General features: G+C 39.5%; 2 protein-coding genes across 26 annotated transcripts in view; one reads left to right on the top strand and one right to left on the bottom strand.

The window, feature by feature from the left end:
- The window catches only part of SLC1A2 (solute carrier family 1 member 2), a 93,068-nt gene extending 17,298 nt beyond the window's left edge, over window positions 1-75,770 (top strand). The window contains exons 2-11 of one of the 2 annotated variants that reach the window (XM_068684666.1): window positions 37,902-38,041; window positions 39,968-40,120; window positions 40,733-40,983; window positions 44,493-44,658; window positions 47,660-47,786; window positions 49,933-50,166; window positions 53,920-54,114; window positions 57,152-57,286; window positions 62,761-62,992; window positions 66,535-75,770. In XM_068684666.1, coding sequence (XP_068540767.1) covers window positions 37,902-38,041; window positions 39,968-40,120; window positions 40,733-40,983; window positions 44,493-44,658; window positions 47,660-47,786; window positions 49,933-50,166; window positions 53,920-54,114; window positions 57,152-57,286; window positions 62,761-62,992; window positions 66,535-66,609 — 1,708 coding nt within the window. In that variant the 3' untranslated portion in view covers window positions 66,610-75,770. Of the gene's footprint in view, window positions 1-37,901; window positions 38,042-39,967; window positions 40,121-40,732; window positions 40,984-44,492; window positions 44,659-47,659; window positions 47,787-49,932; window positions 50,167-53,919; window positions 54,115-57,151; window positions 57,287-62,760; window positions 62,993-65,521; window positions 66,485-66,534 lie in introns of those variants that run through there. The other variant, XM_068684667.1, reaches the window with a different exon arrangement.
- A 7,559-nt stretch (window positions 75,771-83,329) lies between these two features.
- On the bottom strand, window positions 83,330-143,566 carry CD44 (CD44 molecule (IN blood group)). Of its 24 annotated transcripts, none has more exons than XM_068684640.1 (22): window positions 143,362-143,566; window positions 119,756-119,921; window positions 116,915-117,051; window positions 115,205-115,276; window positions 114,682-114,921; window positions 113,413-113,508; window positions 109,031-109,156; window positions 108,250-108,372; window positions 106,943-107,068; window positions 105,867-105,989; window positions 104,183-104,305; window positions 102,595-102,699; window positions 99,943-100,122; window positions 98,026-98,187; window positions 96,631-96,819; window positions 95,549-95,734; window positions 94,882-95,070; window positions 92,866-93,129; window positions 91,784-91,969; window positions 88,139-88,261; window positions 86,987-87,065; window positions 83,330-84,876 (listed from the first exon to the last, which is right to left on the bottom strand). In XM_068684640.1, the coding sequence occupies exons 1-22, from the start codon at window positions 143,426-143,428 to the stop codon at window positions 84,660-84,662; spliced, it is 3,279 nt and encodes a 1,092-aa protein (XP_068540741.1). In that variant the 5' UTR covers window positions 143,429-143,566; the 3' UTR covers window positions 83,330-84,659. The 24 variants fall into 24 exon arrangements, with proteins under 24 accessions (XP_068540741.1, XP_068540746.1, XP_068540745.1 ...); XM_068684645.1 differs by having other exon boundaries at window positions 92,872-93,129; XM_068684644.1 differs by having other exon boundaries at window positions 94,888-95,070.
- Between the last annotated feature and the right edge of the window lie 613 nt (window positions 143,567-144,179).

Below are 144,179 nucleotides of genomic sequence, written 5' to 3'. Positions count from 1 at the left end.
GGTTCTTAAAGCCATTCTTACAGTGCTGTTAATGTGGACACTCCTATTCCAGCACAACGTAAAAGAATAGAATGAACTTTGTCACCTGCTAGCCTCCTCTCACTGCCACCTTACAGCTCATCCGAAATACGTGCATACCGAGCATCTCTTTCCCTCTTTGTTTGCCTTTCAGAGCTTAGTCATAGGCAGTTTCTCTGAAATTATTTTTCCTTTCCTTTGTTTTTAATCTGAACCGTAATTATGTGATGGTTTCACTTCACATTAGCATGCTCTTTGCCTACTGTAGGTCAGAGTGAACTCCGTGCTGATGAGGGGAGCTGAACGAGCAGCCCAGGACAGATTTCAGTCGTTTTTTGTCCATGGGTAGGAAGGCCTCAGCGCTGCCTCAGTACGGCCTTGCGGAGGCCTCCCAACACTCACCGCACATCTGTGTGTGTCTGAAAAATCTCATCCCGTCTCTTGCAGGGAGCGAATCCAGTCCCAGCAGGCAATTTATCCTCTGGCTTCTCCCCGCTGAGTCTACCACAAGTAATGTGTTCGTGGTTTGTGGGCCTGCTCCCTAGGAACCGAAATCACTTGCCCCACATCCATCACAGGGCTGCCGTTAGCGGTTGCGCCTCTGGTCACAGCCAAGCCGGGCTGGCCGGGGTCCAGAGGTGAGCCCAGCTCCCCTCCCCTGGGCACCCTGCAACACCAACACCCTCCGCTACGTAAAACTCGCTCTGCCTCTCCCAAAATAAAACTCCTTGCGGTATTACACAGTGCTGTTGCTACATCCATCATGCAGGAGTGGCCCTGCTAGGCAAGCAAGGCTGCATACATGTGTGCAGCTCACGCAGTGGTGAATTATGTGTTGCTAATAATAATCACGGCTTCATGCTGGTGAAAAACAGCCCAAGCTCCAAGACCCTCCTTCTGAAGTCATGGGCAGCAGCACGAAACAACCCGTGTATCTGACACCGCTCCTCCAGGCTTACTTGGAGCTGAAAATGCGGATTTTCATGGCCAGAGGGCACAGACCGGGGCCGATGCAATGCTGTGGAGGGCTGCTGTGTGTGTGCATGGGCACACACGACTGGTGTGTTGTGTCTGTTAGGGCAAATTGATCCCGTTATAGTGTGGCCAACTACTCCCCAGTGCAGCGAGAAAGAAAATGGAAATGAAGAATATTGATTGTGACTTCCCCTCAGCCAGGAGACCTTGCAGACAGTGAGCTATATTTTCTGCTCGTGCTCGCTGGTCATCACTCTGCTGGCTTCAGTGCGGGTCTGTCAATTTGCATCAGCAGAGGTTTGACCTTCCACTTGCCTGAAATTTATAGGGACAATACATCGTTCAGTCAGTCACAGACTGCGTGTTTTATGGGGCAGCCATCACCTTTCATGTAGACACATCTACCCTTTGTCAAGACACGCACCGTTCGTGTTCAAAGAAGCCCAAGTATGTTTTTATGAATAGAGATCTTAGGCATTGCTATGGCAACCTAATGCTGTCATTCAGGAGTAAATTATTAATGCTTTTCAGCAGCAGAAAATTGAAAATCCAATTCCTTATGGCTGTGCACCGTGGTATCGTGTTTTATTATGAAAATACTGCAGGACTTGTGTAGCTCTGGGAGTTCACAGTGCAATATGTAAGCCAGAAGATTTTTTTTCCTTTTCTTTATATATTTTTCCTGGAGCTTTGTCATCTACTCTCAATCTTTAAGCAGCTCTAGCAGTTCATTTAACCATTACCTGACAGGCAGAATAGGTTGTGTTTAAAGGGGAATCTTTTCCTCTGAGCTTCAAAATTGGAACCCCAAACTCACTTGTTATAAATTTTATACAGAAAATGCCTCCTGACATTTAATATATTACTATTTTAAATTAGAATCTGGGTGGTAGCTATAAAAATCAAAACTGAGGAAAAAAATGTGTACATTGCTTGCTATTTTTTTTGTACAGCTTTTTTATACAGAAATAGCATGGTTGTAAAAATATTGCAGAAGATTTTAAGTTTTTTTATAATTCAGTAATCAACAAACTTTTTTTTTTTTTTTCCCCAACTAATGCACACTTAAGCAAAGCGTGGAGTGTTTAATTTTCTAAGAAAATGATAGCTAAATTGCTGAGCTGTGAAGTTCTGGTTCTGCTCTTTTGAATAAGAATTTTAGTAAAGGATTTCCTTGCTCAGATCCTCCCCCAAAACATATTTCAAACATTTTCTTTTGCAAAATTTCCTGGAAGTTCTTCCTAGGGTGTAGTATGAAAAATGTCATGAGGATAAGAAAGCAGATCGCATGGAAATGAAACACGCTGGTGGTATGACTCGAGGGCAGACCCTTGCCCAACATTAATATCACGAGCAATGTGTGCTTCTGTGTGTTAATATTGCCGAAGGTGGCAGCTGTTCTGGTAAGGGTCAGACAACTCCTTCAAGCTTACAAAACCGGATAACTGGTTGTTTACTTCTTGAAAGGGCTCTGAGTAACTGCTCTTGTAGGGTCTTACATTACTGCTTTAAAACTATTTAAAATATGATCCTCCTTATCACATTTCTCATGAATGTACAATTGGTTTTCTTAACAAATACGCTACAGAGGAAATCTGGTAGACATCGTTATTCTCAAAAAATACTGGAGAAATGTGATCCTACACTCATTTGCTGAAACAACTAGATAACTGAGTGACTGCCAGTCACGTCATAAATTCTCCCACCTCGAGGTAATGTGTCTCCCAGCTGGGCTGTCCCAGCTAGGCGAGTGTCGGTGTTAGCTCTGGAAAGGGAAGTGTGTGAGTCTTTCACTGGGCTGCTGTTTCTGGCTGGAGGCAGTCTTTTCTTTCAAAAATTGGTAACTGGAGTATGGTGCCATGTGTAGCTCCACCTTCGTTCATTGGGAATAGGGACTTGTGACCCTGGGATGAATTTGGAGCTTGCTGTGGTGCAGTCAGTGGGGGTTTCCTCCTTCCAAGCCCAGCTCTCCCTGCTGGGATGGCTGGTATATCAAGGTGTTACTGCATGCTGATAATTGTAGTTATCTTTATTAACGCTGATTTTTCCACTGCTCTTCTCCTCCTCTCTTCACGCTCCAGCTAGACTTTGATATGCAGGATTGAGGCCAAAGGCAGGTTTTGTGTGCAGGGTTTGAAATACAAAGCTGATGGTCTAGGGCAGATACTATAACCTCATTAGCCACGCAGACACGAGCTGCATCTGCCTGGCTGTCCATCACAGGCCCTTAATGAGTCCTTGGGAAAAAAGATAAAACCAGGAAATCAGAGCTGTAAGATGCCCTGCTTTGCTGAGACACCTGGCAGGTGCCTTGATCGTTTCTGGGAAAAAGCAATAAAATGAAGAGTAGGCAGCTTTTTATTTATTTATTTTTTATTTTATTTTATTTTATTTTTTTTTTTTACTGGCTGTTCCAGCTCAGATCACACTTCAGTGCAGCTTTGTAGAAGCAAATGTGTGATCCCATTTCAGAGGAGATGGTGGACTTCAATCAGTCAGAGAAGCTGGGAGCAGGTCGGGCCAAACAACTGACCTCAGATGAGCAGCAGCACAGCAGGCTTCTCGGGGAAACTTGAAGTTCAAAGCACAGATTCTTGCTTTTTGTCAGGTTTTTGTTAGAAGAAAGTTTTCTGTACTAGGCTACTGTAATCAGACAGAAAAGCAGGGCCAGCCTTTACTTTTATTGCCATGGGAAGGAGAAGCAGTGGTTTTGGGTGAAATTGTTAGGAAGTTGCATGTGTTTGTGTAAGGACATTCTTCTGCTGGGCACTGCTGCTGGTTGAGTTAACTGTTGGCATCATAAAGAAAAGAAGGAAATTAATTTGCTTGGTCCTCGTGAGATATAATTAGGAATATTTGGATGAAAATAAACAGGGGAAAAATGATCTTGAATTTACTGAAAAAAAAATGATCCAAATGTATGCGTGTATTTATGCATTAATGGCAAGATTCATTAGACTACTGCATAGATTCTCAGGGGAAGTCATGGAAGATAAATTCCTTAAAACTTTAATGAGCAGACTGGACAAATCACCCCAGTTTATCACCAGGTACACAGCCTGCTTTATCCGGGGAGTGTCCAGATGACCTACTAGATACCTGGTTTAGAGCTTTCTTGGAGAGGAGAGAGGTCCAAAGAAATAAAAAACACCCAGTCGTCTACAGGGGGATCCTATTATGCTCTGGTTTTGAGAGCTTCCACCAGGTTCTTTCTGGATGTGTTTGTCTCCCATCTTCTTCACCGTGTGATCTGCACCACATCCCAAAAGCCGCCTTTTAGCAGGAAAGGAAATATCCCTTCCCTGTGCAGAGTGCAGTCAGTGGTCGGGAATGGTCTGTGTACTACAGCCAAGGAGTGATCCTGAAATGGAATCCACTGAAAACATCCAGACAGCAGGGATGAAGAGGCTGGGCCTGTGGGGAGCGTGCGGGGCTGTAATGTTAGCAGGGGGATTGTGCTTGGCAGATATTTTAGCTATTCAGTAAGCCTGGGGAGAATCATGAATCAGGAGTACTCAAGGCAACTCCCTCTTCCTTGTGACTGAAAAACGGAAGCATTACAAATCAGATGGGATCAAAAAAAAAAAAAAAAAAAAGGAAAAATAAAAAATGAAAAGCAGTAAACCTTCAGGAAAATCCTCATGGCTTGGGAATAATACGTATTTTTTTGCTTGCTCTGTTGATTACCATTCATCCCCCAAGCGTGGGATGTAATAGACCTCCTGGAGGCTGGCTAATGCAACTGTGTGCTGTTGAATGGGAAAGGCCCAGGTCTCTGATGTGCTCAGTGTACTGATTTGGACACAGTCATCGCTTCTTGACTGAGATAAAAATAGAGAATTACTGCAAACCCCAGGAGTTCTGATTGTAGCAGAAGCAACGCTGCTTTTTGCTATTTTCCACCCTTGCCTGACATCTGCATCTTTTCCTCTGTCCTGCAGGCAGCCTGGCCATCTCTGCGGTCAGCGGTGCTGGGCCCTGCCCCTCTCGGCTGATTTCTCCTGCAGAGGTCTCGGGGCTGTTGGCCAGGGGATATAAGGTCTCAGATTCATGCCCGAAAAAGGGCAAAATGTTACAGCTGGAGCCTCATTTATAAGATTTATTTGAATACTTCCAGAGACATTTGCTTGCATTTACAAGGCATTCCACTGCCCAGGAATTCAATAAACATCTCAAATGAATAGTACATCTAGGTGTCATTTCACCAAAAAACGGGTTTCTTGTGGTTTCTTGTGCTTGTACGCCTTCCTTCCCTCCCCAAAATGGAACGGAAAGGAGCATTATCAAAGCTAGGGGCAGAAGAGTTCAAGGCTGATGTTGCAATGCCTGCTCATAAGCAGTCCCTGCAAGGTTACTTGGAAGAATAAGGGTTGTGTTTGTACTGTCTGCAGAGCAGAGCACATCAGGGAGCCAAAGCCAAGATTTTCTTTCTTGCTGAAGAAAATCAGACTGCGGTCTGGGCCTAAGACTTGGTGACGTCGGGAGGTGCCTGTCGGAGCTCCCACATTTTCCAGGTGTCCATTGCTCCAGTGCAGATTAGGAAAATTTTTGCTGCTCTACCTCTACCTAGCTGCGGGTCATCCAATGTCTAGGCTGGCACTTTAGCATGCAGGGAGTCTGCTTTTTGTCCTCACAACTCTTCTGAGTGTGAAATGGCTTTCCCCATAGCCATACAGCTGCTGTGGTGGTGTTTGGAGGAGGGATTTCGGCCTTTGGGACCTGCCTGACACTGGATAAATCCCATCGACTCATTGTATGATGGCCAGGAGGCCCTTACCTTTATGCCAGATCCTTCACAGCACCTGCAATAACCATATTACCACATACAAGGGGTGGGACACTCAGTTTTGGGAGCTTGGAGGCCAAAGAGGCCTCTAAAATTGCACCATTCCACAAACTGACATATATTTCTCCCTCAGTGCTGTTTTTTTTTTTTTGTTTTTTTTTTTTTCTTCCCCAACAGCCTAGTTGGAGAGAAAGAGATAAAACTAAGAAAACCTGAGTAAGCAAACGTGATGTATGTTTTTCCTGTCGCTGAGATGCAGTGAGTAATTGCAGGCAGAGCAGATAAATCCACGTGTTGCAGAGCTGCTAAAAATATTGTGGGAAGAAACAGGGGACAACTAAATGCTTGTGGCTCCCCCCAGTTTTCCAGGCTGCACTAAAGTCCTGGGGAAGCACTGCATACTGTCTGGCTTTTTATGTGCCTCCCTTACCCTCTCTTAAGGTAGGATGGAAAAGAGGATTAATTGAAAACGCAGTCGGTGTCTTCTTGCAGCTCACCGCCAATCTAAGCTAAGATTTATCAAGAGATCAGCCTAGTCCATGGTGCAGCAAAGGTTAGTCAGGCTTTAAAATAAAACTCTTTGGAAAAAAAGTTCACTAAAAATAAACCGCCGTGCTTTTATCCGTGAATAGGTACAGGGACTACAAATAGACACCAGGGCTTAAGACAACATGGAGTCATGGTGCGAGAAAGCATAAACACCAGCCCTGTTCTGGGATGTGTAAAATACGAATTTCTATACCTCTGTCCTAAATGGGGTGTGATGGTGCCTGGGGTTGCTGCAGGAAACAGGAATTCTAGGTTATTTTTAATGATTAAAGAGCATCATGTTATTAATCAAATGTACACTTAGACATGTCAGTGGGAACCTTCCCACTAATGAACACCACTGACATCAAAATTCCTTGATATTTGGAAAGTGACAGGGAGCTTTACATCCCAGTCAGCCCTGACATCACTGCTGGAGATGTAGCTTGTCAGACGTGGTTCAAGGAGAGCAGCGTGACGCCCCAGCCCCGCACAAACTGTAAAGCACATGCACTGTCTGCGGCAGGCTGATAATTAGGAAGAGATTAAAGGCAATCAAACAGCCAAAGCTCTTTGCTGTTTGTTTGTGTTAATGCTCATTTCATGTTAGTGAACACCACAGCACAGATGTAAGGCAGCCATTGGGAGTCTCAAAGGAAGTCACGCTGCGAGGGGCCTGGGAGGTTTTCCATCCTTCATCTGAGATGGGTCAGTGGCTCGGGTCTCACCTCCCACAGGTCTTTGGTTAAATAGGCTCAGTGAAGGGCATCCCCTGGCCTCTGCTTCTTGCTCGAGTGTCACTGTCTGCATCATTAGAAAAGTTTTTTTTAACACCTAGCCTTAGCCTCTTTGCTAAACCTTAACATTTTTGCCTTCTATCCATTGCAGCCACAGATAAAAAAAAAAAAACAGTTCCTGTCTTATAGAGCAGTCTATTTCATAAGGGAAGACCTTTCTAATTGACACTTGTTCTTAAATCTTAATTTAAACAGCTAACGTTTTATGAGAAGAATTGCATTTAGTATATTAAAGCTTACAGCAGATCCAGTCCTGTGCCCAGTTCCCACTGTGCAACCACAGAATAAAGTTCTTCTTTTGTTCTGGCCAAAATAAAGCTATCAGCCACATGCTTTTATAATGTGGTATTTTAATGAGGGTTTGTTGTATTCAGCAAAACCTGTTTTCATTTTGTGAGCAGGGAAGATTTGGTACATCTCTTACACATATACGTTGCAAAAACCCCTTGTTTTGTGAAAACTCTACCTTTTTAGACCTGTTCAGAGAGCCTACTTTAACTCCCAGATCATAAAATGGATTTTATTTTTTTCTTTTCTGAAAAATATCAGGAAGACATCTTTGGGGACTAGCCTCATTTTGCTGTACTGTGGCGTTTATGTGTCCGGCACATGGGGCCAAACGTGGTGGTTGTCTGTCCTCAGCATACGCTCTCAGAATGGCAGATCGGGCTTTCCCTTCGGATGTAGAACAAGGAAAAGGGAAGAACTTTGCAAGGCAGAAGCAATCACAGTGGTTGGTGGGTCACAAAATGTTCTGCATGCACACATGAGGGACTGGTATCACTAGGCCAGTGATGTCTATCTTATTTTTCAGTATTTGTTTCCTTTCTAGAAAACTGTGTTTTATTTACTTTTCCACATATAATACTGGGTGCATTTTGGAAAGAGTCTTGAAGAGAAACCTGGTGGTCCTCATTGTGAATAGGAGTGACAGTGTGTAGTTTGCTACAAGCTTGTTGCAAATTTAGGTGACATTTTTAATAATATGTTTTTCTAGTATTGTGTTTCTTTTTCATTATTCTGCTTAGCCACAAGTGGGATTTAACTTACAAGTAGGATTTAACTACAAGGCTACCTTAGTTTCTTCTTTGTTTTCTCTTTGTAAAGGCACCATTTGAGAAGTGTAATTATAAGAAAATAGGAGTTTAGTTCATTGGATTAATGCACCCTGCTTTTTGATGAAATTTGTCCAAGAACCTGACAATAAAAACACCATCATTTATTAAGTCAGGGGTAAAGTGTGAGAGAAAAATGTTTAGAAGATTTTCCACCGGCAGCTAAGTCAACTAATTGAGCAGAGAGCAAAACGCTGCATTGTTAATCAGTTTAGTTTTATGCTGTTTTAGCTCTCTTAATCTGAGTGGTATACCAAAATATAAATCCAGGAATGGTGTGGTGACTTGTGATGACTCTGGCCTGAGTGCTCTGGGACTTTGCCTTGATTTTCATTTGAGATACCTTGCTACAATACCCAGAACAAGTCCAATAAACTGATGGTCTGTGTCCTCACTGCAGTTCTTGTTGACCCCATAAAGAATGGCACAATGTCAGCTTAAGAATCAGATGCAGCAAGGTCAGACTTCTCTAAGACTAGTGTGGTAAACCTGAGGGTCAGGTCATACTTTTTATAAGGACTATGTTTTAAAATGTCAGTGTATAGGTGATGTTTAGTTGCCTGTTCTATGGAAAACGCCTTTGTGTTATCAGTGTAACAGTTCCTATGTTTTCTGGTTTTATTGTGGTAACAACAGTTCCTATGCTTTCTGGGTTTTATTGTGGTAACTGGAACCTAGCATCTTGAGACAGCAAATGCAGGATGGCTCATTACTAAGTGCGGGTAAGAAGAAATACATTAAGGTTTGCACTAGCTTCTCTTTATTACGTTTAAGACTTTGCTTTGGGAGAATGCACCTAGGGTAAGTTATGTGTACAAAGGCAGCTCTGCGAAGTAATGGCACCTGCACACGCACACAGTAGTTTACCCAGCTGACCTTCCCATGGTGATGATCTTTAGGATAAGCAACAAATGCGAGTCCTAGTGTTTACTTTGTAAAATAAATGCTACGTAGAAGCCAAATCTGGGGGCGTAGGTTGAGGCAGAAGAAAGCCATAAGACAGGGAAAAAATGTCCTTATGAAACATCAGAAATTCTCAGCAGTATGTAACAATGCTGTAGTATTTTCAATACAAGTCTTTACAGTCTGTTCTCCCTCTCAAGGCAAAAAGTGGAGGGCATAAAAGGATTTAGATTTAGTTTGCCGAGACCACATCTGTACTTGAAATGATGCACTACAGACTGATTTGCTCCATAGGAGCTGGGAGGTAGGGGAGCTTGAAAAAACATGCTTGGGTTTATTATACAGCTAGAATCATGAAGGGTTGCTCTGCTATGACCTCAAATATGGCAGAGGACAGTGTTTGCTTTCACTGGTAAACAGTGCAGGTAGCTCTGGTCTGTGTGAGGGCTACCGAAACAGGTACCTGGTCTACTGCCACCAGCCCAAACTCATGAGTAGGCCGCTGAGCCCTGAGGCTTTCTTCTAGGCTTCTGTTCCTAAGCAGCTGTGTGTGATTTCCAGGCTCAGGAGCCTGTCTGTGGGTACAAAGCGACAGAAACCTTCAGGCTTAGCCATGAGTTTGTTTGGGTGCTGGATAGGCCCGATGGATTTACTGCGTGTCGGGGCCTCCCTTGCTCTCCCCAGAGCACACTTTGCCCGTCTCCTCTCCTCGTTTCCCCAGTGCCCTTCAGGTGAGCAAGCTTCATCAAAGCTGTAGTAAAACGGCAATAAAAACTCCTTGTTTCTATAGTGGCCTGCAAACACGCATCTGCACCCTAACAGCACAGCTGTGGGTGGCGTTACATTTGCTTTACTGGAGGGTAAGCTGAGGTGCAGGGAGGTCCAGCAGGTCACCAACGTAACGGTGAAACAACAACAGAGCCAAGGACAAGCATAAAGGAGCTATAACTCTGATCATGCAGTGGGCTAATTCATCATTAACTAGCTTATCTCCGCTTCAGTCGATAAAACGGAGGTGGCTTATTTCACAGTAAATGTTCCCTTAGAAGTGCCGAGCTGTCCTAATAATTGGTATTCTAATTCATATCCTGATTCGAATTTGCAGCAGAAGAAAAACAGATTGAAAAAAGAACTGGAGTGTATATCTTTGTCTTTCAGCAGCTGTCTTGTGTCCTATGGATTCCTGCTATAAATTGCCCTCAGTTAGGTCTTTGGAAGGGTTGCCAAACTGTGATGAAGTTCCCACACATGTTTCTTGGTCTGACTACCAAGTTTGCCACACAGCTTCTTTCTCCTTGGTGACACTTTTTCATCTGCTGTTGTGTTTTTTTTTTTTTTTTTCTTGGCTAAATTAAAAAAAGGAAGGTCTATAGGCAAAACTTCCAATAACCTTAAAGGAAAAAGGATCTGATCATGAATGCAATTGATCTGTGTTTTCCAATAACAAGTTTAGTTCTGTCTTTAATATATGTCGGTGTAGGACAAAAAACATAGCTTTTTCTTGAACTGATTATTTTTATGTCTCTTTCCAACTGACAAGTATATATGTTTTCAATAACATGATTTTTCAGATTCACATTAACTTTTTTTTTTTTTTTTTTTTTTTTAAAAAAGAAATAAACAAATGCAGAGATCATTTTTTATTTGTCAAACTTAGATTGGGAAATCTAGACAGAAAGAACATATGAGCAAAAAGCTGTGATGAAAAACATTTCCAAAGGCAAATGTTGACCAACTATTTTGAATGTTGGTTGCTGCACACTGCCTGTGTGGATCCAAGATCCTTTCAGTGTGTGCAGCCTGGCAGGGAGTCATGTGGGCACCTCCTCTTGTTCCATTTGTGAGAGTGTTCCCTGAAACAAGAGGACTGATTGTCCTTCTGGGTTTACTTCAGTGCACACCAATATTGTGTGCTTTAAAAATAAGTCTGCTCTTTCATTTGGAGCTAAGTGATACGCTCCCAAAAAGTCAGAGAGTGTTTTGCTTAAAGAAGTAATTAGATATTTGTTTGACAGTATTGTAAGGAGCCTTTTTTTTTTTTCTTTTTTTTTCTTTTTTTTTTCCCCAAGATATTGCACGTCTATGCTCAGTATCCCCAAAAGGCACTTTTGTAGCCAATTATTTCCATGCTCCAGTAACACAAGTTTGGAGAAGGGAGTGCTCTTTGATGGCACTGTAGACTGTAATTGCAGAAGAAAAGGTTTGAAGCTCCAGTGTGCAGTATATCAATACAGAATGATTTATTTAATTACTTGAAAGTTTCATAACTGAGTTAGAGAAAACCGAACTAGGGGGTATAGTGGGACTCTTTGGAGGAGGTGTCACACGGAGGGAAGGAATGGATTAGCAGCAGCTGCCTGAGGTTGTGGGGAATGGCTTCGTACTAGGCAAAAACATAATGAAACCCATAACATGCGGAGGAGATGAAGAATTTTGATTTTTTTCCACTTATTCTTGGTTGTGTGTAACGGAGCGCTAAGGCACGGATGTGCTTTGACTGCAATGGTTGCACAGTGTTTGAGATGAGTCTGAGAAACAATGTGGAGGATTCTCTACTCTGTGCCCTCAGCTTCATGTTTTTCACTGCATATGCCAGGATACAATTGCCTTCCTCTGCATCTTACTGGGAGAGGATTGAACTGCTGAGTGTGACAAACGAGTGTGACAACACAAGATGTTTTGTGGGGCACTGCCAAGCCTCTGAGCAGTTTTGCCACCATCTCTGTCATACTTTTATGTCCAGAGGGAGGGCGCATGCACTCCAGATGTGCTTGCACGTTATTTTTTCCCAGCAATATATAAAATGAAATCTATTGCCAGCTGCTTTGTTCTGCTTGAACAACTGAGGAGAGATTGTGCATAAAACCAGCAAGGCGTGAATGAGATTTATATCTACAGAGTCAGGAATGGGAGTGCTATTTCTTCCTGCTCAGGTAAATCCCTTTCCTGGCAGGCAGCTCAAGATTTCACAGAGCAAGGAGTCCACATCTTCCTATCAGGTGGCTCTGAGGTTTGAGGACTTCCTCTGAAAATCACTATAAGAAATAGGAATCCTCCATTAACTTTGGCATGGTTTAGCTCAAGTTCAAAAGCAGAGTCTTGGAAGAAGAGAGGAGATCAGGGCTCTGTCTCGGCTTGTTTTACCTTCAGCAAATCACTCCTGCTGCAGCCCTGCGGCTCTAGGTGGTTGTGCTGCTCTGGTGAGCTGTGCTGGGGAGGGCATGGTGCTGCTTTGCTCACACACGTGTAGGGTGCACGGTGTGCTCCCTCCTGTACCTCGTCACCTCTGATAGTTGGCATGGAATAATAGCGGCCTTTGTTCAAATCCCTTCCTGCTTCCTCTGGAAAGGCTACTAGTTGCGAGGAACTCACCCCGTGTGACTAGAATTTTATTTTGTTTTTTAAAATATAATGTCATATAACATAATTATTATGCATCTGACTCAGAAGATGAACCAACCACTGACTGGGTCATGCAGCAGCATGATGTGCCTTAGACAGCAGGACCATAATACTAGCCCAGGATGGCATAACTTGAATCTGTTGTAGTAGTATTTTAAATGATACCAACTGGGTCAGGCTGAGTAACCAGACAAGCTCTTTCTCTAAAGCCTTTAGCATTATCATCTCAGACAAGCACCTGAGATCATGACCCCAGCTCTTGCGTACTTGACCTTGCACTAAGAAGCTGCACGTATCACATGGCCCAAACGCTTCAGCCCTCGAGCCTCCCACTGCTGAGCTCCATCTGTGATGGTTCGGTGTAAGAAAGGTCCCCCAAGGTGGTGCCTTGCTCCTTTGATACCTGAGCTGAAACTGCGTTATGAGCATGGGCAGGAGTATATAAAAGCAGATCAGGGAGCAAAAGCATCCCGGTACAAACTGTTCACCTCGTCCTCACTTCATCTTCTGAAGAAGCCCATGGAAGACTGCAGTATGACAATCTTAGAGCTCACCAGGTCTGGATTAGGGCAGACCCAGACTTGCAATAGTTTGCATCAACTCAGAGGTTTCACAGACCCTAGCAAATTATTTGGACACAGCAGTTGATTTTTCCCCGTGTTTGTTTTTCCCTTTGCTTGTTTTGAAGTGTGAATCAAGGCTGTGCTTATTTCTCCATCGGTAACCAATCAAAAGGGAAGTCTGCAAAAAACAGAGCAACAAAGCAGAGGGAATGACCACAGTGAGGGCATGTTGTTTGCTGTCTGCCAGCCCTTATCCTGAGTGCCCGTCACAGACACACCTCCCGAGACTGTATTAGAACATGATCTAAACCAAAGCCATTCAATCATAAATGACATTTTGTTCACTCCAGCTCTTCTAATTGCACAATAGCTCAAGCTTTGTGCCCCTCAGCGACCTGAAGTTTGAATGTTCCTGTGGTTAAGTTTACTCTGTGGGAGTTTATTTCCTTGTAAAATAATGTCAAGTAGGAGAATGTGTCCTTCTTCAGGAGGTCCAGACCTTTAAAAGTTAATAGATTGCATTAACATTTCAATCTTTCTGTTTTCCTTGTGTACTCCATTTACATCAGAATATTATGTTGTGAAACTGGAGTTAGGATTTCACGTTCATGTGCATTTAAAAGAGAACAAAGGTGGCATTCATTCATGCTGTTCATGCTATTTGCTTTCTTACTGCTTTAGTAAACTTTCATTTTGAGTCTTTATCCCCCATTTCATACTACTGTCTGGTTGCAGGTTTCTTGGCATATATACGGCAAGTGCAGCTGTTCAAAAAACCGAATTCCCTTCCCCCCATTTTTATGAGTGGTTGCAGTAGGATAAAATGGTTCATTCAGGCTGTAGGGAGATTAAGGCTGAAAATCACCATCAGGAAGCAGGAAGAATGAAATACATGTGTGTGCACAGCGAGACTCACTGGACAGCCCTTCTTTTAATGGTTCTTCCTTCAGACCTGTATGAATGCTGCAGCCCTTGCTAGATGGACACACCACTTTTCCTGCTTTAAATACCACTCCGTACACTGAAAGTACTAACGTGAGTAGTCTGACTGGGTGTCAGTCATGGTTTCAGAATCAAGCCCTAGTAAGAATGTTAATTTTAAAAGCCCCATTATGCCTGCTCCTAAGTGAATGAAAACACGAGAGGAAAACAGGTTTTGCACCTCTCTAGTGTAATGCAGGTGCAGTTCTTCTGAAAGGCCTTTCTCACCACTGCAGTGCCCTGAACATCTCTTCTTTTTGATATAACAGGATGTCACCATAAATTCTTTTCTAGCAAAGGGTCTTAGGAGTAAGCTGCCCTGCCCCACCTTGTGCAGGGGCATCACAGTGATGTGAAAAGGTTGCTTATTCATTAGGTGAAATGGCAGCAGGCAAGAAATATCAGGTTATTAATTCTCTTCCCTTGGCATATCCGTAAGACTCTTTATCTCACCGAGCTGGAGTCATTGTATGACTGTGCAACATGTGCTACTGCCCCAGGCAATGGACAAGTGAGAGACGCAGGGGCAGATGATGTTCTGGCCAAATTCCCCTTTCAGCTCTGTGCTATGATCTGTTTTCACAAAACTATTCATACTACATAGAGAAAAAAACTTTGAAATGTGAGTGTTTTTATTGTAAAGGCTCCTCTTTGGAATTTTTTCCCTCTTGTACATTAAAGGGATACAAGAGAAGCATTTCATATTAAAAAAGAAAAAGAAAAAGGCCCAACAAACCCACATCCTGTGGGTTGGGCTGCTGGATGGGAGGAGAGAGACAAATCAAACAGTGAATAGAACGATTGATCTCTGTTTTCTACTTAGTCTAATTGTTTACATTATTTTTAATTGCTTATTGATTTCACTTTTGAGGCAAAAGGCTTTCCTAGATTTCATTTTCCATCATATCTATATATTTTAGTAAGAATGTGCAAAATCAATAGCTGCAAGTTCTTTTTTTTTTTTTTTTTTCTTTTTTTTTTTTTTCTTTCTTTCTTTCTTTCTGCAATAGGAAGATCCACATTTTGACCTTCATCATAATTCACATGACCCCTAGTCAGGAATCCCAAGAGTAGAAATTATAAATCTACTGCTAATTAAACTTCTCACTGAGGCTATCTGCTGAGGAGCAGTGTTACGGAGGAGACGAGCATGCCTCTTGGCAAGTTGTGATAACATGTTTGTTTTGTGTTTGCATTTGGTAGATTTCCTGGGATTTTTCTTGCTTACATATTGTATGCAGAGAACACATGAAAGGCACGTGTATATTGCTCTATTTGTGTTGGACAACTGGTGTGGTTACAATTCAAAAAGAAAAGCATAACATTGCATCAGTAATGTTGTAAGTCACAACTACGTTAAAACATAGGTTTTCCAGAATTCTAGGATTAAATCATATTTTCACAGAGATATGGCCCAGGGATGAAGAATGTTTCAGAAAAGGGGGGTAATTTTGTGAATCTGGTTTTATAGCAGATGTTTGAACTGCCTGGAAAGTTTGTGTGAGAAAGGAATTTGCAGACAGAGATCTTGAGGCGTGCTTTCTTTTCCTCCTATGGAAATCGAATCACTGCAGAGTAACCTCAGATCAGAACTACCCTGGCTGAACTATCAAACTGTCACAATGTGGAATGCTGTTGTCTTGCCACAGGAGTTGTAATGTGGGTACCCAGATGGTTTCCCCTTCTACTTAACAGGCTGGGCTAAAGGTCAGATTATGTCTCGTGATAGGAAGAGTGAATCATGTTAATGTCCCTTACCCAGATAAAAATATATGGACCTGAGGTAGCTAGAGACCTTCATTTCAGCATATCTAAACTGGAATACTTTGTCTGGGGATTTGTTCTGAACTTTCTTTTCCTGGATTCTTCTCAAATCTTGAATTTTGACTAAGCCCTTAATCAGAAATACATAGGAGTAAATAGGCAAATTGGGAGATGCACTCAAGTCCCATGTAATAAACTCTTTTTCCCTCTGGGAAAGAGATTATTGCTAAGCTTTATACACTCTTAATTTTGGTCAGTCATAGAGCCAGGTCTTACCTTCCCATACATATCTATGCAATTAACAGTAAGAAATAATCTCTTCTGCTACAAAAGTGACAGCAAGGAGAAAAAAAAATCAAGGTGATTCCACAGGGGACCAAAGCCTTAAGAATTCATATAAACTGTGTGCCTCTGTCAGTGTGTGAGAGGTGGTGGCTCAGAAAAGAAACAAAACCTAAGGAGATTAAAGGGGCAGGCAAGTGAGAGACAAAAAGGAGATGTACTGACCTTGTTTAACTCAGGAAAGCTAATTAATAAAGAGGAAAAGCATTGGGATTCAGCCTGAATGTGAGCTTTCTTTTAGGTGATGATCATTAACAACCTGGGAGATTACTAGATGAAATATTAGTCTGAAGAGTTATTATTTCTACTAGAAGTAAGTGGGTCTAGACTGTCAGTCCAGTGACTTTGTAGAAAGCCTCTGAGTAAATGTGTTCTTAGCTTCTTTTCTAAGCAAGAAACGTGCTGACAGGTGAGTGTGGAGGATCAACCTTTTATATTCCAAAGGGAGTTGAAATGTGATCTTTGACACACACACGAATGAGGTAAGGGAATTCCCCTATTAATTCAACAGTGTCCACCTCACATGGTTGTAATGACAATAGCTCTCCGTTCTGTTCAATATGCAACTGCAAACAAGGAGAGAGAAAATGACAGCAGATGTTATAAGGGATATTGTAAAAGGCTGTAGAGACAGTGAGGTTGTGCACAAGGCAGTCATTGTGATCACTTTGCTGTTGTAATTTTCCATCTTCAGGGCAGTCATCCAAATATAGTACCAGCAGAGAGGGCTAACAGAAAGATAGTCAATATGTAGAAGAATGGATGACAATGGCCTAATTTCTATGGGTGATATATGTTCTAAAGAATAGGCTTTTAGTCTAAAAGGTACTTGAAGCGCTGTGTTTAGCGTGATCTGCAGTGGCTCTTTGGTTACCTTGTGCTTAGATAAAGAACTTTGGTTTCCAATGCCTTTCCTCATCAAAGGATGTACACACAAGTGAAAACAGATTGTAACAAGACTTGCTGCTTGTCTCTGGAAACTACCTAGAGAACATGCTCAATCTGCAGGGCACATAGGTGTGGAAAACATTGAAATGTGTCGGGTTACTGTTGAAGGCAAGTGTGTGCTGGACTTAAAATTTTCCTATGCAAACATCAGCTTCTTCTATCTCACAGTTGGTTTTTCTCATTTGTACTGTTGATAAGCTCAGTTTACTGGTACAGTTCCTCACAATATGTGTGCTGTGGCCAATAGTGCATTAACCAAAAGGGTCTCTAGGGTCTCTTTGTAGTCAGATTTCTTTTTTTTTTTTTTTTTCCCCAGCTAGGATGGATGTTTCCTATTGCATATGAAATCCTCCATCTTTATTACCATTTAAGAATCTTTTGGGTTTTCAATGAGGAGCGTTCTGGCTTTCTGGCTCATTACAAGATTACATGTAGCCATATCACCCATAACAGGAAGGAAAGAAAAGATGTAGGAAGTGACCAAAGACAGTCTCAGCGGTGCTTAATACTAAGGAGATACTATGAGGCTGAAGTATTTAAAATTGCATTCAGAGCACAGTCTGATCCCACAAAATACTGGAATTTGGCTAAACTCTTTTGGTTTGTAATGGACCCTGTATTGCATAAATGCACATCTGGGAACAAGTCCAGGTAGTCTTCAGGATGTAAATTCTTTGTGGTCTGTCCAAGCCCACTTTGCTCAGAACAACAGCACCCAATTGAAGCAGACCAGGTCTTGCTGATTGCAGTGTCTGTTGGCAAAGGCATACAGTACTGAAATCTGGACTCCTGTATCATAACAAAAGTGATCTAGGACAGGGAAAGAGAGAGAGAAAGAGAGGCAGCATTGGAAAATTCTGTTTGTCGGGAAGGTAGGAGGTATCAGACCTCAACAGTCAAGTGTAAGAATTACTGTTAAAACTTTTACACTTTGATAAGGTCTTTCTATAATAATGTTCTGGTTCTTCTGGCATTTAGCAGGTCTTGATACAGCAGGTATCAGATGCAGATTCTGGATTCTACTTCTTGCCCAAACTTTTGCAAAGATTTTAATGTAAAAACAAACTAAACAAAATAAAACAAAACAAAAAATGACTTCCACCATAAACCAGAAAAAAAGACACCTGCATGGCATACAAACTTTCCCATCCCTCTGTCCAACAATCCCAAGCCTTTTCATGAAAAAGAATACATGAGAACAATGAAACTCTGTATAATCTTGTATCTTGTTTTGGAGACGTGTATTCAAAAGTCTTTGGGGAATGCACCACGTTTGCCTGTCTGTGCATGTGCTTTCTTGGGCCACGAGGAGTTGTGATGTGGACAGATAGAGATGGTACTGAGAGCTGTGACCTGCCTGTCCGTGGCTTTGCTTATCATTCCTCCTCAAGGCAGAACGTGTTGGCATCAAGGATAACTGCTGACTGCTGCAGAGGAGTGTTTGTAGGCCTTAGGTAGCACTCTAATGCATCTGATCTAGTGTGATGGGATGTTCTTAGAGTACACAGGGGCTGCTTGACATACTCAGGGAATGCACGGTGGAAACAAAGTGGTGTCATTAGGGTACAGTTGTAGAGAACTGTCAACCCAGGAAAGGTTTGCACCCTCCTCACTCTAATATAAATGGCAACATAAATTGGCAAGGTTATGAATGATTCTACTGTGTCTGTCATGATTTATGTCCAGAACATTGGTGGCTTATACGTGTATATGGGGGACACTAGGATACAGCAAAATCTTGCCTGTATGTATCATGTGCTAAATTAGGTGTGTTTTCACTTTTACTCCATCCTCTGATGAAAGTAGAGAGAAAGTGGCACTATACTTGTATGCATGCGCATCCTGCTCTGAAGTTCCTTAAACTGCTTAAGTGCTTTTGTTGTGTGAGAGCCAGAACTGCCAACAGGATCTGAGAGCAGAGAGGAGGGCAGGGGCAAAGAAGTCATAGAAAGATTATTTCCTGCAAGGCCTGAGAAAATCCCATGTAGGCCTCAGCTGTGCTCATAGAGAAGAAGCCTGAGCATGGCTTCATGCAGACTTCAGTAGTTCTGGAATAGTGAATGGTAAAATATTCCTTTTGCTCCTAGTTCTGAGAAAAGAGTTGAAGGAAAATTTTGTAGCCTACAACCCCTCTAATTTTAGGAAGCCTATTTTTTTGCTGTACCTGCATAAATCCCTGTTGGATGTCAGCCCACAGAAAGAGTGGTTCTGGGAAAGGTAAGAGACCCTCTGTGGGGTGGTTTTGGAGTCCTCTAAGAAAATTGTTCCTTCCTTACTTGTGGTGCAGAGTAATTGGTCTCTGTCTTTAAGATGGAGGCTTGTCCTTTATCAGTTTGTATCCCGTCAGGAATAACCAGAGGGAAGGATGTAGTTTCCACTAATATAATGCGATATAATGCGTGGTTTCCAGTAATGATGGCACAGCGTTAGCTAGCAGAAGATGGGCTGAGCAGACTGTATCCACTTTGGGAACAATTTTAGCAACAGGCAAGTCAGATACAGGTGTCTCAGCAGCCCTAAGGGCTTTTTCAACCTATAAGGTCTTTGAAATATTTCACATGTGCCTAGTGGATATCAAGTGATGGATATCAGAAGTGTCGTTTCACCCTTTAAAACTGTGGTAACATTCTGCTGAATTCTCCCAACCTTCCCCTTCTTCTAGGCCAGATGCAGATAAACCCTGACTGAATGTAAAAACAAGCCTGGGCTTAGCATGTATCTGCACTAGAAAAATACTGTGTTAACAAAGCAGACCAACTTCCCTTTTAATGAGTTTAAAAGTAGATTGGCTGCTAGTGCAGGTGTGCATTTCATCATCCCAGACAATCTGTACCACACTTCCTGCAAGTGCGGTAACAAGCCAGATTGTTTTCAACCCAAGTGATGTGTAAGAGGAGGAAGAGCAGTTAGAATGATGTTTTTTCTTCTTTGTATAGACAATACAGGAAACCATGTAACAGGCTCTGGCATGAGCCGTTAGAGTTATTATCTTATGCAGGGACTTGCAGGAGGTGATGTAACTCAGGCTCCAAGTTCTGCTTGGTACAGATAAGGCCAAAATCAGCAAAGGCAGAAAAATTCCTACCTGCATTCTGCGTGGCTTCGGGATACACGAGCTAACAGGGGATGCAGGAGCTCAGATTGTTCTGGGGTTTAGGTAGAAGGAAACCGGGGGATGTTTGCTGAACCTGCCTAGTCCAAAGCAGCTCCCTCAAGGATTGCCAAGAGATTCCCGTTGCTATCAAGGCTATCTTCTGGAACCTGGAAATGAGAAAAGTACTCAAATGCAAAGAATGACCTAGTGGGAAGGTGCTTCTTGGAGCAGGGCTAGAGCTTTGTTTTTCCAGAGAAGTTCAAGACCAGGTTTGGGCTGCGCAGTGTTGTGGTGTCTCACTGAATTATGAGCCAGTGAGTCCAAATTTATTCACTAGTGAACTTCTGGTACAACATGGTGGAGAGCAAAATGCAAGTGTTTGCTTACAGAGATAGAGAGGTTAGTCATGGAGACTAATTCAGAAATATTTTTTATACTTCTCTGAGTAGATTTTGGTGTAGAACTTATTCACAAGTGGTTACATGTATCTGAATATGTGTAACGTGGCCAGACCAAAAAAAGGAGACCACGTCACCTTAGGGAAACCTCCAAGCAGTCTCCTGACAGAACAGAACTTGGTCTGTCCTCATCTTGCACAGGGCTTACATGGGCCCCAATATATCACTTCACACCCTGGAGACACCCAAGTGGCCCTCAGTCTGCACCCAGGGGGAGATGTGGGAGAGCCTGGAGAAGTGCTGGGGCTATGTCAGTGGTGAGGGGGAGGCCGAGGTATGGCAGTGATCATGGTTAATGGGGTGGGTCATTGGCAGCCATCCTATGGCCTCTGACTTTTCTATCCTTAGTGCTGTGGTATTCTTGTACAGCAGATAGTCATGCTGAGTGCTTCTAGAGAGGAACATCTAAAAGAAGGAGCAGCTGAGAAACACTTTATTAGACAAAACTATATATTTAAAATACAAGGGCTCTATATTGCCATTGAAAGGTGGTGTTTCATACACAAATGTAAGGACCTGTTTTGTAACTTCACTCTATGGCCATATATTTTCCCACTTGCTTTGCCTAACATATGTGTGTTCACCCTTACTGTTCACATTTTCTGTTTATTTTTAAGCATGAGTGAAGAGCGATTGTATTTCCTTGTCTAACACCTATGCTTCCTGTTATAAATAATCACCTGCAAAGCACCTGTGAGTCATTATTTGTGCTACTAATAAATTTGCAAACAAGGCAGTATTGAAACACATGGAAAATGTTAAGATGGATAAAAATCTATTGTATTAGTCTTTGCCATAAAAGTGGTCAAATTACTAAAACCAACAGCCAGGGGCAAAAACGCAGAGGCCATTATTTTCGTCTTCCCTAGCTGCAATCCTCCTGCACCACCTGGTTTGAGAAAGGCCAGGCCTGGTAGGCAGCTTGTGCTCGAATGACACCAGCAAGCACGCGGTGCTCTGCAGGTCTGGGTCAGTACATACACCAAAAGGCAGCAAAAGGCAGCAAAAGGGGATGTTGAGGAGGTTGCAAGAGGCATACCTTCACAAGAAGCCATGTTTCCTACTTCTAGAAGTGGACACATCACTGACCATTTGGGATCAGCCTTCTTCCCTCTGAAACACAACCTTTGTGCTGTTCAGTTTACGAGCAAGAGTCGTTTCCTCCTGCTCAGCTGAAAATACCTTTTTTCTTTAGATATTCTGATTTCCAGTTGCTGGAGAGTTTCAAGCAGAAGAAGGAGGCAGAATTGGAATAAATCCAAGCTTGAAATAAAGGGAATTGTGTTGTAAAATGATTTAATTATCACCTGAGAATTAAAGGCCAGAACTCAAAAAAATAGAGGAAGTTCTGAGAATTCCCAAATTTATGCTTGTCTGATTCAAAACTCAAGCTCCCTGCCAGGAACCTAATTTCAGTTTAGCCCAGATTTATTTCTGGCATAATATACTAGTGTGTAAAATACTCACTTTAGAAGAAACGCATAATTTTTTACCAAAGATATGGCCATTCATCTCCCACAGATTTCTACTGTGTAGAAAGAGGCAGAAGAGATTTTTCTCCTTGTAGATGATGCCATGATTACCAGGCAAAACCTTGCTGAAGCATGTCAGAAATAACACTTCATCCCATGCCAGGAGACCAGAAGACAGTGTGACCATTTGTAGCTTTATTCTTACTGCAGCTGACAAAGAGAGCTCAGGGCAATCAATTTGAATGAACTGTACTTTTGCCCCTTAAAAGGTCAAGTGAACCTGTCAGGAAATATGATAAATGCAATAATTGCTGTAAGAGGATTGACGCATTGATTCTGGCATGAATTTTCCCACTTGTCGGTCTCATGCACTCCTAGAAAGTGACTTTCACCTAAGAGCTGGGAAAGCACCCTGTGTGTACATGGTGGCGTGGCAGAGCTGTGCTGCTGGCAGCACAGGAGTGGGGAGAGGACTGGAGACAGAAGAGTGGGACGAGAGGGAGAGAAATTGGTCAGAGGAAATGCATGCTGAGGGTGTTTTTGGTAATTCTTCTGAGGCAAACTGTGATTTTGACGAAGCTGCTGCTTTCCGCCAGCTGAAGGAGCTTGCTCATCATGCTTGGTGTTGGCCAGAGAGCTCTTGTAAATGTCCTCAGGGACACTCGTGTATTTTGAAACACACCGTGACCGGTGTCATATGCACAGTACAATGACTGAAAGGCATGTGACCGCAGGAGACAATTGCTTGGGTAATGACCTTCTGTCCTCTGGCAGGGAGATGCGGTTACATTTAGAGTGTGCTGACAGCATAAGGGAGCATTAAGCGCAGAAGGACCCGAGTTCAGTATTTTAAGAATGACAGCACCAGAAAAGATTGACTCGTTGGACTGTGTTATGATAAATACTGCAATGAAAAGCTATAATTTAATCAGAAAGCAGCAGGGTTAGCGTGTGAAATGAGCTAGGCAGGAAGAGTGGGAAGCAGTGAGCAAAATACATGGTAAGTTCAGGTCAGGGACTTCGTGATGCCTGAGGAAAGACGCACAAATGCATAAGCACATTTTTTTCATTCCTATTGCTTTTAAAGAATTTCACTGGTACAGACATTTGCTCTTTGATTGGTGTCACCTATTAATTAATCAGACGGAAAAGTACCAGAGATTAAACTGACTCATTGGCACTGCAGGATACATGGGAAGGGCAGGAGAGGTTTAAGGAGCATTTGACGAGAATGATTCCTCAGTTAGTTTTGTTAAGCGTCATATTCCCCACTTCAGTCTGTACACTAAATGCTTAGCTGATGATAAGCAATTAAACTAGCACATGCTGTGCTGTTTATGGTGACACTGAGCTAAGTTATGTGCTATATGGATTTTTAATACAGATTTCTTCATTTCTTTGATTTCTTTGAAGTGCTGTGGGGTGCTATAAAACTCAGCATGATAACTGCAATGTATGAAGTCATTGATCTGAAGCTATTTACAAACTCAGCCTACCCTGAGCATTATCTTGCTCTAGAATTGGGCACAACCACAGAATTACCTAGTCCATTGTATTTTCTATGTGTCCACCATGGCTATTTCCCTACTTCGTAGCTTTTGACTGAATAATCTTTGCTGATGGGGAATAAGCTGTAAATGTAAATGATGTAAGTGTCTGCTGGCTGCCACTGAGGACACCTGTGCTGTGCTGTCCTGGCAGCCTGAGCTCGGGTCAGAGTGCCCAGGCTCAGAAGCTGTGTGCCAAGCTGGGGCTCCACAAACGGCACTGCTGTAGCAATGAATTATTGGCTGAAGTGCTGTGGAAATGTTCAAGAAATAAAATGAAAATGCAATAAATAAAAGCAATGTAAGATAAAGCCTATGTAGTCGTAAAAGTCAGAACTATCTAGGTGGTCTGCATATAATGGAAAAAATCATTAGGGTCTTTTAAAGTACTATTGAATTCAAAGTCCCTAAGTATCTAGAAGCCTAATATTTAGTCATTAAAAAAAAAAAAAAAGAAAAAAAAAAGAAAAAAAGATAGCATGAGTACAGTAAAAAACCCTTGTTTCCCACAATCATAAATTAGACAGTAGTTACTTTCAGTTTGCAATTCTGTTGTAAACCTTTTGTCAGAAAAAATAGCCTAGTAAATTCTAGGGTTATATTTTCCTGTGGTTCACTGGTTAGGGCCCAGTTCAGTCTCCCAGATAAACATATACTTCACTTTGAGAACTTGTGTAAGAGCTGCTGAGTTAACACATAGTTGTGTCCCAGGAGATCACTATTCGTTACAGCAAAAGTCCAGAAAATTGTGGTTGGCTGTGGCATGTGCTGTGAGTGAGCCTCCAGTGCTATGCAATTCCTCTGACATTGGCCCAGGAACAGGCCCATCATTACACCGAGGGATTTAATGCTTCACATGGTTTTACTAGCCCTTTTCAAACCCGCTTAAGGACATCCATTGTTTTGATGGTTAGCGGTGTGGGCAGTTTTTATTTCTTGGCAATAATTTCCTCTAAAAGTGAATGATTTTCCACAGCTCCAACTTTAGGTAAATGTTTAAGTGGCTTTAGTAGAAACCTCAGTAAAACTGGATAAAAGGTTTAGGCTTTAGCTTTGGCTTTTTATTCCTTGGACTGCAGCACTCTGCAATACGTCACCATTTCATTGGAGATGATGTTTACATAATATGCGTTGGAATTTGCTATGGAAAACATATAGCCGTAGTAAATGTGGTGGGGGTTAAGATCATTCTGTAATTTATGATTTGAGGCGTAGCTGAGCATAATTCAAGCTAAAACTCTGTTCAAGCTTTCCACGTGTATAGCATGTTCTGCAGAGGTTCCCAATCCCATCTCAGGCTTGGTCTCTTAAGCAATCTGGTTTACAAGTCTCACAAGAAAGGGGAAAAATGCTCATGGTGTGTGCTTGGACTTTCCTTTTCTAACTTTGGACTGAAGGAGTCTTAAAGCTTACGTGGAGACAACACTAGAAATCCACATCCACACACTGATGAATACCAGAACAATACTTTGGAAATGCTATGCTGCACTCGTCTTGCTTTCACATCCTGGGTACACAGAGCTCATCACTGTCAGGGATCTGAAACTCTAGGCCCTCTAATTTGACCTGCTTCAGCCTTCGTATTAGAAGCCACTATGGTGAGGACTACAGAATAATTGGTAATTTAACCCTTCTAGATCTCTCCTAAGAACTTTGAAAAAAATTCAAGTTTTGGTCATGTAAGCCAGCCAAGGTCAGGAAATCCATCCTAGTTTTCACAGAGGCTATTCTGTCCCCATGCAGTGACAGCAGCTGCATCCTGCAGAAAGCCGCCTGCTGCAGCTCAGAGTAATGTACTGAGGGGTTGAGCCTCAGAACTTTTATACACGAAGATTTGCCCTCAGCATACCTGTAAGTGGCTGTGCTGCTCCGTCCCAAAGAGGGGCATCTCCCTAGGAAGGCGCTGCCAGGCTCAGCTGAAGTTCAGCCGAGGCTACCCACAGTGCTATACCACAGTCCAGCAGACAATAGCAAATAAACAGCAAAAATAAAATGCTCCAGAAAATGTCTTGTTAGGGTAGAGACTTAGGGAATGCCAAGAATAATCCTATTCTTGCCAGCCCTGAAATTCTGTCAACTCTTTTGCATCTGTAAAATGAGTGTACTCAGACCCCGGGGAGACGGAGGCAGTCCAATCTTGCATATGGCCCCTGAACTGGATCCTTTGGCAGAGAGCCACATGCCTTGAGGGCGTCACATGTATAATATATAAGAGAACACAGCCCAGTGATCCATGTTCAGGTCCATAATCCTAAATACACACTTCTTTGTGAAAGCTATTTTGTATTCATGAGCTCCCATCTTAAATACAGTTGTTTTTCTGGGTGCAACCTGCAGTTTCCTGGCAGACGTGCTGATGAGGAGGGAACAATATAATCAGATCACCTGAACAACCAGTTCAGCTGTCCATTCCATTTCATGCAGCTTCTTCAATGTGAATAGGAAACATTCATCGCCTTTCCCCAACCTGTACTTGCAGTGTGTTTGCTGCTGTTTTCATTAGTTTCACAGGTATAGGATGAGAAGAAGGCTCCAAAGCCTAATTTAATTATGAAGGCACATGAGACAACAAATAAGATGCTTTACACTGGGTGAAATTTGCTGCATTTCAGGATTTATTCAGTAGAAAGCCTTCTTGGTTCCAGCAGATGGCATGCACTCATCAAAGCTTGCTGTGTGTGATCATAAATACTGCTCCAAGCAACAGCTGTCAAAAAGGATAAAACAGCTCACGCTGAGCTTCAGGAGCTAAAATAATTTGTCACGAGAGATTCTATTATGCTACACTTTATTTCTATAATCTCTTTAACATACTGCAGGAAGTTACTGTGTCTTCAAAATGAAGTTTCTTTACTTTTTCGGGGCTCAGCCCAACTAATTTTTGTTCAGATCGTTCTCAGTAAAGAACATGAGCAGATTTTGGCCAAAGTAATTTTGCCAGAGCAATAGCTATGATTAAAGCAATCTGAATATCTGGCTATAATAAAAATGTATTGGCATTAAAGAAAAGCAGGGACTCTGGAAAAATAATTACAAAATGAGTAACAGAAAAGAATGATGAGAAGTTTCTTGAGCAGGATGCGTTTTAAGCTAGAATATGCCATATGGAGAGGGAAAAAGCTTAAAGAGTCTTTTTTTTTTTTTTTTTTTTTTTTTTTTTTTTTTTTTTTTTTTTTTTTTTTTTTTTTTCTGCTCGTGAAATAAACAAATACGTTGTACTGGTGAACAAATATAATCCTATTCTAACAGAACTCCATACTTGAATAGAGGTTTCTGGAACTCAGAGATTGCAGTAGCAAATTAGTTTATAGTTGTTTAAAATATCCTTTAAGAGAGATTTTGGAAAGAGCAGAGAACCACCATTATTTACAGTCAAAGCAGCATTAACATCTGTTAGGGTACGTAGGAGCAAACGGGGACTCTGAATTTCCGTACACTAATCCAAGCTCTGACATTTTCTGCATAGACATTCGACTGTTTTCGTGTAGTCTTCTTAGTAGTTGTTCTTTGTGCAAACAGTTTCTGACTCTCTCCACAATGCTTTCTGGAAGAGAGATTTCCCACACAGGAAGCACTGAGAAATGTTTTAGAACAGAATTAGTGCTGGACTCGATGTTATGTGCTGGCTCATTGACAAAAATCCCATGGAAGAGAATGCGTTTTTTAGTGAATTGGCTTCTTTTTATTAAGTTTATCTGAAGTCTAGTCAAACTTGAACCTATTTGTGTCCTTTGCAGGGTTTAGAGGAAAATGCTGAAAATGTGAAAGGTCAGCTATCTCAGACTTTAGCCACTGGAAGTCAGAAAGGAGCTTTTATTTATTTATTTAGTTTCGCAACTTCATTTTTCTACTTAAATGTGTGTAGTGAACCTAGCACTTTTAACTTCTTATAATTTCTTTTACAAAACAAAAGGGTTTTTGTTTGTTTGTTTGTTTTGATATTGAGAAGCAAGTGGTTGGTTGGTTGTGTGCCTCCTACAGTATATGGAAGAGAAAGATGAAGCTTTAGGATGAGGGGGAATTTCTGTTTGAAAGTTAAAGCAACAGAGCAATAATAAGACTTCTAATGTATATGATCAGTACTTGCTTGATGCTGTCAAAGCTATAGGGAGTTTTGAAAGTAGATACCAAGAGCAATAGTCATTCCTGGAGGGGTGTGGAGAGTTTTCCTTATTTTTTGTACTTTTTCTGCTCATTGACACATATCACACTTTTGTTACTAAATGGGTAAGATAGAGATTTGATGAGGAAAGAAATAAGCAAAAAAAAAAAAAAAAAAAAAAGATTAGATATGTATATCCCTAGCAGTGTCTAAATGAATACTAAATAATTGATTTCAGATTTAGTCAAAATTTAACGGTAGAGCTTTGATGCTCCAATTCAGCCATCGGGGTTTACATGCCCACTAGAAACTTGTTCTGTGCCAGTGATGTGGTTCAAAATCACTGGCGCAGTTGCTTTTACTGACAAACCTCTGAGACCTTACCACAGGAGAAAGTCTTTCAAGAGCCATCACTTGAGAAATAAATTCTTAGGAGAACTTAGAGCTTGCATTTGTTTCCTCTTGTCATGACAAAAATAATTATTACTATTTCGGAGTTCAGTCTGCTTTTCGGTGAACTACTCTGAATTATATAATATATATATATATAAAAAACCCACTTTTACTCATTTTTGACCCTAGCCAGTGTGCTAGTAGCACATTTCGGATCTTTGCCTAATCTAACTGGTTTGATAATCTTTGCTCAGTGCCCTTGAGAGCTTTGTTAATCCCCAGTCATTTCATAGCCTTTTTCTTTGTGCTACCTGGCACACCCCAGGTAGAAGCAAATGGAAGATCATGATTTTACTTGTCTCCGAGTTTCTGAGCATGTAAGTAGATAATTTTTGCACAAAGCACATCATTATTATATCCTTTGCCATAGTAATAATATGATTCATCTTTAATTCTATTACTCTCTGTCTCAGCCTCAGTACATAATTCTGGGGTAATGAAGCATACAAGGCAGTGTTCCCAGGTTGTTACACCACTGTAAAGCCCTATCAGAAATTGGCAGTTGAAAAGATATTCCACATGTGCATCATTACATAAATAAATGATCATATTTATAGCAGTTATTATACTGTGTGTTTTAAAATACACTTTTTGTTTTATATTCTGGATGATGGATAGACTATGATTGCTGTAGATGGAAGTGCACCTCTTTTGTTTCATACATGAAACAAACCAGCAGCCACTCTTCCAGAAAGAATTGATATTCCTTTTAAGGTTCTATCACAGAAACTTAAAGTACATTTGAATCTTTACTGTGTCATAGTAGGATTTGCTTTTTTAGGTTGGTTAGGCCTGCGATTCAGAACTAGGAGAGCAGAGAGAGTAAGTGGATAGAGTTGAAGTTTCACTAAAATAAATATGTCAGCGCCAAATTTAAAGACTTGTTAAAAAAAAGAGTTTGTAGCCAGATTTTCAGTGGATGTGATCAGAAGACCTGGCAAATAGGAAGAATTATGGAGGCTTTTTTTTTTTTTGTCTGCTAAAATATGAATTATATTGCAAATTCTCTCTTCCTAAAACCAACTGCTAGTCTTGCAAGGAGAAGTCTTTGCTCACTCACTCCTGTCCGTAGACTGGTCAATGTGTACAGACACAATAAACCCGTTTGGGCCTTTCAGGTAGTTCTGCAATGAGGGCATCTCCCAGCAGTAAAGTTTTGCCCTGTTCAAGTGCTGGGGATCTTCCTTGCCCCAGGTCATAGAAGCTGTCGGGATGGCTTTCTCTGTGAGGTCTGGATAGCTGCCTTCCCTAGCTCTTGGGAACCAGAAATTAATCTCCTTCTGTCAGGCTCTGTCATGCCGCTCTATTAAAAAATTAGTTAACTTTCTGTTGTGCATGCACACAGACACTCTCTGTGAGGTGTTAAAGTCAGTTCCTCATGTCACGGGGTATGAGGTGCCTGAAGAAGGCACAGCTGCCTGCAGTCCCACCTGCCAAGCATCCTGTGGCTTCCCATTGTGGCAGCCACCAGGCACAGGGCTCAGTGCTGCACATCCCTCTCCTTCCTGCAATCGCCAGCAGAAACTTCTGTCTCTCTTCTTGTAAAACACCAAGGTGTTATCCTGGTTCCTTTCCTCCCGAGCTACGTGACACTACCAAAGGTAACGCAAAAGTCAGGCTTTCGCTTGCCTTTGCATTTCTAGGTCTGCAGTTACATAACCACTGGTGTGAAACACAATTACCTTTCTAAGAAAAACCAGCATGATTCAATGTGATCTCTTGGTCTCATGGTTTATGGTACAGGGTTCCAACAGAAGTGAACTTTAGGTCACAACTTCTCCACAGGGACTAATTTTGTATTCTGTATAACATGCCATAAAGCACTATATAAAATCTAAGTTGTGAGTTAATGGTAAAAATATTGCACAGGAGGAGGCTTCATCCATGCACTGCAGTCTGTCTAAAGTGGTTATTCAGAGTCATGCAAGCAGGCGTGCACAGAGCATGAGACTGTGTTTGTGAGTAGAAATCAATTCCTGCCCACCTGGCAGAGCCAGGACCTTTACTTCTTGTTATTCAAAGGTGTTGCTGCAACCCAATTAATACGTAAGTTAATATATATTTGTCAATCAGGCATTTAAAAAAAAAAAAAAAGGAAAACAATCTCAGCTCCTCAGCGTACAAAAGCTGGAGAAAATGTTAAAGGCAAAATTTAGTCATCAGAAACCTCATGCCAGCTCTATTAGAGTTTTAAAAATGCAAACAAATTGAGCCAAAGTTTGAAGTTTGGAAACTCAGGTAGATTGTGAAGAGTTGTTTTCCTAAATGTCCTAAAAGAACAATATTTTTAAAAAGTCAGAAGAAAGTGATGCATGTAACTGCTAACGAATTTGGAGAGGAGTGGGTTTGCTCAGGCCACTTTTCCCTGCAGGTTCAGTGAGGATGCTGCTGGTCAGATATTTAAATATGATTGTGTTAAACTTGCAGAATGTATATGAAATGCTAACCTGGAGAAAACAACATGGTTGTAAAATGATCCAGGGAGAAAAGTTCTCCCACTGTGAAAAGCAAGTCATGTTGCAGGGTGTTGCTCGTAACACCATTCTGTAGGCCAAGTCAGGATCCATGGTCAATGACTAGATCTTCACTTAGAATTCATTACTGTCCTACAAATAACAACGAAAAACCTACATAATGCAGTTAAAATTGAATATAGGGGCTTAGTGACAGCAAGAGGCTTAAAATAAGCCCTTCATTAATGCGGACTAAAGCTTATGTTGCTTCTGTTTGTAGCAGTTGTGTGTTTGTTTTTGCATTTCTTTTGCATTTGTGAAGAGGCTGAGAGCTGACCAGAGTATTGTATTGATGTTAAAAATTCCATTTAGCAACTGGCTGTCACACAGCAGGAATGATGCCAAAGCTAATGTATACTTTGCACGATAAAAATATTGTAGGTCTTTCACCTGCATGACCTGTGCAGCCTCATATTGTGGCTCTACATGGTAAGCTTTTCCAGCTCCAGTGTGGTTTGAAAAATGTATCTAATCTAAAAATATAAAACCTCACACTGCAGCAGTGGAACAAGAAATACTCCCAGACTCACTCCCAAAAGAAATGCAACAGTTCTTGTCTTGATACAAGAAATTTAAGCAGCAGATAACTCTACTTCAACTCACACTGGGAGTTTCTTGGTAAGCTGGTGCTTGAGCCTCGTTTCACAAGAGTTGTGGCAGATGATCCAGACTCCTGACATTCAGGTAATGAAATTGCTCTTGCCTTGGTGATGTTATCCATCAGTTTCCCTAGTCACTCATCTTTCATCTAGCAACCACAGTAGACCCTTTCCTACAGTCAGCTGCCTGGGTGAGGCGGAGTGGATCGATGCTGTTACAGACACAGCATGTGGCCCTGAGTCACTTGAATGGCACCATCTCTCCCATGCTCCATGGTCAGGGGGAGATACAACCCTGATCCAAGCATTGCTGCTAACAAACGTCCTTCAGGGCAGATTAAACTCTCATTTACTCCCATGCAATTCCACTGACTGCCAGAATAAGCTCAGCGAGTGAGGACTCACCAATATTACTATATACCAAACTTCGTGATATCATTTTTGCCATGGGTTTTCAGTGACCGTATTAGATAGTAGTACTTGGTATTTTGAGGTCAAGAAAACATTTTTTTCCCCATCTTAAAAAGGCCAGTCCTACCGGGAACAAGTGCTGACATTTATACCTGTTGCTTACTCATCGCTCCAGAATAGAGCTGTGCTTGGTTTGACAGCAAACATCTAGCTCAAGAGCTGTTTTCAGAACCTGAGCTGAAACTTAGCCATTCTGTCCAAAATAAGTTTTTTTTTGAAGAATAGCTCCAGCTGCCCAGATTGAAGTAATTACTACAAAAGATAAACTAGTGTTTTATTCATGGCATTCCAGGAAGAGAGTGCTATTTCCCCTAAATGCTTATTGAAGATTTTACAGAAACCCCAAGTGACTCTAGTAAATAACCCTTAATATACCTCCAAGAGCTATTCGGCTAGGTCCTAAATATATGAATGCCCTCATTCTGTTGTCCTGCTCTAAAAGAGATATTTGTTATGCTAACGAGAGCCTCTTCTCTCAAGAGCTCACCATCCAATCCTAACCAAAAGCCAAATAACCAAATTAGCCAAAGCAGTATTTTATACTGAGTAATCCAGCTTGGTTCATTGACACAGCTAAAATACCTTATACAGATTAAACACGGTCACTGGTAATTTACCCTGTCCTCAGCATCTGTTCTCACTAGCCTCATTATGATCTTTGCCTACATTTTTCATTGAGATCACGGATTATTCTTTCCCTCCAGTGTCTGCTCTAGGTTGATGCCAAGCTAAGTGTTCTGTGATAGGGAGCTCTTTCCCCATGACTGACTGGAAATAAAAGGATATTGTCACTCAAGTGCTATGTGAATTGTTAACCCTTAACTTTTGTGAGAAAATGAGTTATATTTTGTAACCAAGGAAAAAAGCAAACAAATTTTTCCACTCCCTTATGTCTAGAGTATTCAATGGGAATATGAGAAAGAAAAAGGAGTGGAAATGAAATATAACAGCAGACTTTCCCAGAGGGAGGGAAAATAAAACCTAAGAAAAATGTTTGGAGGAAACAGGACTGAAAACCCCAGGGGCCCTTGTGTTTTAATAAATAGTTTTCCTACATTTTTACACCATTATGTATAATAACCAGAAAGAGAAACAAACTACAGTTTAAAAACTACAGATAATTTATACAGCCCTGTATATCTAACAGGCAAAAGTAACTCTAAACATTTAGGTAATCTAAAATCAAACACTTTTGGACAGATTTTCTTCTTGTACCTTGGGCATACTGTGGGGATGCGGGATACTGGAATGAGTAAGTGGCTAATCTCCTGGTTATTTGGGCTAGAGGTGGATTCCTTGCTTAAAAGGCAGGAAAATTGAATTTTGTTACTTGTTTCTATTAATGCACACATATACTGCCTTGGCAGGGTAGAGGGTATTTGGAGTAGATGAAAAAACAGATTGTATTCACTTTGGAGATGCTTATGTACAGGGTAAGCACTGCCTCAAAAGGGAGAAGAGTTTGTGGACTAGGCTAGGCATTTGATCATATTTGTCATTCAAAAGCCACTATATGCATCTAGCTCTTGGTATGTACTGTTTCACGTGGCTACGCATTTTCCAGTATCCAGTTTATTTTTTTTTGCAAGTCTTGTCAATGTTTTCAAGTGCCAGGAGTCAGCAGAAAGCATTCTCTTTTATTCGGAGGTCTCAGTCCTTACAGTTCTCTGTGGGCCTATTCCAGAGCTTAGCTGTTTGGCTGCTTGTCACTATGACACATGAAAATAATGAGCAGAGTTAATTTATATTATAGTGTTCTGGCTTCAGTGAAATTAGGCTGAAAGAGGTTTTGGTCTGATGGGTTTCAGACGAGCTTTCAGAATGCTCTGCTGGTTTGAATAACCATGGAAGCTCAGCGCAGTGGAACAACAATTTATTTAACCAAGGTAATCATTTGCATGTTTGAGATATCACAGCTGCTGAAATGCATCCAGTGCTGTTTTATGACACCTACCTACAGAGGTACCATTGACATAAAGATTATATTAGCAGAGTCCAGTGACACAGAAGGGGCTGACATTGTTGGTACCTTCCTGGCTTTGTGCTGGGGCCCCAGGAATGCCCACGAGCTGGGGTGCCTTGAAGCTCTGCTCTGGCATGCATTGATTTGTTCCTTGGGCAGGAAAATCTGAAGCACGAGGATGCTTAATACATGTTTAAGCCCCTGCCCTGCATGCTTTTGCACAGCACTGTGGCCTGCATGGTATGGAGAAAGCGGAGCATGTGAGCATGCACTGATGTATTGGAAAGATAGCAGAGGATTAGACCAGATCCAGGGGGGTTGCTGGAGTAACATATTCGCTGAATTTACAGTAATCTGCAGCACAAGTTTTCTCTTGTTTGTTTGTTGTGTAAAGGACGTGCTCCTCACCAAGCACGTGTTGGTGAGAAAACTTCAGTTTGATGCTGCTGCCACCTCAGAGGTCAGGGAATAAGAGTTTCTGCCTGGACATGCGAGAAGGCGACTGTGTGGTGTGAAGGAGGAAAGTAGTGTCCAAAAGTAACGTGAGAGAAACAGACAGATCTGTGTAGGGTGCGTAGGGCACTTGCAGGCAGAACTGCTGCATGGCTGAGACCATTCGCAGCAATGTCAGTGTGCCTTCGGGAAAATGGGAGTTCCTCTGCTGGTGGGACTTTCTGTGCCACTGGGCCTGCCCTGGGCACTGAGAGCAGGGCTGAACGGGGCAGGAGTCCCAGCGACAGAGAGGTGTTAGGAAGGAGAGGGCGATGCTGCTTCTGTGTTCTGGGGTGCAGCTGCTCTGATGCTGGAGCATCGTGAGATCAGACCACAGTAGTTCAGGCCATTCACAGTCTTCCACTCCTCTCCTCAGGGTGGGGAAAACAAAACAACCACTCAGTGCTTTCTGTAGCTAACATTGCCTTCTGATAGGCAGTGGAGGGTATTTGGCTGCTCTTGCTTGGAGGGAACTGTATCTTTCTGTTTAAGTAACCCACTGAAACCAACCTCAGGCTGGCAGATGGGGCCCATGAAGGCCCAGATTCTGCCCTAACTTAGATCTGCACATCTTTCATTGACTTCTCTAGGAACGTCTCGCAGTTATGTCATTACGTGATAGCTGACTTTAGATGCTAAAAGTTCTGCATCCTTTTGGAGGTAAATAGCATTTGCAAGGTGCAAACAGAGGCGCTCTGTACTCTGCAACATCCTCAAAAGTCTGGAAGATACCTTGTCTCTGGTCTAGTGATAAAAATCTTGTTGCTAAGAGCAGTGCTAACAGTGCAGATGCTTAGATAATTATCCTTTGTGGTCCCGTTTTGTACGTGATTATGTTCATCTGTCAACACTTTTTGTAACAGATCCATACAGTTGACACATTTTAGTATTAGATCTTTTTCTTTAAAAACAAAACAAAAATACAAAAACAACATACCAGTCACAATTTCAGTCCATGCTGGAGGTTTGCTTACAATCTTGAAGAGCTGGTGAGTGCAAAACACATTTTTCACACTTTAGAGAGAAACACAATGTGGTATTAAGTTCCTGGAAATTTAGAAATGTCCTTAAAGAGCTTTGTGTCCTCATTTCCTTCTCTTCTCAGTGGGCATTTGGATATATGAGTTTTTTTGTTATATAAAAGCTCTGTGTTGTCTGAGAACCTCAAGCAGAGCTGGGTTCAGTCCACTTCGGGGGATGATGCTGAAGTGGTCACTGTGGCTGTGGGAGGAGGTCCAACCCCCTTCACTTCATGAACCTGTGCTTTTTGGTTGCTGACCAGAGTGCAAGGAGGATCTAGCCAGCAAAGACCAAGATGTCACTTAGACATGAGTGGGAATAGAAATAAGGCTTGAATAAAAGAGCATGATCAGAGGCCTGCTTCTTCATGGAAGGACTTATTTGAGCAATGGTTGCAGGGGAATGATATGCTTCTGTCTGTGAGTCTGGGAAAAGGCATTTAGAATAGCCCACAGCTGAGGAAGAAGGTGGTGAGGTGGCTTTTCTTTGGACACTGTGAAGCTATGGGCATGGGGTTGGGTAGGAAAGGTACAGCATCCATTCAGGGAAACCAGACAACCTAGCTCAAAGCAAAATCCTGCAGAGATATATAACATCATCAGGTGTGTCTGCCTACTGACAAATTCTAGTTCCGCCTAGTTGTCTCTAACATTTTATTTTGAACTACTTTCAACTGCCCATATTTCAGTTTCAGATGAATATGTATGATCAACCTGTGGTGAATATAAGTCTAATCAAGTGACACGCTTACATTCAGCATACAAGTGAGACTAGATGTGGTACCCAGTTGCAAAGTTTAGATTCCACATTCCTTGATTTTGTGGCATGTTTCAGCTTGTGATTTCATGGCTTTGTTACCCATGTGTCTGAATGCTGCAGACACTATCTAATTTCTCTTACAGCACCTCAACTAACTGCTATGAACATTTATCCCATGGATAATTCTTGTTTACCTCTGATATTAGCATTCATAACTATTCGAGATGTAGGCATGCTTCTCATTTAATCTGCAAGAATATGCACTGGTATTCTAGTTTGTTATTCCACAGTCAGAAGTACATTCTACCACTGTAAAATATTTTAAAAGGTACAAAATCAAAATTGCAACACCTAGAAATCCCCCCCCACCTTAAATAATAATAATAAAAAAGTATCTCCTAACCTAATATATTTTCTGCTGGTGCTGCATTTAACAACCAGGTGTATTGGGAAAAAATGCCATTTCACTTTGAGTGGCAACATCATGGAGCTGTTTGTGTCAAAATCACAGAATTCTTACAGGTCTAATTGTAACTCTCTGTTGAGAAACTTTATGAAGAAAATGAACTGGTACTATATGTAATACAGAAATGTTTTGCTTCCCTGGAGATGTTTTATCTTGTTTTCTTTTGTGGCAGTTACACTGGTATGCTCCAGACAGACTCACAGTGGGACAATATCTTAATAACATCTTAAAAAGTGCTAGAGCATCATAATTTTGTCTGTCTTTTCAGGCCTATTTTAGGCCTGTAAACCTCAATTTACTACTGTAAAGACAGATTTGGTTTCCTTTTTCTGAAATGTTCTAATCTGGTGCAAGACCAGATCTCAATCTTTTTTTTTTTTTTTTTTTCTTTCTTATTTTTCTTCATGATAAAAATGCTAAAAGTGTTCTTCACTCATTTCTCCCATTTAAGTAGACAGACCAAAATTTTGAAGAAACTCTGTTTTATTTATGGTAGTATTTTTAGTGTATTTTTTCCAAGTATATTTAAAGATTTTGTATATAAAAAGAGAGTCTGTTACTAATGATTTCTTGGGCATTGAAAAGTTAAAGTTAGTTGTATGGCTTTCAAACTCCTGCATTCATGTGTGTATCACTTACTCAAATATAAAACAATTGGTAAAAACAATAACAACAACAACAACATCTTTTCCTCTAAACACTGCCAATTCAATGAAACCAAAGTTTTTCACAGAGAATGTGTAGTTTTCAGATGATGTTTCAGTGGCAGTTGATCAAATCTCATTAGAACCAGGTTGAAAAAGATTCTTTTGACCTCAACATTCCGATTATATTACATTAAATGTTAAATGTTGAAGCGAAACATTTTGGAAAGATTAAGCAAAGTAGTCTGGAATGGGATATTTTGTAAATAAATCATTGTTTTTAAACTCCTGGAATGGAATGGAATTGAAATCTGCATTTTCTTGTTAATAGAAACTTTGGTCTTCAGACATCTCTCTGATTTCAGTAGACAGCCATGATCTTTGGGGAAACCAGATTGTCCAGATCAAGACAAATATTTTATTTCATGAAACAGTTGGCATGATGTGTCCTGTGAATTCATTCTGGTTATATCTCCATTGTTTAAGAGAGAACCACAAAAAAAATACCCTGATGGCTAAACCTTTAGAAGGACCATTTCAGACATTAGCATTTCAGAGGCCTCTCCTTAGAGCAGTGAAGATAAAGTGTTTATGAAATGTGGGAAGCAATGGAATATGCATCAGATTCATATGCATCAGTTATATATGATGGAAGTAATCCAGACTTTCCTCTCACTTTTGGCATCTTGTGTTATAACTTTACTTGATTTTCATGTTTTATTCTAGTGCCAACAATATGCCTAAGCAAGTAGAAGTGCGGATGCATGAAAGTCATTTGAGTCCAGTGGAGCACAGATCCAGGAACATATGTGTGCAGCTTTGCCAGTCGCTCCGCAGGAATCTACTCCTGACTCTTACTGTATTCGGTAAGCTACAGCTGCTTCTCTGGATGCTCGGTGTATCTGTACTTGTTCCTGGAGGACCACAGCCCCTTTCCGCACTCCTCAGCTGTTCTAGCTGAAGTAGGATGCCTTCAGGCACTGTCACTCTAGTTCAGGTGTGCAGAGTGTTATTAACACAGCATGGAACAAGTCCACCCCACTGAGCTACACACCATCTCCTTTTTTAATGGAATGCAACCTAAATCCCAAGGTGAGCCAGATCAGTGTAATTCAGTACAACTAATAGCACTGCACTTTTTTTTCCCTCTCAGTCACTTGAAAAGAAAAAGACAAAAACTTTTCAGAATTTCTTTCTCCTCATCTTTTTATCTCTCAATTCTTGCTCTGCTGCTTTTAAGGTTTGTCCCCCTCTCTGTAGCTGTAAGCCAGCACTCAGTGATCTCATGCTGCATATTGCCCCTGGCTTCAGCAACTCCCAAATATGGAGCAGTTTGACATTTTATTGTGGTTCACTGGCTCCTTGCCTGGCTCATTTTCACTGAAAGCCTAACAGCCTAACGCAGCAAATTCGTAGACATGCTCTATTTTGTTACTGTTTGAAAGCCCAACTGCAGCTGGTCCTGAGCCTCAAATTTCACATCCATAGTTTTAATCCTTCAAAACCTGTACTGCTGAAGTGTTTATACAGGGTATTTGCTTTGAATCATCTCTAGAAGGTTCCTGATGCAATTCCACAAAAAGTTTTAAATATATGTATATTTTCCTTTGTATCAAACCGAGACTTCAAAGAGTCATAGTTGCTGCAAATCACAATTTGGGCTTTTCTGTCAAGTTTTATTACACTTGAGACTTTTTAATGGGCTTGGGATCAAGAAGACAAAGCATCCTGAATATAAACATAAAATATGCATTCACAAAGACTGTATTATGGAAGTAAATGTGGCCTTTTTTCATATAGACAGTGCTTTAGCAGCCTCAGTCCATAGAGAGAGAGGTTTAGGTGTTATCACACTATACTTCTACACGTGATGAAGGGATTGTTTGTGGTAATGACTATTTGAGAGCATTAGTACAATTAGAACAGAAGAATGCAGTCCATCAAAGAGAGGGAGCAGTAAATTGGTACCAAGAATCAGGTTTTTCTTCAATCAAGTTTTCTTCATGCGCTATATTTCAGGTCAGGCACTTAAAAGGATGAAAAACAGCTCTGTGGGAGTTTCAGGTTTGAGTAGAAAAGTGGTGTCTGGTTGCTTGAAAGGATCCATCAGAGCTTGGGGTGAAAAGGGAGCTGGAATCTGCTAGGTCTTTTTTTTTTTTTTTTTTTTTTTCTCGCTTAATTTCCTATTTTGCTTAATAGTATGCTGATAGTGATAAAACCAGATAACAAGATGACCATGTTGCTAACAAATGACTGGCCAAGCTTGAATCTATTTTCCATGCAAAACTATTCTATATTTCCTGTAGGGTTTTTCTTAGTCTGTAAAATAGCTACTTATGCTGTCCTTGTTTTCAAGCAGTACCATTCCGATGTTGAGAGATAGATGTCATACTCAGAAAATCTGGACTCTAACCCTAGCTCTTCTACCAAGCCTGAATGACCTTGTATAATTCACTTCACCTCTTGGTGTCTCAAGTCTGACTATCCCTCAGCATATTACAAGGCCTACTCAGAATTAGTAAACCTCAATAATGTTGTTGGGAAAACATGATGCAGAAGCAAAATAACATAGGAGGCGTAAGCTCAGGACTATTTCTCTTTAATCGTGAGATACATGGCAAGCATGTTACAGCCAGTATTAATTAGAAGGCTAAGCCTTCCAAAATCTGTCTCTGTACCAAAAATCAGATGCCTTCTTTAAATGTTTTTCTTCTTGGCTTTTCTGCTGGGTAATGAATGCACATTCAGGTATATTTTTCTTGTCTACTTGCTGTCTTTAATTCTGCTTCCAGGTGTCATCCTGGGTGCACTATGTGGGGGTCTTCTTCGTCTAGCAACACCAATTGACCCTGACATCATCATGTTAATAGCCTTCCCAGGAGATATACTTATGAGGATGCTAAAAATGTTGATCCTCCCTTTAATTATCTCCAGTTTAATCACAGGTAAGATCTAATACTTTAAGATGCTTGCTACAGAAATCACCTGGTTTGCTTTTTGTGATGTAAGAAGAGTAATAGTGTGATCCTGGGACTTTGTAGTTACAACATGTATTTTGGAGTTAATTTCTGATTAACTTTATTGGCTTTAATAGGTAGATGCTCTGGTGAATTTATTTTCAAACACATCCACACATACTCCCTTCTTGAACATGAGAATTTTCTTAATATCTAATCCCTGGATTGGACCTTGTAAATAATATGGTAGGATAGTCAAATGCCTAGCACTCTTAAAGCTGTGCTGTCAGCCAGAACATGACCAGTTTGCAGCTATGAAGGGCAAAAGATGGTATCATATCTTCTATATTTTTCAATGTCTCCTGTGCAGTCAGTTGAAATCTCAAATGCTTCTCTTCAAAGCAGTAACAGCAGACATTGCTCACATAAGATTTGGAGGGAGAACCTTCAGTAGTCTATGTAGTGGTGAGAATTTTGCACAGACAAGAAATAGGCAGACATTAAACTATGTAAATTAGACAGTATTTTCTGTGATGATTATTGAAGTGGGTATTGAAACTCTATTTCTTTGTTTGTTTCTTAAAAATAAAACACCTGCAGGACTGTCTGGTTTAGATGCTAAAGCAAGTGGCCGATTGGGAACAAGAGCCATGGTCTACTACATGTCCACCACTATTATCGCTGCCGTGCTGGGTGTGATTCTGGTTTTAGCTATCCATCCAGGGAATCCAAAACTCAGGAAACAGCTAGGTCAAGGGAAAAAGAATGATGAAGTATCTAGTCTGGATGCCTTCTTGGATCTGATACGAAACCTGTTCCCTGAAAATCTAGTCCAAGCATGTTTTCAGCAGGTAAATCCTTCTACTCCTTGGCAATATATTTTTTTTAAACATCTTTTATTTACCATGGTTGTCTGTAGAGTTAATGTCACTAGTTGAATGACATAAATAATGATGCTAAGAAAAATACAGGTCTTAGGTCTTGTGCAGGTAAATGAATGAATATTATTTGTTGCTGCTTTGTTTTATGTCGTAGTTATTTTGTTTCATAGATATTTTTTTTTAGAAGAAATATTTTTAGTTTGTTATTAGGTAATCTTAAAAACTTTTCCTTACTTTGTATACAGTATATAAGGTCATGAATGCTAGGTTGTGGCTGAATGGATGATGACTTAAAGGATCATTCACCTTGGCTGAATTTGGTTTTGGTCTTACAAAGCTGATGGTTTTATAATGGCCTGTGTATAATGTATAGGTGATCTTCATTCAGGTTGGCTGCCAGTGGAAATGTAGTGTGAAACCCAATCTCTCATAACTTCTATTGCTGTACTACAACCCAGATTATATGGGGATAATACACTCAAGTGGCTGACCCACCTACAGGTGGCTCCATGAGGCCAGGTTTGAAGGATGCTGGGAAAGATGCATGTTAGACCATGTGTTGCGTGCTGTGTAGGTAAATAATTTTGTCTGAAAGCTTTCTGCTAATGCTTTATCAAAATGGCTTCACTTTGAGGGGAAAAAGAAATGAAGATTGTATGCTTGCTGATCTTCTGCTTAAACAAAATTCTTCTATGTGAGCTACTTTTTCCTACAACCAAACTGTTTGGCAGTAATGAGGATTTTTTTTTTTTTGGATGAAACAGGGTTCATTGCCAAACCTGTTCTTAAATGTTCCTAAGTGAAATGGCATGACAGCTGGAGCTGTGGTTATGGCTGAAGAGTGAAGAGAAAAGGGGGAAGGGAGAAGAGGCCATGGGGGTGGAAGAACAGAGGGCAACCTAAGATGCCAAAAGGATTTGGATTGCTTCACTTCTTTCACAGACTTCCACATAAAAACACATAGTCCTCTGGGGTTTAATGAGAGAACATTCTCAATATTTCCAAATCATCATGGGAATGTCAGTTGTGGTCAAACTGTGGTTGGCCAAACACCACATGTAATATGAAATGTGTTTTGCAAAATTGAGTGAGGGGAGAACAGGGTGCTTATGATTTTTTTTTCTTTTCTTTTTTCTTTTTTTTTCTTTTTTTTTTTTTTCTCTTTTTACCTTCCTTTCCCCAGTTTAAACCATGAAAGAGAGAATTAAATTTCTGGTCAGTTGAAAGTTGCTGAATATCTAGACAATGGGACAAAATTCAGGAGAAAAAATAAAGCTACGCATTTCAACTATTTTTTCTTGGAAAGTTAATACTGCTTTTTCAGTGTGTGTAATATCAATCTTCAGTTCAATTCCATTGTTATGGATTACCAATTCCGTTGATTGTTTTTTAAACTTGCCTATGCAGACCTATTTCAAAGCTCGTAAAAGTCAGTGGACACAGTCCTGGTAATTTAGGTGGCACCTGAAGGATAGTCCCTTACTGAGCTTTTTGGTTTTCCTAAGTTTCATCTTATGAGATTCCAAATTAATTGCCATTGAATGCCTCTGCACAGAACCACCTTTCATTTACAAAATCAGTCATGCTCCTTTCCAAATGGAACTTGTGCCTTCTATTAGCTCTTAACTGCTCAGTAAGGGAGTTACGTTTTACTTATTCCCCTCTTTGTTTAGTAGGAAAATTAGCTTGTAATGGTGTCAACATAAATTTTCTCTTCCTACTTTTATTCAGACTCTCTCCATGAGCATTCAAAGTCTCCAGGTTCTCTTAGGAGGAAGCAATTTTTGCAGAGTTCCTGCAGAGTGATTTTGAAGCATGCGCAACAGTGGTGCTATGCAGCAGTGACCTATGTGGGAGTTCTACAAATAATGAAGGGATTAAATAACAATTTTGATATAGCTCATTTGGAAACTGAACTCTGAGCCATCATGGGATTTCAGTACCTGTTGAATATTTCCACGGTCTACAACAAATTCTTAATTTATAATAGAAACTGCTATTCCAGCAGAGACTTAAGTTCTTGTGTGCCATGAAGAGAAATGGACTCCTATGTTTAAATACGACTGTAACGCTCAAATGATTTTCAGGCCTCAGGCAATTGTAATCTAAACTTAATGTCAGGCTCAGCATTTTTAGTGCTATGACCTTATGCGATGAAAAGCTGAAGACTTAAGTGACAGCTGCGGAATTTGTGAGTGCTTTAATGTTTTAAGGTTAATTTCTGTGACTCTGCTCTTATATTCTGGCTACCTTACATAAAAAGTGAAGTTGTCTCAGATAAAATTCAAATCTGGAAATAAATGAAAACATGCAGGCATGTTGGATGGTTTCAGGACAACTGAAGAGTTTCTCTTACAGTAGCTGTGTAGGCTTTCTGTCTACAACCCCCTCTGTAGGTGCAGACAGCAGGTTTTGAAAGGAGATATGTAAGGTATGTTACAACGTTATGTGGATCAAATCTGGATCATCATCTATAGTACTACAGTTTGTCATCACAACAAGAAGGAGGTGCAAATGCTCTTTGAAAGGCTAACACACTGGATCTGATGCCTTGCTTAAACTTCATTTCTAGGAAACAAGGAAAGTAGGGAGCAGATGGGAAACAGTGGCAAAACAGTTGTAGCTTCTCAAGCATTCTGCCTGCCTCAGAGCCATGAAAAGGCAGGAAAGGCTTAGGGTGGGAAGTGGGAAAGAAACACAGTCCCTTCTAACAGAACAAATCATAGATCTCCCTCTTTATATTCATTCTTCCTGCCCTCCTGCCCCCAGCCATAACTCAAGCCTGTTTCTCCCTTTACCATTCCTTCCTATCTTTCCGTTAACCCTGCCTTTCATATGCCAGGAGAGGTCCAGAGCCATTCAGATTTTGTTGTCTTCTTTTTTAAGGTGGTCAGATTTAGTAGGTGTCTGGCAGCTTAGATCCTCTGTTATCTGTCACTCAAAATGTTTTAATTGGAAAGCTCTGGGATTCCATGTGTTTCATTTTGAGCTCACGGTCACTGAGCAAAGTGTTGGAACTGTCGTGAGTTTTTGATTCAAGTCAACCATCAAACTATGATAACTTGAGCTGGACAGCCCATCCTGAATAACAAGCCTTATTATAGAGTTGCTGCTGTGACTGATCTTAGAGGTGCCTGCCTTTTGGTGCTAAATAAATTATATCTATGTGTAACATGCAATCTGTGAAGCACCATTTGTGAACCATCTGGACAAAGGAGCAGTAGCAATATGGATCAAGTATTTAACATAGTTTTCACACCAGAGTTGTGCTGAAGACTCCCAGGACTTTGTGACACTTGGAACTATTGAAAAACAAACTTATTTTTGGAAGAAGGGGTAAGAGGTTGTGGAATGCATGTCTAATCCTTTAAAAATATAGTTTCCTGGAATTTCAAGATAAATTTTTTTAATTACTTCCTGATCTCCCATTTTACATTTGGTCTGTTTCCATTCTTATCCTTCCTTTTTATTGCTTTCAGATCCAAACTGTTACCAAGAAAGTGTTGGTGCCACCACCCATTGAAGAACCACCAAATGTTACTGATGCTGCCTTTGCTATCATGAATGAGACAGTGCGCGAAGCACCAGAAGCCCAGCTGGTCATTAAGAAGGGACTGGAATTTAAGGATGGCATGAATGTCCTGGGTAGGGAACCTTTTTGCCTGTCAAATATGTACATCATATGCATGACACAGTTTTTGGCTGTGACTGGGTAGTCGGTGTTGTCTGATCTGCTTCTCAGTGCAAGTTTAGTCTCCACAAATAATCATCATAAAATGTTATCACCTACCGGCTGCCCTTTGGTCTGTGAGATGAAAATCAAATGGTCTTAGTAGAACTATGGCTATATCATAGAAACAACCAAGAGAATTATTCTGAATTGGCAGCTTTACAGGTATTGTTTGGAGCACTGTGGGGAAGCATGTAGGAGGTACGCAAAATATCCTTTCATCCTACAAATAGCCTACCTAGACTAATACTAATGCATATTGGCAAAACAGTATGGGGGAGAGCTTCAAGAGCCTATGCTCTACCCACCCCCTGATGCATTTGAGCTCAGTTGTTTCCAGTAGGTTTCTTGGGCAAGTTGAACTAGATTTTGGCTTGAGGCACAGCCTGAAGTGAGAGGTGGGGTGTGCACCACACCACCCAAGAAAAATCCCAGAGAGGCTTGACACATCTCTGAGTCACAACTCCCTCTCTCTTTCATCTTGGCTGCTGACCTTTACCAGCTGCACATTATGAACAACTGCCATTGTGCCATCTTGTCTGTACAAGCCGGCATGTGGGGGTGGTATGAAGGTTTTGCCTATCTCCTACTCCTTCCTGAAGCACCTGTTCAAACTGGGGCGGGGGTGTGGGGGAATGAAGAGTTGCCACACAGCTCCTATTTTCTCCTCTGTGCCTAGACTCAGTTTTATCAGCTCGGAAAGGAGTGCACCACCTTCACCTTCTTTGTGGATGTGGGTGAAGATGGTCACAAATTAGCCCTCAATTTGTACCACTCATCAGCACGCCTACATTTGGAGATTCATGTGCTCTGGGGCAGCGTGTTCACAGGGCTGAGGCCCACACCCGTGTTTACAGGCACTCTCCTCAGAGTGGGACAGTACGTGGCAGTACCTATTCCACTGCTTTATCTCAATGCTAGGCCATCACTTTTTAGTGGCAAATGGCCCTTTACAGACCCCTTAAAGCTGATGAGCTGTTCCTGCTGAGACAGTGGCTGCTGTGCCTGCAGATCTGCTCCAGGTGTTGGTGAGCACGTTGGTAGTGGCTGCTTCGCTCAGACACAGGCGAGATAGCATCAGTAAGCTTATCTGAGATGATTGGTTTCTCTGGGAAGCAGCTTGCTCTGCAAGAGCCAGAGCTACTGCGTTGTGCCTGCCTCAAAGACGCCTCGTTTCACTCTGCCTCTGTGGGCAGAGGTGCTGCTTTAAGGTGCTGATCGATGTTCTGCACCCTGTGTGAGGCAACAGCTCAGTGTTCATGCTGTTACCATCACCTGCTTTTTTTTTTTTTTTTTTTTCCTTAGAACTCTTTATTTTGTGCTAAAATGAAGCAGTATTTCTGATGTGAGAGATGTATTACATTTAGTGTGGGATTTGAGTTGTGCTGGTCCCATCATGGATAAAAAAAAGAGCTAGAAAGCTGAATAAAACTCCTACAGGAAGGAAACGCACAGCATTAAAACTATAGTTTAGGTGGGATATATGCTGCAGTGTTTTGACTAAAGACTCAAATGTTGCAGAGTTTGCTTGCTTTTTTTTTTTTTTTTTCTCGCCCCCCCTTTTTTTCCCCTCTTTTTAATGAAGAAATGAAAATGTTGGGGAAATGCCATCCAGCTTGCATAAACTGTGCAAACCGTGCAGACTCCTGCAAGTATGAGCCAACTTGACTTTTCTGACTAATGTAGCAACTGGTTTGGAAGTAACAGAACAAAAACACCTACAAACATTTTCTGATGCACAGTCTGAATTCCAGGAAGTTACTTGGTCTTTGACTAAAAAGCTTTTCATCGTTTCTCCATGCTCTGCAGCACACACACATACATTTCACTTCCCTCTTTAAGGACTCAAAAGAAATATCTTGGTGCTAGAGAATGACCTTATATTCAGTGGAATGGATATTTAAAATAATAAAAAAAAGATGTTAAACCCAATGTGAAGATATGGGACAGGCTGTCTTTTCCCAGAATACCGGTAGCTAAAATTCCCTTCTTTAGAATGCTTTTGTATCCTGATGGGTTTTTCCTCAGGAATTTCCCAGATGGGTTCACACATTTGATAATACTGTACTCATACTGTGTTTGAAAGTTTACCCTCAAAGCCAACAATTCCTTTCTGGACACTGAAAATTGCTGGAAGTTAAAGGTTAGCTTTGGAAACACAGCTCAAAAGGAATACATGACAGGCACACTGAAAGTCTAACAGTCTGACATATTATCATAACTTAGTCATTTAAATGTTGGGGTCCAATCCTACTCATACTGAATCTATTATTAGATATCCACTGATGCTGGTTTCAGTGAGGGCAATCTGTTTAATATGAATTCTGTGTGGTTTAGTTTAAAGTGCAGTACCCACCTTCTCCTCCCACCCCTACCTTCTTCATTTAAGGTGGGTACCCCTGGCCTGTGAAAAGTGTGTTCTGGGACTTCAAATTACAAAACTGACTAGTCTGTAGGTTGACTCTGCCATTTTTATTTTTATTTTTTAAGCTTGCCAAAAATGCTTTTGGTCTCTAGTGACTGTTTTAGCAACAAAGAACAGTCGTGGTGTGGTGCTGTGTTGACTCTCCCATTTGCCAGGGGCTATGAGGTTTCTAGCAATTGCATGGCACTGAAAAGATTAGGGTATAGGTATTTTTTTACTGATCAGATCAACTCAGAAAAAAAAAGAAAAAAACATAGTTCCAATTTCAATTGGAATGTAGTAAAATATTAGAGTAAAGGATGTTCTTCTGAATATGATCATGAAAGTTGAGGGTGAGATCATGTTAAAAAGACCGAAGAGATGTGCAATGCACTATAATCATTCTGAAAAATTGATTAGTAGGTAGTATGAAGACATTGATTAGGTACAAGAACTTTCTAAAAATGTGTTTTTACTTGCTTTTCTTTGTGTTGCATTTTTTTTCCCTATAGGTTTGATAGGATTCTTTATTGCTTTTGGCATTGCTATGGGGAAAATGGGAGAACAGGCCAAGATGATGGTGGATTTCTTCAACATTCTGAATGAGATTGTAATGAAGTTAGTAACTATGATCATGTGGTAAGTTCAAAGTCCTATCTTCTAGAACAACAACAGCAACAAAAAAAGATTTAAATAATCTTACAAGACCCTTATATAGCATGTAGTGAACACGGTTTGTTAGTAAACAATGGAATTAAATACTTGGGTTTTTAAAGCCTTAACCGCTATGTTAGAACCAGAACAGCTTTATTTCTATTTGTTGAGGACTATTTAGGAATGATTTTGAAATATTTCTGAAGATGACAGGTTTTGTTCTTTGTTTACTAAAATCCAAGGCATGCAGGTACCGGCAAAGACCTTCAAATGCCACATTTCTTATTGAAGTTCACTATATAGAAGGACACCTAAGCATACAACACCACCCCACATTAAGAACATCCAAATCTTCCTGGGAGGTTAGCATAATCCCAGGATATTAGCTAGAAGGTATAATTACAAAGAAGCCTGAAGACATACTTTATTTGCTGTCTTCTGTAATAAAAATACTTTACCAGCAAATAAAATTCCAGTGGCTTTCAGTGATGTATAGCTCCTCCCCCCCCTAGTTTCTGCAGAACTTGAGTTTTTGAGGCTCACAGCAGTGGGGTCACTGGAAGGTACCCATCCTGTTTTTGAAGTACACCCATCTGTAATAACGGGACCTGGCTTGCCTTCAAGGGAGTGACTTACCCAATTAAGACTGAGCCCTTGTTTACATTTCTGGAAGGGGATTCTCTCTCTTTCTCACTCTCTCTCTCACTCTGTTTCTTCTGAGGGCTTCCCCAGAGCTATGTGTACACAGTGCCAAACCTGTCCAGATCACACAAAACCAGTTTTTCAGAACATATAAGCACATTGCTGCATGTGGCATCATACTACTACCTTTGGCACCTCCAAGGTCTTTTAAGAGCAGAAGTAGCCACTCCAATACAATGCATGTGTCCTGGCTCACTGCTTCCTGTGATTCCCAGGTGTCCCTGGAAATTATTCCATGAGTCACAAGGCTGCGATCTACCTTTTCTATGAGGCTTTAGATAGGTAAAGTTTATAGAAAAGGGAGAAGGGTGCCCAAAGCATGAACCTTTAGCATCATCAGTGTTTCAAAGGATATCTTATGCAAGAGTGATGCAGGTAGGAAGAGTGATGCAGATGTGGAAATGCGTCAAACAAAAGAACTTGAAGCAATGATTCCTGTTATATTCCTGTTATGCTTCTGCTTTTCTATAGGGGATCTTGCAACATAAAAAGGCAGTTGCTTTTAATCACAAAGCTCTTCTTCTTTCAGTAGTTATTGTAATTTGCTGCTTTCTACTGTACAGGGAGAGAGACAGTGACTATACTCTCATAACACTACAAGAGCGAGAATTTACTCTTACTTCTCTTAGCACCAGTTGGTATGCCCAAGACTTAATGCCTTACTGAAGTTATAAAGTTTCCGTAGTGGTCAGTGTTGCAATGGCAGGAAGCCATTCACATTTCAAGAAATTCGCTGCACTTTTTTTTTTTTTAATTTTGTTTTGTTTTGTTTTTTTACTGATGTGCTTTTTATTTCTCTTTTCTCAATGAAGGAGATAGGTGCTGGGAGCTCCACTTGTTCACCTCTGTCTAGAATTGTTAAAGAAACGCTGTGGCTAGAAGCAGCTTCTGTGTGTGTGTGTTTATAAAGACAACTGCACTTTTTCATGCAGAATTGCATTGTTTGGTTTATGACTTCTCCGCACCAAGAGCTGGAACTCCTGTGGTAACTCCAGCAGTTAACAACACTCTCAGGAGCATGGTGTTTAGCCGAAACAAATTAAACAACTCCCTGAAACCAGATGAACAATGAATTTTCAAAGTCACAAACTAAAAACAACTACTGCAGTACTCTGCATAATGGTGCAAGCCTGTATAACATTATCATGTTATCATAGGATGTTATTCCAGGATCAAAGACTATTCAGGAAAATGCATATTCCATTCAGTGCAATAGAATAAAATAAAGTAGATGTGGAATTTGCTGAAAATGGGCAGTGTTTTTAAAAGAGGTGTGAAAGCTATCCATTGAATTTCCATCACTTCCTGGCCTGGTTCTCAGAGTTGAGCCTGGGAAGCCCCTAGTCTGTCTCCAGTCTATATTAAGCACTAATTTTATGACTGCATGCTGCAAAGACCAGTTCTGTTTATGCTTGTTCTCTTTCTCCAGGTATTCCCCTTTGGGCATTGCTTGCCTCATCTGTGGAAAAATCATTGCAATCAAGGATTTAGAAGTAGTTGCTAGACAACTTGGCATGTACATGGTAACAGTGATTGTGGGTCTTGTCATCCATGGAGGGATCTTCCTGCCTCTGCTTTACTTTGTGATAACGAGGAAAAGCCCCTTTTCATTCCTTGCTGGGATTTTCCAGGCATGGATCACAGCACTAGGCACAGCTTCCAGGTACACTCAAGAAATAACACCTTTAATAAATTTTTTAGCAGGTTATTAGATGCTGTTTAGAAGTGATAAATCTGCTGTTTTGACCTTCACAGTAAAATCATTTTATGCCATTGAATAAAAACTACGTGTTTTTTTTTTTTTTTTTTTTTTTTCTTTTATGAAATAAATGGATGAAGGTGTCCTGTGGCTACCAGTTGCTTCCTGTTTTGAAGTATCATGGTAGCAGGCAGCAGAGGCTGTAGTGGGGTTGTAGGATTTGTGTGTATCTGCTGATCTCAGTGAAGATTTCAGTGCATCCAAGACCTTTCCTCTTTGGAAAAAAAATCCATGCATATATTAAAAACTCTATGCAAAAAAAATCTATGCATATTAGGCTTAAACAGAACCCGGTTCCCAAACAGTGGCAAGGTGTTACTATAACCTTCACTTTATTTTTTCATCCAATTTAGCAGAACAAGGCGACTTTAGTAACAATCTGAGCATATTAGACTCATTGGTAACACACAGACCAGTCTCAGAAAATGGGGTAGACAACTGAATTACTCCCAGTAATAAACTGATGCTTTGCATTGGGGCAACCTGCAGATTGTCTGTTGATATTTTTTTTTTCCAGTGAAATAGTATATTTTATAATAAATGTTTTTCCTCAATAAACACTTTCTTTCTGAAGAAAATAAGAACTTGTTACAATTGGAAAGGTAAAAACAACAAAACCAAATTCAAAACTGACCATCAAAAATCCTGAGCCATCTTGACTTCAGGAACACCTCAACAGAACAGTAACTCATCTGCCTCTGGGTTAAAACTGCTCTGCTGGATGAGAGACTCTGAGGGGACATCACTGATGTGCATATATATCTGATGGGATGGTGTAGAGACAATGGAGGAGGATTCTTCTCAGTGGTGCCCAGTGATAGGACAAGGGGCAGTGGGCACAAATCAAAACACAAGGAATTCCATCTGAACAGAAGAATCTGTTTTACCGAGGTGGTGGTGGAGCACAGGTTACCCAGAAAATTTGTGGAACATCCCTGGAGATATTCAAATCTCAATTGGGCACAGTCTGTGTACTTTACTCTAGATGCCTCTGCATTGATGCGAGTGGCTGGAATAGGTGAGCTCCAGAGGTGCCTTCCAACCTCAGTAATTCTGTAGTTCTTTCATAAACACCAAAGCATTATAGGAGATGCAGTCTGGCCAGGAGTTTGACTAAACCACAATTTCCCTAAGGCTTTTCTGCACTTGAATATTCAAGTTTCCACCTAGATTTTTCATTAACATTTTGCAGTGTGCATACACAACATTTTCAAGTTTGTTTTTTCAGTATGAAGTTTTTTTTTTTTTTTTTTTTTTTTTTCCTGCTGGAGGATCACAATGGAACAATGTAGGGGATTCTAAATGGTTCCAGCTTATGGATTTATCTGGGTGCTACGTTTACCACCTGACTGCTGTTGAGATCTGAATTACTGACGGACTGGAAGTGGACCAGTTTGTAGCTCCACAGGCAGATCACCACATGACAACAGTCACCATCATACAGTCTAACCTGGCACTTTGGGGAGCCAGAAATTATTTCTATTCAGGGACCTATTAAGGCCCTCTGTTTGGCTAGGCTGAGAAAACATGGAAGGCATCTATTTACTGTGCTCTTTTAATAAAGAAACCTTGTCTCCATGGTCTGCAAACCTGTCCTTGCTCATGGTGGCAGAACTGAAGGGGGAAGATATTTGCATATCTTTGGAGATACACAAGATATATGCATATATTTGCAGATACTTGCAGTCCCTGCCTGCTGAGCCAGCCAGGGTTCATTACAACACTGTTAACCTATGGCTGATACACACCTTGTGCTGATGATCTCATTTGTGAAAGCAAAGGTAAGGTGGGATTTGTATTTCTGAAGAAAAAGAAACTTATCTGACTGGATTTCAATGTGTGTCAGTCAACTACTTCTATTTCTCTTTTAATAAGATGTGGGAACAGCTTTAATGTAGAAGGCAAAGTGATCGTGGAACTGACTTGAAAATTGACAAGCAAACATTAGTTAATGACTCACCAGATATTTTCCACTATTTACTATAAATATAGCTGTTAGAGTTAACCTATGGGGGAATACTACATTGCTTTTAGAAACTATAAATTGTCTCTGATTTGGCTAAAAAACGCAGAATATTCAACACTTGATTAACTCCAATTAAAACCACAGTAAAATAAACCCTAAATGCAAATATATTTCTAAAGATGCTAGAACAAATGAATGGTAATGTGTATCTGGTTTATTGGCAACTGCTAAAAAAATCACCTCTCTAAACAAAGAATGGTCTGATCATTTGAGTACAAGTTGGGGATCTACAAGCCTATGTCTTCTAAGTCCTGTTTCCAGAGAAGTGGAACAAGGAGTCATTTAAAAAGTGACTTAGGTCTGTCTGCCAGTATAGAAGGGTTTGAGTTTCCAATAAATCTCATGTGATGTATATCAACCTCATGTGCTTGTTCCAGACAACTGAAGACATTTATTAGGGCACTACATATTTATAGTTAGGTACCTAATCATCCTTCAATCTCCCTTTTCCTTGGTTTAATTATCTGTAAAATGGAAAGATGACAGTTTTTGTACCCAATAGCATCTCTCTGGTAATGGATGAATGAAAGAGTTGGAAAGACTCTGAAGTTACAAGGCACTAGAAACAATATGCTGTAAGTATTTATCAGAGAAAATTTGGTGAGTCTAGTTCTTTACTCCTTTATAAGAAAAATAGTAATTTTTAGGGGCAATGACACCAGCATTAGTGGTATGTAATGGTGAAGGCCTTTGAGAAATTCTGCCAACTCAGATGAAGACTCAAATAAACCACAACAGATGTGCTCCAGCTGCTTCTGTATGAAACACCAATTAAAAGGAATTTCCCCAGGTCAAGTTTGTTTTCAGAACAGCTTTTCAGGTAGCAACCAACTTCATTTAGTGGTGGACTTGACCTCAGAGATAACACGGAAAAGAAAGGAACCAAAACATGCTCCTGTGTGGCTTTCATACTTGTTGCAGCAAGTCCTTTGCCTGAGGCAGGCAGACCTGCTAGGGAAGGGAAGTAGAAGATATTTGCATCTACAGGGAGTAATAATCATACAGAGAGTATGTTCTGCCTTCAAGAGTATTTTTAGGTGGAGTTTTACTTTAAGGAAGTTAATGTAATAGCCTTAACCATTCCCACAAAGGCAACGCACTGTGGATCTGTGCAAAGAGCCGTTCCCTTTTCCAGCCGTCTTTCCTTTCTTTTCTTATCCTCCAACCATGTTTCATATCCTTTCCTGTCCTCCAATGTTTGGGAGCTGCATGGGCTGTGTATGCTATTGCCTGGCTTTTTCCTTCCTTGATGCAGCACTGATTTATCCCTTCAGAGAAAATTTACAGTCAAAGAAATATTTGTCCCTTTGCATGTAGTTCTGTCCATCAGAAAACATCTGGAACTGGTCTTTTTGAACAAAATGCAAGAAATAACTCATTGAGGAGTCTGAAAGCTTCATCTACAATCTCTCAAGCTCTCATCCCTCCTTGAGTCATGTTTGTGTCTTGGCCTCAGTCCCACCTCCAGCTAAATGTAGATATAATTGAAAAATTGGCCAAGATAGCTTGAATCACAGCTGAAAGTACAAGTAGAAAGTGTAAACACAGAGAGCAGAATTTGACTTTGCTCCCTCATGTATATATTATATTATAACATTGTCTTCTGTACTTATTTGCTTTCTTTCCTTCAGTGCTGGAACATTACCTGTCACATTCCGGTGTCTTGAAGAAAATCTAGGCATTGATAAACGTGTAACAAGGTTTGTTCTTCCTGTTGGAGCAACAATTAACATGGATGGAACTGCCCTTTATGAGGCTGTGGCTGCCATCTTCATAGCACAGATGAATGGAATTGAGCTGGATGGAGGCCAGATAGTTACTGTGAGGTCAGTTCAAAAGACTCATAAGCTTTGTTTCTAAAGACTATAAAATGTGAAGCTTTGGGTTGGATGTCTTCTCAGTGGCTGTGGGAACTGCTATGAAACACATGGATTTGTAATAATGATATGCAAAGGAATGTAATATACATGGGTCCTGGCTCTCTAGTGATGCAAATTTTCCATCATTTGCAGCCTCAATGCACGCTGGTGGTGATTTATGAAGTTTTGCAGTTGACAATACATGATGAAATTCAGCATGCTTTGTCCAATGCTGTGCCTTTTAGTACAGAGGGATGCCCCGAGTGATATATGGGGCATTAACTTTCTAGAATGTACCTGTTTATAAACACTGGAAGAGAAAAATATACCTAAAATTTTATCTATGTCTTGTTTTGTGTGTGTGTGTATTTTTTTTTTTCTTTTTCTGTGACTTTTGTAAACAGTAAAAAACAATGGGCTGACTATAAAGCATCCTGAGAGTGAGATTGCCTGCTGCATGGTCTAGGCACACTCAGGCTTTTTCTCTCTAACCCAGAGAATGTTGGCTCTAATCTTTTCATTTCAAATCATCATATTAAGGACAAAGCTGCATTTTTAGAAAGACAAAGAAAATACCCATTCAAAATGGGTAAGAGTGATTGAAGACTGTTTACTGTAATGGAGTTTTAAGACTCATTAGATGTAGTGACTAATAAAAAACAAAGGCAAAGTCATGACTGCTGCAGCTAAAGTTAATGTACAATGGAAAACTCGATAAAAACACCAGGCCTAACATTTTGAATAGTTAAAATGCAAACCACAAGTGATGGCTGCCAAGTTTGCCTTCTTCCTGTAGTTTTCACCCACCCACCCAACTTTTCTTTTATTAAACCTTTTTAGCACTAAAGAAACTCCTGCATAGGGAAGTATAATTCTATGTTTCTTACCCAGCTATATTATCAGCACATTTTCCATTTCTTTACCTCTTGCCTCAGCCCCTAAAGTAGAAAAACCAAGGTTTCTAAAAGGTGCAGTGCTGCTTCTAATGAAGGCAAATGCTAGACCCTAGTGACTCATATGTCCTGATGAAAATGAGAACAGTAATTTTAGAGGTGCTACTCTTTAAACCAAAATAAGATCAGGGCAATTAAAGTCAGGAATCAGATGTTGGCCAAGAGATTTGCTAAGCCTGGAGCACAGTTACTCCTTTTCCCCTCAGTACCTCTGAGGTGCTGACTCACTAGCGCTGTCTGACCCCGCTATTTTAAGGCTGGGCTCACCAACTCGTGACTTGCATATACTAAGCAGCAGGCACCTCTGGGGTATCTGTAGGAAAAACATTCATTCTCCTCTTCATGTAACAGCACATTTTTGCTGCAACGATATGACAAGAACTATCCCTCTAGGTACCAACACAAATGAATGGGAAGTTATTAGGTTTTGTCTGCCAAACTCAGCATGTGATACTGGAGATATTCAAACAACCTGGATGTAAACTCAAATACTTCTCCTTCTCCTTCTCCTTCTCCTTCTCCTTCTCCTTCTCCTTCTCCTTCTCCTTCTCCTTCTCCTTCTCCTTCTCCTTCTCCTTCTCCTTCTCCTTCTCCTTCTCCTTCTCCTTCTCCTTCTCCTTCTCCTTCTCCTCCTCCTCCTCCTCCTCCTCCTCCTCCTCCTCCTCCTCCTCCTCCTCCTCCTCCTCCTCCTCCTCCTCCTTCTCCTTCTCCTTCTCCTTCTCCTTCTCCTTCTCCTTCTCCTTCTCCTTCTCCTTCTCCTTCTCCTTCTCCTTCTCCTTCTCCTTCTCCTTCTCCTTCTCCTTCTCCTTCTCCTTCTCCTTCTCCTCCTTCTCCTTCTCCTTCTCCTTCTCCTTCTCCTTCTCCTTCTCCTTCTCCTTCTCCTTCTCCTTCTCCTTCTCCTCCTCCTCCTCCTCCTCCTCCTCCTCCTCCTCCTCCTCCTCCTCCTCCTCCTCCTCCTCCTCCTCCTCCTCCTCCTCCTCCTCCTCCTCCTCCTCCTCCTCCTCCTCCTCCTCCTCCTCCTCCTCCTCCTCCTCCTCCTCCTCCTCCTCCTCCTCCTTCTCCTTCTCCTTCTCCTTCTCCTTCTCCTTCTCCTTCTCCTTCTCCTTCTCCTCCTCCTCCTCCTCCTCCTCCTCCTCCTCCTCCTCCTCCTCCTCCTCCTCCTCCTCCTTCTCCTTCTGCTCCTGCTCCTCCTCCTCCTCCTTCCCCTCCTTCTCCTCCTCCTTCTCCTTTTTCTTTCTTCCTTTTTTCCTCCTCTTGGCTTATTCTCTGACAAATTTACTTTCCATTCTGCATAGTATTGGCCTGTGATGTTGATATTTGTTATGATCTACGTTATGTTTTTTACAAAGTTCAGCATTTGGAACATTGACAGTCACTCTATTGGTTTTCATCAAGAAAAGAAGAGAGGCTGAAGCAAGTACAGTTTTGGATTTATGAAACAATCAGAAGAATTTTGCATTTTTATGTAGGGTTATTTGTATCTAGGCTTGGTACACTACTGGCTTGTACTATAGGATTTGGATACAATGACTTTTACTCTTCTGCACTCAATAATAACCACTTTCTCTCAACCATTGTCTTACAATTCAGTGTTCAGGTACCATAAAATAAACATAAATGAACTGCCCTGAAAATTCAGCCTGTAGCTACCAAACTACAGCAAGTCTACATGACCAAAACTCAGGATTCAATAACCCCTGCACTAATGTGTTGGTAGAAATCAGAAAACAAAACAAAACAAAACAAACAAACAAACAAAAAAACACACTCCAGGCCAAAGATTTGAAAGTTGTAACCAACTTACAGAATTTAAAACTCTCTAACAACTCTCTCATATTTCTCACTACAACCCCCAAATGGCCTCCCCAAGATAAGTATTTTTGGAAGAACACAAGCATGAAAAAATATGGCCTAAATTTGCCATGGTTTATTGTACTCTCTTTTAAGGGAAGAACTCATTAAAAATAAGACCTTCCTATTGATCACACGAGTATGCAATGAAAGTATATGTTTCCCTTCCTGCTACTCCCATTTGATTTTTGTTTTTGCAGTTTGACTGCCACCCTTGCAAGTGTTGGAGCTGCCAGTATTCCCAGTGCGGGACTCGTCACTATGCTTCTGATCCTTACTGCAGTGGGTCTCCCTACCCAGGACATCAGTTTGCTTGTTGCTGTTGACTGGCTTTTGTAAGTTATGGTGACTCCACTGCTTGATGCAGAAAAAATAGTGAATGCTTGTCTGTAATGTTTTTCACCTAGTGATCTTAAAGAACTCTAAGAACTTCTTCTACAGATAAAGCAAAGAAGGAAATAGGCATCTCGGGTTATACAAAATATTACAGAACTACTAAAGTCTGTTTCTGTGAACCATCTTCTTGTATGACCCTTGGGTCCACGTTCATGTATTTTAATCTTCTTAATGATGCCACCCTTTCACAGACATAGATCAACTGCAGTTTTCTGATCTCTGTTTTCATCTTTCTGTTTCTTATAGTTCTATGCTGAAATAAAGGATAAATGCTGAATAGGGGGTCCAAAACCATGCTGTCAACATGTTATTGGGGAATTTGGGCATTTGTATTATAAAATGTTTTGCTTATAGTGGAGAAGTTAAATTTCTTTTTGTACATAAGAAACTAAAATGCTTTGAAGATAGAAACTGTTATAGAGCAGGATATAAAGAAAAAAATCAGAAAGCAAACTAGAAGAATGAAGGTCATTCCACAGCCTGGTTTTACTGACAGATCCTTCAAACTGGAAAGCCCAATTTTCATTTTCAAGGACTTGAGATCCATGTCCATCCATCAAACCAAATGGTTTCAGTGCCATTGCTAGTCTTCTGACAAGAAACAGCTAACCCAGGGATAGTTGTCCAAAGCTTTTGTTGTTCAACATATGAATACAGAAGCTGTAAATACAAAGTATATGCTATGCCATATCTTTTCTTGTGTTGCATTTGACACAGTAGACATCTTTCCATCACCTATGCAAAGCCAACAGTGACTCAGTAGCCTACTAAGTTGTTCTTGTCTTTAGGAGGTTTTATATTGTCCTGTACTGCTACAGCACAGAATATTCTGCTCAACAGCCATCTCTCCTTCAATATACTTTTATATAGTAAAGAAGTATTTTAATATTGTGCCAGCTGTGGTGCCAGGAAGGGGAGATGTAAGTTTTCTGTACTATTTGTGCATTTTCTCCTACACTTGCAACCTCAGCTGCTCATTTGCGGTAGCTTTCAATCAGATACACTGCTAAAAATATGCAAGAAGGAATAGAAATGTTGAAAATGTTAAGATGAAATAGATTCTTTTTTTTTTTTTTTTTTTTTTTTTTCCCCTGTCATTATCTTTTAACTTATTGAGAAGAATTCACGATCTTGGTCAATCCCCTGACATGACTTCTGAACTGTATCTATTATTATCTGTCTTGTCACTGAGTTGTGACAAATAGCACACAGCTCCTTTTCTGCTTCAGATAAAAATGAAAGAGGAACTTACAGGTTGGGAAGGCAAAGGGAAAAGATGACTTACATATTTTATATATAAATGAATATGATGATATCATGACTCAGAATGGCAAAATGAGGCAGGTTCAGCCGTCAGAGTACAGCTGGCAAAGGGAAAAAATGTGATATTCTGTGGGTTTGTTAAATTTATGAGGTCATGGCTGAAAATAGGAAGGTGGTATAGGAATCTGCAGCTGGTAAGAGCAGCGCAAAAGGGAAGCGGATACTCATTTTAAGTGTATATTTTTACTGGCTCTCAAAGTGAGACAAATAGGTAGGTTTCTGCAGTTGGTAGAAGAATGTGTAAAAGGAGCCTGTGGGTTTTTTTTTTTGTTTTGTTTTGTTTTGTTATTGTAGGGAAATATCATTTAAAAATATTCCTCTGGACTGAGAAGCTCTGCCCACACTAGCAAACCTCAGATCTGTAAGTTACCAGCAGCTGTGATCCAGTAGTAGCTGTTGTATTTCAGGCTCAGCTTGGGAATTGTTACCCCTGGCTAATGCAGCCCTGCTTAGAGAAATAAAAACCTCCGTACAGTGGAGCTGTAGCAGCAGTGAATGTAAGTATAGGAAGGCTAGACTGAAAGAAAGCACTCCTGAAAAAAATATTTTATGGTATCTTTCCAGAAGAAATGCCAAACAAAGAACCTTTCAGCTAATAAGGTTGGTTTTGGATCCATATGGCCTGACAATCAGCAGTGCAATTCCAGAGTGACTCAAAAGTGAAAGAGAGAGGGAAAAGGGAAAAGAGATAAAAAAGGAGATGTAAAACTCTTTGTCATGCCAGTAGTGCTGTGAAGTTAAGACAAAGTTTGTTGGTGAAAGCATGATGCTAATTAGTATATGTCAAGGGGTAATAGCTTTGTTTTCCATCTTCTAGTGGTTGTGTTGTGGCAGCCATGATGGTCTAATGAGATATGCAAAAGATGTTGCTCACATTGGTGATGTTAAAAAGGGACAAACAAACCAACTTTTGAACGAGCTTTTAGGCATACAAACCAGATCTATGAATATCTAAAATAAAAAGTCATAAAAATGAGTTTTCTTTACTTACAAACATTTTATTCTTCCATTTCTTTAGATCACGAAAGAAAATTACAGCAGTATTTATAACAGATTGTAGAAGAGAAAGTTAAGAAAACCTTTGAGGCCTTATTCTAGCCACTTTTCTGGAACAAGCAGAAATATTTTGGAATAGTTCTGTTTATAGCATTTGAATTCCAGTTAATGAAAGTTTAAAAAATGTCCAAAATGGCCAATTTTGTAAGATTTTAAATATTGCCAATGAAAGAAACTATCAGAACATCAATTGATTTTACAATACCGCCATCATCTGAAACTGCAGTCTTACCAAAACCAGCTCTGCAAGAGTTGCTCATGGTACAACACAAAGCTGACTTTTCATTGGCCTTAAACTTGGCAGTTTCTCCTTCAAATTGGAGCCAGAAGGTTTCTGTATCGATTTCTTCTCAAGCCTCTCCAATATCTAGAGATTAGGTTGCTAAACCTTTCCCCCTCCCACGCATACATACAGAGTGAGTTTTTTCACCAGGCAAGTTTCCCAAGATTTCACAACTCTCACAGTTTTCTCAGTTTAAAACTAAGTACAGCACAGCAGTGACATTTAATAGGATAGTAATTATATGGCAACAGCTGGAATGAAACAAGCTTCTTTTGCTCCAGCTAGAAGCTGGCTACCTTCCAAATGGGAGACTGACAACCTTAGCAAATACCATTGCCCAACCTCAAATACAGTGGTATTTTGCAGTGAGGAAAGAGGAGTTAGAGAAAATGGGCTTGGGCGGCCATTCCAGTATTTAAAGCATCTACCTTTGTTCAGTAGTTCAGAAAAAGATTGCTTGAGTTCTCACTTAGTTCCTTGGCTTAGATCTAAATTCAGAACATTTGTACCTAGTCAACATCTAATGTTACAAACAGGCCTCAAATGAATTGAATTAAACTGTAGAAAACCAGAGCTCTTTCCTACAACAGCCTAGAGGTAAGGCAAGTTAAACACCTCACCAACTCTTTGTCTTAGCAGGTGTGCTAAGATTTTAATCTCCTTTCCAAAATCTAGTAAGGTTGATACACCGGGTTTTCAAGCTTTCAGGGAGCAGAAGCACCTTTTTTGCATAGAAGATTACTATTTAGATACTATGACATTAATGGCAAGAGGGCCTGTTACATTTCCTCTTCTTTCTATTCCTCTCGCCAACGTTGGCAAGCTTCCAGTTTTTATTTATGCCAGTTGGTGGAAATCGGGCATTAATATTTATCAGGATTTCTTCCCAGTAATTCCAAAGCACATTCTTACCAGATGTTGAGTTGGCTTTTGAGAGAGAACTTTGACTTTCCTTCCCATTGTTCCTCTTGGGATCTGTTATGGACAGCACAGAAGTAGCTGTATTGGGCAATTGACTAGACTGCAGCTTTCCTATATTAATTTTGTTTACATCGTTCCAGCATTGCTGGAATTATTTGGTGGACTGTTTTTAACAGAAGAGTAAATACAGTCTTCTTGCTTCTCTTCAAGGTGTCCTTAGCCCCAAAAGATGACAATGGCACGTTGGTGCTGATTCCTGACAGCTGAGATTTTGTCTGGTTGTAAGAAAGTTTGTTTACTTCAGCTCACTCAGTATAGGATGTTCTGCAGTAGTGTGCAGTTTGTGTTGCTGAATCTCTTGGCTAGTAATTCATGAATATGGGCTGAAACATCTCCTCAAATGACCCATTCAAAATGTGAATCATGCCTCAATTATATTTATGTATTCTCTCCTCCTCATTTTTTGGGCAACTTTTACACTATCCCGTATCTGGCATCAATGCATCCTTTCAGAATTTAATGGTACTCATACAAATGAAAATTAAGCAGGTGTTCTTGTGGAGCTATACGGCAGGGTACAGTATATTTGATGGTCTTAATTAAAAGTAACTCTTGGAAAGTCATATTTTCCTATTCTGCAACTCTGTTTGGCTTTAAAATGTTCTTCACAGGCATGGGATGAGATCTGTAAAGCACTTCATTCATGTGAAGCAAAACTGGAAGGATGTTTTTCTTCTATGGATTTTTTTTTCCTTTTGGTTAAAAATAAAAACGGTCTGCTTCAGCTAAGATATAACACCAAACCCATTAGCTCTTCACATCTAGCTGGCAGGTTTAAACAATTTCAAATTGTGCAATGCAGCCTGTCTGCGGTAGGAAAGATAGCAGGAGCTCACAGTCCTGCAGTTCTCTGCAAGACCATTGACCTTTTTTGGGAGGTTTTGGGCAGAACTCTGAGGGAAAATCCACAACCATGACTTCACTGCCGGCAGATAGAGTCACACTGTAAACGCAAGGCAGGAGTAAGGCAGCACGTCTGTCCGACGTCAGTCTGTCGGGAAGTGCCAAGAGACGTATTTCTCTGTATTGGAGCACGTGGGCCTCTGGCACCTGTGCACAGTGAGGGGCACTTGCTACTGGAGTGCTGTCACGGACTCATCATTTTTTAGGCTGTGACCTATATTTGGCTGGCTCATCTGCTGAGTGCTGGCATACGGTCGTGTGGGCGGGCATGCTGCCATGCTGACAGATGACCATCTGTAAAGATGATGCCAGGAGAGGAGCTACGATGGCCTGAGCCTTATGGAGATATTTCAGGCATTTCTTCCCAGTAGTGTGCTTGTGTGCTTGCTGAGAGCAAGGGGAGAGGCCATTTGTTAATCTGTCCCAGCAATCAGAACACTTCATCAGATCCAAAACCCTTTTCTCTGGCTGCGTTAAGTAAGTTAAGTGCCCTGATAAATTAAAATTAAACAAAGGGCAATGATGTGAGCCTGGCACCCTGACACTGAAACCTCCAGCTCCAGAAGCAGGCACTGGGGAGATTTCAGTGAAGCACAGCTCTTCAGTTTGGCTATGTCCCCTCTGCAAGCTCCTTGCCAAAATCCATGAGTGTGAGCAGCTGAGACATGGGAGTTTGCACATCCTTCCTGTCTGTACAAGTCCCATGGGAAAGCAAGCTTTTCCAATTTCACTTGAAAGCCACCATCTTTTTATTCTAAAGATGACTTAAATTTTCTGAAATAAATGCAGTAACTGTGACTTTAACAGGGCTTTCAGGCCCCACTTTTTCTTCTTCTCATGCCATTCAGCCTTTTGCTTCTTTTGTAGGGACCGGATGAGAACGTCAGTCAATGTAGTGGGGGATTCTTTCGGTGCTGGCATCGTCTACCACCTTTCCAAGGCAGAACTTGACAGCATTGATTCTCATCATAAAGGGCACGAAGACATTGAAATGACCAAGACTCAGTCAATCTATGACGACATGAAAAATCATAGGGAAAACAACTCAAACCAATGTGTTTTTGCAGCTCACAACTCAGTCATAGTAGATGAATGCAAGGTACCTTTCACATTTATGGATATTGAGACATGTATATAGCACTGCATGCTTGATTTTATTTTTATTTTATTTTTTAACCTGCATGTATTTTTCAAATTGTTCCGCAAATAACAAAGTGACAACAAGCTTCATGAACCCCAGACGTTTTTAATGAGTTTGAGCAGTTCAAAAGATGTTTTTTGGCTCTCTTCTTAAAAGTTGTCATTTGAGGAGAAAAATCATGTACCTTGTTTACATATGAAAAGGCAAGATGCAGCGTATTATGGAATATGCCAAGACACCGAGAACATGGCATCACCTTCTGTGGACATTTACCTAATTTTCTTTGGCAACAAAGAACTTACTTGCCAACTCAAATGAAGGGTATCTGCAATCCAAATATAGGTGTAGTCATTTGCTGACTGCCTTCCATGATATGCTGTTCAGATGGATGTGTTGAATGCACTTTAGCATCAGAATGCTCCTGCACTCATACAGCATGCTTATGCTTTGCTTTCATCATTGTTCCTGGGTCATTAAGACACGAATATCGTATTTTCTCTCTAATCCTTGCTGTAACTAACATGGATTACTAATAGTAATGATAATGTCTTGATTAGAGTAAAGTGAGCTTGAGAAACCCCACCAGTTGAAGGAGAAAATGGTTGGGATGGCTAGTGGCTAGAGGTTTACAAAGCACCCACCACTAGGACAGGGCAATTTAATGTCAAGAGAGTTTTTAATTGAAAAGGAAGAGTAAGAGGCCAAAACAAGCCGGATCTTTTCATTTCGTAGTATTTATATATATATATGTACATATATATATATATAATTTACACATAGTGGTCTGTAAAACAGTGAGCCTACCTTAGCCAATCAGATTCTCTTGCATCTTTCAGTTGAAACAATTGAGCCACTTTCTAACTGTAAATGCCTACAGTAAGTCCTTTAGCAAATCACTGTATATATTGGAAATATAAGTCCTGTTCTACCACTTTCACCTATCTCCACCCTGTCTGGAAATGTTCTTTAGAATTAATCTTTTCCAATGCTTATTTCTAGATAATGTCAGGCCAAACCTGAATTTCTAGGGGACAAATACTGAATTCAGGAAAAAAAGTCAAACAAAAATAACACAAAAAATCATCCAACTTATTCCTTTTTTTTTTTTTTTCCAAATCTTCCACGTTTTTGATAAAGTGATTTTTTACAATGAAATCAAACATTTTGTTCTGATATGCCTCTTCCCTTCTTCTTCAAACCTATTCTTTCCTGTGAGAAAAATGAAAAAAAAATTATTTTAAAATTGAATGAGAATACCTGTTTGCCCCAAATTAAAAAGTCATTAATTTTCATGTCTCAGAAAAGGAAAGGAAACTTAAGAGATAAAATCTTGAAGGAAGGAAGAAATTCACTGAAAACAAAGATCTTATTCGATAAAAGATTTTATTCTCATTAAAAATAAGCAATACCACCAACAACTCACTTTTTGATTATTTTGAATATTTATGTTAGAAAACTTTTTCAGTGAAATAGAATATTCTAATTTCAGTGAGTTTAAGAGAAATTCAGCTACCACAGATCATTCTGAAACATCTGATTGGTTTGTGGAGCTGCATACTGAAAATATCTCCTTCCAGTCTCTCAGAGATCCAAGCCAAACTAGAAAGTAGTAACTGTTTGATACAGTATTTACTGTACTTTCTTTTCTCCTTCAGTTTCTCTTATCATTCCATCAGTTGAGTCATTGGTTTAACTCAGAGACACAGACGTATTGTGCAGTAAGTCATCCTAAGCACACCCTTTAGTAGAAATCTGGGACCAATGATGCATGAGCTTGAAGGGTTTTGACCTTTTCCGTTGCTTTAGGTTTTCTCTGCTCGGGATCTCACTTTGCACTTTTAAACTTGTGAAAAGAACCAGGATTTACTGCATTGAGCACAAGACCAACTTTGAGCGGGTCACTTGTCTGTTTGCAAGCTGCCAAAAGGACGTGATGTTACAGTCCACTTTATAAGCTATGAATGCATGCTGACATTTGCAAAGCATTTGGATCATGTTGAAGTGGTCTACAGATAAGTGTTAGAGTAGCAAAAGCAACTCAGCGTAGGATTTGGGGATTTGAAACATCCAGTTGTTAAATGTGAAGAGAAATATCTTCATCCTGTCAAATGCACTGGTGGGGTAAAAAGTTCACTGCAACTCTGATCAGTTTTGAAAAGCTAATCTGCTAGCATGTCCTTTCTATTTACTTTCTGTATTATACTCCATGTATAGTGCTGGTAGTTTATAATTTTGCATGGTCAATGTATACTTTTAATAAGTAGTGTACCTTTATATTGGGGTAGAGTGGTTGTTACTGCATGATATTTTTGTATTTTTTTATTATCACATTTCACATGACTCTATGTGATTTTCATTTCTGAAAAAGCTGTTCATTCCTGTATTTGCATGATTTCCCCCTTCAACTATCTAAGAAAAAGCTTGACTTTATTTGAAAATCAGTGCATTTTGTCATATTTCCATGTCCCAATGCTTCCATGCATCCAGTTTATCCAGCATGGGGATTTTCAGCTGTGTCTTTAAGTTTTCATTTGAAGCCGAGGATGTTAACCTACAAGGTAAGTTAGGAAAGATTGAGCCATCCACTTGGCATTAAATGAAGGGTTCTCTCACAGTTATGCAGACCTAGATTATTTTTGTAAAGTTAAACTGGTATTTTACTTTTTCTCTTCCCTTTTTAAAGTCACTTGTCTGGAACTATCTTTGTTGAAGTGCGGATTTATTTATATCCATTTCTGCTATGCAACATATTGGCCAGTGTTTACCATGAGTTGGTAGATCACTATACGTCTTCTACCGTACTTATAAACTAAAAAATGTAGCACGGATCTTTACAAACAAGAGTGACAATTTGCTTTAATTTGTATGAGACAAACGTAGCATTGCTATGAATTTTTGGCCCTACTATAGGCATAATCTTACATACTTATATACTACAAGAAATAGTTATACAATGAAAATTGCTTTCACAACGTATCTTTTCCTCTATTTCTTTAAAGGTGGTGTAATTATAGGTGAGTTTGTATAGATATATATCTTTGATTATTCCTGCCTTGCACATTTTTTATTTCCTTACATCAGCTATCTTGCTTTGTGAGGGAACTTTACTGAAAAAATAACAACTTTCTACATAGAAAAAAAACAACAAAGAAACAAAAACATAACCAAACAAAAACCGTTTATGAAATAACCCAGAAAAATCAATAGGAGATAGGTGTGTAATCTGAAGCATTTATTAAAAACAAAACTACAATAAAGGCTAAGAAAATATGGAACTTTTTCCTACTCCTAATGTTTTCTAGTCAATACAATAAAGGAACAGGAGTCTCACTGTCTCACTATTTGTGAGTGTTGTGAATTCTGAATAAATTTATTTTGCATATATAAGGCATGGTGTATGTAATTCCTGTAAATATCATGATCTTCCATATAAAAGTCATGACTTTTCTTGTAAAAGTGTCTTGGCCTTTAAGTCGGTTGTTGATGATAATTACTTGCAGGTAACACTGGCAACCAATGGCAAATCTGCAGACTTCAGTGTGGTTGAAGAAGAGCCTTGGAAACACGAAAACTAAGGGAAGAGATTCCCAGCTCCATCTTTAATAAGCCCCGAAGCTCTCTTCTGGTAAAAGATACCACGATTAAGGAAGATTTCTCTCTCTCTCTCTCTTTTTTTTTTTTTTTTTTAAAGTTAACATCTACAGTTTCTGCTTACTTAATTTCTTAACTGAAACTTAGCAAAGATCTCATAAAGTCATTGTAGCATCTTTGCCAAACAATGATCCGTAACCATCTGTCTCCCTTGTGTTACTGTTTGGATGATGCAGCTGGAGAATACTCCATGCAGTGCAATGTGCTCTCACCCGCCTCCCCGTTCATTCAAGACGCAGAGAATGTAAATGCTGCAACATGGGAAGATCACAGTGCCAGTACAGTTCACTACAGGGACTCAGGGTCACAAATTGCTTCAGATAAATATAACTTTGTGCAGACCTCCAAGTGTTTCAGTGACTCTTGTGGCACACCTGATCTAGTTGGCACTGCATGGCTAAAATAGCTTTTGAAAATTCCCACAAAGATTTCTATTTGTTACAATAATAAGAAGAACCTGGCACGGGAAGCACTGAACTTTTGTGCCTACTTCAGACTGAACTTAGATCCAGGGGCAAGGTTAACTTATGGAAGTCAATAAATCATCCCAGACCTTTTGTTAGATTAGTACAACTAATACTTGACATTAAGACAAGACCTTAGATTTGCATGTACATATGATACATTTTTTTGTAAGCTGTCCCAGGGCAGGCGAAGCTCCATTTTATTATGGGTCTCTGTGCTGCTCTGTGACAGTGCATCAGATAATACAAGGCAGTATTATTGCAGGGTGTAATAGTTCTTAAACCAATGCCTGATGTACAAAATATAGAGTACCATGGGCTCAGTTATGTCATTCTTAGTCCAAGCAGGTAGCACCGTACTCTTCACTCTGCTCCACTGAAGTCTGAGGGATTCCTCATGTGGAAAGGGAGGCTCAAGTAAGGTACTACTAAGCGTGAGCAAAGATGTCATGATTGGGTACTTGATGATGATCCATATAAAAAAATATAAATATATTACACTAAATAATTGGGAGTTTTGAATGTAATCATCAGTAGCATTTGGCTTGAAGTGTATGTCTTCCAAGTTCATGTCATATGTCAGAGAATGGCTAAATCCTGAAATAATTACTAAGCCAAATTCCTTATTAAGGTCAGTAGAATTTGGCCAGGGCTAGGACTGAATGAAGAATACACAAGAATTGCAGGATTTAGACCAATGTGTTGAATTACTTCTCTCTTTCTCTGTTTTGTAGAGTAATGATTCATATACATTTCTAATGTCAGAGAAACGTTTCTTAGAGCACGTGGCATCTGATTTAACAAGATGGTGTTTTGTCAACATAATATAGCTGACTCATCCTGTCAGGAGAAATTACAGCCACAATAATCGCCTTGTGAAGTGTTTTCTAAAGGTGCTTGTTAATACTCTGCAATGTTCAGACACTGGTGAACGCCTCTGTACTACTAGCAATGTTCTATAGCGCAGCTGAGCCAAGCAGCCCGGGAGGCTGCACCCACAGAGCAGTGTCTGGGGGGAGCTTGCAGAGGTTCTCAGAGTGACCGAGTATGAGTGTACCGTGAGCTTAGACATGGCCATGAACAGAGCTGAAACATTTAGGGACACATGCCATTCAGTGTCTGTGCATGGACCTCTTGTGGGTGTAAGCAGGAATAATGTGTTCAACTGTGGAGTGGTATACGGCTCTGTAGAAGCTATTAAAATATAAATATAATCTGCTTTTGCTCATCTGCATTCATATAAAGACCTCTGAAAACGCACATGGACGTGAACCAGCACAGGCTGCTTGCATGATGAGTGATGTGCAAGACCAAGTTCATTGTCAAAGCACCTCTCATTCATGCATTTGTTGATGTGGACTATTCTTCTTGCCCTTGTATTTCTGTCTTCACTTACATGCCATTGCTATGATCCTAAACAAAATGGCCTATATAATTTAGCAAGTATTGAACCACTGTGAATGCTGTAGGCCTCTAATGTATATTAGAGGTGGCGACCTTTTCCAGAAGTCTTGTGAACCATCTTAAGGATTCTTTTTTGATGGATGGAACCGTAGATATCCAGAGAAGTGATAGGCAGATGATCTTCTCTTTTCTTCGGTCATTGGTATCATCATACCCAGAATTAACCTGGAGCTGCTGCTTCTCCCAGTACACACATGAACGCTCCCAAATGCTTTCTTCTTAAAGTGCATTTGTGATAGCAAGAAAAGAAAGCATTATGCCACCTGTCCGTATTGAACTGAAAGTCTGGGTATTGAGAGTGTCTGGGGATCAGGGCCCTAATCTGCATTTGAAGACAATTACTCTTCTGTGTTATGTGCCAGAAGTGTGCCTAGGGCGGTGTGCAGGTACTCTGAAATGTTCCCTGTTCTGAGGGCGTGAGCTCGCATTGAGTGAAATTCGCTGTGACTGGAGTGGTGGTTATATCCAAGAGCAGCACACCGCGTTTGCCCAGTAGCGCCTGTCCTGCTGTCCTGCTCGCCGCGGCAGTCTCTTAGGAGCAGCCACAGTGACCGCTTGTCTTGAGAGCAGCTTCAGAAAACCAGTCTGCAGACTTTTAGCTGTCTTTTGAAAGTGTTCAGCAGTTGGGAATGAAAAGGAATGCCAGCAACATGTGACTGGGCAGCTCCACAAAATTACATATTGAGAAACACTTATGATGTGCTTACACTTATCCGCCTGGGACGTGCTGTCCTTTGAAGAGTGATTCTTCAGATGGAGACTAGGGGAGGAAGGAATGAGATGCTAGAAAAACTCCACCCACACAAGGGAAAATAAATTTGGGCCTTTTGATAGGACTGGAATAGCAGACTGTGATTTTAAAATGGTAATCCTGTAGATACAGTAACTCAGGGAAGTTTCAAAAGATAATTACGGAGGCATTTCTCGACTTAAATGTGGATGTGGGAGAAGGAGAAATGTTGTTTTTGGTAAACTCCTCTGCTTTTAGCCTGGCTGAATATTTAATGTAGTGTTACTCCAGCACATCACTGTATTTAACCATCAAAAAGCTTTCCATTTCACTGGGAAAATGTAACTCACTCTTGGCTTGCATTTCTCGATTTGCTCATTCCACAAGAGGCCGGGTTGCTACTTAACTAAATAAACAGAAACTAACCCAGGGCCTGGCCACTTCAGCTAATACAAGTTCACGTTTCAGCAGGCAGGGCTGGTCACTGACTAGTCTCTTTTTAGTTTCACTAGGAATGTTGCTGCATTCATTTGCATGTGGCAAACATTTTGCGCTTGTTTCCAGGACTGGGGTGGCAAAGTTAAAGGAAAAGCAGAGTACAAAGCGATTTGCTTTCTGTGCAGTTCCTGGAGGAATTAACGTTTCTTTCTTATGCTCACCTCATGTGCTGCTCTGTCTGTCCCCCCCGTTGTCTGTGCAGCTGTGATACCCTTTGCCCTTTACATTATTGGCAGCACTCTGGCACATGGGAAAGTCTAAACCAGGCGAAGACTCAGTTAACTGCATGACTAATTAAGTACATATGTATTTACTTTGTGCATTCACTGCTGAAGCTAGGTCGGCATTCTCTTGATACCTGTTCATTGAAACTAAAGCACACTGCATGCTGAAGCTAAAGAAGAGGTGGAGCACTTTCCTACTGAGTTTTCTTCTTCGCTGCTTCCCTCAGAAAACAAAGGCTGCACCACTGTAAGATGCACACGTGGTTCACGTGGTTCTTACACAGGAAGATGCTTCAGATAGGTAGCTGACAAGCCATGTGAACCATGCTGATATGCATGCCCTCCGTTTGAATCAGTGAGAAACTCATTACATCTTTGAAAAGCTATGTTTGCTGTAGTGAAACCTGGGCCAGCAATGCTCTGGCTACACAAAAGTCCCACTGAAATCCAGGGGAGTCACGAAAGTGTCAGGAAAGGTCAGATCTCTTCCTGTCTCCGCTAAGTAATAAGGTGTTTCACAATCCTGTCTGAGTCAGTAGTCTTTGTCTGCTGCTTAAAATGAAGGTGATTCTCACACCCTCAAGGTTTTTGCCAAGATGCTTCTTGTTGTTTGGCCTAATTGTTTCTATGCTGTACAAATCCAGCAATGAATTTAAAACTCAGCACAAAAATAAGGACTGCTGTCATTAAGTTTTTATTTCTTTTTTTTTTTTTCTTTTTCTGTTCTGTCCCTGAGATACAGCTAACCTCCATTTCTTTCTCAAAGCATGTGGAATTACAAACATTGTACCACTCTAAGATGTGTGAGTAAGATGTGAGTAATATGGATTTCTGATTTGTTTTCCAGCACTACCAGGGTCATTGCAATTCTGGTAGTCAACACTCAGAAGAGCAGACTGCTCATCTGAGAAGCTGCAGCAGCAGTGCTTGAACAAATTTGTTCTGGCAACTGCCTCATTTTTCTTTGCTTCCTCGCCTTCTCTTGTGTTGTTGCAGACTTGTTGTAGCAACACAGCAGCAATCGCACAAATCCCTAAAAACACAAGCAGCATTAAACCTCACCTCTGACATCCACTTCTTTAAATAAGTTTAAGAAAGCTCTGAGCTGTAGTATCAGGCTCAGAGAAATGCTTTTGTGGAGACTTAACGGTATAACTGTTTCTCTTTTCATTAGTTCCATTCATCTATTTTTATTGCTGCGTTTGAGTTCATTTACAGAAGGGTAAATAAGGGCACTTTATAAAAAATGTACTGTAATATTAGTCTGTTATGAGCCAGAAGACTATCCTTGTTTTTGTTACTGTGACTTCTAAGGACACGATAATAATAAGATATTTTTCATACTAGTCATTAGAGTAGGTGTATGGTCCACTGGGCCAGTTCACCTCGGCTATAGCTCTGCTTGCATCCCTGCATAACATTGTGTGGAGGCTCCTGCTCCCACCAGAAAGCCCTCTCTGAACAAAGAGTGATTTTCTTTTCTCCAATGCTATCGATGACTTTTAAGGAAAAATATTTTCCCAAATATTTATCTGAATGCCTGTAAATAAAGGATTTTTTTTTTTTTTTTGGGGGGGGGGGGGGGGGGGAGGAGGAATTACAATGCTGAACTGTCAGAGAAGGCAGCCATCTGTAAACAAAGTGTTCAGCTTCACCATGTTACTTTTTAAAGTGTTATGTTCTTGTTCACAATTTACCCCAAACAATGTATTAAATCTGTATTCTTTCCAAAGCCATTGATCTTTCTTCCTGGCAGACACAGAGGCTGTGGCTCTCCCTAACCCTGATGCAGGCTCCGCAGTTCTGCATGCCTACATCAGGACCCCCATTACGGTACACTGCAGAAGGGGTGCCTCCCTCATTTTTTCCCCTGATCTTGTTTGATATTAAATTGAAATCTGCTGCTGTGAATGAACCAAACAGCTGCTGATTCCCTGGTGCTGATCATTCCTTCACTTCTTGCATGAGCAGGCTCTTAGGAACCATTCCTTGGCTGTGCCCACCATCCCAGAGACTTCTTCCATGCTTGGGGGAAGCCTGGTGGCTTCCCACTACCAAGCTGATACAAATCCTCGTGGATAAGGTGGTTGTGCTTTTGCAGCTAGTTTTTTTTTTGAAAAAAAACTAGAACATATGACTGAGCCACCAAGTGGGTCTCTGCTGCTCCAGGATGGAAATAACTAAGCTAAGGCAGGATTTGGGAAGGCATAAAGACCAGTGAGATTTCTCACCCAACCTTTGATCCCCTTTTATGTCTGTGTTCTGCTGCAGAGCCAATGCTGATTGATGCTGGAGTGTCGAATCCTTCTAGTTTGATTTTTCAAAATTCAGGAGCCCCGCAATTGTTTTTAATGATGCTCTGTGGCATACACCATTACACGAAGGGAAAGTGCCATAGGCAGCATCACACAACCTGGGTTGTCTAGTACCTGTACAGTGTTTTGTACATAAATAGAAGAGTTTGCAGGGATTTTTGTATCGTTCTTTTCTATTTCTTTTCTACAGTTTTTCAAAGACTGTATGCGAACTGTGTTTACAAATTGGTTTTGCTGTCAGTATTGTAGATTATTGCATGTCCATTTTGGTGTTTTGTATGGGCTTGTGAGTCCTTGTGTGTTACAGGTTGTCCTTCCTTCTTAAAAACAATTGCATATGCTTCCATCCAACATATCCTGTGCCCTTCTTAAATATATCCCATTTCCCATGGTCCAGTGTGAGCTGTAGCTTGTAGAATGCATGAGAAAACACTGCACATATATTAATATAAATATGATATGCTCAATCCTGATGTAGTTATTAATATAGTTTTAGGGGTTTGTACTTGTTCTCTGGAAACTACAGTTTAGACTGAACTAAATTGCCTAGTATCTGTAATTTACAGACACTCATATTTTCATATAATATTTTCTATATGACCATATAAGATAGGGAGATAGGCCTTTAAAGGTGATCTGTACCTTAGAACAAAACCAGTTTTCTCATAGCATTTAGGATCAATGAAATATTTCTGTGTTATGTTTAGTGATGAATTATAAACAAAGCACAAAATGCAAGAAGCAAATAGGAATTTCAAGATGTCCTTAAATGCTGCAGTTCATTATAGAACAATGTTATAATAACCTGAACAATCTTCTAGATTGACTGTCTTGGGCAATTGCCCCTCATTTTTGTCATTTTTCCTGGTATTACCTTTGCCAAATCTTGCAGTTCTTTCTTAGGACCTGATCATGTGTAATTGACTCACTCAGACTGCTGATGAAAGAAAATTGCAGATCTGGGTAGGCAAAGATAGATTGTCAGTTACCTAGTCCATCTTGCTATAATGTAATGTACTTGAGTTCAGCCTGCAGAAAGACTTCATGACTTGGCCACCAAGCTTTGCCTTCTTGAAAGGGGACCAACAGAACCACCATGGGACCACTGCAATTGGGTAGCATCTGTACAAATACCTCCTGCATTCTTATGTATTTTAAAGAGATCAAACACTATATTTTTTGACCAGGACAAGTGAAAGTTGCTTCTCTTTTATGGTCGTCTGTTCCCATTAGGCAAATACCTGTTGGCATTAAGGCCATGGCTACAATAATTTTATTTAATGAACAAAGTACTGTTTTGAGAGGAATAAACATGATTTAATATAAATATTAATAACACTTATATCACAGAAAGTTTCCCTTATGGTCAACAAGTTCCTTGATCATGATTAAAAACAAAGAAGATATTGAACAGCAAATATTGCTATCCCAGTGTGACTGATACTGGGCATCTCTTCATCTATTCAGAAATCTGTGGGGTGTGGTATTCTGCTGAGGTTTTGGAGACTAAATTTCTGGTAGATATACATGTAGGAAGTGTGTTGATGTACCCTTGTATTTTAATCTCTTTCTTGTATTTTAAATCAGTTTTACCAGGTATTATCTTAATAGGAACTGCAGGTAGAATAGAGCTAAGTGAGTCACTAATAGCTGTAAAACCTTATTGATACCAGTTTTGACATTTTGTTGAAGCATGATGTCCAGTGCCTCTCTGCACTTAGTGTAGATAATGTAGCTATCAACGTGTAATTTCAGTGAAATGGTGTATACAGTATGGGTAGCGGTGCTTTAATTTAATTTTACTTGTTGGTGTGTATTGAACCATAGCATCAAATTAGGCCATCTTTTAAAATTCTGTTCTACTTTCGGTTTTTGTTCTTTTGTCTGAGTTTGTTTTCCTTCTGGCCATTCAACTGAGTCAATTACATAGTTTAGTAACTGCTTTATCTTTCAATTATGGGTTATCCTGTTCTGATAACATTCAGAATAATGTATTCAGTCAAGTTACTGTAAATACATTGGTTTTAGTTTTAAGGTCTCTAACCAGCATGGTACGTGCTAGTACCTGCATGGGTGTGCTTCCCTGGCAGTGAGCGAAAGTGATGCCAGCATAGATGTGTTCCTCATGAGTACATTTGTTATGACACTAAAAATTAATGCACGCACAGAATGATTAGTTTATGTTTTGTTTTATTCTTGTTTGTCTGATGTGTTGGGACTCTACCACCAGAAGTTCAGTAAGTCACTGCTTAAATTAGCACAATGAGCAAGGGGGAAATCAATCTAGCTGCCTTATGCTGGATACCCTGTCTGCTACTTGCGCAGAGTGCTGCATGCTGTGGGCAGCAAGGGTCTGCCTGTCCTCTCTGGAGCACCAGCCCCTGCTGTGTCCCCTTGGTAGGAACAGACTATAAGGAAAATGCACAGACTCATGGGCAAGGATCCACTGCTTCCGACATTGTTAGAAGAGGATATTGATAGCTACTGGAAATTAAAAATGTTAAGTTAAGTGCTTCTCAAGCTACTGTAGTTGATGTCCAGGATACCTGTTATATACAAGAAGTATGTTTTATCATAAAATAGATAATAAAACAGACATACGTATTCAGTGGCAAAATTATTCTGAAATCAGGGCTATAATCTGTAAGAAAATTACTTTTTTTTTTTTTTTTTTTTTTTTTTTTTTTTTTTGTGGGCAAAAACTGAAGGTGGTTCTGAAAGATTTTGAGACAGCAAGAAAAAAAAAAAATCTGGATCATGCCCAGGGTACCTGAGCCTGGTTCTCATAAATATATATGTTCATCCCCCATAAGTGGAAAAAGATCAAAATTAGGCCCTAAAGCATGGGAAGTATCCTTCTCGGTGAGTCCTCCTACGATGTTTCAGTGTGAATCACATGCTGTGGGACTGTGCACTGCCTGCTCCTGCTCCTGATACTCCTTCCCCCTCTTAAAAGTGACCAATTATAAGATGAAATATTTTCAGATGCTTCACCTGAAAATAATAAAAAGAAAGAGGGGTCAGGTTGGTCTTTTCCTTACACTCAAAAAGTTCCCCAGGTTTTGAAATGACATACTGTACAGTATCTATAGCACACTTTGTAAACTAAAGAATACAGATAAAATTTCTCACAACTTGAGGTTCTGTTCTTGTATATTGTAGCTGGAATGCCTTGTAGACTAAGTCTATTTTTGTAGTTCAGATCCTTATACTTATCTGTAGTCATTTGCTTTTAATGCTTTCTTATGGTGTAAACTGACTTCTGTAACTTTTATGTATAAAACAAACTGGACATTCTTTCTATACTGGAAATAGTCGTGAATATAATATTTCACTAAGTGTTGTACCTCTTCTGTACATATCGTCAATAAATGTTGATTCATAATTTTCCTGGCTTATACCTGTGAGTTTTACTGTCAGCCTGGATATAATTTGGGTGAGAGGTTACATAAAGAAGACAGATGTGAGATGCTGAGATCTGTGAGATCTCTATGAGAGGTAGATGTTGGACCTGGATTTGCCAAAGCACCAGAAGTCGGCCCCCTCATGTGTATGCTCTAAATGGTCCAGGGTACCAGCTGCATCTGAGCTTCCCTGCTGCAAAGTCCAGGATGTGCTAACCACACTGAAGTCTTAAGCAGTCTTGGCAGTGAAAGCTAGAGGAGTAGGAAGAAATGTTAGAAGAGTAGGAGGATGCAATGAGTTGCTTGCAGTTGCTTTAGAAACATGCTTCGCTTCCCTGCCTGATAAAAAGTAAATCTCTTCATCTTAGCCTTAAACAAAAAATAAATTAAATAATAGACGCTTTTGCTGAATCCCTGGTAAACTTTGTAAAGAAATAAACTGCGCTTAGTACATGAATTGAGATATGCTCATGGTACGGGCCATGGCCTGAAGGACTGGCCATTGCTATGTATGGAGAGAAAGCCCCGGCATTTATGATCCCAGCAGGACACAGTATGGATCTCACCTAACAACAACTAGGTGATACAATAGATGTAACCTAAACCAGCCTGTGAGGCGCAGCCTGCACCTCTGTGAGCTGCCATCCCAGCTGAGGAGCTTGCAAGGGGAGGCCCGGTGTGGCAGGCGCAGGCTGAAGACCCCTGCAGCACTGCGGGATCTCGGGGTGGGAGATGAACCTGAGGCCCAGGAGGTTTGTTATGGTGTCTGAACCTCTGACACAGGCTGCCAGAGGCAGGATATTACTGCATTCAGGCCTGGCCTTGTTCATAAATCAGCTCTGCTGCCTTAAACCCCCTGGTCTCTTCAGAGCTCCGAATTCCCCATCACTGGCATACTCACGAAGCATTGACCATACTGAGAGCCATTCCTCTATCCCTTCTCAGGCATGAAAGAGAAAGAGAGAAGACTTCAGGGCTGCCAAACCTCCACCAGCCTCCTCCGTTGTATCGGTGCATGTAAACAGGACAAGGATATGAAAGAAACAGGTGGCCCCAACAGGCTGCGACGTAGGAGGGGAGCAGCATAAAAACAACCATCTGGCAGGCTGGAAGGCACCCCTGCAGCACGCACACCCATGGCCAGCAAGGACCGGCACCCCGGCCAGGTTTGGGGCAGAGCTCCAGGGGTGCAAGGGTGGTTGCATGGGGCCTGTGCTGGCCCCATGTAAGCAGGCAGCCACGGCTCCCCTTTGCTGCAGGGGATGCAGGAAGGAAATGACTGTGCATGCGATGCCGGGCCTTGCGGTCGTGGCGGCGTTAGCGCGGCAGGCAGGTTCTGCAGTGATAAGCAAAATGCGTCAGCGGAGACAGATAAACAACAAAGCTGGTGGCTGCCCACTGAACCCACGGGGAGGGGCGGCAAAGGAACTGGGCCTCTCACAGTATAAGGCACTTCCTCAGGACAAGAAAAGTAGCCTAGGGCCTGTCCTTCACAGGGGTTGTGCAGTGGTAGTCGTTCATGGTTCAACTTAAAAGAGGGTAGCACTTCTCACACTCATGTGGTAAAACTGATCCTCATGGTGCCCAGGGGCCTTCCTGACTCATGTTCCCATGGCCTGAATCACTTGAGAGGTTCTGCTGTGGACATGCCCCGGAAAGAGAAGATTGGCTCCAAAATCTGTGAAAGGTTAGGAACAGAGACAAGCCTGGGAAATACATCTAAAAATTCACTGCAGGATTTCACCCAAGTTGCCAGGACTACCTAAATTGCTAGCATTAAATAGATATAGTTATCTTGCCTTTTACCAAGAATTTTTGAATGCACTATTCTGTATGAGTGGGGGTTATTATGGAGAAGATTTTTCTGGGAGTTACTGAAAAATTCCTGAAAGATAATGCAGTCATTGGTCTCAGTCAACGTGTTGTTCACGAGGGCAAAGTCCTGACTAAACAATTGTGTCCCCCCTGCTCTGCACTGGTGTGGCCTCACCTCAAGCACTGTGCATAGTTTTGGGTACCACAATGTAAGGAGAACATAAAAATCTTAAAGAGTGACCAAAGGAAGTGAAAGGTCTAGATGGGAAGATGTATGAGGTCACATTGTTCAGCCCTGAGCAGAGCAGGCTGAGGGGAGGCCTCATGGTGGCCTGAGGGGAGCGGAGGGGCAGGCGCTGAGTTTTGCTCTCTGGGGACAGCGACAGGACCTGAGGGAATGGCATGGAGCTGGGACAGGGGAGGGTCAGGCTGGATGTTAGGGAAAGGTTCTGCACCCAGAGGGTGGTTGGGCACTGGGACAGGCTCCCCAGGGATGTGGTCATGGCACTGAGCCTACCAGAGTTCAAGAAGTGTTTGGACAACATTCTCGTACATATGTTTTTTTCTCAGCTATGATCAGAGGTCTGATTTTTGGGTGTTCTTGTGTGGAGCCAGGAGCTGGACCCAGTGATCCTTGTGGGACCATTACAACAGGCTATTCTATGATTTTGTGATTCTGTGAGGTTCCTCTAAAAAGGCTCATTGCATAAGACCCACAACTTTGCAGAAAGCCAGCACAAAGCTGACCCTCTCAGCTGTACCTGGGCTCAATTTCTGCCACATAAATGGCATGTAACCCACATGTAGGCTTTGGGTCTGCCCTCTGTGTGGGGGAACTTCACCCTTCATGAACACCGGAAAACTCTGTCGAGTTTCTAGCTCAACAAACAAGTATATTTACCTAGAGTTCATTTCAAACTTTCTCTTGACGAGTGAAAGAAACATTAACTAGAAAATGAGCCACAAAAGAAATGCAGGGAAGTTCCGAATAACTGTAAACATAACGTGCCCCCACTGGTGAATCTGATGTCCCGCTGCTGCAAAACAAAACATGCCTAATGGTGGTGATGACTGCTAAACTGTCCTTGCTCGGGAGCTGAGGAGCTGTGCTGCAGCCAGCCGAGACTGAGTAGTGGGCACTGGGCACAGCTTCGATGAGTTCATCTTAGAGAAACTCATCCTTCAGGCTCAGGCTGAAATCTGCTGGAAGCTCTCTCTCTAAGCTGGCTAAGGAGGGGGTGCTGATAGCAATCATCAGCAGCAGCCCAAAAACAGATGCTTGTTATTAAAAAGAACAGGCTGATAAAAAGTGGTGAATATAAACGCAGACTTAGTTTCCAATCATGAGTCAAAACATACCCAGTTTATTACTGCTTGTTCTGGGTAACATAAAAGCATGGAGTCTTGATTCATGAGAGGAAAATGTGGATGCTGAAAATGATCTAAGATTTTTTTTTTTGGATTAAGCCAGGAAAAAGAATAGGCTTTTGAAAATGTGGTGCCAGAAGGCAGATGTACACTCATGACTGCAAGTAAATTTAGATTTAAGGCTAAAACTCTGCTGTGACCAAACCTTTTATGCACTGCAACACAGCATTAGCATGTGGGCATTCAAGTGGACAACCCGCTAGCACAATGGCCTGAGGCAAGGCTTTCAGATGCCAGGTGCAAAACTCACAGCCTCTGGAAAAGAGGTGGAAAGTGTCTTCCTGTGTCCTCCTCTCTCCTGCATTGCTCTGGGGGTTTGAAAGACTTTGGGAATAATTCAGCAGACCCTGAGTCTGATTTGTAGAGCCACCACTGCCTCTGAGCCACATGCTGACTTCCTGCTGCCCGCCTACACACTCCTAACTTCAGCTGTGTACTTGGCATCACTTGCAATGCATCTGCTTGCCTCTGAGCCAGCACCAGAAAGAAGCTGCTGTTGAGCTCGACTCTGTTAGGTGGGTGCTACAGAGTGAGATTTTTTTACTGAAGGTGTGAAAAGTCTTTTAGGGTTTTTTCATAGATGTACTTAAATTTATGTCAGATCCTATTTGACTTGACAAACTTTATTTTCCTGTAAATTTCTACATTTTTTAAGAATGGGAAATCAATTACTTTTAAGCATTTAACAGTACAAATGGAAAGACATATTATGTATTAGGCATCTTCCACAAAAAAGTTTCCTATTTCAGATATTGAAACTATCTAAAACTATGTCTATTTCTGAAAACAAAAAAAATACTTATTTTCCCATTTGAGAGTCTTTGTCCATAACTTCATCATTTTTTGTGTCTTTTTTTTTTTTTTTTCTTTTTTCTTTTCTGAAATGCAATACAAAACTAATGACATTCACATCAGCATTCCGTGCATGGCAGAGGACGTATGAACGTATGAAAATGTTTTTTATCCATCCACTAATTCATTCAAACCCTCTTGCCTATAGAGTAAGAAGCTTTAATAAGAAGTTTGCAAACCCTTGAAGCTATAGCTCCGGCATAACCTTTCTACTGTTTGCTGGACCCATGCAGACAAAATTGAAAGAAAGCTGTGCTTAAAGCATTTGTAAAGCTTTTGCTTCCTCTGCTTTACCTGCACTTTAACAACAATCAGCTCCCTTGAAGTCAGGGGATCTTCTCTGAGGATGGTTTCTCTTCTTTAATTTCAATTCTCAAACAAAAACAAAACCCAAAACAAAACAAAACAAAACAAAAACACTAAAAACCTCCCAAAAACAAAGCCCCAAAAAACGTTGCTGCATCACAGCTGAGCTGTGTGAAGAGCCGTTTAAGTCTGGTGCTTTAAAAACAGGAAGATGAGCAAGAACAGAAATATTCTAGAAATCTTGTCGTTGCCTACCCATCCATGAATGGGTGAGACAAGAAGGACAGAAAGTGAAGCTTCTGTGCTGCACAAAAGACACTGATAGTCATCTTTGCGAAGTTTGCACTTTGCCTCTCATTTCCCATAGCCCCAGCTGGGTGCTCTCAGCGTGGCATTGGTGAATGCCACAGCAACACAGCAGAGTAATAGTGAGAAAGGAGCTACCAGGGAAAAATGGTCAAAATCAGTTTGCAAATCATGTGGTGAGTGCAGAGGGTGACCTGGAGGTGGGGGGTTCACAGGAAAAGGCCGATTCTTTTTCCTTTCTCTGAGCTATGAACCATTCAAGTGACGAAGTCCTGGGGATGTTGAGGGGACTTTCCCAGTCAGTGGCACAGACATTTCACTCTTCCTCACTTTGTCTCCCAGTGACTGCACTCCCCTTCTGCCCTGAATTCCCTGGAGTTCCCACCCTCAAAGTACTATTTCATGCTTCTTTCCCCTCAGAAAGAAACAAGAGCTTTGTCACCCATGCCCACAGAGCTGGAGCTGCTCCCCAGGGACCAGCCCACTTCAGCACTTTCCCTTCCACCTGTTTGTCCTCTCCCCTTCCACAAAGGAGAACTTGTCAGTGCATGTGGTTACCCAAAGGGTTCATGTTCTTTAACTAATCAAAATCTTGCAACCAGAGAAGTCTGAGCCTTCAGTTGTTTAATAAGGCCAAGAGATAACTGCTGGCTAACAGCCTAATGTAGCATAAAATAAACCCAGTAACTGCTGGCTCATGAAGTATGCTGAGGCAGAACACGGTTCTCAGAGGATTTTATTGCTTCCCTTCATCTACAGAAAGAGTGACGAGGAGCAGCCCTTACCAGGACGATATACAAATCTCTGCCTCTCCCCAGCACTGTGACTATGTGTCGGTGTTTACAAGACACCTGGTAATTTTCTCTGCACTTCTACATAGTGCAGAGGTAGTTGGTGTTGGTGTTCTTGGCAAAGGACACACAAAAGACATCCCTATGAAGAAGAGACTGTTGTGCAGAAATACAATTTGGGGGCTGATGTTGTGGGAAGGGTTTAAAATATCCACACAGATAGACATGAAGGCTGCATATCCTTTCACTGCTTTAATCAACCATTCCTTGTAAGAGCTTCAAGCAAATACAGGTGAAGCGATCACCCCAAACTGTTTGATGAAAATATTACATTCTCATAAAACATACAACCTCTCTTTTAAATATACTTACTGCTTTAAACATTACTTCTCTTTTACTGGGTTGATGTTGGACTGAAATATCCCAGAGATATTCAGCTCCGAGGGGAGATGAACTCATCACTAACCCCCAGAGCAGCTGGGGAGCCCGTGGGTGATGTGAGGTCCCGCAGCCTTCAGCTGAGTTTGGCTTGCAGCTTGCAAGCAGAAGAACTGACCTCTGGTCACCACTATAGCAGCTCACCATTGCTTTATATGACTACCCTGCTGAATGCCTCCTCTCTCCCACTAGTAACTTTAACCTTACTTTTTACCCTCAATGTGGAGTCAAGTTTATTTTTGGAAGCTTATTTTACAGTTCAAAAAAAATTTAGCAATGTTATTTCTAATTACAATTTAGAGGTGCTATTTTCTTTCTTTTTGATTAATCTGTTAAATAAATATGCAAATATATCTAGTGCTCTATATAAAAAATACATACACACAACAAACAACCCCTGAAATATTAAAAAAAAAACCAAGATTAATAAAAATATGTACAATATTACATATATGAAATGGCCATCTAGTTTTGAAACTATAATAAAACTTAATTGCACTTCAGTTGCATGACATAATCTAAAAAGAATCAGCATATATAAAATAATGGCACTGCCTTTTTAAAGAGAAATTGAGCATCTCCCTATTTAAAAATATAAAAAGTAGCCAACCAGCATTGTCCATGCATTTACAGTTACAGTTACTGAATATTAGATAAATTTCTCCACTGAACATCTCAGTAGGGAGACAAATAATAGCTCTCCCACCCTCCTTTTTTTTAGATAAGAAAACCTTATCCTTCAAGACAGTGAAAAGTCTCCTTTTGATTGTGGCTTATATTCAATTGGGATTTAAAGAGAGTCAAAATTCTTATTCTGGATCTCTGCACTTAGTGATAAGCATATATAATTACGTGTTATTGATATATAATGACAAAAAGAAAAGCTTGCTTAAAAACATTATAGGAAAAAAATCAATGTAGAGTCAACAAAGTTCCCACAGCACAGCTCAGTATTAAAACACGTGCTTGTGGCAGGGCTGAGAAATTTGACAATGTACTGGTATACATATACTGATAGTGTTGTTAGTCACCTTGACCTTATTGGCCTCAGCTTGTTTGAACACCTTCGGAGCTGTGTGACTGCTCATAGATGAGATGTCTTTACATACATGGAGCCAGAAAATGTCCTACGAGCACTCTGAAATCATGTCTTGTCTTGGGACCTTTTGCCCAAGTGTACATTTTCCCTGAGGAGATCTGCCTGCAGATACTGGGGCACTGAGCAACTCAAATAGATGCTTGAGAAACTGCTGAAGGGCTGTAACTGAGAACCATAATCATGATTTTGATTGGGCTTCGTGTTCTAGTAAAGATCAGTGCTAGATAATGTTAGTACTTAGCCAGCTGAATACTTATCCTCCAATTGCTTCAGATGGAGAACATAAAATAATGCATTAGCAGAATGGCGTTTTCCAATGAAGGTGCTATGGTCAGTGAACAGGAACATCTGAATGGACTTCTCTTGGTATTCCCCATCCCACAGCTGACACGCCTCGCTGAATGCTATTACCTCTGGTTGGTTTTGCTTGCATTTTTTTGAGGCAGCCCAATTAGAAGTTACAATTCGCCCACCATTCCAATATGCTTTCTTAAAAATGGCACAGACCACTGGTAGTAAATAATTTTCTTTCTGGCAGTTCATATCAATATAATGCACAGCATCATAGCTTAATACAAATACTTTACATAATAGACATACAATGACAAAACAAAAGCATATGACAATGCAGCTGCAGCTATTTTACTATATTACATTGTTGGGAGAGTTTTCTTTAAATCTCTTTGATCTTTTCTGTAGAACTTCAACTTCTGGTACCAGTAAACAAACAGTATTTGTTTTGGTATTTTTAAAAAGAAGAAATAAAACGTGGAGGAAATAGAATTCAGAAGTGAGTGAGATCATAGAAAGGCCACTTTTAAAATATCATCAAACTGGTGTAACGCAACAGTTACAGGGGAAACAAGCTTTACTAGGCTCAGCATCTCCTAAGTACAATTGAGCAGGGGAAAGTAAAGACCTATTCTTCTGGAATAAAAATACTGTCATCATCGCTGATGATTTCAAACTCCTTGATTTGTGCATGCACAATAGAGCTGGGGTCATTCTGTTTTATTAATTATACTAACTAACAGACTCATTAAAACATACACAAACTGGGACCAATGAAGGAGAGAGGGGGAAGAGCAATGAACACTTCAAAAACTCAAGGATAACTCTTCAAAAACTCAAAAACTCAAGGATAACTGTACAGATTGTTAAGATAATAAAGTAATGATGTTTATTATGTATCAACTCATGTTTTCATTTCTTTATTCCCCCTCCCAAAAAGACTTGCTGCATGCCCGCAGACATTTTAAAACAACGATAAATAAGCTTTGTCCTTCTGGGTTTTCCTTGTTACAGAATAAGTCATAAATCACTATGTCACTTTTTGATTTTACTGGCAGACTTTCAATGAACCTACTGCTCTTCCTGGCTGTAAGGCATTTCTGATGAATTCTGCTGTTTTAGACATTGTATAGGAGGCCTTTTTGGTTTAAGCTTTTTGTTTTGCTCTTGACATTTGTTGCTCACTTACTCTTGTACCATGACAAGTTTAGTACCTTAAATACCTGTAAGATAGAGCAACTGGATACTTCTGTAGCTCCGCACAGCGAAGACACTGTATCTGGGGATCAATGATATACCCAGGACACAGTAAGTGTCCTCTGTGTAGTAATTGTGAACTGACAAGTTTATGCAACTCTTGGGGCTTATTTCAGGTAGAAAATGTCAATTCTGTAACTCAGACATCATTTAAAAATGATTAAAAATGAAGACAACTTAAGTTTAATCGTGTTCAAAAGACATCAGTAGCACAGTGCATCTGTGAATTCTGGCCCAAGTTCTGTGTGATTTTGATTTCCCCAGCTCTGATCTACTTGGTGAGTTGGTACCATTACACTCCACTCTTCATGTCCAGCTCCTGATGATTTTGTGTTTCGTCAATGGTGAGGAATTCGTCAGATGCTCCTGTTCGGTCATTTGACTGTTCTTTGTGAACCAAGTGCACCATTTCTTGTGATTTGCTGGCATCCCCATTTAATTCACTTGTCTTCCTGTCCTCCACTGCACCTTTGCCGTTATTGATCACGAGCTTTTTCTTCTGCCCACATCTAGAAAGAAATTGAAAGGAAATAAGTACCATAAATGGAGGCTAATGGAAATAAGAGAAGAAAATTCAAGTTAGTATTTAGAAAAAGGTGCTTAGAAATGAAACTTGCATCTGTCAGTGCAGACCTGTGCAATGAAAGGTGTAAGGTGTCTCCACCTTCCATTTTTTTGAAAAAATCCACAATTATATACATAAACTTTTGCAGGATCCTACTGATTCAGTTGCTATCTGGTGTCATTATAGACAGGAATAACATGCATTACTGAAAGCTAGAAAAGATTTTCTAAGGTGTGGATTTATCCACATTTATGAACTTTGTACACATCCCAGTATATGGACAGGGTCATTGTACATCCAGACCTTGTACATCCAGACCACGTGGGCTGGATATTCTTCAGGGCAGTAGAAATTAATAGTTACACGGATGTCAGATTTGCCCTAGTCCATTAAAACTCTGGATACACTGTGCTGAATATCCCACTTGTTGTCTTTGAATAGCCTAGTATAAACTGAATGCCCAGAGGTCTGTTAAGAGGTACACTAATTTTCTGAAGTTTTACTTTAAAGCATTTTCTTCATTGTTGAAACAGATTTTGTTTGAATGACTAATTTGGCAGTTAAATTATGCCATTATGCTTTTGAAGTATGACTTTTTTCATGCTTACTGACTGATAGGTGAGGATTATTTCATCCAAAGCAGCTCAGTTTGCTGTGTGAATGCTATGCACACACTTAGGAATGATTCCTGCTCTGCAACTATGAAATGCTGGAAGAGAGGCCACAGCCTCTCAAAAGAGCAGCTCAGCTTTTCTTTCCTGACATGACGGTCAGGCTGTGCCACACCCAGTGTTGGACTGTGGATGGAGATCCTAATACTTTTTACAATAGGAACCAGACAGCGATGTTCTTCTTTGCAACAAGAGGAATAATAAAAAAATAAACAATCAAGCAAGGAAACTGCCTCACACTGAACCTTGGGCCATTTTGTTTTGTTTTGTTTTGTTTTGTTTTTGTGAAGATAACACCAATTTTATCAAGACAAGACCAATTAAACAGTAACAACAACAACCCTATAGTGAAGCAATTTGCTATTTGCTGCGAAGGACCAATTGCTTGGTGGAAGTGCTTCAAATCCCTGCCATACTGACTTTGTAACTATGAAGGCCAAGTCTATTGATTTCTGAATCAAGAAGCTAACTACCTTGAAACCAAAGCCTACAGTCCACAAGCTTTTACAGGCAGCCAGAATGAGAGTGAGACTGGAGAAGCTGCTGTCAAAATTCCTTTTAACTGACAGCATTATAAAAATAAATACGCAGTTCTCATTTTTAAATAAATGAATGCTTGTAACATTCTCACTTTACTGCTCGGATAACCCTGGATGCTCAATCCACCTTTTTCGCCTGCCCAGTTCCCTTGCAGCACAGCTGCAGAGCTACTTTCAGATGAGCTGATGCTTGTGTGCAGTGTGGGACTGCACAGCAACTCCTTCCCTGGGTCTGCAGCAGATTATCACTTATCTGAATAGATTAATCTCTTAATTATTTTGATCCTGGTGAAAGAAACAATGCCACCTGTTTCAAGAATACCAGATTATGTCCATGCTTCAAAGATTGATCCTCATAGGGATTGGTGCATATTGGTAGAATCTAATCCATGAACCCATGCACACCCACAGACCCATGTGCACTTTTTCTCCTTTGGTCTCAATCCCACCTGCATGGCAGCTCTAAGTAAAATATATGTTTTCCACTTGCAGTATCTAGGACATAATTTTTAGCTTTGAGATCGTTTCAGTTCTTGTCAGATGCAGTCTATATTTAGTCATACTGGCCCTATTTGTCTGTTTCTATGGTGCCTCTGGGCTAAGAGGGAGGAAACAATGGCAGCCTCTGCTTTTGTATGCAAAGCAGAGTGATACATAAATCAATAAGCCGTGCCATTCAGGGTGTGTAACTACAGTCACTTAACAGAAAGAATAGATTTTTCCATCTCACCATGTGTCTTATCTCCTTCTTATTTCAATATGACCTCTAAAAGATATGTGGCAGTGCTTTATTCCAGCACCCACATCATGCTGCGGTGTGCTTCAAAGTGCAGGGCTACTTTACCTCCTCCGACTGCTGACGGCGATGCACACTACAAGGATCAATGCCAGTGCCAAGAGAGCAGCAACGATGATCAGCCAGTCTGGGGAGAGTCAAGGGAGGGGGAGAGAATATGTTAATCCGTTCCGTGTAATTTTGCAGTTTCACAGATGCTTGTGCATTCTTTAAGTTGCAAGACTTCTTGAATGAATGTTTGTTCACTTTGCAAATTGCTTCTGTGCAAATCAGGTACATTTTCATCAGTCACATTGCCTATGTGATCAAAGAAAGTGCTCAGCTATACCCAGGCCAACACCAATGAAATACCTGGCCACTTCTGGCATCTAGAATCAGTGTGTTTTAGATTGCATAGGTGAAGAGGAGTTGTGTCATTGATTTATTCCAAGAGCAGAAGAAAAGGCTTAGTGCTGACACATCTGCAATCCCACGTACAAAAGTAGGTTGGCTTTAAGGTAGAGTGAAATATCTATATTTTTTTTATTTTTTATTTTTTTTTTAAATCTTACTTTAAGGGAGATCTTTAAAAAGCCAAATCCTAAACAAAAAAAATTAGAAGGAACTACAAAACCAGGATAAAGAGGTAAAACAGGAAAGGACCCAAAGAGATCACCTCAGTTATATTTCACATCAGTGAAACAGAATGAATAAGAGCATCTCTGAGAAACGTTCCATTTGCTCTCAGCATTTTTAATAAAGGAGATTTCACAACCTTCTCTATAGCCTGTTCTTCATTCCACAATATGTCCCAGAAAAAAAATGTCATTCTTTGACATCATTGTGTTGGCTTCTTTCCATTCTATTTTAACCTGCAATTCCTTTTCTGTAACACTTATCAGATATTGTTTTCATGGAATATTCTCAAAGTTATGATACTTTGCATTTATCTTTACTGAATTTTCCCTGATTGCATATCAATTTATCAAAATTATTTATCTCTTAATCCTGTTCTCCAAAATGCATGATTTCTTTTATCTACATAGTGCTAGAATATTTTATGAGTTGCAATATGCTCCATTTCTCAGACTCTCAGTGACAATGTGATTCAGAACAAAACCTGAACAACTATACTTGATGCACATCTTCATCTCTTATTTCAGTTCATATTACTATCATTATGTTCTTAAATTGTTAAAAGATATGACTTCAGAAACCTACCTGGTACCTGGGATGACCTTGGTTCTGATGTTATTGTTGTTGTTGCGTTCTCTCCAGGGTTAGGAGTGGGTTCAAAATTTCCCTTGCGTGAACCATGATCACCATCTATAATGGTTGTAGATCCTAAAGAACAAAACTGTATGTTACTCCAAATATCTTTAGTGAATATTTAACAGGGAAGTTAAAAATGATGACAATGATGACTTCCACAATACAAAAAAAATTTCTAGAAAGTTCACACTGAGGTCATTAAAAAGTATTCATATGGAAACCTATTACAAAGACTATAGCCATCATACACTGAATAACAAAGCTCAGGGTTTTTCCCTTTCCACATTCTCATATGTTTCATTTTTGATTATGCAATACTTTCATGAACCAAAACGCAATTGTAATTGCCTAGAAATTTTCTGGAGAGAAGGTAAAGACTTCTGAATGTTGGAAACTTTTTGAAGATGCTTTTGTTATATAAGTCAAAGATCTTGTCTGTTCCATGGAGAAAAGAGAATGATAAAAGAGTAGAGAGAGAAAAATAATTTGACAATTTGACTTTCTGATTTAAATTGAAAATGGTCAATATGGAGAAATTTTAAGGCTTTTTATTTTATTCCTATATAGAATGATAAGGAATTTCTAAAACTTTCCTACATTCATAAAATAGAAGTATAGTACTCTGGATGGTTTTAAATTTGATAGCTATGTATAAAGTGGGACCTTAAAACTTCTAAATATTCTCTCTAATAGCAAAAATACTCTCTGTAAAATTATATATGGATCCTCTGGCTCTTTTTAATAAGTTTTTTAATTTGGTTCTAAGACTGAATTAGATCTTAAGTTCAAATGCATACTTCCAGTCTCACATATTTCTTCTGATGGTCACACTGCTTGAAGTTTTATGTGATGACAGTAATATTTGTGGCCCACTCTGTTGCCATATGGGTATCCCATGTCTAAAATTATCTGTATGTTATAGATACAGTAGTTTCACATGGGACTACAACTTCATTATCAGTACAAAAACAGTATTACAGATCTCCACCTCTCTGAATTCTTCCAGACACTGATAGAGCAAATTAGACACTTACTCTAATCAGCTGTAAAGTTCTTTTTCTGTCACACACATTGCAGCTCTCTTCTAGCCAGCCTTTCTGATCTCATTTCCTAATGGCAGCTGGCAAATACAAAACTAAGAAGCGCATTTTCCTCCTGTTAAGCATAGCCAACAAGTAGTTGAACGTTCCAGATGTTTTCATTACTTTTGTTAACAAGGAACTTATTGACCCTTCAGTTGTTTTGTACTATCTCACCCCAAAGGACAGAGCACTAACTCAGCAACTATGGGACCTAATCTAGCCTCCAAGAAAGCTGAGCAAGAGAAATGTAATGACTTGTCTACTTGACGTGTCAGCGGATATTTTTTAAGGTGCTTTAAATCACCCTCGTGAAATGGCAGAGCTTTTTCACCAAAAAGGCCCTTAGAAAGACATTTATTAAAGATTCCTGTGTTAAGAGAACTGCTAAATTTGCTCTTCCCCTCCCCTGAGCCCTGAGAAGAAACAGGATTTGATCATGTCTCCTGGTGTTCTGGCTCCTGGGAAGTGCCTGCAGAAGGCAGGGAGGGCTCCTCAATTGAGCTCTACATTTCATTTTGATGACATACTAGATTTTCTTCTTTTTGACTCTTATTTTTTGGATTCCTTCAGTAGACTGATTTGTTATTCCACTGTGGCACTTTGACAAAAGGTCAGTCATTAGTGGGATGTCAGACAACAGCTTAAACATTTCTGCAGAGGAAAGGCAAGTGAAAGGAAGGAGTATACTACAGGAAGCCATTCATTTGTTTGGAGGAAGCCTTTAAATAGTGCCTGTCAATATATTAAGGAATCTTTTTCACTCAATACAGCTATAGAGGGCAATGTTACAAATGAAAGAATGCTTCAATAAATTAACTTTAAAAAAAATGATAACAGTAGTGTTCAAGTAGTCCCCTTGTACTACGTTTTACAAAGGGTAGGTAAGTGAGAAAAATAAGGAAGTTTTAAGAAGAAGGCCTTATGAAACTTTGCCAGGGCACTGGCAATGCAAAGATTCTACACAGGCATTCACCTTGAAAAAGGTCTTAAAACCAGTCCTTACAGGTTTTATATGATCAAAACAGAAAGGTAGCAAACATTTTTTCAAAGTTTGTAATGTCTGCACAGTAAATTAAGGAGGCTGCTTGGACTAATTAAGTTAATAGGGCAGTGGGTGTCAAGAAATGAGTTTGTCATAGTAGGAAACAGTTATTAAAATATTTATCTTTCCAATAAAATGCAAATACACATTTTGCATTTATATTGCTGTGCCTATGTCAAAATATTTTAACCGCGGTTTTGGTAGATTTGATTTTACTGTGTCTACATAAAACTCTGGGAAAAAAAAAAAAAAAAAAAAAAGGAAGAAAAATTCTACCTGATAGCATATGAATTCACATTAATTATTTTAAATAGACTCCACCAAACCAAGTGGAGTTATCCCAGGGTAAAACTGTAGAGAGAAATCAAACATACCTAGAAACATTTAGCTGTCACTCCAAATTCCATTTTCAAATCTTTCAAAATTAATGTTTTCATTGGAAGCAAATTCTAACTCCTAACCATTATGAATAATAAAATTATCTTTAAAGTGCTTGCTGTAAGACATATACATAGTATACGTAAGTATATGTATATTTTACATATACAAGTATATAATTATGTATCTGTGTAAAGAATGACCACAGAGCATTGGCCAAACCTGACAAAGTTCCACTAACTTCCAGGAAAGTGCATGAAAGTAGTATTTAGATTAGTGTGTGAGATAACTAGATTCTGGAGAAAAAAAAAAAAATAAAAAATTGCTATTAGCATGATGTGTTTAGGAACAAGGAAAAGTCCCTCAATTTCCCATACTACTAAGTTGCCAAAAAAAAATAAATAAATAAAATAAAATAAAATAAGATAAAATAAAAGATATTTTTAGTGTAATAAAGTAAACATGGTTACTGTTAACTGCACTAACTTTATCAGAAGAATAACATTTAAGAAACTGTTCACAAAGGAAACGTCAGTTAAAACCCACTATATGTAGCTATAATTAATCATTGGCAAGATACCAATAGCAGAGGTAACTAGGCAGGAAAAAAAAAAAAAGAAGAAGGACTGCAGACAGAATTACTTTTTCTTGATATGTATTCAACTGACACAGAAGGAATGAGGACAGGGGAAGAGTGAAAAACTATTAGGTGTTACAGAGATGTCACTTGTGACCGTCAAATAGGAAGAAAAATGCTAGCATGGGGAAAAAGCTTATGCTTTTTCATTTTATGAGATATGTTGTCACATACAGATAGTAAAATGTAAGAAAAAGTTACTTGCAAAACACTATTTTCAGTCATTTGGCAAAAGTCCTCTGCTTTGCAGAGAAAAAGATTTCCTTTCATGGCATCTTAGATGTGGATCATAAAAATATCTAGAAATGCCAAAAGCAATAATAACCAAAAAATCAAATTATATTATGAGCATAACTGAAAACCCTGGTTAGTGCAAATACTTTCAGGGAATCATCGTTGTCCCAAACGATAACTGACATGGAAAAACAAAAACCATTTTAATTTATACTTCTTACTAGGAGGAAGAGGGGTCTGTAACTGATTGTGATGATCATCAATGTCTGAAAAAACTCCAGGTACCAAATTGACATAAGAGCTGTCTGTGGTATTTGCTTGTTCACTTTCACTTCCAGGCTGAGCGCTGGGTGCCAACGGCTCTTTGGTAGCTTCCTCCCGGCCGACAACATCCATGGACTCTGTGACTGCCATGACGATGGCACGATCAGCTTTAAACGTTAATGCCCACCAAACCACCACCCATCTTATTGCCCTCTTTCTGGTATCACAGCAAGGCAGAAAGGATGTCCTTCTGCCTGGTTTAAAGCACGGCAGGAGAAGGATGAGCAGAAGGCCTCCCCGTCCTCTTCCACGCTGTCACTGGCTTTTGAGACACTTAAGCACAACTTGTCTGTCATGTTGGATGGAGATGTTGGCTGTACCCATGTATCCCAGTGACAGATGGAGAGGGAAGACCTTCGGAAGAAGAAACCACAGCAGCAAAAACCTGACCCTGTAACTCAGGAGTGAGCAGCCATACCACAGCCCGATCTGTGGTGTTGTGCCTGTGACTCCCCTAGTGAGGAGTAAGGAATGGAAGGCAGAATTAACGGGATATAAATCTTGTGTGAATGCTCTGCTCTCACCATCAGGACAGTCTTCCTTGGTGATGGTGTCACTGCTGAGTCACAGGAGCAGATCACTCAATTAAGTCCACCAGAGCACCTCCACCACACCAATCGCAGCACCAAAGCATACCAAGCCTGACCCCACCGACGCATAATATGGGAGGATGGGGCTGGGAATTCGGGATCACCAAGGCACATGACGTGCATAAGAAGAGACAGGAGGCCACCTGGCAACATGCTTCAGCAAAGACCAGAAACCACCAAATGTACCAGGAAGAAGTCCCCTGCGACCACTCCAGAAGGTTGTTCTAATAACAGCACAGATCCCACCACAGGAAATTTTTGGGTTGCAAGTCCGCAATAGGGTTGTAGATCCCCAAGATGAGAAAGGTAGTGAAAGGCATCAAAATCAGAAGAAATAATGCCTCATTTCACACAGCACGTGAGAAATGAGCATGATCCATTATTCTTACTGGTACCCGTCAGGAGAGAGTCATCTCCAGCTTCATTCGTACTGTCAGGATTCAGCCCGTGGAGGACCTCACCCCCAGGGGCATCTGTGGAATGTGTGATGCCTTCAGTGCCCCATCCTACTTCATTGTCTGAAGACAGAGGTGGCTGAGTTGAGTCTTCATGATGAGCACCGTCAGGAGTGGCAAGAGCTGTTATGATGACTCGAGGTGTCCACACTTCCTGGGTTACATCCGCTGGTTCCAGAACATCAATTTTGGCTGTTGCTGTTGTGATGTGATGATGGCTAAATTAACCTCAAACATATTTGCAAAATCCCACCTTATCAATTTTTCTCTGTTTATTTCATTTAACAAGGTCTGCCTTTTCCTTGGGGAAGGGTTGGGGCAAGCAAACAAGATCTGTATCTGTCATTATTATTATTATTATTTTTTATCTATTCATTTAACTATGATTTATTGATTATTCGAATAGTTGCTTACTCATTTCCCCAAATATCGGTGATCTTGGAAGTATATAAAAACTATTTAAAGAATAGATAGCAGCTACTGCTATAGCTACCTGATTATTTAAGATTAAGATCATCATCATCAATCTAATAAAATCTCCTTTCTAGTGTATTTTTCATCTCTGCTTTTCCATGAGATTATCATAAGAATGCATGCTGGTCTCCCAACAGACGAATTCAAAATGAATTCTAATGGAAAATAAAGGAAATATTTTTTTTTAATTAACATCCTTCCCACAATCACTCATCTGGTGCTCTTCTCTAAAGAGACTGCTGCTGATGAAAAAGTACGGATGTCAAAAAAACACGCAAAAATAGCATAGCCTAACTAAATGCCCTTGCAGTAATTGCAAATGCTCCAAAATATGAATAGAATAATAAAGGCTAATATACATGCAAAATTACAGCAATGAAAATTAACATTGTGAAACAAAATGACACACCAAAACATGCATTTCCAAACAATGGGAGCCTAAAATGTTATCTTGGAAAATATCTAGTAACAACTATTTAGAAGGGAGAAAAATCATATTATTTTCAGAATGGAATGTGTATTAGAATTCCTATCATTACATAGGAATAAGATTAGAATGACTTGTTAGAAAGCACTTACAAGCACTTAAATAGATTGTCAAATCCTGTTGTGTTTTTTTGTTTATTTGTATGTTTTTGTTTGTTTGTTTCATTTGTAATTGATCTGTTGTACTACATAGAGCTTAACAAGCTGATGACAATAAACTGTGAAGCTTTATATGATCCTTTCCATTCTTGGAAAACAAAAGGAGGAAGTAGAGAAAAGAACTGTTTTTTATCAACACACGTTTTGGTTTTCATAGCTCTTTAGAAAATCCCAGGAGTTGTGATTTAAAGGAATCCTGAAGAAAATAGAAGTTGAAAAGGGAAAGCATAAATTTTAATTTTTCCCTTAGAGTTTTATTTTTCTTAATAAAATACGAGAGATATAACATTTCAAATGCACTAAAACATCATAAAAATCCAGTATTAAAAACTAAAATTTTAGGATAAAAATTCAATATTGTGATGGTGGATAACTCAATAGGATGCTATACATAAGATAGGAATTGAACCTTGTAGATCTTCATGAACTGTAGTAAGTTATTTTAAAATTTACTGTACTAATGATGTCTGTGGTGATCCTAAAACCAGGGATGAATAGACATGAAAAACTGTTTTTAAACATACAATTCATTTACCTCGAAAAAAAATAAAATAATAATTTTCTCTGTATCACCTTCCACTAAAACTTAAATTGAAAAAAAAAATGGAGGGCATAAGAAACAGTACACCCAGGAAAAAGCAGTCTTAATGGATAGCATTTCTTGTTTGGATGTTCACATGCAACAGAATTATAAATCAGTTTGCACTGCAAGTCTACAACAAGAATGTAGATCCCCAAGATGAGAAAGATAGTGAGAGGCATCAAAATCAGAAGAAATAATGCCTCATTTCACACAGCATGTGAGAAATGAGCATGATCCATTATTCTTACTGGTACCCATCAGGAGAGAGTCATCTCCAGCTTCATTCGTATTAGCGGGATGCAGCCCATGGAGGACCTCACCCCCAGGGGCATCTGTGGAATGTGTGATGCCTTCAGTGCCCCATCCTTCTTCATTGTCTGAAGACAGAGGTGGCTGAGTTGAGTCTTCATGATGAGCACCGTCAGGAGTGGCAAGAGCTGTTATGATGATGGTTGAATCAGTTGTGAATTCAACATGCATCCTGCTGTGCCCCTCATATACCCATCACATTCAAGTCTCCTGTTCACCTTAAACCACTGCTATGCTTTTCATACCACAGAGGGGGAGATGAGGGATCTTTTTCCCCCTGTACATCCTCATCACTGTCTCAACATTTTAAACAGAACTTTTTGCTTGTTATTCACATGCACTTCATGACTTAATCCAAAAGAGTCCCAAGGACAGTGGATGCAGTGAAAGGCCATGGAGAGAGGTCAGGATAATTCCTGCCCTGTATCTCAGGCTGATCACAGAGCTTCAGCACCACTTTCCAGTGGTGATACAGTGTATTTTACCTTACAGATATTAGTAGTGACAGTAAAGATCCCATTCTACAACCGTTGATACCCCTTTGTTGCTTGAGACTATGTGAGTAGTTACAAGTTACAAAAAGTGCTTTTAATTTGTATGCCTTACTCGTAGAAAGACGGGTCTGTAACTGATTGTGATGATCATCAATGTCTGAAAAAACTCCAGGTACCAAATTGACATAAGAGCTGTCTGTGGTATTTGCTTGTTCACTTTCACTTCCAGGCTGAGCGCTGGGTGCCAACGGCTCTTTGGTAGCTTCCTCCCGGCCGACAACATCCATGGACTCTGTGACTGCCATGACGATGGCACGATCAGCTTTAAACGTTAATGCCCACCAAACCACCACCCATCTTATTGCCCTCTTTCTGGTATCACAGCAAGGCAGAAAGGATGTCCTTCTGCCTGGTTTAAAGCACGGCAGGAGAAGGATGAGCAGAAGGCCTCCCCGTCCTCTTCCACGCTGTCACTGGCTTTTGAGACACTTAAGCACAACTTGTCTGTCATGTTGGATGGAGATGTTGGCTGTACCCATGTATCCCAGTGACAGATGGAGAGGGAAGACCTTCGGAAGAAGAAACCACAGCAGCAAAAACCTGACCCTGTAACTCAGGAGTGAGCAGCCATACCACAGCCCGATCTGTGGTGTTGTGCCTGTGACTCCCCTAGTGAGGAGTAAGGAATGGAAGGCAGAATTAACGGGATATAAATCTTGTGTGAATGCTCTGCTCTCACCATCAGGACAGTCTTCCTTGGTGATGGTGTCACTGCTGAGTCACAGGAGCAGATCACTCAATTAAGTCCACCAGAGCACCTCCACCACACCAATCGCAGCACCAAAGCATACCAAGCCTGACCCCACCGACGCATAATATGGGAGGATGGGGCTGGGAATTCGGGATCACCAAGGCACATGACGTGCATAAGAAGAGACAGGAGGCCACCTGGCAACATGCTTCAGCAAAGACCAGAAACCACCAAATGTACCAGGAAGAAGTCCCCTGCGACCACTCCAGAAGGTTGTTCTAATAACAGCACAGATCCCACCACAGGAAATTTTTGGGTTGCAAGTCTGCAATAGGGTTGTAGATCCCCAAGATGAGAAAGGTAGTGAAAGGCATCAAAATCAGAAGAAATAATGCCTCATTTCACACAGCACGTGAGAAATGAGCATGATCCATTATTCTTACTGGTACCCGTCAGGAGAGAGTCATCTCCAGCTTCATTCGTACTGTCAGGATTCAGCCCGTGGAGGACCTCACCCCCAGGGGCATCTGTGGAATGTGTGATGCCTTCAGTGCCCCATCCTACTTCATTGTCTGAAGACAGAGGTGGCTGAGTTGAGTCTTCATGATGAGCACCGTCAGGAGTGGCAAGAGCTGTTATGATGATGGTTGAATCAGTTGTGAATTCAACATGCATCCTGCTGTGCCCCTCATATACCCATCATATTCAAGTCTCCTGTTCACCTTAAACCACTGCTATGCTTTTCACACCACAGAGGGGGAGATGAGGGATCTTTTTCCCCCTGTACATCCTCATCACTGTCTCAACATTTTAAACAGAACTTTTTGCTTGTTATTCACATGCACTTCATGACTTAATCCAAAAGAGTCCCAAGGACAGTGGATGCAGTGAAAGGCCATGGAGAGAGGTCAGGATAATTCCTGCCCTGTATCTCAGGCTGATCACAGAGCTTCAGCACCACTTTCCAGTGGTGATACAGTGTATTTTACCTTACAGATATCAGCAGTGACAGTAAAGATCCCATTCTACAACCGTTGATGCCCCTTTGTTGCTTAAGACTATGTGAGTAGTGACAAGTTACAAAAAGTGTTTTTAATTTGTTATTCTGTTTATGGCAGTAGTAAGAGCAATTTTCTTCTCAAAATGAAATTCATATTTTGGAATTACCGAAGGATTATAATTATCAGAATTACTTTGTTCGCAAAATTAAAAATAGATTCTGAGGATTGTCTGATTGAGAAACGGTTAAAGTTACACTTCCTCTTATTTTAGTATAAACAAATCATGTTCTCATATCATAATTTTGGAATATACTTCAATGGCATAAATGGTATGTGCTATACCAAGCTGCATCATAAATTCAGTGGTAGAGTTGTGTCATGTCAGATTTCTAAATTCCTTTCTCTCATAATTCTGTGAACCAGAGTGATGGATGTTTTTCAAAAATCTATGAAAAGAACACTCTTCTACCAGATCATTATTCACAGATTAAAAGCATTAACTTGTTTAGATACAAGTAACATAATTATGAATTCAACATTATGGTAATAACTGTTTGGCAACACAAATTAATATAACATACATGTATGTACTGAACTGCATGCAACTCCACAGTCATGCTTAACTGAAGAACAGAAAGCAATAGATGTGTTACTGGTAAGTATAAGATAAATGTTTTCTAGAGAGCTAAAATCTCACCACCATTCAGGCAAGTTATGTCACTGTCCTAAAGAGATCAGTAAACTACTCCTCTCTACAGTCATGCAATGTTGTTTCAAAACTTGCCACCAGAGAGATAGAAGTGATGAAATATGCAGAGTTGATATTATTAATAGTACCTGGATTGGAAGACTCTTTTTCATGATTATTTTCTCTGGAAGGAATAACTCTATCCATTACAGGGGCTTGTGTGGAATAATCCTCTCCCTTGTCCCAGCCTGGATACACCAATTGGTCTTGCGCTGAGTCATTCTGTCTGGCCCCATGACTGGAGGCCATAGCTGTTATGATGATGGTGAAGCAATTATGAACTCAGTATATAAAGATCCATTTCTCATATTATTCTCCTCTTCGGTTCTTGTCTCTATGACAGGCCTTGCTCACATGTCTACTACATTTAATGGCAAAGAGAAGTAAAGCAGTTTTGCTTCTCATTCTGGTTTATGTTTAGAAAAGCTGCCTACCATCACCAACAGGATTGAATCCTTCCTCAAACTGAGCATATGCTTTTCAGAATCAAGATACCTCATTGATTTCCAAAAGTATTTCCCTGAGTCTTACTTTTCATGACTTCATATTGGTTGAATATCAAACCAAAATCCACTGATGCATAAGAACAAAAAAGGCAGAAATAACTGGAAGAAACTGATCCACCAGTAAGATTTTAATCACAGAATTTGAATGTATTGACTATATCCAACTTTTCCCCCTCGAAGTGTCACTATTTTATTAGACTCTCCAGAAAAAAATAAAAAAGCAAGTCTGGCAGCAGGGAAGGTTCACAGATGCAGATTTGTGAATGATGCACATAGTATATGAGTGAACAATTGACTGGAAGATATCTGATATAGCAATTATATAGAAATATAAAATATTTTGCATATTAAGCAATCTGTAGCTTTTATTAGATAGTCACAACTAAAGAGTACCCAAATCTTAACTTATCCCCTATTAAAAACACCTCCAACCTAATAAAAAAACAAACAAATAAATAAAACAAGAAAATTACCATAGGAAGTAAAAAATTAAATTGCTACTAGGCCAAATTATATTGCTATAATAATGTAATATAATATTTATATATCTATCAGTAATATATTGCATTGCATCACCAGATTTTTAAAGGATGTTGATGAAGCACCTGGAGTTGATATCTTAGAAGAATGTAGGCTTGGGGACTGCTAAAGCAGTGAGCTACCTTAAACTTTTGCTTAGATTTAGGTGAAGGAATATATGCACATGATACAGCATCCCAAACAATGTCTATGATATACTTGTCTTCATTGGTCTGTGTTTGATAATCAGTAAGAACAGATGATGACTGTTGGCAGTGCTTAGTATAGCACATCAGTCATTAGCTAGACAAACACACGCAGGAACATCAACTAATATTTATCAGTTTTCAGTTACTGGCTTTACAGTAGAATTGAATCTTTTGTTTCAATTTATTAGACCGATGGAAGGGAGAAGCCTCTCTTTTATTCTACAGTATGCTTCTTTTTTCTTTACTTCAGTATCATCTAGTCAGATTTCAAAAGTGGAGTGAGTAGATATTTTGGATACTATTTTTGAGTTAAAATTGCTGATTTAACAAAAACTGTAAAAAAACGGGTCCAATAATGGCTTTCAAGAGGGGTGTGAACACAGCTCTCAAATATGCAAAAAATGCAACAGACATTATTGTCTTTCTATTTAAACATTTACTGTTTCCTACAGATATAAGCCTGGTAGATAGCCTGGTAAAGAGTTGTGACTGCATGTGATAGAACACAAAATGTAGGAGACAATTGCAGTATTAATCCACTATAGGTATTGACACACAGTCCAAATGAGAGAGAAGACAAACCTCCAGGACCGAGTCTGAATAATAGATTTTATATATATGTATAGAATGCAACCTGCAGATTCCTGTTGCTCAGGTTTGTTCACAGAACATCTGATATGGCTTCAGATTGCAAAATTGTTAGTAAAAACATTCTAAAATTAAACCTTAAGTAAACCCTGATAACTTACTAAAATCTGACCTGTAGTATTACCTGTATAAGAAGTTTTCTTTTCAATATCATTTTCACCTGGAAGAGTAAATTCTTGATGTTCAGTACTCCCAGTTGTATTTGCAGGGTTTTGTGCTTGACTGATCCATCCAGAATGAGCACTGTGTAACAGTGGATGTTGGGTTGGTCCTTGATGCTTTTCATTTTCACTTGTAACTGGTGCTGATAAGATGATGATTGAATCAATAATGATCAAAATACCCAACACCAGTCATATTATCCTTATCTTCATGGTCTACGCAGTAAGGCTGGATTTTGTTTTGCTTTTCTTTTTTAATTGTTGCATTTGGTGTAAAAGATGAAAGGAAGCAAAGCTGCTTTGGAAACCGAAGCTCATTTTGAACACAGAAGCTCCACCAGGAACAGAGGAAGATTTAGTATCCCAATGACCAATTGCAGAGAAAAGCTATAGGAAAAGCAGTGGAAGAACACATAGGGAACACCAACTTGCATCTCTACTTCGTATTTATTAATACTAACATAACTGTTGAGTCTGCAGATTCTGGGTTTATGAAAGTGAAAGAGATGATGAACTTTCTCTTTTGAGTTAATATCTCAATTACACAATTGCAAGGCAAGGAATTCCTTTCTCCAAGGAAATTGTCATTCCTTCTGGGACTGAAAGAATATTCAGTGGGATGGAGAAAATAAACAGGTTTGTATATTTGAGGTTGAAAAGCATACTAGCTTTGAACTCAGTAATAATTACACCTAAAATAAATTAATTGCTTGCTATTGAATTTGCTGTTTACACAGCAGAAAATGCAGTCAAAAGTCATCTGAAATACCACCACCATAAGAGATTTTCTAATAAACAGTAGAAGTCTTAGAAAAAGATATGCCAAAAAATAAAATAAAATAAAAATAAGAATACTTGTAACAGTAAGATGAATATTAGAACCCAATTAAAAAAAATGCATTAGGTAGCAAACATTTCCATGAGTGATACATGGATACATGAAAGGTAAAATAAAGACCCTTTACCAGAGGATGCAAAGAATGAATTGGACCTGTTACATATGCACTTAGTCACCTGCTAAAGAAATCTATGCTAAGCATTTTCCTAGAAGAGCAGAAATGGAGGAATATATATCTTCACATTTCAAATGATGAAATGTTCACAAGGAGATCATTCTTGCAAATGTAATTCATTATTTTTGTAATTAAAACAAATATATAGAGAGATTATCCTGTAATATTTGGTGCTGAATTTGCATCCAGTAGGACTATATGTTAAAATTAAGAAGTGTATTAATACAACTAATTTAACAATGCTTCAGAATTAAAAGAAACTTTTCACAGAAATTCTTTCTAGGTGATTATAGCTTCTGCCCTGTGTCACCTGGATAACATTACAGTGCTCCCAAAAACCGCAGGATCAAAAAGAATTGTACCTAGCCATTGGAGGCAGATCATATAAATCCAAAGAACTACTGTTGTAAGTAGAAAATGCCTGTTTTTACAGAGGGATAAGAAAGCTTTCCACATGTCCACCTGAAATATATTTATTTTCAGTGCAATCTAATTTTATGCAATTACAAGACTAGCCCCTAATCCAGCTGCAGAAAGCTGTGCCTTCAGCTATTCAGTTTTGCCCTTCACTTTAACAGGGTATAGCCAAAAATGAAGTTCATATTCAACTATGTTTAAAAAAAAAATTACTGGAGTCTATTTATGTACACAACAAAAATAGCTGGAGAATGCACTCCATAGGCCTTTGCGCACAGAGGTTTTTAGGCTTGAAGAATGTGAGAACATTTTCAACAGCACAGTTAGCTGCTGGCACTAACACTGGTAGGAAAAAGTTCACATTTGTCTGGAGGTGGTATTATCCTTCATAGCACAGTTAGGAATGTAATGTTTACTCTTCCACTCAGAATGAATCCTTAGCAGTAACGGATCCTAGGCTGAGCCCTTTGTGTCTTGAAGACCACAGTTTAACTTCAGCTGGATAATTTTTTAACTTTGCTAAATGTATATACTACCAGCATTATCTTATTATCCCAAACTAATTAATTTACTTAAATTGATCCAAGCTTTATATCTGCAGATTTTCCACCTACATAATTTTCAAATATTGCCCTAAATGTTTCTGTAAGTAGCCTTATGGTTTTACAAGTGTACTAAACAATGGAAAGAGTAGGAGGTTACTACTGAATTTTATCATATTTGTACCTGACAAGAGCTTATTGTTCAGGAGGCCTGATTTAACCGAGAAGTTATGATTAATCTAACCTTTATGTTTCTGAATCACCAGCTCCCTTCCTCTTCTTTGTCTTCAGATTTTACGATAGGAATTTTGTAGTTAAAAAGGGAATTTTTTTTCCTCACCAAGCTGGGTCACCAAAATGTTACACATTGCAATCTGCTTGGTTTTATTGTACTACTAGCAGTGCAAGTTTAAAAACCCTGGAGACATGGGGAAAAGTGGCAAGTAATGAAGATCAGTTGTCAAAGATAGATTTGGAATGGTAGATGAATGTTACAGATGCCACCTCTGAGGGCTCTAGCACAAATAATGTATAACTGAAGCTAATAGTATAGGAATTATAATCAGCTGCACCATAAGTGAGTTATATTTCATTGAATTATGTCATAAATCTGACTATTATCTGAAATGCTAAATTGCTTTACCCCTGCCCGCAGAGCTAGGATATTGCTCCTCTTCATCTGTATAAGAGGGGTTCCAAGGATCTTGTGTGGAGATTTCCAGAAGCACTCCATGTTGCAAGTCCATAGCTGTTAGGACAATGGAGGATTCAATGCTGATCATGCTGTACGTCTATCATTATTACTTTACTGTTATTGTGTGTCATAAAGATAATGGATTATGGAAATTCATGCATAAATGGATCATAGTCTCACTACTCTTCATATCAAATCCCTTTATATCAAACCACTAGGTTTTATTCTTTGTATCAGACAGATGCAAAGTTTCCGAAGAATAAGGGGGAAAAGCAATAGAAGAATAATGTACAGCAGAAGTAGTGCAAGGCTATTACAGAAGTTACAGACATTTAAATTCTAGTTTGAAGAATAATGCTCTACCTAAAGAATATAGTAGATGCCTGAGTACATGTAAAACATGCTTGCTAAGTACTCAAGTATTGAGATTCATGTTAGAATATCCACAGAGCTCGACAGAAGTAATCAGCAAAAATCTGAAAGCACCATGACTGCCAATAGAAAGCCAATATTAGTCAAGAAAGTTATAGATTTTACCAGATTGAACTGGTAAAATAAAACTGCTACAAGAAGCTATGACCAGAGATTGTACACATTTTCACCTGGGGAACATGCAGACACCACTAGGCCATAGAGTTTGTTTGAACATTATATGCTATGTGGAATAAGTCAGAGAGTAAAATGCAGAGAGTAAAAGCTAAAGAAATTAATACCAGAAAAAACTAAAATGTAGGCAAAAGGATAAAAATCCCTAAGCAAGTTGAATTGCTCATTTTGTATGTTCCTCTAATAACAAAGACTACTGCTGAAAATCAAACAGAAAAATCCTCCACTGCATTCAGAAAAAAAAGTAAGATGCACAGATTTGTTTACACTACTGAGTGCACAAGTGCATAGAATAGAAGACATTAAGATGTGCTTAAATTATATTAAATTACATTCAATTACAAAAAGAAAAAAAAAAGGAACAAGTTATTATATTTGAACAAATGAAAGCCATATAGTATGGTTATCAATGACAAAATATATACTGGGAAAAAAAAAAAAAGGAAACTGAAATGCCTGAGGGTGGGGGACATTCCCTGGTCATGAGGCCAAGTAGCACCTACTAGGTGCTTCATTGAACACAGCATTTGGCTTCAAGTCTCATATGTGGAGATCTTCTGTTTTTAAAAGAAAATTATTTTAGCTATGGATGACTTTTTAGTTAAGAAAGAGTAATCAGATCATCACTGTGGTACTATGCAAAATGATAAACATGTCTTTCAGGAAGACAATGAATGAACGAATGTGTTCAAATAGGGATAAAACTGTGATGTCAATTTTAAGTAATGATAGAACAGATATCTATTCAACTAATACGGGTCTTATAAGATTTTTCCAATGGAAAAGGGAACATTCATGAGTAAGAGTTGATAGAAGAGTGTCCACTCTTTAGGCAAAGTACATGCAGTAAAGGAGGAGGACCATAAGATTTGTTACATAAAAGAAAAAACAAAAACAAAACACACATCCAAAGAGAAGGGAAGTTCCTTACTAGTACTTGGAGCATACTCTTTCTTGGCCACACTTATATCCCATCCTGGAAACACCGTAGGGTAAGTCGTCTCCTCTGAAGAGTCTTCATCATCCAAACCGTTGCCGCTTGAGGTCACATCTGCTGTGGTGATGTTAAATCTGCCATGAAGCCTTAACCCGCAAGGCCTTCTGCTGGCAGCAGTTATGCTTTGCTGTCTTCCCTGCATGCAGCCCACAGCCACTGCGGAGGCTGAACAGCACCGTGCTTGCCACGGACTGTATCTCCTACTGGTTCTTCCTCCCACAGGAGAGATCCATCACCCTGCCATGGCCCTGCTGAAACCACCCCACTAAGGCTGTTAGCTATATTGCAGTGCCCTATGGAGGGTCATTGCAGAAAATGACTCCTATCTCATTCTTGTGTCTTCTCTTTGGGATTTGACCACCACCACTCATTTGAAAATGGATTCCACCAAGTTTGGGTGGTAGTTTTCTCCAGGTGAACACGAGGAGGCCCCGGAGCTGTTAGGACATGGTTCATTGAACAAGGAACTTGTTATTTCTTGAGAGGAACATTTCCTTCATCAAAGTCGAGTCCACCAGCACCAGCACCCTGAACATGCTCATGCCACTGAGATGGATGTGAGTGGAAAGGGAATGTATGAACCTGTGGTATCATTACATTCCTAAGACACTTAGCCAGACGAAAGAACTGTCCCAGGACAGAACACAGTCCCTTGAGAGGAGTCATCGCAAAGCCCCGTGGATCTGTTCTTGCTGTTCTACGAGGTTAATGAGTTCCTCACAGGCTGTGCCAGCAAGAGAGAACAGATAGGCCGAGGTAACTTCCAGCACACGGAACATCCACCAAGACTTGACACAAAATCAGGCACAAAAGGTGATAGAAGCATCCACGACAGGTGAAAAGAATACCCAGAAACAAGCACACCCATTAGTTTTGCCTTTGCTTCCTCTTACAGCCCTGTGAAGCCAACGCTGCCAGAGACCTGGGCTCAGAAGAATGGCCATTCTGCTTGAAAGACACATGCACTCCCCGTAGCCAGCTGGAATCGGTAAGAAGTACACCAGAAACACTTCTGAGGAAGGCATCAGCACATTGCGGAGACACAGCTTTACCTCTGTTATGTTACCCCTGCACAACTTTTTCTCAGAACATAGCATTTCAAATAGTATTGACCCATAGCTTGTGACAGACATTTAAGGATGGAAATAGATTTTCCCCTAGAGAAACTACAGGGCTTACACTCTTTCCCTTCGCTGTGCAAGGCAGGCCAAATAGGTATATGCATGCAAACATAACTACTTGAGCATCATGTGTAGAGGCTGGAATTTCCCTCCAAAAAGGAATTTTTCCTCAGGACACAAAGATCCACACAAGAAGCCCAGAAATCCAATGTATGTGAAAACAAGATATAAATTCCAGCAGTACTGGAAGAAGTTCCTTCTAAGGACTGGAACCTCACAAGTTCAAAATCAGCTTTTCCTGTGGCACAGGAAAGATCTCTTAAACAGGAGCCAATCAGAAGAGCAGCTACCCCTTTACACGATACTTGTTTGGTGAAGGAAGAGGATCATTGGGTAGAAAAGGGAAAAAAAAATAAGAAAACGCAAACACTCAAAGCCAAAAACGCAAAACCCCAAACCCAAAAACAAGACATCCAAAGAGAAGGGAAGTTCCTTACTAGTACTTGGAGCATGCTCTTTCTTGGCCACACTTATATCCCATCCTGGAAACACCGTAGGGTAAGTCGTCTCCTCTGAAGAGTCTTCATCATCCGAACCGTTGCCGCTTGAGGTCACATCTGCTGTGGTGATGTTAAATCTGCCATGAAGCCCTAACCCGCAAAGCCTTCTGCTGGCAGCAGTTATGCTTTGCTGTCTCCCCTGCATGCAGCCCACAGCCACTGCGGAGGCTGAACAGCACCGTGCTAGCCACAGACTGTATCTCCTACTGGTTCTTCCTCCCACAGGAGTGATCCATCACCCTGCCTTGGCCCTGCTGAAGCCATCCTAACATAGCTGTTTTCTACACTGCAGTGCCCAATGGAGGGTCACAACACTAACTGATCCCTGACATGTCTTATCAAAGTTAAAGAATAACAATTAAGATAATTTTAGTAAATTTTAATCAAGAGAGATCTGGGATCATATGAATGATATCTTTTTAGAATTAAATTAATGCTTCATCTTTTTTTTTTTTTACACAGCTTTCATTGCTTAATAAAAACAGGAAGTCAATAGAAATTTAAACATTTCCCATCTAGTCTATTTTGTTGGTATAACCAGAGATATCTTTTATTGTCTCTTCCTTTTTTTACTGGCATTTCCCACTGTTATAAGCACTATTCTAATAACACTGTAAGTAGTTTATGAAATAGTAAGTCATTCGTTTTCTTTTCAGTACAGCATATACTTTCCATTCTATATCAACAGATATATATTTTTTTAACTCTGCTATTCGTTCAAACTACCAAACTGATCTTCAAAATTCAACTATTTTCCTTTTCAGAGGTGTACTACCTACTCAGTATATTTTCTAGCCTCAGGTGAAACAGTGTCCTCTGCCACTACCAAAAGTACAGACTCAGAAAGAAATCAAAATTTAGGTTTTCACTCCTCAAACACATAATACAGAAAAGCAGAAACATGTTCTGTTGATTGAAAACCCCCTCCATTTAATGCTTCTCCAGCTTTCTGCCTTGGAACTATGGTTATTCAGCCTGTAAACAAAGCACTGTCTTATAATGATGCTCTTTACCCCTTGTTGTCTGTGTGGGTTCTTGTGTCTTCTCTCTGGGATTTGACCACCACCACTCGTTTGGAAATGGATTCCACCAAGTTTGGGTGGTAGTTTTCTCCAGGTGAACACGAGGAGGCCCCGGAGCTGTTAGGACATGGTTCATTGAACAAGGAACTTGTTATTTCTTGAGAGGCACATTTCCTTCATCAAAGTCGAGTCCACCAGCACCAGCACCCTGAACATGCTCATGCCACTGAGATGGGTGTGAGTGGAAAGGGAATGTATGAACCTGTGGTATCATTACATTCCTAAGACACTTAGCCAGACGAAAGAACTGTCCCAGGACAGAACACAGTCCCTTGAGAGGAGTCATCGCAAAGCCCCGTGGATCTGTTCTTGCTGTTCTACAAGGTTAATGAGTTCCTCACAGGCTGTGCCAGCAAGAGAGAACAGATAGGCCGAGGTAACTTCCAGCACACGGAACATCCACCAAGACTTGACACAAAATCAGGCACAAAAGGTGATAGAAGCATCCACGACAGGTGAAAAGGATACCCAGAAACAAGCACACCCATTAGTTTTGCCTTTGCTTCCTCTTACAGCCCTGTGAAGCCAATGCTGCCAGAGACCTGGGCTCAGAAGAATGGCCATTCTGCTTGAAAGACACATGCACTCCCCGTAGCCAGCTGGAATCGGTAAGAAGTACACCAGAAACACTTCTGAGGAAGGCATCAGCACATTGCAGAGACACAGCTTTACCTCTGTTATGTTACCCCTGCACAACTTTTTCTCAGAACATAGCATTTCAAATAGTATTGACCCATAGCTTGTGACAGACATTTAAGGATGGAAATAGATTTTCCCCTAGAGAAATTACAGGGCTTACACTCTTTTCCTTTGCTGTGCAAGGCAGGCCAAATAGGTATATGCATGCAAACATAACTACTTGAGCATCATGTGTAGAGGCTGGAATTTCCCTCCAAAAAGGAATTTTTCCTCAGGACACAAAGATCCACACAAGAAGCCCAGAAATCCAATGTATGTGAAAACAAGATATAAATTCCAGCAGTACTGGAAGAAGTTCCTTCTAAGGACTGGAACCTCACAAGTTCAAAATCAGCTTTTCCTGTGGCACAGGAAAGATCTCTTAAACAGGAGCCAATCAGAAGAGCAGCTACCCCTTTACACGATACTTGTTTGGTGAAGGAAGAGGATCATTGGGTAGAAAAGGGAAAAAAAAATAAGAAAACGCAAACACTCAAAGCCAAAAACGCAAAACCCCAAACCCAAAAACAAGACATCCAAAGAGAAGGGAAGTTCCTTACTAGTACTTGGAGCATACTCTTTCTTGGCCACACTTATATCCCATCCTGGAAACACCGTAGGGTAAGTCGTCTCCTCTGAAGAGTCTTCATCATCCAAACCGTTGCCGCTTGAGGTCACATCTGCTGTGGTGATGTTAAATCTGCCATGAAGCCTTAACCCGCAAGGCCTTCTGCTGGCAGCAGTTATGCTTTGCTGTCTTCCCTGCATGCAGCCCACAGCCACTGCGGAGGCTGAACAGCACCGTGCTAGCCACGGACTGTATCTCCTACTGGTTCTTCCTCCCACAGGAGAGATCCATCAGCCTGCCATGGCCCTGCTGAAGCCACTCTAACGTAGTTGTTATCTACACTGCAGTGCCCTATGGAGGCAATGTAGTAACTGAGCTCATTGTACCCAAGTAAACATAGGGTACTGACTGGAAAATATCCTCTTCCTTTCTACCATAAGTCTTCCTCATTGAAACAATCTGCATCTAAAGTATTTTCAAAAATTAAAAGTGAAAGACTTGAGTACATCCTTTACCAAATGGCTCACGCATTCACCCCTCTGAGATATGCAACTCATGACTGATCTGAACAAGTGCTCTGTTGCTACCATACCTACAGTCAACCAGACAGAGCCCTGTACTTCACTTTTCTCTCTCCAACACATTGCAATGAAAAGCAGAAAAGTACTTCCAATTGAAAACCCCCTCCATTTAATGCTTCTCCAGCTTTCTGCCTTGGAACTATGGTTATTCAGCCCTTAAACAAAGCACTGTCTTATAATGATGCTCTTTACCCCTTGTTGTCTGTGTGGGTTCTTGTGTCTTCTCTCTGGGATTTGACCACCACCACTCGTTTGAAAATGGATTCCACCAGGTTTGGGTGGTAGTTTTCTCCAGGTGAACACGAGGAGGCCCCGGAGCTGTTAGGACATGGTTCATTGAACCAAGAATTTGTTATTTTTTGAGAGGCACATTTCCTCCATCAAAGTCCACCAGCACCAGCACCCTGAACATGCTCATGCTACCAAGATGGATGTGAGTGGAAAGGGAATGTATGAACCTGTGGTATCATTACATTCCTACAATAGTAAATATATATATATATACATATTAGCGTAAGAGAAGATTGAATCATTCTACTAAAGTATAAGATTATGTAACTAGCTCTGATAGTCCAGCAAAGTCAATGAATTCTGCATAGTTTTAATTGCTGCAACAGGTCAAAATATGCACTATATATAATATATGTCCTAATATTTTGACAAAATGCATACAGAGCTAATAAGGGCATGCACACAAAGAATGAAATCTCTCAAGCAAGCCAGATGATAACTTAACCTTTCTCCCTCCTAATAACATTATTCAGCAATAAACTGAAAAAGGAAGCTTACAATATGAGCTGTGCTTTAAGTCATACACATACTGAATGAAAAAAAAGCAAAATCTTCTTCAAAGTACTACCCTTTTTTTTATTTCTTTTTTTTTTTTTTTAATTATTATTTCTATTCTACACCAAGCCATCAAACCTCCTTTACCAAAGAAGGCATTCCCACAGAAACAAGAGGCAATTTTTAGATACAAAATTCAAACTCTGAATACAGGTGCAGATGGAGTTTCATCTGGGAGCAGAAGGAGAGGATGGTTTGCTTGTTTTTCAGAATCAGAGACTTGGACATTCAAAATCTGATCTCTGAGCAACAGAACATCAAGAAATAAATAAATAATGGTCTCAGATTTGGGGCACAAAAATTATCAAAATGATAATATCAAAAAATTGTTAACAAGAAAATAACTGAAGAGCAGAGCTGCAGGACTCTGGTACCTCTTAAACTTCAGATTATACTGAGGAATTAACACATGATTTTATATAGAAAAGAGTGTCTGATATCATTCTTTAAGATGTCTTCCATTTCTTACTGGTGAACACGATAGACTGAGAATCTTCTGTCTTTAGCACATCTCAAGAGATGAATCCACTGTTTATTTCAGGAAGAAAAGCTGCTATTAAAATGTGTCAGGGGAGATTGTATACTGAAATTATGTCACAGATGTCAAACGAATAAATATTTATTAGCCATCATCTGACTCCTATCTAGGTGTTATTATTTCTAGAAACATCCAAATTCACATTCTTGAACTAGAGGGACTAGATGTTTTTGTTGTTGTTCTGGCATCCATTCTTATGGATGAACCAAAGTTGAGTGTGTTTTTAGAGAACATTCAATAGAAGCATCACTATTATTTAACTCTACATCTATTAAACTTTGCCTTGAATTGTCATCTGACTTCTTGTAATCACAGCAAAATTCTCACCTCTACCTGCTCTCCATAGCAAGCATTAGGAACATAGTTATTTGAATATGGATATGCTTGAATATGGCTACATGGCTTCCTTCCACATATAAAATACCAGTGCAGATGCTTTCCTATCAAATCAGCCAAAGTATCGACATAAGACTTTTTTTTTTCCCAAGAATGACATTTTTTAGAGAATGCTCCAAACCAAATAAAAAAAAATCCAGTACAGCATGGGAGTGTCTACTGTAGATGGATGAACAAAAGCAGCCGCAGTTATTGTTTGAGTAACTAGCTCTGATAACTCAGGGAAGTAACTCATATCAGCTACAGAATTTTATGATATCGGATCCATGGCACATCTGGAGATGAATCATAACTTGTTAGCAACAAATAGAAGCTTGTTTCAGTTTAGAGATAAAGAATGTCAGTGGCAAAGTGCTTGCAGTGTATTAATCTGGACTGTGAACTTGATGGAGAACATTGCCAATAATGCTCAGTCAGAACAATAATGAAATGGTAATGTGAAAAACAAGGAGATGTAACAATTGCTTACTTCAGGCCGATAGCAATGACTTATTTTGATAGTAGTAGGCATCTTTTCACCAGACTTTAAGTTTACAAACAAGGTGTAGTATAGATGGATAGCCACTGGTTTTGTGTCTAACATTCATACACTATAGAGTTAGACAGGTAAACTTTTACCTATCTATCTGAAGATAGATGCCTAGTGGGATGAAGTTTTTTTACTTGCTTCTTAATTTTCTACTTTCTTGCCAGTGGGATTTTTCTCCAGGATATTAAGTTCCTGCCAGGATATTCCAATGAGCCTGCAATGTTGCACAACGTGAATACTAGACACTGGGGCATGACTTTAATTTCTCTTTTTGTTTGTTCTTCTTGTAACTTTCTCCTATGATATAGAGTATTTTATGACTTCTCTTGGAGATAGGTAGCATATATTTAACTTGTGAAAAAAGTGCTAAATTACTCATTCGCTTATTGTACAGTAACATTAAATGAAATGAATCTGTTTGGTTTTAAAGTGATGTTGCTAAGCAATAGCTGAAGCTATCAGAAAATCTCAGGTGCAGTACTTTCATACCCTCCCCCCCCCTTTTTTTTCACTAGAAAATCAGTCTGCCAGCCCCAATAAAGAATCATGCCAATGCTATCACTATATAATATAGATATATCAGCATTGATAGTTTTATTACATATCTCTGTACTTAATTTGATCTTTTTAAATGTTAAACACCTCTAGTTTTTCTTTAGAATACCATGCCCATGATAGAGAACTGTTAGCAGCAGGTAGGGACATTAATGTTTAGAATCAATATATTTGATAAATCAAGTAGTAAAAGCAAAACCAAATACTTTCCTAGAATGCTGCCTAGAAACAATGAACAGTCTTTTGCAGTGGGTGAATAAACATCTGTACAGGCAAGCATTAAGTCACACAAGCATACAAAAGCGAATAAATGTGAAATCACCATTAGTGTCAATGAGACAAACTCCCCACTGTTTGTTTGAAAGGGGATTTTTTTTCCCCTTTCAGGCAATACTCTGAAGCAAAAACTCACACTAGAAACAAAACTTAGAAAATTGTCTACTTGCTTTCAAAGTTTGGGGAAAAATCATGCTGATACATATATGTCTTTTTTTTTTTTCATTTATATTTAGAGGTGTTATTAAACTTCTCATATCCATTCTGTGATGAGATGCTTTGTTGAATGATTTTTGTATTTAAGTAAAGCTTTTGCTAACTGCAATACATAATACATAATAATTCTTACACTATGCTGTGATTTCTAAATACAGGAACTAGGACACTGACCCTCCAAGTTGCATAGACCATTTGACTACCTGTCAGCACCCAAAAAAAAACCAAGCAAACTCATCACTATCATGCGCTTCTCTGGTGGGAAAAAAATTGTTGGCAGGAAGAAACTTTCATTTCTATTGTTTTTGACTACAACCTTCCATCATGCCTCTATAGATCTTCTCTGTGAAATTCAAATGTTCTTCTTCTATGTCCTTTTTTTTTTTTTTTTTTTCCCTGTTTTGGCTGGTTGCAAAGATCTATATTACTTCAAACTCAAGAAATTGAGCAAATACATGTACAGTTCCACTTTAAGAAAAATAAGATTACTTCAAAAGGTTTTTATTTGCTGTAGCTGCTGTGCACCACATATTCAATAAAAGCATCACATCAGTTTTTCCCACTCAGCCCAGAAATTGACTAATGTTCTTCTGAGCCTTCAAAGCCTGCAGAGACATCACAGGCTCAAAATTGTTCTTGTGCATCTAGCCACCACCAAGAACAAAATTAATTTTAGCATTACACAAGTGGGTTAGCAACTGGACCTACCACTTATAGCATTGTTTAGGTGAGTGAGGCCATCGTTTTGACATGGATTATCCACTTTCACAACCATAAGAATATTAGAATCACAGATGTACTTTTACCACAAATTGATAACAATGTCCTTTTCTAACTCTGAGGTAGGAACAATGTGACTTTGAGTGATAATTTGTTACACTGATTTGTGGTACCTCATAAATATGTGTAATAAAAAGGCAGTGGGAAACACAGAAAAAGCCAAACAGCAGTCTTTCAGAGTTCATGTATAAACACTGAAGAAAAGAAAAAGCAAATGTTTTGGCTCCCTTTCTCTCTTTAAATAAGCGAATAAATAACTTCACCAGAAAGTGAAATTTATTTCTAAATTAATCAGTCATTAAAGTAGGGTCTTTCAATGTCTTTCCAAAATTGGAGAAAACGTATATTTCACCACTTACCAGAAAGCCCTGCTGAAAGAAGAAAGCAGTTTCAATACAATCTATAACTGATGTAGTTATTATAATGCATAAATCTTACTAGTATTTTCACGATGCCGTTCATCATCTTCTTTGGCGAAATCATCAAATCCCGTTACCAAAGAGATATCAGTTGATGTAGGAGAAATTTCATCATCTGTATAATGATGGATGAAAGATTACTATTTCATTATCTGAGCTGCAACTCATTACTCACAACTATATCAATTATTCTATATTGCAAACTTCATTCCTTCTTTTATTAGCACAAGGGAGAAGAAAGATATAGAGGAGGTTCTTCACACAATTCAACCCCAAATATCTTTATTTACTAACACAGCAAGATTATCACCAAAATAGATTATTTCAAGAGGAGCATATATTACAGTGGTAATGAAATGTCTGGCAATGATCTCTTCATGTTATTCAAGCTCTAACTGTACCTGTGTATCATCTGATGGTACAAGGAACCCAGAGCAAGAAGTGAAGTTAATTGTACTCCCCTTTCTACTGAGCAATTTTCAGAGTTTTAGTCCAAAAAACTAAACTCTGAATGTTAGCAGAGTTGGTAAGGATTGTCATGGCAAGCAATTGAACTACGTGGCATACACCTGAGGGAATGAATCTGATCCTAATTGCTCAGAAATAGAATGTTAGTAATTATCTTTCATGATGTGAATTACATCGACAAAAAAGCATAAGGTGTTTCTCCTTTTTTATTTTTTGCCTTTTTTTCCCTGCTATATTTCACTGTTAAATTATTGGTGTTTTGAAAGAAAATCAGAAGTCACACAGTAACACATCACTGCACTTAGAGGATGAACTCTGTTTCTATCCCTTAGGTTCAGTGGAGCTAGTCTTTTAGACCTCTGATAATTTCAGCTACGCACACAATATAAAAGATGAAATACAATAAAAATCACCTTCACAAGAAAGCAAAATACTGGCAAGGTACCCCAATTCACTGATTTGTCACTGTGCTGAATGCCCTAGCAATGAGTATGGCATTTGTATTTGGTAAGGTTTCAGGAAATTAAAATTTGACTTTATCAACTAAAATAAGAAGGTATTAATAACATTTAATTTGATATTTTTATCACTCTGTGCATTCTGTAATATACTGTAGTAGAAATTCAGAAAGCTTTATTTTTTTTTTCTTTTTCCTCATCCCCCTCCCCCTCACCCCAGAGACACACCTTTCTCCTTTCCCTTCCCAGTGATACAAACTAGAGACAGTGCTTCCTATTCCTACCTGATATCATTTACCTAGCTAGGTAATTCTTCACTTTGTTGTTTTAAAGAGGGTATAGTTGCAACCCACCATCCTTACCAGAATTCGTGACAGGAAACTCCTTTTCACCTCCTCCAGAAGAATGATCTGACAGATGTGAGACTGGAGTAACACTTCCATAATACGAGGGACTGGATCTCCTGATGGAGGTATCCACTGGAGTTGTGTCATGTGATGATCCACTACCTACATTTTCATCATCCACACCTGAGGTTGAGGAGTCTCCACTATGACGTGTGCCATCTGCATTATAACGTGAGCCATCTTCATTGTCAATGACTATAGGAAAGAGAATATTAGGCAGGTGTTAATACCCAGGAGCTATATAGCTGTATTTCAGTTATGATAGCTTAATTCCTAGAATCAAAAAAATGCAGAAAAACAGTTGTGGATTAATATTAGTTTATTAATTAAAATTAATACCAATTTAAAGTTAAGTAATATTAATGCTTTTAATAATTAATATCATTGATATAATTAATATTAATATTTTAATCATTAATATTAAATCAATCATCCTGAAAATGAAACAAATTGCAAGTCTTTCTAATCAATACAGTACCTATTTCACCCTGATTATTGAGAAAAGAAGTGTCTATTCTTTCAATTGGCTCGCATGCTTTGTCTCTTGTTTCTGAAAAAGAAGGAAAAAGAGAAAATATTAATTTAAGAAAATTGAGAAAAAGTATAGTGTATACCAACATAAATTAGATTCAAAGATTTATCAAAATGAATTAGCTAGAAAACTTCTCCAATACTCCTAAAAATCACTTTGTCCTTTTCTAAGCATTATGTTTTTAGCTAGAGTTGAAGATGATGACATTTTGTTTGATTCCTTATCTGGCAGTCCATAAAACTTCCCAGAAAATTTCCACAGCTATACATAATCACAGAAAGACATCTTGAAATCTGGACATTTAAAAACAATTTCCAAATCAAAGTTCATTCACTGATCTACCGATGTTCACAGAATCACAGAATCACAGAATTTTCTAGGTTGGAAGAGACCTCCTTCTGTTCTTTCCCAGCTGGGGCACTACAGATTGCTTTCTCAGCTAACCATGACATTCCCTTTTTCCATACCCGTTCTAGAAAATAGTTGCAATCAATGTCCATGAAAATAGCCTTACTCTGCCATTTCAATACACATAGCCCTAACGTCACGGCAGCTCTATTATAGTCCCTCTATAGCTAGAAGGACTGCATCCCTTCTATGGGGGTTCTGCACAGGAAGAGTGTGCCCTGGTCTGGTGAGCTCTGCTCACCCTGGTGGTCTTTTGTGCCAGGCTTGGGGCCACTGTGTGACCTCCTGCTTGTAGTGCCAGAAGGGGATAATACTTGGAAGTATTTATAAAGCTCCAGTAGGGATGGACACTAAAGAGCCACCCTGGATGGCAGAGGCTGGTGATTCACCTAACACTATGCCAATGCAAAGATGGCTTTTAATGATATGACCACCAAGAACAAAATCTAAGAATGTCGCTGTCATTTAGATCATCACTGAGTTTTGCTTTGAGCTCTGTATGATCTGTCTGTTTACATTGGAAATGTTTACTGAAATTCAAGACACTTGAAGTTAATCCAGATTTTATCTTGAAATATTGTTTTCAGCATCTGCCACAAGATTATCTACATTTTCCTAATAATATAATCAAATATTTCCAACTATTACAAAGTTCAGAACCTTCAGTCTGCTTCTTGGCTGCATCACCACCTAACTGCCTAATGTCTGAACATCATTTGCCAGAGCCATTGCATACACTGAAAATGAGAACCATGATCCTCACCAGCTCCTAGCTTTTCAGAATTTGTAGAAATTGTAAGGACTAAGGGGACATGGGAGGAACAAAGGAGGAACCAGACAGAAAGTATTACAAAAGGCGTTGGTCAGCATGCTTGTCTGACCAAGCCCCATGCCTTGTCACTGTAGCCTGCCATACCCTCATATTAAATCCTTTAGTAGATTTTGGGATCTTTTAGATTCACTGTTGGGAGTTTCACTGCACTAAATAGTTGTAATGAGCTGTTGTGAAGCTATTAAGTTAGTCCCCAAGGCAGCAAATTGTTTAGTTGGAGAAACACTAATGACCAAATGGGTCAAATTAATTGCTGGTATTATAGATGCACTTCTGGAGGCTGGCAAAATGTATTTCTTCTCAGCTGAAGATCAGATGATATTTAATATAAAAGACCTCATCTGAGTACCTTAGGAGTTACATATATTATTGTAATTTGATATATATCTAAAATACATCATAAAACATATACATACCTGTTGCATTGTAACAATACGCATCATAACGGCCTGTTGTATTTGCTGGAAGTTTATAAATTCCAGTATGATTTGCTGCACAAAGATGATAGGGATTGATTCGTGGGATAACAATATGCCCCACTACAAAACCATACCTGGGAAGTACAGAGGAAAACACACCACATTACATGCTATAGCAGACAACATAAATGCTCAAGATATGAAGAAGATACCAATAAGACATTATTTTCATCTGCTTTTTTGAGTATAACATACTGATCAGTGCCATTTCACACGTAAATATTTGGGGCTCAATTTTATAGAATCTGATTAAATTTAGAGAATGACACACTCTTCTTTCTATAAAGCAGATACCTTAGGAAAATATTCAGATACAAGTCATTCATCCACATGTTCTTACTGTTTCTTTCAGTGGAACAATGTGGCTACTGTGTACAGAGCTCACACATTTCAGCAAAGACTGTGGTTAACAGAGCTTCATAAAGCACAATGCATTAGTACTATTTTGCAATCCTGCAACACCTGTTTAATTCCAATATATTTAGCTGGGAGGGGTGATAGAGTAACAAAACTGGGATTTGGTTTGCTTTTTGTTTTACTTATTAAGACATACAATTATCAGAAGAAATATATTTCATAGCTTGGCAGTCCTTTTGAAGTTGGGAGCACCACTCCAGTTGCATGCCTAATGTGCAGATGCTTGCAGTTCTAAAATTCTGTAGTAGGTGGAATTATAAACTACTTCACTTACACTTCCAACTGAGCCTGCGATGTTGACACTGTATAATCTATTAATCACCTTCTTCTCTTACGGTCTGTTGATTCACCTTACTCACTCACCATTCCACACGTATTTTGGCTATTATGTGCAGTTTATTTTTTCTCTCCAACTCAAGCTTGATAAGAGTCTAGTCATAATGACAAGGACTTCTAACACAGGATCAGCAAATGAAAGTAAGAGGGTGGGCTGGCTGGCTGGAAGGGAGGGAGGGAAGAACCTACATGCCTTACATGTCCAAATCTGTTCTCTGCTAAGCTGTGAAGTAGAGAGAAATTCAATCATTAATGAAAAACTACAGCTCCCTGCTACATTTTTTACATTTTACTCCTTTCTTCAATTAAGTTTACATTTTAACTTCAGGAAAGGCTTTCTGCATTGCAGAATATTTACTATGCCAGCACTAGAGATACCTAACAATAGGCTTTAGTTGGGATTTGATGTTTTGTCTCTACACGTGGGGTAGTGATGGACATTTCAAAGTACTGAGTATGTGTGACAATGCTAAAGAATGAACTTGCCTACCACATTATCCAGGACTTTTCCCTCACAGTAAACAACTGTCTCTAGTCTGTATTTGGCAGTGTTTTAAACTACATTCCCACTTATGGTGGAAGACTCTTTAAACATATTCATCCTCAGGATTTTTCCATCCATTGTTCCCTGGTACTACAGTCCACCTCTTTCTCCATAGTGCAGGACATAACCCTAGTGAAAATAAATGTGCCATATACCATTATTAATGGCAATGCATGACATTTATTCTTACATTTTCAAAGACCTGCAAGTATATCTCTTTGTGATAGTCAAACAAATTAATTGGTATGGATAGTACTAATTTGAAGGAGCTTTATTTAAATCTCATGAATTTGTAAATCAAAAGGAAGGAACATTCATGCATTAGGAATTAAAAAAGTAAAGCACTACTGACTAAACTGAAGTGAAATAGTTCACATGAAACAATAGCAACCAGTATTGACACTACAGCTACTTCTCAGGGACAAATTCAAGGATGTAAGTTAGAACCCACTTCAAATTTACAACTCCTAAATTCAGTCTTCTGCATTTGTTTAGGATGACTTGCATAGTAATGTATTACATATTTTGTACAGAAAAATCACTTGGTCTTCTACTCTGACCTATTTACAGACCTCAGGACTATCCTGACTTGGTTACTAGATTGAACTAGATGGCATCCTTAGGAAAAAATATTGAATCTTGATGGTGTTTAGGTTAGACAAAGAATCAATTACAACCTTTACAAGTTGTTTCAGCCAAAATTTATTATCTTTGACTAGTACTAGTGTTATACTAGTGTTCACTTCATTTTTTGAGTCAAAAATTATCTATGATCAACTTCCAATCTTTAGGTGTATATTTTGCTAAACTGAGGAGTCCGTATTATCCACATTTGTTTCCCTACAAATCATTAATTAGAGAGGGTATTTAAGTCACTTGACATTGGTTTGTGTGTGTGTATGTGGGGCGGTTTGGGGGGTAGTTTTTGTCTCTCTACCAAAACTTATCTATACACAAATTACAAGAATGCACTAACACCACCACCAGTTTTTCACTGCAAGTCAGCAGTTCACTCTCCACACTACTGATTTGATGTTTTTTAGTGTTGCTTGACAAGACAGAGTTTCCTATACCGTATATACCATCTGCAGTTTTTGACCCTACATCAGGTCATTAAAAATCATAAATACATTGCATGTACTAGTCAGTGGTACAGTATGATCTGAACACCATCCTTATTAGTTTATTATAATATCAATCTTTAGTTATATTTAGATTTTATCTGTAGAAAGTTATGATTTCCTCAAGATGGCAAAAACAATATGCAGTCAAGGACTTATAACAGGACTCAGGGCAAGCACACACATTCACAAAGATGTTTTGCTTGTTACATAATATAACTTACTTCAGGACTGATATGGACATGTAATTAGCAACTAGAATGAAATCAACTGTAATTATTACACTGGATAGATGGATGGATAAATGGATGGACGGATAAACAAACAGACATGATACATTATTTTTCATAGTTTCTTTACCTGCAAGTTTCAAATCCAAGTTCGTGAGCTTTTTCCAGCTGTTCTAGTGTTGACAAGGTACTATTGAGAGCTCTGCAAAGGTCAGCTGCTTCAGTTCGTGTGAGACTGTAGCGACCGTTTTTCTCCACGTGAAAAACTCCTCTATATCTGCAACTTACATTGAATTCTGTTATTGAAAGAAAAAAATAAATAAATTACTAATTGTTGAAGTTACTGCTTCACTGAAGACCTGAAAATGATTTTATTCTCAAGTACATGTGTAGTGCTTTCAATGCAAACCAGTAACAAGCAGCAGCTAGTAATTCATTCAGAAAGAGAGCTAGCACATTAAATCACCTTCTCCATATTTCCCTCTTTGGGCTCAGACACATGACCAAAACAAAACAAGACAAAAACAAAACAAAACAAAAAAGGCAAGAAAAAAAGGATTACATGTTTTTTGAGGTAGCTTAAACTTTTACCTTATAATCAACTATAATTGCGCAGAAGATACAAATATGCTGTGAAAGTCTTTGAAGCCACATTACTGCAAAATTTACTTATATTTAAATGAATTTTATAATATTTTGTTCAATACAGAATTATTTAAAGATGAAATGGTGGTATAGTCAGAGCCTTTATAATCACAAACATCCCTAATCTTCTCATTGTAATCCTTTCACAACGAATACTTTCAAATTAATATGTCAATCCACAATTTCAGAACTGGTTAAAGCTAGTCCTCATTATTAGCTAGACAAAAGAGAAAAGCTTGCACTGGTTTGGTACTACTGGATCTGCCTGATATGAAACCTAGGTGAGCTACACACATATTCTAAACTAGAACAACATCGTGCTATTAAATACCCTCTGACAGACAAATTTCAAACTCTTTCTATTCAGTCAGCATATAGAGAACCTTTGACTACTCATCATCTGAATGAACTTTTTGCTCCCTGATCTTCAGTTTTGACAGTATTTCCTTCCATTTTGAAAGGCTTTCTTTTGATGCACTTGGAACTCACTCTTGCATGCAAACATATTCCTATCATACACATACAAACATATTACTATCAACCCATCACAATTTCAATATGTACCACAGCATCTTTAATAATAAAGGATGTCTTGGATGGATTTTAATTAAATAATACTTTACAAGTTTGCACATGGAAGCAAGTGTATAATGATGAACATTATGAGGATAAATATAATGGATAAAATAAAATAAAATAAAATAAAATAAAATAAAATAAAATAAAATAAAATAAAATAAAATAAAATAAAATAAAATGTAGGTGCCATAGTTACATTTTACAATTTGTTTCCTGGCCTTCACCCTGGGAACCCTGAGCAAGCTGCTGTACATGCAAAGCATGCGGGAGGGGAGCATTTCATTCAATTCACTACAAGCACTGAATGAAAGGCATAAGGTCTAGAGGCTATGAGGTGATCGCAATCTGTTCATCTCTGTGTTGGAAAGATGCTGCCTACACAGTGCAACAAGTAAAGTGGGAATGACTGTATAATCTGAGCAAAGTCTGACTGAGTAAAATGAGAGACGATATAAACATCTGTTTATTGTCTTTTTTTTTTTTTTTTTAAAAAGGAACAGCTAAGAAAGAGTTAATAATAATAATGTGGGATAGAAACTGGGGAAAGAACAGGATGCTTCAAAGCAATGTGAATTAACTTTACTCCTGCCCCACCTTTCCCTCAAGAGAAAAGCGTGGTAGCAACTCCTGACTAGAACAACTCCAAAGCATGCTTGATAGGAGCAGCCTATTATTTGTAGTGAAGAGAGGAGCATGACTCATTTTTATCTTAATCTTAATGGGAACTCCACGTGCAAGAAAGGGAAAATAGACCAGTCTTCAAATATTTAAAGGAGGTGTCTGTCTCTTCTATTTCAAATAAAAGATGCCATATAATAACTACTTTCCTAAAACACCCAAAATGCAATTCATGCAAATTTGCATCGACACATTCTATGTGAATAACAAGCAACTTTCCTAACGTCATTTTTGCTTGATGGTCTATTTTCTTCTATAGAGAAGATGTGAAAGCAAATGATAATAATCAAGGTGTGCACTCTTCCTTCAATTGCTTTTGTTCACTGGCAAACTGAGGTTATTCTATCTACGGTGTATCTACTCAGTGCTCCTGTATATTCACCACAGTTGTAAACTGCAAGGAATGTTCCTTTCCACAGGTAACAGGAAGCAATCAAGGAGATGACACAGCAGATTAGATCCAGACTGTACAGCATATCAGAAGAGAAGACCATTATTCACAAGATAAGTAGGAGTCCAATAGTATTGCTGACTATTCATCCAAAGGAACTCAAAAGCTTTGCATCAAATCTTAAGGGCCTTTACTGTTACAATAGAATTAATCCTTATCATTTGTTGGACTGTATTTCCACAAAAATGTATTTCCACATTTCAGTGTCAACAATACTAGTCAGTCCTACTTCATTCCCATGCAACTATTTAAGCTGACAAAAGAATTTCGTGTGAACAAAATTGATATACATTGCATAGCTTCTTAACATCTTGTTGATTACAGTTCTTAATAGTTTTGTTTTGTTTTGTTTTGTTTTTTAATCATGTTATCCCAAAATACCAAGAGGACACAATTTTTAATTTTATAAAATTTATGCAAGACTAACATGTTTTCTCAAAATGTCTTTATTTTGACATAGCTGTTTTCTTCCAGGGAGAAATAGAACCATAAAATCGTAGAATGGTTTGTGTTGCAAGCAACCTTAAAGATCATCTAGTTCCACCCCCCCTGCCATGGGCAGAGACACCTTCCATTAGACCTGGTTGCTCAAAGTCCCATCCAACCTGGCCTTGAGCACCTCTAAGGATGGGGAATCCACAGCTTCTCTGGACAACCTGTGCCAGTGCCTCACCACACTCTCAGTAATTAATTTATTCATTATATCTAAGCTAAATCTATCCTCTTAAAATCAATATTCCTTATCCTATCACTACACACCCCGATAAAGAGACCCTCTCCAGCTTTCTTGTAGACCCACTTTAGGTACTGGAAGACCAGTATAACGTCTCCTTGGAGTCTCCTCTACATATAAAAGTAGTTTTATTAAAATTTCACTGATGACAGCCTTGTCATAGAAGGCTTTGAAGGCAACAATGAGGGGCCGGTACAGAAGGCAGAGGAGGCTAACAAATATGTATTTTTTCCTCCAGAGAACTTCATATCTTGCAACAAGTCTGAGTTTCACAGTCAGAAGAGAAGCCAGTGGATTAACATAGAGTGATAGCCTCAGCAAGTTCCCACAGATAAATTAAGGAGTGACAACATTTCTGCAATTACTGGACGCGGACACACAAAGCACTGGACCTGAGGATAGCTGATGGACTAGAGACCTTCTGCAGACACACCTTCACTGAGCAGCACAACATGCTCTAAAGCCTGTAAGTCACAAACAGACATTCACGTTGTAGATCAACAGACAGAATGTCAACAAATATTCCCATTGTAGATCTCAACAGACATCTTCTTATAACAACATAAGAACTAACTATGTGAAGGAGGACGTGGCCCATAACTGCTATGCAATGGAGCTGCTCTCACAGCTGCCACAAGTGACTTCTACTTTGGCTCTGAATGTTCGTGATTCAAAGCCTTACATTATTTTGGAAGCTGTCCACTCAGCAGCTGTATTCAGCATAAATGACCCAGGCAAGGAAAGGTCTTCTCTTTACTTTTCCCTTCATGTTGCTCTTGCCCCTGTAGAACAAGGCAGGCCTATGTTTCCTAATAAATAAGCAAACCCTGTGAAGCCTAAGACAATGTTACATTCAGGGGTCACACCACAAAGACTTATTAAATTAATTAAAAGTAACAAGTTCAGTGATTTTGGAACAAGTTTTTTTTGGAACATCATTTTTTTTTTTCCAATAACGTTGGGCTCGTTTCTGAAGAACTTTCACTATGAAAGCAGATTACCACATATGCTTGCTTTGGGTTGCATTTGAGTCTTGCAACTCATCCCAGTTTCACTGAAATATGAAGTGAAATTCACTTTTGTTTAAAGGGAATTAGATTCAGCTGTCATCAAACCTCAGCCTATTTAGGACTTTAAAACATTAGAATATATGTCCTGTTACCACCCAGAGATCCACTGATGGTGGGAATCGCATTTTTTAGGCAGCTGATTCCTTAAACTTCAACTGCTAAGAATAAATAGGATTACTTACAAAAATAAGTTAATGGAACTACTTGGAGGCTACAGCTATGCACATGTATGTTTTCCATGGAAATGCTGATCCTAGCCCAACAGTGTACATCCTGTACACTGGGACACTTCTGGGAAGCACCAGATGCATTGCACGTGCGCTGACCATCTGCACTGCACAAACATGCAGAAGGACCAAGCTCCCAGGAAGCCATACACATACAGCGCATGAGGTCACGTGGCTGGCCAGGAAACACCGGGGAGACATGTGGCAATCTGATTTGCAAAACTGGTTTCGAGGCCATCCAATTAGCTGGCACTTTGCCCTAAAGTAGTGTGGAGACAGAGCACTTTGATTGTTTTTATTTTGACTATATCTTCCAAACCTGCTATTACAAGTGTTTATAACACTTTTGCAGTATGGGCACTTCTGTTTGTGAAACAGTCAGTGTGAGAAAAGGACTACAGCAGTACCTAAAACTCACATAATGTTTCACAGTCTCAACAAATTGCATAAATCCAGCATTTCCTCTATGAAGGCAGTAATTACCACATTTTACAAATGGCAAAATACAGATGCAGAGAACACTGACCAGAGTTATACAGTCAGTCTGGGAACCCAAAAACCATACTCCAGAGTTCTGACATGATCGTCCTGTATTTTAATTTCCAGTCAACTCGGACCCTTAGAAAATATTTCTTGTTATATTGATACAAAATTTATTAAAAATAAAACACAGGGCCTAAATTAAATTAACGCCTTAAATTCTTTCTTCCCTGCTGAGGCTTATGGTCTAATTTTGAGTTTGGGAAGAAACATGATTGCCAAATCCAAATCAAAACATGTCCCACTTTTCCATATAGATTGAAAATGTTCAAATCCATTACTTTTATGCTAGTGCTACCTATTTGGCCTTAATGCAGCTATGGAAAAAAAAAAAAAGTTTTTCTTTCTATTTTTCCTGTTTCCACATCTAATGCAAAGCCCATTGTGTGTACCAGGCTGCTACAGATCCCTTCACCCTGTCTGAAGTTTCAAAGGAGCTGATTCAGAGTGGACTCACAGCATTATCACAACCAGTACCCAGAGCTTCCCTTCTGCCCCCTCTTATAGCTGGCAGGCTTGGAGAGCAGACAGGCCATGATCTGTCCCTGACATCCTCATGATTTGCTGCAGCTGAAAGACAATATTGTTTAATAATAGCTCTTAAAAAGGAAAAAAGACTAAACATGCCTGAATTGTCATGATCATTAATCTTATCCAGACCATGAGACTTGGCTGACTCAACCCCAAACTGTGGAATGCCCCTAAGCCTGCACTCAATTTTATAAGCATGGAAAACCTTATCATACAGGTAATTTCTCCCTGACTTTCCTGGGATTTCTGATGCTCTGCCTTTCTCTCCAGCTCTTCTTTTGCCTTTCTCTCCATTTTTATTTATTTTTTTTTGTCATTCATAGGTAATCAGAAAGCAACTGCAAGTTCTTCTTCAGTAAACTCTTCAATTCTATTGACATTCCTGTATCTAAACCACACTCAAATAATGCTTTTTAGCTACAATCACTAGACCTAGTTCCACAGTTTGATAGCTAAGGCCCACTGATGTGACAGAGCTGGCTAAGACTGAAGAGCATTGTCCCTTCATGAAATCATGAGTTACACATGTTTATTAATACCAAAGACTTGTTAGAAGCTGTCACAGTAAGAAGCCAGGTGCAGTTTCCAATTCCACCCTGGTTCTGTAACCTTTATTCACAATGAGTAATGCTGACTCATGTAAACTCTTCCCATTGGAGTCACTTTTCCATAAAGATTTTTGATCTGATGTGTGGATGGTTCTTGCACTGCTCTCTGCTTTACATTGCTTTCAGGAGAATAGCTAGTGGTTTAATTCTCAAGGTAGATGCTGTCTTATATTAAAAAAAAAAAAAAAATAGACACCAGGTTGTTAACAGATTTCTTGGTAAAACCACAGTGTGTATTTTATTTGTGCATAGCAACCAGGAAATGTTAATGCACTGTTCTTATGGGGATTTTCCTTTTTAGTTTGTGGTTCAAGATGATTGATAGGCCACCAGGATGTGAGAAACTGGGGCTGAAAACAGGACAGAACAAGGGTTTTGAAGGTGCAGATAGCTTCTTTCTCTGTTTGCTTATATAGCTTTTACTCTTAGTTTGTTGTAAGAGCTTTGTTCTAAATTTATTAAACAGATTTCAAACTCCAGAAAGATATAGATGGGTCAATGCTTCCTTATGGATTGTTTAATCTTGTACTGACACTTACTTCTAAAAAGGAACAAAAAACTAGATTAGCGCTGAGAATTACATTTTTAATATTAACACCTGTTTTAATGCTGGTAATGAATTAGAGGAAAGTAGCATTTCAGAAAGAGATTAAATACTTTTAAAAAGGGCTCCTGGTAATTCCTGTTCCTCTCCAAATAAATCTACAAATTGGACGATATGAGTCCTAACATTTGTGGAGCTTTGGACAATTCATATCTCAGTTTTCAGTTCAGATTTACCTCCAGCTGAAGTTTGTTTTTTTAAAATGTTTCTCAGGAAAACTACTTCATGGCTAAATCAGAATACTGTATGCAAAAACTAATGTTGCATTAGTTTTGAAACATTTCAGAAGCAAAGACAGTTTGTCTGCAGAAATACTAAGATAGCACAACTACTGCCATTTGGGCCACTGTGAGAACTTGAACGTACAAAAATAGTGTTCAGGATTACCTAATACACTAAGATACAAACTGGCCTGGATGGAACGGTTATTTGCTGAGTATTCCACCATCTCCTTAGAGTCTGTTAGTAAAACCATTCGCTAAAGCAATTCACAGCCCAGTCAACTCTAATAGCATACAGAGGCTTCCACCTTTTTGTCAAAAATTGGACTAAAGCCCAGGTCAGTACTGCTGAAAACCACTGGATAGCTGTTTGGTAGGTTATGTAAAATGATTCATTAGTCCCAGCCCCAGTCACTAATATACACGTGTCGACATCATTAAAACACACCTATACCTGAATCCCTCAGGGCTTGATGGGGAAAGGAAAGCTGTACTGGGAAAATATGACTCTGAACTGGCATGACTACACACTGATCAAAATTTAGAAGTCAAATTCTGCAGGATCCATGTGAGTTAAGTGAACGTGTCTGTGAGGTTGTAGCGCTTTACCATCTCAACAAAAAAGTGCAAATGGTCAGGCAACATGCATGTCACGTAGCATGGCTGGGTGATGTTTTTCATTTCTCCCAGCTGTGATATGCTTGCTCTGCTAGCCACCATTCTCTACAGAAAGCAGAGAAAAACTTGGAAATAAGCCACCTAATAAGCAAAGCTTCTCCAAATAATGGCTGGCATAAGGTAAAAGTAATTTACAGATTCTTGGGAGTTGTCAGATGAAATACTTTCCTTGGGGTATTGCCAAGTTGTGAAACCTAAAATGATTTATAGGAAATTCCTTTTTTAGATTCACTATGAATAAACCATACCTTGTGTTTTCTAAGTATCCTTTGTGGACATTTAACAACAACAACAACAAAAGATTTGTTTTTCAGTTTGAAACTGTCTCTCATTTTGAACTTATTAATTAGTTTGCACAAACTAAAACAAAATTAAAGCAATTTCAGAAAAAAATAATTTAAATGTTTACTGTTTTCAATACAAGTAATGAACCCCATCCAAAAATTCCCTGTAGATTTTTTATTTTTTTAATTTTCTTATTTTCATTTCAGTTTGGTATATGAAAAAGTTCTGAACCTTGAAAAGATCATTGGCGAGAAAAAAATCACAGCTGTATCTTTAACAGATTGCTGATATTCAGAAAAAAATTCTCTGCACAGCTGGCTTTTTAAAGGCAGCAAAGTCCAGGAAAACACTTTAAAAGGAATTTACCTGCATGCTGCAAGGGCTGCCTGCTGAAAATAGAGACAACATGCTCTTAATAGCTGGGTGTGGTGACAAGAAAGTGAAGATGTCTCTCCATAGATGCAGAGGTATAAAATCAGACCTTTCTTTGAAGTTGTGCCAAAACTGTTTCTACTATGCAGTTATATTTGGGCACCTAGTAATTTTGGCTGAAAGGGCAAATAAGATGGTAGCTTCCTCACATCCCTGTATATTGTTAACTACATAAAAAAATAAAATAAAAAAATAACCATGCTAACCCTGTGAGCCAAATGGGCTTAGGTGGATCTCTGAAATGAAATGAAAAAAATAAGGAGAGATGTGGCAGGGAAATTGACAGTAGCTGAAGTGGGATGAATGGCAGTAGGAGGATCTCCCTTCTCTACCAGATGATAAAAAGTGTTCTATATATTTCAGTGTTACTTCAGTAAGTACACACTGGAAACGAGATGTGGAACAGAGCTCAATCTCTTGGCTTCCCTTTAAGTTGTTCTCCTTTATGAATGTACCTACCAGGCACAAAATCATTGTTTCTGTATTTGTTTAATGATAGGCAGAGATCATCTGTACATTAATCTGATACTTTTCCTGGCTACTAATTTATCTTTATAAAAATGGAGGGGGAGTGGCACTATTAATAAATCGAGTGTTCATAGAGTCACTCAAAATGCAAGTAAGTACAAGAAATATGTTTCATTCTTCTGCATCTGCTGCAGGAAGGAAAAGTCTGCTAATGCATCTTCCAAACATGCTTCATCTGCTTGGCAACTGTTGCTCTGGTAAACATCCTGAGTGAGCCTATTCAGTGTCATCACTTACGATAAACTTCCTTGCTGCTGACATTAATATTATTCTTTTTGTAATAGTTTTACCCAACAGTGGTCTGAAAGTGTTCAAACTCCACTGGAACATAGTACAGCTGTGCAGCACCTCAATGGAAAAATTGCAGGCAGTGAAATCATAGTCCTGGAATTAGACAGTTATCAGATATGCCCCCCTTGAGATGATGAAAACATAATCATCATTGTCGATACTAGGAACGCTTCAGGCTGTACAATGAGTAGTCTAACCCCAAAGGCTGAGTAACAAGGACTGTGAAGCAAATCAGTTGGGACTGATTCCATGCAATCCAGGTGAAGAAATGTGTATGAAACTAAAGCTGGTGAATAATAGTTGGAGTCTGGTCTTTATTGTTTGACTGAAAGCAAATTGTTTAGTCATTTGGGATAAAAGCAGGTGAGATGCAGTGTTGCTCAGAAGACAGATCCCCAACCGGGAGCTCAGAGTGCCTTATATCTATTCCCTGCACTGTCATCTACCTGCAGATATAAGACACATAAGCCAATTCATCTCTCTTTACCTCAGTTTGAAACTAACCTCCTTAATAAAGCAATTTAAGATTGACTGATAAAGAACACTGTAAGAGCAAAGAACTATTACATTGTTGTTTTATTGCGTGCTTGCAAGTTTTGCAGTTGGCTTCTATCTAAACTTTGAGAAGTCACAGGATGCCTGATTTAACATTTGTGGTTATTTAGATAAGAAATTCATACAAAATCAGACATCAGATCAGCAAGTCCAATAAATGACAGATATTGTCATTTGGCAGCATGTTACTCAATAATAATACCAGGTGTGATTTGAAACTATTATTCATGTGACATTGAAAAACTTTAATTTCCTGGTAAACAATTTATAAACTTAAAAAAAAAAAAAAAAAAGCTTAAGTAAACAAAATTTCTATTAAATATTCTCAATGTTTTATGTTCAGGAAGTTCATTACAGAAAAGCAAGCAATGATCAAAACTGAAAAGAGGGAAAAAAAGGCTTTGAATAAGAAGTAAAACATGTATTGACTTTAACAAGGCCACTTCACAAGGAAACAACAGTGAAAGGAACCTCAAGAATCTTTTTGAAAGCTCTGAAAGCCAGCCAGTTAACACAAAAATAATGTTAGTCATCTTTGCACGCTAAAAAGAATAGGGATGCTTAGAATATGCCTCACAAAGTAAGATGTCAGAGGACAAATGACCCATGCAGGAGAGAGAACTGCCCAAAGAGGAGTACTTATCGGTACATTCCTCACAATGCAGATGAATTCATACACAGTTTCTTTCACATCCCCACTTAAATTTCGGGGAAAATTATGAAGAAAAAAAAAAAAAGAGAGAGAGAGAAAATAACTTTTTTACACAAGTTTCTTGTACAAATTTGCTTAGAAGTGCCTTACAGAATAATGCAAAGTAGCACTTTAAACAGTTTAGATCTTAATTGCATATTGGTTAAAATATTGGACAGCAGTCCACTGAACTTGACCAAGATCTCACTGGAGACTGAAACTGGAGAACTGAAATTTCCAACGTAGCGGATGTTTTAATGACTCATACTAGACTCAGATTTCTCCAATTAAAAAGAATAAAAAAAAAAAAAAAAAAAGAATCATTTTAGTACATAGCTTTGCAGTTAGAAACCCATACTTCTGAATACTTGCCACTAAAAAAGAAAAAAAAAAAAAAGAAAGAAAAAAAAAGCCAAATAAGATATGGTATCATCTGCATTTCCAAGGTCTGGAGAATATGCAAGAGTCATAAGCACTGATACTTGTGTTCATTGGAACAGTCACTGTCCTAACAAATTACTGGATGAGTTTGTGACCAGCTATTTATAACCCAATTAACTGCTGAATTATAATTAAATCATGAACAAAAACTGAAGAAAGCTACTTATCTGAATCAATGGTTGGCAAAAAGAAGCTGTTTCCCTTTGTGATGTTAGATTGAAACCCTGCTTTCTTCCACAGTGGGATTTTGGGTAATTTCTGTTAACAGCGTTGTTCTCTGTTCGTTGTATGCACAAGATCTTACAAATGCTATGTTTTGAAGAGATCAGAAATTCTGGATATGAAAAAGGAAAGAAAGAAACTTGGAAGAAAGAGTTCTCTTCGGAACAGATCATGGAAGAAGCCTGAAGATTTAGCAGAGCTTAATTCAAAGGCTATCATGAAAGATGAAAGAAGAATATCCAGCTATGTGTACAAGCTACTGCAGTTTCAGAGATGTAGAGTTGTTTGATCCTAGTGTGTTCCTCTCCATGAAAACATAAACGCCAAACTATGTGTATATTTTCAATAGAGGGATGGCAACCATGTTACTTTTAGGAGCACTGGAAAGCATACTACACATTATAGAAAAAAATCAAGTTAATGAAATGCACATTTCCTTTGCACTTCCTGAAGACTGTGAAATTTACCTCTGGAAGCATTAGGATAGACCAAGTGATAAAGCCCAAGATTTTCCTTGTCAGAAAGACTTGGTTTGGGATCTGCATTAAGTATGATTCAAACAAGAAGTCAGTTTTGGAAACGATCACTTTATATAAGTACATGCAATGATTAAAACCATCAGCTTGATCAAATCTTTACTAGAGTCTATGCAAGTCGATGGGAAAGTTAAATGTACTTAAATCAGTGCAGCCTCCTCGCACAGAAAAGAACTCTGTCACACCCATTGCTCCCTCCACTTTTTCCAACACCAGGAGGGCAGTGATCACACAGCCTGTAGCCAGAATGCCTAGGCTAACAGGAAGCCTCTACCGGAATTTTTGGTGGCAAAATGTGGCCATTTTCTGCACTCCGTATAGCTCGACCCATCTGTATGCTAGTTTCAACAATCTTGAAATCTTGACTTACACTGAAAATACCAAAGCGCAAGAAATTTTCTTAAGATGCATGCAGGTTCTTTGTATCCCATGTTCAGTTAAATTTCTTACAGTTCCTTGCAAAGTCCTAGTTTGGAATCTTTTTATAATTGGTTAAGGAAAAAGTTATGTTTAATTTCTAATGTTTCCAATTAACATTAGTTTGTACATAATGTTGTGGCTATTGCCAATATGGAAAGAATAACTATATGCCTGAGGTCTCATGTATCTTTCATACTTTTTTATTTTCCCCAGATATTTTAACTTAAAAATTCATAGGAAGCAGTAAGGATTTGCATGCATAAGGGAAGAATTGGAAAGAAGTATTAGCAGTGTGGCCTCAGTCTTATGTGAATTCAAATATTACTTTAAATCCTAAACACATTTAGGTATGTGAGGGCAATGCACTACTGTTTGCATGCAATAATCCTCAAGTAGTGAAGCACTGTTGTCTTCCAGAAGTGCTGGAATGATTATGAAGCCAGTGACTTTGCTGTGATGTTAATGGGTTCTAATAATCTTCTATTTTAATGAAATATAGCTGTATTTTAAGAAAAGATCCAGAATGAAATCAGTCTTTGAACTGCAAATGATAAAGTGACATACCTCAATTTATGTGCTATAAGTTTCTCGACAGTAGAAAGCGTTCTGAAGTCAGATTCACTCTGAGCAAGAGTCAATTCAAATAGCAAATTGGGCATAAGCCATCTTTATAAATCAAAAACCCTAGATAGGTAGCATAATTTTTTATTATTATTACTATTTTTTTATTTTTTTCCAATGAAGCTGCTTACATTCTTAAAGCAAAAGAAACCATATATATTAGACAAAGCAAACAGCTGTTCTTGTGTGACCCATTATTACCAGATCATTGAGATCAGGAAGCTTAGACTGAGATAAAAAGGAAAGGAAGCCAGTAAGAACTCTGAAAAGAGAAGTGAGGAGATGTCATCACGTACTAGCAAAAAATAAAAGAGGGAAGTTCTTTACACAAAGCAGAGATCTCTCTTAGGAATAATAGAAGTAGCTGATGCAGAGTGGAAACACTTTTCCAGATGATATGCTACCAGTCATTGTGCACAGATCCCATTTGTCTGTCTTGAATATTGCGAAAGTCTCTTAGGCACACCTTACTATACCATTTCCTAAAATACTGCTAATTCCGCCGAGTCTAAAAACTATTTTTTATTTTTTTTCTGAAAGGATGGGAGATACTGGGTGCTTAGCAATCAGTTTAAGGTACAAATCCAGTAAACTGAAAAGCAAAAGACAGCCTTACATTAGGACATGAACATGTTGCTATAGCTGTAACCATGGCTATATTTGTATTGTGGTAGGGTTTTCTTGGTGGAAAAAAAAAAAAAAAAAAAAAAAAACACAAAAGGTGTTAATAAGTTGTCTTGCACTTCTCACATCTGAATTTCCTGTGAACCAATAGCAATATGATTGTGAAGTGTGCTGATAAAGTGATATGACCTGAACACTGAGTATCAGTAATAAAGTCAGTAAAGTGTCTGACTGATACTGTTAATAAACTCATTGCAGGTCTGCAAACAATGGGTTATAAAGTCGGATGCTTCATAAATTAGAAAAACACTTAGCTCTTGCTCATAACATAACACAGGCAGGAACATTTTCTCACATGGATTGTTCAACTGCAGTAAGGATTGCATAGCTAGGCTCAGATTACTAAACGGTCAGTAACTGAGGAGTTTCCTGTTTTTAAGATGCCAGCTTTCCAGAAAATGTTCCAGTCCCCTGTACTCTTATAAACTTCTGCATCAGTAGAAGAACTTTTGCACGAGGACTTTTTTTTTTTTTGTATGAATAATAAAAATGCTTACTTCAGCTGAAATAGCCTTGTACATGAAATCATAGTTGCTTTCTGAAATTCAAGCAAAAGAACACTAGTTGTGTCGATGAAGCACAACATTGGGACTTAGGAAAAAATGTTTTAATTCCAGTTACATTGCTGGGTAACTTACTTGCTCTCTCTCAGTTTGCTTACTTGTAATGTGACTTCCAAAAGCCAAAAAACAAAACAAAACAAAACAAAACAAAACAAAACAAAAACAACAAAAAAAAAAGGAGCTAGCTTTTATTTTCTGCTCCCCACATATTTACATATTTGTCAGTTCACTTGTTTCTCACTAGCTGAGATTATCTTTATTCTGTTGAATAACAATATACTCAAACTTGAAATTTCAAGTTATCTGGTAATTTAAACATATTAGCCTGATTCCACCTGTACTGATTGTACTGATAAAATGCATCGGATGAGAGAGCTACCCCCTCTAGACCAAATGTTGTAACATGCATGTAAACTGCATGTAATGCAAGAAAAAGATGACTACATGGAACTAAATTTCATCAGAGACTCCACCTGTTTCTAACGTAATACATTGAGAAAGTGTAAGCATTCAAGTTCTCTTTCAAGAAGAATTCAGGTTCCTCTTTTACAGAGCCAGAAACAATGCAGCAAATGACAAACAGAAGGAGTACTTCTTAGGCATCTTGATGTCCAGTTCAAATGTCTAAGTTGCTGTAGCATAAGTTAAGAGAACACTGCATTGTGTTATTAATGCTCCCCTGGAGCTTTGAGGATGTAGTTTTGTAACATTAAGTAGATGTTATCAGGAAACACTTTCACAGGTTATATATACCTATATATGCCTATATATATATATAGGCATATAACCTTTGCTGGGCCCAAGACTTTCAATGCTGTAGCTATGCTATATATCTAAATAGGATTGTGACAACAAAGAAGCAGCTGAAGAAAATAACATTGCATCTCTTTTATTTTGAAGGGTAACCTAATCAAATAGAGAGGTTTTTGGATTTTTCCTCTTTTGCTCAGCAAAGAAAAGTTGCTAAGGAGTTTTACCAGTTTACCAACATTTTACCAGTCTTGCATTGGTCTGTGAGTAACATACATGTATTGTGTACTCTTTCCTAGTTTACCATAGTGTTGGGCCCCATTGGCATATATAGGAACAGGTGTCCCTAGGAAATGTAAAAGATCTAAAAAAAAAAAGCATCTCAAAGTCCAGAAACACAAACTACTTGTTATATGAACTGCTGAGACAAAAATATAATCTTGGCAAAGGGATAACAGGAAATAAATTTGGATGCCATCATTGATCTCAATAGTCTCCAAGTCTCAGGATATGCCACCTTCTGGATGATTGGGCTTTTCTCTTGAACCCACACAGACAGAAAACGCTGTCTAACACTTATGCCTATATTTTCTCTGAAAAAAATGAGTGACTGTGCTGACCTTACTCTTCCATGATGGCATAAGATTATTTCACTGTCTTAAAAGCCAGTGAATGCTGGCTCTATTCAGGATGAACACCAACTGTATCATTACTAGATAATGTGTGAGACTTGGCAGGCCAATGAGAAGGAGAAAATAAAGCAGAACTGCCACGATCATTTCCTATCCAGCAAGCAGCCAGGAAATACAGCCATAGAAAAAAAAAAAAAAAGGAATGAAGGAATGAATGAATGAGACTGATCTAATGGAAATATTAGGAGACACAAAAGTCATCATACACAGTCTGAGAAAAGCTTTGCAACATTTTACACCACAATGGTGAGCAAATGGATTCAGGGCTTTCTGTGGCAAGCCACGAAAGCAGGAAAGAAACTTCTCCCCAGTCAGTCACCATGGGAAGGTGTCTCACATGCTCACACTGTCTGCCTGTTACTGCTTTACATACAAGAACTGTGAATTTGATGGCTGCCAGTTTATACCTTAGCTGTGCCATTCAGCTATGAACTAAAACCACCAAGTATCTGTTCTCTATAGGCTATAAAATGAATTGGTTATGTTCTGGAAAAGATAAGTTTAAGAGTTCAGAGCTCAATATTTCAAGCAAAACATTTTTATTTTCTGTGCTAGAAAAATGTTGTGCTTTTTCTCTTCCCAAGAAGGCAAAGTGACTCTTGCTATTGCAAAATAAGAGTGATAATTTGTTATTACCACTCTTCTGAAGTCAGTGGATGCTCCTGCCCTATTAGCCTCATGCTGAACTCAATGACAGCAAGTCAGACTTGCCAGCAGAGATGGCTGAAATAAAAAGAAATCGTAAAAACATGAACAAGAAAATTTTCTGCTTGCTTGAGTCTGAAGAACTTGGTCTCCATGTTTCGTTTTGCTTGAGAATGACTAAGCTGCTGAATAGAAGTTTTACTGGATTAAATGGATTTAACCTGCTATCACAGACACAGGCTGACAGGAGTCTAAATTTATCGGATTGCTTCAGCCAAATGTCACAAAGAGATGGAGATGGATTAATGCGTATGGAATGGAAAGTAGGTGGGAGAAAGAGAAAAAGCTCAAAAGAAGATGTGAACATATACAAGATACACCTGGCTACCAACTGGAGACAGCTGGTTGCCACACAGTGACAGTTAAACTTCTCTGGACCTGTAGCCTTCTGTTTAAGTGGCCTTATGGCATCATGGGCAGGTTGCCCAGCCTCAAGTTAAAGACAGTGGGTCTGTTCTTAGCTCCTCCTCTTGCTGGGTCGTTTTGTGTCTCTTTGCACTCATCTTTCCCAGAGTATCAAGCCCTTATGTATAAATACCTCATATTCTCCAGAAGATAAATGATAGTTATTACTAGGAAGTTTTGCTTCAACCAGGAATGAAACGTGAGTGGATTTAAGGCATCATTCTTCAATTAATTATTAAATCAATTTTAAAGTTCAGGAACCAAAATAGGTGTTCGGTTTGACAGTAGGATGAAAGATTTAGATCAGTTCTTATTTGCCAAACTGCTTCAAACATCTCTTATCAGAAATAGACCAATCCTGAATACAAACTTTTTTTTTTTTTTTTTAGAAAACTACATCAGGAACCAAATGTTATTGCAGTGAAAATAGCTGCCAGTCTTCCATGTGTATATGAACAGCATACACACGAGTAAACAAGATAAAACTGTCAGAGCAATGGACAAAAAAGTTGATTAAAATCTGATTTTAGTTGGACTGCTACTGGAGAATGAGGACTTGAATGAAGACTTGACTTGAACAGAATACATGTTATTTAATTTCTGTGTTTTAAGTATTCCTATATGTCAAATTTGCTCATATGCAATATTCAGGAACAGAGAACAATAACAACAACAACATTTATAAATCTAGGGACTCATTAGCAAAAAAGGGCTTTTTCTCTACACTTACACGCCTGAGAAAACACTGGAAAAGGGAAAGGATATTAATGGAAGATGCCTAATCAAGCAGGAGGAGGAAGAACAGGGAAGCAAGTATAAGCAAACCGTGAAATGAGCTCAGGCCTCACCCTCAGTTTCTTCATTATTAATGAATCATGTTTCTTTATAATTGGCAAAAACTACTTTTCCTTGAAGCTTCCCAGTTAACTGTTTAGTGTTCCCTGCACAGAAGCTTCCTCTGGAGCTCTCAGTTGGAGCCAGGAGACCTGGCTGCCACTCGCACAGCCACACTGCATCACCGCCTCGCCTCCGCGCTCCCCAGCAGTGGAAGATGGCAAGATGGCAGAGGGTAGGTAAACGACTAATCGCTGCCACCACCACAAGTCCTAAGGCACTCCTAAACTACTAGGTTTGCATGCTGTAGAAGGAGCAGTTGCCAGCTTGCTTGGCCCATTTGGGGTGGGCGGGCGGGCTCTGCCTGCCCTTTGAAAACTCTCGAGTCGCACTGCAATAGTAGGTGTGATACCAGTCCCAAGCTGATGTGCCTCCCCGGCAGCAAGATGCATTCTCTGAGTGGCTGCCAGCCTGGGGCTGGTGCTCAACTTTCAGAGCCCCAGCTGGCTGCCAGCCTGCTTGCTGCCTGACCGAGCTCGCTCACATCTGCCCACAGGGTCCTGGCTGGCCAGGGACCACGTGCTGAGAGCCAGTTCACCTCTCGCTTCTGCATGGGAAGGCTGCGAGAAGCCATTCATCACATCTACCCACACACACCACACCCTGCTGCTTTACAGACACCTATGCATTAACAAAAATAACAATAAAAAAGCCCCCTAGGGAAATATACTTCTGAGAACCTGTTTCACTGTGGGCCTTGCTAACTCGCTGCCATGGTGAGACATCTGTAATCAACAAAAGCTATGTCACAGCAGATTTTTAAGTATTATATGTTCAGCAAGGGCAGATTCTTATTTACAAAAACAGGTACTTACTAAAACAGACATTAGCTGTATAACTGATGATCACTGTCTAATGCCCTCTGCCCTGCCAGCTGCCTGCCTGTACCCTGGCACCCTCTTTTACAACCATCTCACGTTCCTGCTGGAACCGGATCATTAGCAGAGACAGAGACGGAAGTTTTGCCACAGCTGCTGCATGTCTGAGGTTTTCTTTTTTTTTTTTTCTTTTTTTTTTCTTTTTTTTGAGGGGGGGAGGAGGGGAGGGACTGGCAGGGGATGGGCAAAGACGCAACACAGTCAAGTCAGTTAGAGTTTCCAGCTACTGAATCTAGTTCAGTCATCAATAAAAGGAAAGAAAGAAAAAAAAGCAAATCAATATATTTCTCAAACTGCAAATGTAAGTAAAGTTCAGGTCTTCTTTGTTATTTTTACTTTGAATCAGTGTGGTTGTTTGAGTTTCCCTGCTAGTAATTGTAAAACTAGATTATTCTTCAATTTCTTCTTTTTTTTTTTTCTTTCTTTTTTTTTTTTTTCTTCCCTATTTTTCTATATGAGGCTTGAAGGTTATTGTACTGAATTAAGATTGCTGTATTATAAAACACAGCCAGTGTTGTCATGTAGAGGAACTGGAAAGTCCCAGATCCAGTGCACACAAAAGGGAGTTCAATTACATGCCTAATTGTATGCACAGACTCCAAAAATGACAGCAGATTTCTTTAGGCAGCAAACAGTTGCAGAGGCTTGAACTTTAAATCGCAATTAGCTGAACTTTCAGTCTGACTGACAGGACTCTCCGAGGAAAACCCCTCTCTCCTCTGCCGGTTGCTGTTTCACATGGCTGCCTGCAAACTCATCCATGCGCTGAGCTTCTCCACCGTGCCTTGGGTGGGGTGGGCCCTGGCAGCCACAGCGAGAAAAGAAAATCACCGCCAGCTGCTACTGATATTACTGCTGATGCTGCCGTAGAGAGGCCTGTGATTTCACAGGGAGGAAGTTGATAAACATTCAGGGCTGAAACAATCTTCTCTGCCACCAGTATTAACAGCAGCCATAATGGTCACTGATAATTACAGCGTCTGATGGCCGTAAGCCTGGCTTTGAAATGATTATTACCTCCCTGGGAGTGACAGACAACAGCATTGTAACCGCTGGTGAACTTCTGGCACAATCTGGAAGATGGCAAGCAGCTGCTCCAAACTGGCTTCTCCCTTCCAGTTAATAGCCCACAGAGAATGGTCTAAACCACCAGATATACCATAAAAAGCCTTATGGGCAAAGGCAAAATATAAGTAGGTTGTAGGTGTGGTTTCACCCGGTATCAACCATGGCATATTTAGCACAGAGGTATTGGTGACAATCCCAACCTCTGTCTTTCTTCTCTCACTTTGCTCGCCTTTAACCGTAATAATGAGATTCTGTAGTCTAAGAATTCCATTCAGTGCCAAAAAACGAAACGTGATTAAAACATGCTCTTGGTTATCAGCTGATGCTATAATATCATGTGTTTCAAACACCATGAATTGTTCCAGTACAGCATTGTATTCTTTTCAAAGTAGGCAAAACTACTGCAGTTGGTCATGCTTGTTCCACAATTATCCTCTCTGTGAGGTAACCACGTACATTTAGACTTGGTCCTGGGAAAAGCAATTTTAGGGAACAGTTCAGCAGAAAACACTCCCTACCTCTCTTCTATAGAAAAATCTTTAAAAGGGAATGTTTTTACATGTTTTTGTAAATAATGCAATCTGTGTTATATGAAATTGAGAATTGCCTTCTTCTGTCCTAACTTCATTTTCAAACACTTGTCTGTTAATGTCAGAACAGAAACGCAGGGCAAGAAGACCAGAAAGCAAGTGGGGAAACCTTGTTACAGCATCACTGGAATTTCCCAAAACGTCTAAGTTCTTGGGCACAGTTTTCCTCTCTTCATATAAGGAGCACTACATCATTTTTTCCCCTGCTTCTCTACAATGTATTCCACTACCAGTCATCTACATTCAGAACTAAAATTAACCTTTTATCAAAGAAAAAACACAGTTACCAGATGTCTTAGACTCCATCTTCTGTACCCAGTAGCATGATCACCAATACCAAAAACCTTTAAAGCTGTTTATCTAATCTGCCTTTATCTAATTGCTCCTTAAAATCAATGTCTCTTAGCAACCTATTTTCAAACTTAGCTACTGCTGCTAGCCGCTCCCTATGAATACCATCTCTTCTTTGGCAAGAACATTGCCATCTTGAATTGTTTGCCCTTTACAGTTTAATTAACATATATGCCACAGTTTTCGTATCTTATTTTTGCTCTGCCATGTCAAAAGTGCAGCTTTTATTCTTCTAACTTTTCACATATCCACAGACTCCATTCCTGTTACACGTTAACTTGATTGCTGCTGCAGGCTTATTTTATTCCTCATTTTTTATTTTTCCCAATTTCTTATTTGGTTCCCAAATTAACTGAAATCTGCGTAGACATTTATGCTATTTTTTTTTGCTTGGATACTTTTCAGGTTTCTTCTCTAACTTAAAATTCTTTGAGACTTCATGCTGTGTATATAACCAATGTTAGTTGTTTCCTGCAATCCACTTTGCTCCTTGTCACACACCCAAATATTGCTTTGAGACCTTCATTTTTCTTTACTATATTTTCCTGCTCTCTTCCATGTGTTCTTTCGTTTGAAATGTTTTTGCAGTTGTCCATTAATGAAAGCATTTTTTAACCACTTCATGAGGTTCTTGAGAGCCCATCTTTTCCAGTGTAAAGTGTTTTTGCATTAATGAGCTCATGCTCATTTTCTCTGATGTTTATACTTGTCTATCAGCATCTCAGGGCGCCTCGTCCTACTGGCACATTCTTACTGCAGTAAAACCTCATGCATGTTTAGGTTCTAGATAAATAACAACAGTATTAGTACTGTCTTCAAGTCCTGGCCTATAAAAGTCATGGGAACAGTTCTGGAAAGAAAGACAGACTGGGTATGGGGGAGCATTTCATTTGATATTGGCTAGAGCTACCAGTGACTTTAATAGCGTTTAGTTTTAGAAGTTCTACCTCACTTCTGTGATGCTATCTTCCCTCATTAAGCCTTTCTCCGACTTCCTGTTTTCAAGGTAAAGGTTCTTCATTGTGGTGAATACCGGTGACTAAAGATGCAACAAACGTTTCTCCAAAGACTGCAAGACATTCCTGTGCTATGGTTTGTTGCCTGTGTCTGTGTGTGTGTGTAAGCTGTTCAAGGACAAATATATAACCTTTCCATTAAGCAGTGATGGAAGTCCAAGAGAACTTCAATAAAGTGCAGTTTCTTTTCAGCTTTGGGAGAACAGCCAAGACACACACTGTAAGGACTAAGTGAAAAAAAAAAAAATAAACAAACAAACAAAAACCTAGAAAACCTAGCACAGAGAGCTTCTTCAAACTACTTTATTTACAAATTTACATGACATACATAAGCTAAGAGGCATTAAGGTCCCTTTGTTTGTGACTGACTGGCTGCTATAGTAGCCCTTCCTCAGAGCCCTATCTTGTCCTGAGACTCTGGCCACCTCTCCAGTGCTGATACATAAGCCTCTCCCTCCCACTGGTGGACTCATTCTTCCTCTTTTCATTCCATCTTTACTCCTACTTCTATTCTAGTTTCTTTCAGTTTGGGGGTCAAAATTCCATGAGTCACTTTGTGTTAATCAAGGAAAACTTTGAGAGAAATATTTTTACAAGTACATAATATCCACAGGGGAAAATCTCTCCAGAATCGTCATTAACCAAGATGTCAGTCTCCATATACTCCTGGGGTTTGAAATGTGGCTCAGACTACGCAGACAACAAAAGTCACATCAATATCATGAGTCCACCTCGCTGAAATATCAATGACACTATGGTCACAGCAACACAGAACTCAGGATGAATCAGTTTTTCAACAGCTCTCTATATCTCATATTTCCTTTAGCAATCACATTAACAGCAACCCTGGGATGTTTTTATTTTTGCCATAATCAGCACTAACAGAATCAGAATCCAGGAACAGATCTGAATTTGGTCTTCCAACAAATATGATCCAACATCAGTGGCCAGTATTCTGTGATGCACGCAGGAAAGTCACTGATTTAAAATAAATAAATAAATAAATAAAATAAAATAAAACCACCATCAACTGCCATTTTGAAGTCATTACCGACTACAAAGTCATGCTGGAATGTACCGCATACCAACTAAAATATATTGTAGCTATAATCTAATACCTTGCTAAGCCATTAAAGAAACTTCCCCGTGGGGCATATGTGAAGTCTGACATACTTCTTGTAACTATGCTGAAGTAGTAGGGTTTTCTTCTATGTCTCACTGCAAAAATACATTACTTCCAGAGTCACTACAAAACCTGCTTCTTTAGGACACTCCTGGCAGCTCATAAAAGGAGAAATCAGTTGAGCGGGCGGTAACCAAACCATTATAATCCTTCTACAGCATACAGACCTGGAGTAAGTCAAAGTTTTAAACACGTCGGATATCCTTCATGTACTTTCTCTAAGGACTTTATCCATATACCTGATTTTAACAAGAATATTTCAGTACAATAGGTAGGCAATTTTAGGAAGAAAGCAATGAGGGCTCTCCAGCTACCCCAGATGCGCCGGGAACTGTTCACTCTGACACACCCATCCACAGCCCAGCCGCGCTGCAACCATTACAGAAGTATCCACTGCTGCTCAGGCAAATGGGATATATATGTACCGTACACACACACACAGCCCTTGGGTGACAATGGCAATGAAAAATGTACTTTGTTAGTCTCCTGGAACTGATGAGTGGAAAAATAATGTAGAAGGATAATTGTTACCCCTAACCACAAAATGCCTCAAGGCTGTTGCTGTCACAATGAGAGTCTGTTAAAAGCATGGCCATTTCCCTCAGACACGGGTGAGCCTGCACCATGTCAAATTTCCAGAGCACTTTGTCATTTTGGACATACAATTATTATTTTTTCCCTACATGAATGTTTCATTTTTAAATGCAAATATTTGAAGCAGACAACCAAGCTACAGAAAGCTAACTGATAAACAACAAATTTTGCAGGCGCTTGAACCCCCCTTTGTTCCAAAGTCTCACCAGTCAACCCCAAAGAAACCTTAAGTTAGAAACAGGCATGCCTGGCATAAAAGCTCTCCAAATATCAGTCACACAGATCACTGCAGTTTTGTTTCTGTTCAGCAAAGCTGTGTCCAAATGCAGTCTGCATTAGCTGTTAGTTCAGCCCCTCTGAACTCAAGAATACAGCTATATGCTGGGGAGGGGGTTCCCCCACACCCCACTCTAAAACAGAGCTAGGAGAGCGACATAAGTATGTAACAGCAGTCACGTTGTCGAACCGAGCTATACTAGAGCTATTCTAAATTCCCTTGTGTACCTCTGTTCTCAGTTTAAACTTTAACGCTCTACAACTCACTTTTTATGGATCTGGAATTGCCCTTTACAAGCAATACACAGCTTTCTGCGATTGTACAGAGCGGCACAGCTGCAGTTACAGTTCTAAAGCATCTCTGATAACTCCCATAAATAGTAACACTTTATACAAAGATAGATGCAAGGAAGCTTTTAGCTATATAGCAGAAGAGCTGTTGTTGTCTGAAGCATAAACTTATTAACAATCGTAAATGTTTTCATTCATACAAAACTTACGTGTCTCTGTTAGACAAAGCTTCAGCAAACATAATCCAAAAGTTGCCCACACGTAGAAGCTGGCCATTGTTTTCTCAGAATTGTTTGGTAAAAAACAGAGATCCTTGCAAGCTGCGGAAAGAAGAAAAGCCCCGGCGCTTGTTAAGCCTGCAGTCAATGAGTCTGAAGTTTGCTGCACTTTTTATTCTGATTCAAAGGAACTGGAGTAATGACATAACAGGGAGGGGGAGCTCCATCAAAAGTCACACCCATATTGCAACAAACTTACTGGGCAGCGAAAGGGGGAGCAGCGGGGGGTGGGGGGGGCGCCTAGTACTGACTAAGCAGCCACATGAGTTTTAAAGAGGCACTAAACCTCCTATTCTTACACACCAGTACAGTCAAAAGTTATATTTATCATGCTTACGGGAAAATGTGTATAATCTCTCAGGAGGTAGCAGGAAGGCACTGTTTGCTACAAGCTCCCCCTCCTGCATTTTAAAACAGCATTAATACAAACCAGGCAAACATACTAAAGCACTAGAGCTTCAAAACCCCAGCAAAGAACCTACAGCTGCCTGGATGTTTCTCCAAAACATTTTGCTTGTTTTGTCCCATCTCATCATTTTCTCACTTTGCAGTAAAATTTACAGCAAGCAAAAATACCTGCTCCACAACGAACCTTTCCAAAATGCTCCTGCTTTTACCCGGAGGATATCCTCGTGCAGCAGGTAAATCAAGGTGGATCGTTCCACCCTTGGCTCCTCTGTGCAGGCTGCTCCAAAGATGTGGTAACTAATGCCGGTGGTGGTACTGAGGACTAAGGTCAATGTTTTATT

The sequence above is a fragment of the Anas acuta genome, chromosome 5 (genome assembly GCF_963932015.1).
Source record: "Anas acuta chromosome 5, bAnaAcu1.1, whole genome shotgun sequence".
Taxonomy (NCBI): domain Eukaryota; kingdom Metazoa; phylum Chordata; class Aves; order Anseriformes; family Anatidae; genus Anas; species Anas acuta.
The sequence above is the reverse complement of the archived record's forward strand: the minus strand, read 5'-3'. Positions and strand labels throughout refer to the sequence as shown.

Bases quoted from the DNA above. Each gene is read 5' to 3' on its own strand.
- CD44 (XM_068684640.1), bottom strand. From the start codon at position 143,428: ATGGCCAGCTTCTACGTGTGGGCAACTTTTGGATTATGTTTGCTGAAG. The intron at 117,052-119,755 runs GTAAAGAAACTA...TGTACTTCCCAG, and splicing joins CTTGGATTTGAAACTTGCAG to GTATGGTTTTGTAGTGGGGC. The intron at 96,820-98,025 runs GTACTATTAATA...TCATCATAACAG, and splicing joins AAAAGAGTCTTCCAATCCAG to CTCTTGCCACTCCTGACGGT.